The sequence below is a fragment of the Cynocephalus volans genome, chromosome 4 (genome assembly GCF_027409185.1).
Source record: "Cynocephalus volans isolate mCynVol1 chromosome 4, mCynVol1.pri, whole genome shotgun sequence".
Lineage (NCBI taxonomy): Eukaryota > Metazoa > Chordata > Mammalia > Dermoptera > Cynocephalidae > Cynocephalus > Cynocephalus volans.
This window is the reverse complement of record NC_084463.1, coordinates 3,105,344-3,226,098: the sequence shown is the minus strand read 5'-3', so window position 1 is coordinate 3,226,098 and position 120,755 is coordinate 3,105,344. Positions and strand designations below refer to the sequence as shown.

General features: G+C 34.9%; 1 protein-coding gene across 4 annotated transcripts; it reads left to right on the top strand.

Moving 5' to 3' along the window:
• Positions 1-16,893: 16,893 nt before the first annotated feature.
• Positions 16,894-116,467, top strand: LOC134375475 (CWF19-like protein 2). 4 transcript variants are annotated; one of them, XM_063093924.1, is made up of 18 exons: positions 16,894-16,999; positions 18,559-18,669; positions 20,287-20,406; positions 34,838-34,951; positions 35,692-35,811; positions 39,089-39,182; positions 44,369-44,484; positions 48,530-49,164; positions 54,055-54,145; positions 55,861-55,953; positions 72,581-72,697; positions 75,556-75,693; positions 86,885-87,097; positions 98,005-98,121; positions 103,378-103,533; positions 105,976-106,056; positions 112,835-112,936; positions 115,799-116,467. In XM_063093924.1, the coding sequence occupies exons 1-18, from the start codon at positions 16,895-16,897 to the stop codon at positions 115,940-115,942; spliced, it is 2,667 nt and encodes an 888-aa protein (XP_062949994.1). In that variant the 5' UTR covers position 16,894; the 3' UTR covers positions 115,943-116,467. The 4 variants fall into 4 exon arrangements, with proteins under 4 accessions (XP_062949994.1, XP_062949992.1, XP_062949995.1 ...); XM_063093922.1 differs by having other exon boundaries at positions 54,052-54,145; XM_063093926.1 differs by lacking the exon at positions 16,894-16,999 and adding an exon at positions 18,420-18,461 and having other exon boundaries at positions 54,052-54,145.
• The last annotated feature ends 4,288 nt before the right edge of the window (positions 116,468-120,755 follow it).

Below are 120,755 nucleotides of genomic sequence, written 5' to 3'. Positions count from 1 at the left end.
AAAAACAGAAAATCAGTAAAGAGACAGAAATTATAATAAAGAACCAAGTGAAAATTATGGAGTTGAAAGTGCAATAACAAATGAAAAATTTATTAGAGAGGCACAACAGTAGATTTCAATTTTAGCTGGCAGAAGAAAGTATCAGAGAACATAAATATAGATCAATATAGATTGTGCAATCTGAAGAACAGAGAGAAAAAAGTGAAGAAAAATGAAGAGCTTCATAGAAATGTGGGGCACCTTTGAGCACATCAAATGCATAGTGTTGAGCTATTAGAGGAGAGAAGAAATAGAAAGGAGCAGAAAATACATTGAAAGAAATAATGACTGAAAAATTTCCAAATTTTTGAAAAATATTAACCTACACATCTTATATGCTAAACAAACTCCAGGTAGGATAAATGAAAGAGAACTACACCCAAAAATATCATAGTAAAAAACTTGAAAAGCAAAGAATAAATCTTGGAAACAAGAAGAGAAAAACAACTCATTACATATAAGGAAAGCCTAATAAGATTATCGGAGCCAGAAGGCAGCAGAATGACATATTCAAAGTGCTCAAAGAAAACAGCTGTTAACCAGGAATTTTATATCCAGCAAAACTATCTTTCAAAAATGAAGATGAATGGGGAAATGTTGGTCAAAGGATACAAAGGTTTCATTATGCAGGATGAATAATTTCTGGAGATCTAATATATGGCATGGTGATTATAGTTAATAATACCACACTGTATACCTGAAATTTGCTAAGATAGTTGACCTTCAATGTTCTCACCACACACACACAAAATTATAATTATGCAGGGTGATGGATATGTGAATTAGCTTTATTGTGGTAAAATAAGAAATGTTTTTACAATGTACGCACATATCAAAACATCACATTGTAAACTTCAAATAGATACAATTTTGATTTGTCAATAAAGTTAGAAAAAAATGAAAGTGACATGAGATATTTTCAGATAAACAAAAACTGATAATATTCATTGCTAGCAGACTTTCCTTACAAGACATACTAAAAGAAGTTCTTCAGGCTGAAGGCAAGTTACACAAGTAGGTAATATTTATCCACACACAAAAAATCAAAGAACATGGTAAAGGTAATTATGTAATTATAAAAAAAGTAAATTGCATATTTCTTCTCCTTGCTTCTCCTAACTGATCTAAAAATGTTGGACCTATGTCATATAGCAATTTATTTGTCAATAATAGCACAGAGGAGATGGGTGGGAACAAAGCTGTATTGGAGTAATAAAATGACTCTGAATGGTAACTCAAAGCAACAGAAACAAAGAGAGCCAGAAATGGCAAATAAGAAGGTTAATATAAAAAACTCTTTAAATATATATATACTGGGTCTCCTTTCTCCTCTCAGCTTCTTTAAAAAACATAATATTGTATAAAATAATCATAACAACATCCTGTTGTATTTGTAACACTTTAGACATAACATGTATAACAATAACAGCACAAAAGGGGAAAGTGAGAATAGAGCTATATAGATAACATCTCCATATTCCACTGAAACTAAGTTAGTAAGATTCTGAAGTAGATTCTGATAAGTTAATAAGTATTTGGTAAGCACTAGAGTATCCACTAATAGAATAAATGTTTAAAATACAGCAAAAAATATTAAAGGAATTTACATATTATACTAGAAATTGTTCACAAATGCAAAAGAAAGCTGTAAAGGAAGAACAGAAGAATTTTAAAAAGCATGAGACACACAGAAAACAGATGGTAAATGGCAGATGTAAATTCAACTTTAACAGTAATAATATTGAACATAAATAAATTAAACAATCCAATCGAAAAGCACAGACTGTCAGACTGAATTTTAAAAAAATAGGTTCCAATTATATTCTGTCTACAGGAGACACATTTTAGATTCTGATAAAAATAGATTGAAAGTAAAAGAATGAATAAAGACATATCATGCAAAAAGAGACCATAAGAAAGCTAAGTGGCTATACTGACATCAGACAAAATAGACTTTACAATGAAAACATTACTAAAGATAAACATTTTATAACTTTAAAAGGGACAATCCATCAGGAAAATACACTTATAAATACATATGCACCTAACAACAGAGTTACAAAATACATGAAGCAAAAACTGACAGAAATGAAAGAAATAGTCAATTCAACAACACCCCACTTACAATAAAACGCTAGACAGAATATCAACAAGGAAATAGAAGACTTGAACAACACTATATGTCGTCTAGATTTAACAGACATCAATAGAAACCCTGCAGTAGGAGAATACACATTTTTCTCAAGTGCTCAAGACACATTCTCTAGGATAGACCATATGTTAGGTCACAAAGCAAACCTCAATAAATTTAAAGATACTGGAATCATATAAAGTTTGTTCTTCAATCACAATGAAATAAAATAAAAAATCAAAAACAGAAGTAAACTTGGGAAATTCACAGATCTGTGGAAATTAAACACCACACTCTTAATAATTAAATGGTCAAGTTAAAAGAAAAATTTGAAAATACTTTGAGATTAATAAAATGAAGAACATACCAAAAAGTATGAGAAACAAATAAAGCAGGGCTTAGAGGGAAATTTATAACTGTAAAGAACTATATTAAAAAAGAGGAAAGACTTCAAATCAATAACCCAAGATAATGGAAAAAGCAGCACAAACCTCAAGCAAACAGAGGAAAAATATAATAAATGTTAGAGAAAAGTAATATAAAAAAATGGAAAAAGTAGAGAAAATCAACAAAATCAAAAGTTTTCTTTGAAATGAGCAACAAAACTGACAACCGTCTCACCAAGAAAAAAAAAGAGAGAAGACTCAAGCATTGCCAAAATCAATAATGAAAGACGGTATGTGGAACGGATGCGAATTGTGTGGAGCTAGGAGGCAAACTGTGGTGGGTTGAATGATGTCTCCCCGCCCCCCCCTTACAAAATATGTCTATGCCCTAATACGCAGAACCTGTAAATGGCACTTACTTGGAAATGAATCTTCGCAGATATGACTAAGAACCTTGAAATGAGATCAATCTGAATTATTCAAGTGGGCCTTAAACCCAATGGCAAGTGTCCATCTAAGAGACAGAAGAGGAACAGACAGACAAAAAGGAGAGAGCTATGTGAAGATGGAGGGAGATGTTAGCTTATGCTACCACAAGCTAGGAACTCAAAAGAATTCTGAAAGCCACCAGAAGACAAAAGAGGCAAGGAAAGAAGACCCTTCAGAGGGATGTGGCCCTGCCAGCTCCTAGACTTTAGACTTCTGTCCTCCAGAACTGTGAAACAATAAATTTCTGTTCTAAGCCACCAAATTTGAAGGTTTTTATTACAGCAGCCCTAGGAAATTAATAAAAAGGGATATTAACCTGTTAAAAGGCCTTCTATGAAAATTCCATAGCTAAGATCACACTAAATGGTGAGACAAAATGCTTTTCCTTCAAGATCAGGAACAACAATGCCCACTTTCTCATCTTCTATTCAACATTGTACTGGAGGTTCCTAAAAAGGCAGTTAGGCAAGAAAATTAAATAAAATGCTGCTAGATGGGAAAGAAAGAAGAAAAAAATAATCCCTCTTCACAAATGACATAAGTGATAACAATATGGCTTAATCCATGGACATAATCCATTGGTTTTAGGAACCCATTCCATTGGGTATACACACACACATATCTACATATATGTATATTTTGTGGAGTCTGCTGATTACTGCCTCAATCTTATTCCTTGTTATTGGTCTGTTCAGGTTGTCTATTTCTTCTTGGTTCAGTCTTGATAGTCTGTATGTGTCCAGAAACTTATCGATTTTCTCCAGGTTTTCAATTTTTTTGGTGTATAGATAGTCTCAAATAATTCTCTGTATTTCTATGGTATCAGTTATAATGTCTCCTTTTTCTTTTCTAATTGTTATTTGGGTCTTCTCTCTTCTTTTTTTAGTTAGCCTAGCTAATGGTTTGTGTCTATTTTGTTTATCTTGTCAAAAAAACAACTTTTAGTTTCATTGATATTTTGTATCATTTTTTGTCTCTATTTCATTTAGCTCTGCTCTGATCTTAATTATTTCTTTCCATCTACTAATATTGGGATTTGAATGTTCTTGTTTTTCTAGTTCTTTGAGGTGTAGTGTTAGGCTGTTTATTTGAAATCTTTCTATTCTTTTGATGTAAGCATTTATTGCAATAAACTTCCCTCTTAGTACTGCTTTTACAGCATCCCACAAGTTTCAATATGATAAGTCATTATTTTCATTAGTTTCAAGAAATTTTTTGATTTCCTGTTTAATTTTTTCTTGAATCCATATGTCATTCAGGAGCATGTTGTTTAATTTCCATGTGTTTGTACAGTTTCCAAAGTTTTGCCTGTTATTGATTTCTGGTTTTAATCCATTGTGGTCTGAGAAGATACTTGAAATGATTTTGATTTTTAAAAATTTGTTGAGGCTTGATTAGTGACCTAACATGTGGTCTATCCTGGAGAATATTTCACATGCAGATGAGAAGATGTATATTTTTTGTGGATTCCTTTGGGTATACAAAAAATAAGACTGTGTGGTACTGGGATAAGGACAGATATATAGATCAATGGAATAAAACAGAGTCCAGAAACAAATCCTTACACATAAGGTCTGTTGATTTTTGACAAGTTTGCCAAAAAAAATTCAATGGTGGAAAAGAATAATCTTTTCAAATTATGATGCTGGGACAAGTGGATATTCACAAACAAATGAATGGAACTGGACTTCTTTCTCATACCATGCACAACAATTAACTCAAAATTGATCACAGAATTAAAGGTAGGAGCTAAAATTAAACAATCCTTTAAATACAATCCTTTAGGAGAAAAATATCAGATTGGCATCAGATTTTTTTTTTTTGACAGCAACAATTTATTCCAGAAGACAACAAAATAGCATATTTAAGATATTCAGGAAAAGAAACTGCTAGCCAAGAATTTTCTAGCCAACCAAAGTGCTATCACACATAAAGGCTTCAGAAATACTATTAAAAATATAGAGGAACTCAGGGAATATTGCTTATGTGAGTCCTTCCCCATGCTCATGCTTTGGTATGAGGACTGGCCATGAACACTGTACATGTGTAACTGTAGAACTAAGACTAAATGATGGGATATGTAACAGAATAGTACATAATTATTACATGCTCTCAAAATGTAAAAATAGAGGAAGAAAGGAGAGAGCATATGGAAAGTAGAATACATGCATATACTATGCAATTAATCATTTAGGGTAGAGAGCACAGTTTGTACACATTTGTCCACCACTTCTTCTCCACACTGCCTGACCTTTGAGACCCTTACAGATCTTAGTTTCCAAATGTTCTCCCAATTACAATATCTCCGCTGACTCCCCTGGTATTGCAACAGTCTTTTTGGATAAAATCTTTCTTTACCTAAGTCTGGGTTTGTTTTTTTATTTGACAGCTTCTAAGTACCATTTTAAGCTAAAATAAACCTGGAATACCTGGGGAAAAGGCTGATTTTAGGACTCAGGCAGAGAAAGTATGTGATGAGCCTGGGATCATCTTTTTGTACCAGAAAGTAAGAAAATACTCTAAGAATATGGGCGCATGTCTAAAGGACACGGAAACCAGCTTGAAATGGCTCTCACTAGCCTAACACGGGACAATTTTGGCAGCAAAATAAATACTTATAATAACTTATTATCTCACTGAACAAAAATCAAATCCACTGAGAAATCACGAGTGCATAAGATATAAAAATAAATGAATTACTTGAAAATTTGACACAGAATTTACATAGTTTCAAAGAACCACTTCACAAAATACTTATTAATTACAAAGAGGAAAGAGAGGAATCTTTACAATGGATGAGCTTGGCACTTTAAGTCAGAGTTAACATAACCAGTAATGGAATGAATGGAAATCATGTCCTTCCCAATGGGATGCAATGAAACTACAGCCTCACTTCTGTGCTAGTCCTGCTCAAGATGCCTAACTTGAATATAATCACAAGGAAACCTCATAAAACATATGTTGAGTGACATTCTATAAACAAACTGTCCTGGAATCTTCAAGACTTTTTGTAGTTAGTTGTAGGCATGTAACCTACTTCTGGCTCATAGATTTAAATGAGAGATTCTCGAAGGTGACATCACCAAGATGGAGGAATAGACAGTCCCCAGCGTCACTCTCCCCCACAATAGACCAATTTACAATTACTAAAAAGCAAGGTCTACCAACCTGGAACTGTTGGAGCTTGCGGGAAGAGGAGGAGAGACCTGCGGAGTTCATCAAGGAAGGAGAAGCCATGGTGGGAGAAAGAAAAATCAGCTCTGACAATTTCAAGCCCTGGCTGTTTCAGGGCCAGCCCAGTGAGAGGTGGGAAGAAGTTGTAATACACAAGGAGCAGGAGCCAGCAAAAGCCACAGCTAAGCCTGTTGCATGGCATTACCTGGAGTCTGCAGAGGAGACGAGTGCCTTGAAGTGCACCCTTCCAGCCTCCAAGCCAACAAGACCACCGACAGGGTTCCTGTGGACCCACATCGGAGCCAGGAACTGCAGTCAACTGAAGCAAGGAAACACCCAGAGGTCAGTGAGTTATCGCAAGGGGCTCAAGTATGGCTTGACCCTTGGGAAGGATTTGGAGTGTGGGAGGGAAGCTGGCCTACTGGGAGATCACTGGGGTAAAGAGTGGGCAGCTATTCTGCCTTCTGACCAGCAGAGGCCCACTCAGTGGAAACTGGTCAGGGTGACAGAAATGCAGGGGGCACAGTTTGCTGGAAAGACTCAGTCCTGGGCTAGAATTTCCACACAGTCCAGGTGTGTTTGAACTCACAAGACCCAGAAGTGATTAAAAGGCCAGTAATTAATCTCCTTTATTGTTATTGGTCTGTTCAGATTTTCTATGTCTTCTTGGCTCAGTTCTGGGAGATTGTGTGTGTGTCCAGAAATTTATCCATTTCCTCCAGATTTTTGAATTTGTTGGCATATAGTTGTTTATAGTAGTCTCGAATGATTCCTTGTATTTCAGATGTATCAGTTGTAATATCTCCTTTTCCATTTCTAATGTGTGTTATTTGGATCTTCTCTCTTCTTTTTTTAGTTAGCCATGCTAATTAAAAAAAGTTTGTCAATTTTATTTATCTGTTCATAAAACCAACTTTTTGATTCACTGATCTTTTGTATTGTTTTTGGGTTTCAATTTCATTAAGTTCTGCTCTGATCTTAATGATTTCTTTCCATCTGCTAACTTTGGGTTTGGATTGTTCTTGTTTTTCTAGTTCTTTAAGGTGAAGTGTTAGGTTGTTCACTTGCCATCTTTCCATTCTTCTGAAGTAGGTATTTAATGTGATAAATTTCCTCCTTAGTACTGCTTTTGCAGTATCCCACAGGTTTTGGTATGATGTATCATTATTTTCATTAGTTTCAATAAATTTTTTGATTTCCTGTTTGATTTCTTCTTGGACCCATATGTCATTAAGTAGAATTCTGTTTAATTTCCATGTGTTTTTATAGTTTCCAGAGTTTTGTTTGTTATTGATTTCTAATTTTAATCCATTGTGGTCTGAGAAAATACATGGGATAATTCCAATTTTTCTGAATTTGTTGAGACTTGATTTGTGACCTAATATGTGATCTATCCTTGAAAATGATCCATGTGCTGATGAGAAGAATGAATATTCTGAGGTTGTTGGATGGAATGTTCTGTAGATATCTACTACATGACCCAGCTATCCCACTGCTAGGAATATACCCAGAGGAATGGAAATCATCAAGTCGAAGGTATACCTGTTCTCCAATGTTGACTGCAGCACTCTTTACAACAGCTAAGAGTTGGAACCAGCCCAAATGTCCATCATCAGATGAGTGGATACGGAAAATATGGTATATCTACACAATGGAATACTACTCTACTACAAAAACGAATGAAATACTGCCATTTGCAACAACATGGATGGACCTAGAGAGAATTATATTAAGTGAAACAAGTCAAGCACAGAAAGAGAAATATCACATGTTCTCATTTATTTGTGGGAGCTAAAAATAAATAAATAAATACACAAAAAAATTGTGCGGGGGGGAGGGAAGAAGACATAACAATTACAATTCCTTGCAATTGATACGACAAGCAAACAGAAAGGATATTGTTGGGAGGGAGGGGGGAGAGTCAGGAGGGAGGGAGGATTCGGTAATTGGCCACAATAATCAACCACAGTGTATATTGACAAAATAAAATAAAATAAAATTAAAAAAAAAAGGCCAGTAATTAATATTTGGTCCACAAAAAAAGCCTTCTTCAGAGAATTACCAGCAAAGCAGCAATTTAGCACAACCACAGAGCTCGAGTTCTGGTCCCCATAGAAAATTCCCCCAATTTTGTAATTAACCAAACTACTCCCAGACACAAAGCTCTGATATTATCCAGTAAGAACACCTATAAAACCTAGAAGGGGTAGCAGTCTCATCAAATGCCCAGGCATCAGTGTAAAGACACAAAGATCGAGAAAGAGCAGAGAAATATGACACCAGCAAAGGAAACAAGTGAAGCAACAGTAACAGACCTACAGGAACAGTGGATTTATGAAATGTCTGAAAGAGAATTTAGAATGACCCTCTTAAGAATTGTAGTGGATTGAATTATATCCCCCCCAAATTCACTAAATTTTGAATTGTGTCCTCCAAGTTTTATGTATTAGAAACTTAGCCTCACTGTGACTGCTAAGAGGGTGGGAAATCCTATTATGGTAATTGAAAGGTGGAGACTTGGAGAAGTGATTGTATTGTAGGACCATGCAGCAGTGAATGGATTAAAAATGGTGGTCAGGGGAGTGGTTCTGAGGGCATTAAAAGAAGAGGAGAGTCTGTCTTTCTCTCTCTCTCTTGCTCTGCTCTGCTCTCTCTGTCACCACCATGAGATGGACCTTGGACCTCCCAGCCTCAGAAACTGTAAGCAAGAAATGTTGTGTTCTTTATAAATCACCCAGTTGCAGGTATTTTCTTATAAGCAACAGAAATGGACTAATACAAGGATGTTCAGTGAGCCACAAGAATATACAGATAGAAAATTAAATGATATCTGGAAAAAAGTCCAGGAGCAAAATGAGAACCTTGACAAAGGAATCATCAAATCAATCAAAAAAAAAAAAACCAAATAGAAATTCCAGAAATAAACGATACATTATCTGAACTGAAAAACTACATAGAAAGCTGCAACAGCAGACTTAATCTAACAGAGGAAAGAATCAGTGACCTTGAAGATAGAACATACGAAATTATCAAATCAGAAGTGCAAAAAGAAAAAAGAATAAGAAAAAATGAAACAGAAATATAGGAAATATGGGACTCCCTCAAGTGAAATAATCTCCACATAGTTGGAGTACCTGAGGGAGAGGGAAAAGGAGGAGATGTAGAAAGCATATTCAATAAAATAATAGCTGAAAACCTCCCAAGTGTGGAGAAAGATGACAGCATCCAGGTACAGGAAGGTCAGAGGTTGCCAATAAAATCCAATCCAAGGAGGAACACCCCAAGGAACATAATCAAATTATCAAAAACCAAAAATAAAGAACTGAAGGCAGCAAGAGAAAAGAAACATATAACATTCAAAGAGGTCTAATACATCTCTCAACAGAGTTCTCAGTAGAAACCCTATAGGCCAGAAGAGGATGGGATGATATATTCAGGGTGCTGAAGGAAAAGCCTGTCAGCCAAGAATTCTCTATCCAGTAAAACTAACCTTTAGACATGAAGTAGAAATAAAGTCTTTACCAGACAAACAAAGGCTAAAGGAATTCCTCAGCACTAGACCTGCCTTATGAGAAATGCTAAAGAGTGTTCTTCAGTCTGAAAGAAGATGATGCTAAGCAGCAACAAGAAAGCATCTGAAGGTACATAATTCATTAGAAAAGTAAGCTCACAGACCATCTCAGAATATGGCATTGGAATGTAATAAGGGTGGTGAATAAACTGCCTATATCCTTAGTATGAAGACTAAAGGACAAATCTAACATGACACTAACATATACGACAACCATATGAGAGACAGGCAATATTAAAAGATGTAACTTGAAACTATTGTCAAAAAGTGTGTGTGTGGGGGGGCGTGATGCTAAAGTGTAGAGTTGGCTTTGTTACTAAGTTAAGTTGTTATTAAGTCTAAAATAATCTGTTATAACTATAAGATGCTTTTTTGTAAGCCTCATGCTAACTATAACACAGAAACTTATAAGAGACATACCATAAATACATAGTGAGAAATCAAAATATGCTCCTAAAGAAAACTACTCAATCACAAAGGAAGACAGTGTAAGATCAGAAAAAAAAAAAAAGGATCAACAAAACAACCAGAAAAATAGGAATAAAATGGCAGTAAGAAATCCCTATACATCAGTAACAACTCTAAATGTAAATGTATTCAATGTCCCAATTAAAAGACACGGAGTGGCTCAATGGATTATAAAACAAGAAGCAACAAGATGCAGCCTACAAGAAAGTCACCTCACATATAAAGACACACACCATCTAAAAGAGAAGGGACAGAAAAAGATCTTTCATGCAAATGGAAACCAGAGAAGAGCAGGAGTTGCTATATTTATATCAGATAAAACAGACTTCAAGCCAAGGAAAGTGAAAAAAGTTAAGGAAGGTTGTAATATAATGATAAAGGGATCAATTCAACAAGAGGATATAGCAATTCCATATCTACACACCCAACTCCAGAGCACCCAGTTATATAAAGGAATTACTACTGGGAGAAATAGACTCCAACACAATAATAGTTGGATACTTTAAAACCCCACTTTCAATTAAGAACAGATCATCCATACAGAAAGTCAATCAGGAAACATCAGAATTAGTCTCTATTGTAGACTGAGTGGACCTCACAGCCTGTATTAGTCCGTTTCTGTTGCTTATAGCAAAATACCTGGAAGTGCGTGATTTATAAAGAAAGCAAAATTTATTGCTTTCAGTTTCTGAGGCTGGGAAGTCCAAAGTCCAGGGAACACAGCTAGTGAAGGTCTTCCTTGGTGATGGCTTCAGTGACACAGGGTATCACATTGCAAGATGGAGGAAGCAGAGAGAGACTAACGTCTCATGTGCTCTTCTTTTAAAGCCCTCACAACCACCCCTCTGACCACCATTATTAATCCATTCACTATGGCATGGTTCTATGATCTAATCACCTCTCCAAGGACCCACCTTCCAATACCATAATAGGATCTTCCATACTCCCAACAGTCACAGTGCGGGTTAAGTTTCTAATACGTGAAACTTGGGGAACACAATTCAAGCTTCAGTGAGTTTGGAGGGACTACACAGCCATATATAGATCATTTCGTCCAACAGCTTTTCTCAGAAGTGCATGGAACATACTTTAGAACAGACCATATGTTAGGTCACAACACAAGTCTCAACAAACTTAAAAAATATTTACATCCTATCAACTCCATTGTTTGGCCACAATGGAATAAAACTAAAGATCAACAACATAAGGAAAACTAGAAACAATAAAAATACATGGAAATTAAACAGAATGCTCCTAAACAATGAATGGGTCAAAGAAGAAAACAAAAAGGAAATTAAATCATTCCTGGAGATAAATGAAAATGAAATACAACATACCAGAATCTATGGGATACAGCAAAACCAATTCTTTTTTTGTCTTTTTATGACCGGCAGTACCGTGCTCAGCCAGTGAGCGCACCGGCCATCCTTATATAGGATCCGAACCCGCGGCGGGAGCACTGCTGCGCTCCGAGCGCCGCACTGTCCCGAGTGTGCCATGGGTCGGCCCAGCAAAACCAATTCTAAGAGGGAAGTTTATACCAATAAATACCAACACTGAAAATAAAAAGGGTTCTAATAAACAATCTATCACTGTGCCTCATGGAACTGGAAAAACAAGAACAAACCAAGCCCAAAATGAATAGAACGAAATAAATAACAAATATCAGATCAGAAATAAATGAATTTTAGATTAAAATAAACCACAAAAGATGATTAAACAAAGAGTTGGTTTTCCAAAAAGACAAACAAAATTGATAATCTGTAGCTGGACTAATGACAAAAAAGAGAGAAGACTCAAATAAATAATATCAGAAATGAAAAAGGAGACATTACAACTAATACCACAGAAATACAAAGGATCATAAGAGATTACTGTAAACAACTAAATGTGAAGAAAGTGTAAAACCTAGAAGAAATGGATAAATTCCTGGACACATACAACTTACCAAGGTTGAATCATGAATAACTAGAAAACCTAAACAGACAAATAACAAGTAATGACATTGAAGCAGTAATAAAAAATCTACAACAAAGAAAACCCCAGGACCACATGGCTTCACTACTTAATTCTACCAAACATTTAAAGAACTAATACCAATTCTCAAACTCTTTCAAAAAACTAAAGAGGAAGGAATTACTTCCAAATTCATTCTACAAGGCCAACATTTACCTCATACCAAAACTGAAAAAAGACACAGCAAAAAATAAAACTATAGACCGGTATCCCTAATAAACACAGATGTGAAGATCCTCAATGAAATACTAGCAAACAGAATCCAATGTGTTTTAATCCAACATGTTAAAAAGATCATTTATCATGATCAAGTGGGATTCATCCCAGGGATGCAAGGATGGTTCAACATACACAGATCAATAAACATGATACATGATACATCACAGAATGAAGGGAAAAAAACCACACGATTGTTTCAATAGATACAGAAAAAGCAGTTGATAAAATCCAACACCCTACCATGATAAAAACATTTAATTATTTAGGTATGGAAAGAATGTACCTCATCACAATAAAGGCCATATATGACAGACCCACAGCTAATATCATACTGAATGGACAAAAATTGAAGGCTTTTCCTTAAGACCTGGAAGAAGACAAGGATGCCCACTTTCCCCACTCTTATTCAATATAGTACCGGAAGTTTTAGCCAGTGCAATAAGGCAAACGAAAGCAATAAAGGCTATGTAAATTGCAAAGGAGGAAGTCGATCTATCCCTATTTGCAGATGACTTGATCCTATACATAGAAAACCCTAAAGACTCTATCAAAAATTACTAGAAATAATAAATGAATTCAGTAAAGTGGCAGGATACAAAATCAACACACACAAGTCAATAGCCTTCCTATATGCCAATAATAAAATAGCTAAAGAAGAAATCAAGAAAGTAATCCCATTCAAAATAGCTACCAAAAAGTGAAATACCTAGGAGTAAATTTAACCAAGGAGGTGAAAGACCTGTACAATGAAAACTATAAAACACTGGTGAAAAAAATTGAAGACACAAATGAATGGAAAGATATCCCATGTTTTTGGGTTGGAAGAATTGACTTCATCAAAATGTCTGTATTACTCAAAGAAATCTACACATTCAACACAATTCCTATCAAAATACAAATGACAGTCTTCACAGAAATAGAAAAAACAATCTTAAAATTTGTATGGAACCACAAAAGATCCTGTATAGCTAAAGTAATCTGAACAAAAAGAACAAAGTCGGAGGCATCACAATTGCTGACTTCAAAATATACTATAAAGCAATAATAACCAAAACAGCATGGTACTGGCATAAAAATAGTCAAATAGCCCAATGGAACAGAATAGAGAGACCAGAAATAAACACACACACTTACAGCCAACTGATTTTTGACAAAGGCGCCAAGAATATACAGTGGAGAAAGGACAGTCTCTCCAATAAATGATGCTAGGAAAACTGTATATCCACATGCAGAAGATTGAAACTAGATCCCTATCTCTCACCATACAAAGAAATCAACTCAAAATGGATTAAAAACCTAAATTTAAGACACCAAACTGGAAGAAAACATAGGGGAAACATTACACGAAATGGGAGCGGGCAGCCCTTTTTTGAGGAAGACTGTAAAGTCACAGGCAACGAAAACAAAAATACACAAATGGGACTACCTAAAACTGAAATGCTTCTGTACAGCAAAGATACCATCAGCAAAATGAAGAAACAACCTACAGAATGGGAGAAAGTATTTGCAGACTATACATCAGACAAGGGACTAATTATCCAGAATATATAAGGAACTCAAACAAAAGCAAAAAACCAAATAACCCAATTAAAAAATGGGCAAAGGATCTGAACAGACATTTCTCAAAAGAAGACATACAAATGGCCAAAGAACACTGAAAAAATGCTCAAAATCACTAATCATCAGGGAAATGCAAGTTAGAACCACAATGTGATGTCATCTCATCTCCGAAAGACTATTACAAACAAAATGGAAAATAACAAATGCTGGTGAGGACGTGGAGAAAAGGGAACCCTCCTATATTGTTGGTGGGAATGTAAATTGGTATAGCCATTGTGGAAAACAATATGGAAGTTCCTCAGAGAACTAAAAACAGATCTATCTTCCCACCCAGCTATTCCACTACTGGGTATATACCTGAAGGAAATGAAATCAATATATCAAAAAGACACCCGTACTCCCATGTTCACTGCAACACTATTCATAACAGCCAAGAGATGGACTCAACCTAAATGCCATCAACGGATGAATGAATTAAAAAACTGTAGTGGAATAATATTCTGCTATAAAAAGAAATGATATCCTATAATGTGCAGCATCACAGGTGGAACTGGAAACCATCATGTTACGTGAATTCAGTGAAGCGGCACAGAAAAGCAAATACCACTTGATCTTGCTCATATGTGGAACCTAAAAAAAATGTGGTTCACATGGAAGTAGAGAATAGAATCATGGTTACTAGAGGTCAGGAGGGAGGGGTGTGTGTGTGAGGGGGGAGATGTGGTGAACTAATGGGTACAAAACTATGCTATCTACCCTAAGTGAGTTGTTGTGTATATGCATGTATTGCAACAACACACTGTACCCCAGAAATATGTACAAGTAAAGGTTAAAAAAAAAAGTAAAACACAACAGATTTAAATGAGATAAACTGGAGTAAGCTTTAGGAAAAGCCATCATTTTCCTAATAAAAAACAGGGTTGGCTTAGCTGGCATACACCTTTTACCCTTTGCTCTTTCCCTTCATTCTTGTGTCTAATAGATGCCATGCACATATGTAGAAGAATGTAGTTCCCTGCTTGTGACTATGAAGACTAAAGTCACAGACTGTGACAAAGCAAAAAAGAAGAAACAACCTGGTTCCTTTAGCAACTACACCAAACCTGGACCAGCTACCTTATAGGTTCCTTATTCCATTACCCCTTATTTGATTAAACTGTGTGATTGGATTTCTACCAGGAGTGACCAAATGAAAATCTATCCTAAACAACTTGCTTTACCATTTTTTTTTTTTTGTCTATTTTAACATGTCTAGTTCCCCTCCCTGACCACAACATTTTCTATTGGTAATTTTATTGGTATTGCATATATTTACAAATTAATTTATGGGGAATTGGTTTTTTTTTTTTTATGATTTTGAGTCTTCTTTAAGCATATCATATACCTCTCCATTTGGTCTAGTCTGCTTTTGAGGCTTAAGTAAGATTTTAACGTTTTCTTCATATAAATTTGCACATCGCTATACAGTGAATGTTTGTGTTCGCCCAGAATTCATATGTTGAAACCTAATCCCCAATGTAAGGGTATTTGGAGGTAGGACCTTTGGGAGGTTATTAGGTCATCAGAATGGGTACCCTCAGGAATAGGGTTAGTGCCCTTAAAAAAGAGATTCCGGAGAGATCCCTCACCCTTACCCACCGTGAGACACAATAAAAAGACTGCATCTATGAACCTGGAAAACGGCCCTCGCCTGACATAGAATCTGCCAGTGCCTTCATATTGGACTCACCAGCCTCTAATACTGTCAGAAATGTTTGTTGTTCATAAGCCATCCAATCTCTGGTGTTTTTGTTACAGCAGCCTGAAGGGACTAAAACACACAAGTTTCTACTATAACCACTGTTTGTTTTAATCTGCTGTGTAATTGATACAAAGGGGAGAACAGATGTTTTTTCTGAATCCGAAGAGATCTGAAAAGTCTTTAACACTAGTTGAGTTAATTATGACAAAATCAGTCAAAGTAATCATTTGGTTAAGTATTCCAAGGTCAATTAGTAAATTAAAATTCAATTATCTAAAACAAAAATACAACGAGTACTTTCTATGATATATCAAACAAGTAAAAATTGTTCTCAAGGTTAAGACCTTCATAGAATGGTAAATAGAAGCTCCTGGGAAAGCTTCTTGCAAACACAAACTCAATTTTATGAAAACGGAAAAGAAAGACTATTTACCTCAATCTTGCTTGTGTTAACTCTTTTTAGTGTCTTAAGATATCTAGTTTATAAGTATTCTCCAGCCTTCTTTATTTTTAGATGATTACTAACATAAGCTCAGTGTATTCTCAAAGCACTTGATACTTTAGAATGTCTTATTCTTCAAGGATCTTAAAGTTTTGTTTGACAGATATAAATATAAAACAGAACAAAAAAATCCCCACACAAATAAATAGGTAATTGCTCACTGTAATAAAACATTGTTGGATGGATAAGTATGAGCAAATAATATGAGGTGAGAAAAACAAAATGTAAACTTCTAACAATTTAAATAGGCACGGATAAAATATGAAGTACAAGGCAAAATTCACATGACTATTTCATATATTTAAAAAAGATCCACCAGAGCAAAACACTGAATCTTCAAAGAAATTTTGCCCTCTTGCTAGCCTGTTTTCAGCACAGGCAAACGAAAAAGGATACTTTAGTGGATAATTTGGTGGAAGTCCCTGCTGGACGAAAACCTGGAGCTGGAACTATCGCGGGAACGCTAAGCGGCATTCAGATCTGCGCATGCTCTGCTGGTGAAGTAGCAACCCTCCTCCCTCTAGTAGGAAGTCCAGGTTTGTTTATTAAATTACGACTGTCGTAAACTGGGATTTCCTGACGACTTCCTGGCTTTACGATGACAATAACTATGGCGGCCGCCAGTGGTAGATTTCAAAGTGCGAAGAGTATCCAAGATCGTAAAGAACAGACCCGGATTGCCAGAGCTGAGGTGTTGCGCCAGGTACCTCCGTTGGGGGCTTTTGTAGGAATTTAGATTTGTGGGAGTTGAGGGTTCCCGGGAGCTTGCCCACTCCCCGCTTCCCTCACCACCTTGTTTGGGTGGAGTCTCTCCTTGCGATGCCGGTAAACTCTTATGTATCTCCCGCCCCCAGATGGTCTCGCAGGTTCCAGTTACTTATTGTCTTTTCAGGATGATCTGTTTCTTTTTCTCCAAGTTCCCTTACCTTCTGAGTCATCCATTTTTTTACATTTCTAATACCGGGACTGCGGACTTCCTAGGTACTCTGCTAGCCTGTCATTGCATCTGCTCTTATCTGAAATGTGTTTTATTGTTTGTTTGTTTCCAGTAACACATGTAAGGCTTGTTTGAGTAGACTTTGTTTCATTTCATTTGATGTTTCATTCTCTAGTCTTACTGTTGGTATCAATTCCAGACTTGTCGTAAGCCCTTACTGATCCAAACAGGAGTTAACACTAGAGATCCAGAAAATTTAGCCTTTCAGAAAAGGTTGAAAAGTACTGTATTTCTTATTAAGATTGAGATGCATGGAGGTAACATACAAAGAATGGAGGAAGTAACCGTACTGAATTGTGCGACAGCTTATTCAGTATATAAGAAGTGTGGCGATGAAAGGGAAAAGTTGTACTTGGAGAGCAACAGAGTGTTCAGTGAGAGTTTTTGATTGTGTTTGTTTTAAGATGATAAAGTCTTAAACTAGTTTAAATGCAGATGGAAAGGAGCCAGTAGAGAAGAGGTAGAGAAGACAGAAGGGAGAAAGGGGTAATGACTACCGCTAGATTTTAATGGGAAATAGTGTGCAGTTAGAGTTGGACAGGTGAAAGGTTGGTATTGTTCCCTGATTTCAGCATATGTAATATACATGTATAATAAATATTCTTCATCTTCATCTTTTTGGTGTTTCAAGCAGTTTTTGGAGAGAGTAGGGTATATAAGCTGTGATAAATTTTACAGTAGAGATATTCATAGAGTTTGAGAAAGACCAAACCCAGCTTTGGAGTTTGGGAGAGAGAATGAGAGGGCAGGAACAATCTTCTAGGAAAAACTTTGTTTTATTTGATTATTGTTGAAGGATGAATAAAAATTAGCACTATGATAATTTCTTTTTAGAAAGCTGATTCATCCTGAAACATTTTGAGGGGCTGGATACTGGGGTGTGAGCAATGCGTATTGAAGGCATGGAGGTCAGTCTAAAGTCTAAGGCAGTAGCCATGGGGATGGTGAAGGGAAAAGAGATTCCAAGTCATATTTGAGGTAGGGAGTTTAGGGAGAGAGGAGGGTCTAGAATAGGTCCCAGGATTCTGACCCTGAATGATGGCTCCATTCACTGGAGATTGGTAATGTGATTGGTAATACAGAAGGAGAGGGCTTTTGTTTTTGTCTGTCTTTGTGCACTGGTAGAAGTAGATTCCTGGCAAGGAACAGACCGTTCATTCACGAGCAGGTAGGTATATATGAAAGCTGGACAGGTTTTTGTTTGCCTTTTTTTGTGAAAAGCAGTTGGTTCAATTGGCAGTTTGTCTTTTTTGTTGTTGTTGCAGGCTAAAGCCAATTTTGAAAAAGAAGAACGGCGTAAAGAACTTAAGCGACTCCGGGGTGAGGATACCTGGATGCTACCTGATGTGAATGAGCGAATTGAACAATTCTCACAGGTGAATACCAACAGGCTTACTTGGTGTAAGATTATCTGTCTTTTTTTGTACTTATTCAAGTTAATATCAGAAGAACAAGTTTATAGACGTCATAAGATACGGAATGAATATCACATAGTTGGCATTACCGAATAGTTTTATCTCTCTGGCAGAAGTGTTACAATATAATATTTCGGATATTATAACACTGAAAAGATTTTTTTACTTGAGTTGGCAGTGAGAATGCTTAGCTTTAAATATTTGTCCCACTTATAGCAAGCTTATGGATCTAAAAAATTATATATTTTTGTGTGGGGGGCAGCTAGCTGATATGGAAATCTGAATCTGTGACCTTGTTGTTATCTGCACCATGGTTTCCCAATTGCGCTAACTAGCCAACCCACAAATTATACCTTTTAACTTTATGTCTTGATTATTTTTTCTGTTTCAAGCCTTGTTTTCTTTCATGCAATATTTGAAATTTGTTTTTAATTGACATAATAATTGTATATATTTGTGGGATACAATGTGAAATATAGTAGTCCCTCATTATCCATGGTTTCATGTTCCTCTGTCTCCGTTACTGGCCATCTATTGTTACCCATGGTCTGCCATAGTCTGAGAGTATTAAATGGAAAGTTCCAAAAATAATTTATAAGTTTAAATTGCATACCATTCTGAGTAACATGATGAAATCTTAAGCCATCCCTCTCTGTTCCTTTATCACAAGAAGGGGAAGTACAGTACAAGATATTTTGAGAAAGAGAGAGCACATTCACATAACTTTTATTACAGTATATTGTTATAATTGTTGTCTTTATCATTGTTGTCTTTATTATTGTTGCTAGTCTCTCACTGCTAAACTTTATCATAGGTATGTATATGTAGGGTTCAGTACTATTCTGCTGTTCCGGTCATCTGCTGCAGGTCCTGGAACACATACCCTGCTCATAAGGGGGGGAATATTGTATATAATACATTATTGTTAACTCTGGGCACCATGGAGTACAGTAGATCTTTAAAACCTATTTTTCCAGTCTAACTAATATGTTGTACCCGTCACCATCTTCCCTTTCTCCATTCCTTTTCCCTCCCCCCACTACACCCTCCTCCTACAATTTTAATTAATGCTGTCTTATTTTATTTCTTTATGGCCTAATAATCTTGTATAAATTTTGGGGGGACCATAGAGGGCTATTATGTGTGTGTGCGTGTGTATGTATGTATGCACAGATATGTTTTGTACAAGAGTACTTCAAAAAGTTTGTGGAAAAATAGAATTGAAAGATTATACAAATCTTTCCAGGAAGTTTTTGACGTACCCTTGTATATATATATATATGTGTGTTTATTTGGTTATATTTCTGTCACATGAATGTAAAAATAAATTAAAACCAAAATTTTCCTCATATTTTTCTGATAAGAAATCTCAGCTATATGATTTATTAGTAGTGTACATATTATAGAAAGCATGTTATGGTTTCTTGGAAGATTATACTTGTTTAGTCATATTCTTTGCCTCATTTCATGAAAGATTTAAAGTATTTTGGAACATGAGTTTTTTCCCTCAAAATGCTTTCTTTTAATGTAAGACAAAATTAAATTCCTTGTTTACATGTTCAAAATGATTATTTACAGGAACATTCTGTGAAGAAAACAAAGAAAAAAGACAAGCATTCAAAGAAAGTAAAGAAAGAGAAGAAAAAGAGCAAGAAACAGAAATATGAAAAAAACAATGATTCATCTGATAGTTCATCAGTAAGTATGTACTAAAATTAACCAAAGAAGCTATTTGAGAAAATTTTATTTAAAGGTATAATATTTGGGAACTTAAAATATATATGAACTTAAAAAATATTGCTAGTTATGATATGAAAATATCTGGGAGACATCTACTTGGAGGTGTCCAGAAACTATTGGAAATGTGGATCTTGGGTTCCAGAGAAAGGTAAGAGGCTGGGGATATTATTTGGGAATTATTGCTACTTGGTGTCATTAGAATGGATGAAATCCCTAGGGGGACTGAAAATAAAGATGAAACACCAGCACTTAAGAGCCATATAGGAAGTAAAGGATGCTAAGTAAAAGTTGTTGAAAATTAGAGAAGCAGGGAAGAGCAGTATTATAAACATAAGGGAAAAGAGTTTCAAGATATTTGAGAGTCTGTTACCCCTGTCTGTTTTTTCATAGAAGTTAATATTAAAGTCTTTAAAGTAGGTTATGTTTATATACTCTGGAGCCAAAAGGAAGCAAATGCTGAGGTGGCTGCACCAACCAGTTCTGGACTGAGAGGGCTCACTGTGGAAAACAAGACAAATCTTTCACACTTTTTCAGGAAGAAAGGTTTTGCTTAGAGAGTGATGAGCTAGAGATGTTTATGGATGACTGGTCTCTCATGTCTGATCTTCATACGGTTATCCTCTCATTGAATCACCGTAGTTCAATGTCTGGCCCACCTGTAGTTTCAGAAACTTTGGCAGTAGACTGTCAAAGATAATCACAGCTTGATATTAGTTAAAAAGGTGAAAACAGATTTTATTCAGTAACCACACCACTGATATTTGGGGAAATTGCTACGCTCCACTTCAGTTTGTGCAGAGATGATTTAGGTATTTTAAAGGGAAAATGAGGGATGGGGGAGAGCGAAGCCTCGGTAGAGTCAGAAAAGTGAAAAATTACAAAGAGTTGGTCACTGTAAATTTGATTAGGCCAGCTGTGTTTGCTAGCTGGCAGTTTTCAAAGTTAGTATTCCGTCTTCCTACAGAGACTGGGAGACAGAGAGCCTATAATTACATTCAGAGGATTGGCTTTGAGGTTCTTAAGAGATACCATATTTACAACTGTACATTCTTTTTAGTAAATGCCCTAAGAGAGGGAGATCAGGAGCCTATCATCAGGTGTTGGCTAGAACAAGTAGTAAGTTTTCCTGGCAGCATTGAGCTTTCTTAGACAAGCATTTTACTGGGGGGCAAGGGTCATCCTAGGGACACAGTCTTATGCTGCTAGTAGCCATGCTAGAGTTCAGTTAAGTCTCTTAGTGCAGGAGGAGTTTGGATAGAGTTTTGTGCCAAGAGTTCTGCAGTTCTCGACATGCTTGATATGGTAATTGACCTCAAAAGCCTATCTTATATGAGAATATGGTATATTAATTCATAGTGAGGAATACAACTAGGTAGTCTTGTAGACTAGCCAGTATATTTTGTAATGGTAGACATATTTATATTATATAGAAAAAATTTAAAAATATAACTCAAAACAAAGGGAGTTAAAAAAATCTTAAAGTGAAAAGAAGATAGGAACACTATTTCCACAATTGTGGGTTTGGATTATTGGCTCCATTGAGAATCTGATAAAAGTTTTTTTGTATTCTTTCTCCAAAAAAACATGTACATGCAAAATTGTTTATTTCAGTGGAGTTTATAAAATACCCTGAACTTTATGCAAGGATTACAGGTTAAGAACCCCCGGATCTGCCAGGCTGTCTAAATATTACATCATTTGATTTAGAGCACTTTATTCCCCATTGTCCATTTTTTTTCCATTAGTTCTTTCCTGGAAATAGATGTATATATTTTTGCTGCAACATATAGTATGTATACTTATATATACATAATAAGTTGTATCATACACACACACACACACGCACGCACGCACGCACGCACGCACGCACACCCTTAGAGCAGTTTGAATGAATGCTCTGTGCTCACACCACATTGAGGTGGATTGGAGAATGAAAGAGAAGCTTGTACTGGCAGTGAAGGGAAGGAAAGACAGAGGGGTAGCTAGAGGAGTCAGGGTTTTTGGAAGGTCTTTTTGAGAAAATGTTTTTAGGAGAGAGGAAATATTGAGGAGAATGATAAATTTTAATTAGCAAGGTCCCAGGGGAAAGGGTTAGCTTTGATCAGGAGTAGGAGCACCTCTCTTCTGAGCTAGGAGGGAAGTTGTAAAAAATGTGTGTAAAAATAGATAAATAAGGAGGTAGTATGGTCAGAAGGAGAGCAGATTATTGATGGTGTTTCTGCTTGTTGTTGTCTGTTTCCTTTGTGAAGTAGAAGGTAAAATCATCTGAGAAGGTATTTGGGAGTAAAAGGACAATTGAGGAAATGGTATAAATTTGAAATAACTTTGCTTAGATAATAAAAGAGAAGCAAAAAAATTGCTCAATAGCATTGAGGATCCGTGAGGCTAAAAAACATATCTTGGCTTTGACAAGGTCTTTAAATTTTTTTTCTTTTAACTTTTAAAATCAACTTTATTGGGGTTTCAAGATGGCGGCGGCTGCGGCGGCTGGCGCGGAGTAGCTGAGGTGGAAAAGGTGGCCACTGGGCCTCAGGCAGCCGGGAAACTTGTGGACCTTCCTCTGGCCATCTCTTAAGGGAGGACTGCTGCTGCTGGCCGGTCGTGGGGGCTCAACGCCACTTTGCCCCCGGCAGGAGAGGCTGCCTCATTTATAGGCAACAGCTTTGAAGTGTGGAGCAGGAAAAGAACTGATTCTTAGCTGCAAAAGTGAGTCTTGAAACAGGGAACACGGCGCCAGGGCTGCTGTGGATGCAGCCAGGATCCCGGAGGCTGGGGCCGCACTGAAGGCGGCCAGCTGCCCTATTCAAGATTCGAGGTTTCAGGCCGGCATTAAAGAAGACTCCTGGGAGCGCCCGAGCGGCGCCGCGACTGAACAGCCCGAGGCGGCAGCGCCGAGAACACGGAAGGCAACAAACCAGAGACAGAGCGAGCGCCCGACCTGGCACAGCACTGTGAGTGATCCCTGGCACAGCTCTGTTCGGGGGGTGGTTGCCCACGCGGCTCCCCGACTGCACCACCAGGCCACTCACTGCCCCGGTGCTGCCTCCATTTTCCCAGGTGCGGGCAGCTCCGCCCTGCTCGGCCATCACTGAGCCCATTTGCTTGGCCTGGCGCAGGGCTTTCCGGACCCTGCTGGCCGGCTTCCTCTCCCACTCCCTCCACGGTTCTCTGGCAGGGCTGGGGGTGTGGGGCGTCCCGACCAGTTTTGGGAGGGCTAGGAAGTACGGGCGGGCCGACTGTCACTCCACCACACCCTGGACTCCGGCCCCGGTAAACTTCCTGTTACTGGGAGGCAGATACCATCTCTGCGACCACCAGTTTGGAAAAAAGCCTAACGAATTTCTGGTTGGGAATAGTGTGGTAGGAGAGTTCCCAGGTCCGCTTGAACCTGCCGGAGAGCAGGCTGCAGGCGGGCACTAGACTCGGTTTATACCGGGGGGATACAAAGGTGAACAAGACCCGAGAAAGATCTACACAGTGTTACAAAGGCACCCAGAGAGACCGGTCGTCTGTGCCTAGCAGAAACCTGGTAGACTTCCTGGGCGAGGCGGTGCTGAGCAGGGTCTTGAAGGCCCAGCTGATAGACGAGGGGTGCAGAAGACACGCCCCAACCCAGCACAGTGTGCACAGAGGGGGGAGACGTGCGGCCAGGGAGGCGGAGACTCGACAGAAACCACACACCCGGTGGGGTCGCCACTGCACGATCTAACAGCCTGGGCCAGAGCACACGGAACGGGGAGAAGTCCTGTACAGAAAGTGAAAGCTCAACAGAGATCACACACCCTGTGGTACGTGATCCACCAGCCCAGCAGAGTACAAGCTGACCAGAAAGGTGGATCCCCGGAGAAGCCCAAGACCCGAGGCAACCACACACACAAGACACTAGAGGCCAACTGAGCAGTCACGGAGGGAGCCATACCAAATTGGCAACCACAGCAACATCCTAGTTAGTCATTAGTCTTAAACCGGTGGACTGTGAAACCCCCTGCCACAATGAATAAACACCAAAAAAAAGACACCAGAAATACAAAAAATCAAGAAAGTACACCACCAAAAGTTAATAAATCTCATACTCTAGATCCTATAGAACAAGAAGCCCTTGAAATAACTGACAAGGAATTTCGAGTGATAATTCTAAAGAAACTGAATGAGATACAAGAAAACTCAGCTAGACATCATGATGAAATGAGGAAAAGTATACAGGATCTGAAAGAGGAAATATACAAGGAAATCAATGTCCTGAAAAAAAATGTAGCAGAACTTGCTGAACTGAAGAAGTTATTCAGCGAAATAAAAAACACAACGGAGAGTTTAACCAGCAGGCTTGTCGAAGTTGAAGAGAGAACCTCTGAACTTGAAGATGGGCTGTTTGAAATAACACAAGCAGACAAAAAGAAAGAAAAAAGAATCAAGAACATGGAAGAAAATCTGAGAGAGATATCAGACAACCTCAAGCGCTCAAATATCCGAGTCATGGGTATTCCAGAAGGGGAGGAAAATGGAGATTCCATTGAAAACATATTCAACAAAATAGTGGCAGAAAACTTCCCAGGTATAGGAAAAATCACAGATCTTCAGATCCAGGAAGCTCAACGATCTCCAAACGTATTCAACCCAAAAAGGCCTTCTCCAAGACATGTCATAGTCAAATTGGCAAAACTCAGAGACAAAGAGAGAATCTTAAAAGCTGCAAGAGAGAAGCGTCAAATCACCTATAAGGGAGCCCCAATCAGGTTAACATCAGACTTTTCATCACAAACCCTAAAAGCTAGAAAGGAATGGGATGATATTTTCAAAATACTAAAAGACAAAGATTGCCAACCAAGAATACTCTACCCTGCAAGGCTATCCTTCCGAAATGAGGGGCAAATAGTATATTTCTCAGACAAACAAAAACTGCGGGAGTTCACTACCACAAGACCACCCTTACAAGAAATCCTCAAGGGAGTACTGGGTTTGGTTCCTGAAAAATAACTACCACTGCCACAAAAACCTAAGAAAAATCTAAACCCGCTAGTACAATAAAAATGGCATTCATGAAGAGAAAACAAGCTAACAAAAACACTATCTACAACCTAAGGAACCAACAAACAAAGAAACCAAACAGTAAATCAGAAAGCAAAGAACAAAAGACACCTAAGACAACCAAACAACCAATAAAATGCTAAGAATAAATCAACACCTTTCAATAACAACTCTTAATGTTAAAGGCTTAAATTCCCCAATTAAAAGACACAGACTGGCTGACTGGATCAAAAAGCAGGACCCAACTATATGCTGCCTACAAGAGACCCACCTCACCCATAAAGATTCACACAGACTAAGAGTGAAAGGATGGAAAAAGATTTACCATGCAAACAGAAAAGAAAAACGAGCTGGAGTGGCTATTCTTATATCTGACAAAATAGACTTTAAACTAAAAACCATAAAAAGAGACAATGAGGGACACTACTTAATGATAAAAGGACTGATCCATCAAGAAGACATAACAATCATAAATATGTACGCACCCAATGTTGGAGCAGCCAGATTTATAAAACAAACTCTAGTAGACCTAAAGAAGGAAATAGACACTAATACCATAATAGCAGGGGACCTGAACACTCCACTGTCAATATTAGACAGATCATCTAGGCAAAGAATCAGTAGAGAAACACAAGATCTAAACAAGACTCTAGACCAATTGGAATTGGCAGATATCTACAGAACATTCCACCCAACAACCTCAGAATATTCATTCTTCTCATCAGCACATGGATCATTCTCCAAGATAGATCACATATTAGGTCACAAATCAAGTCTCAATAAATTCAAAAAAATTGGAATTATCCCATGTATCTTCTCAGACCACAATGGATTAAAACTAGAAATTAATAACAAGCGAAACTCTGGAAACTATACAAACACATGGAAATTAAACAGCATTCTACTTAATGACATATGGGTCCAAGAAGAAATCAAGCAGGAAATCAAAAAGTTTATTGAAACTAATGAAAACAATGATACATCATACCAAAACCTGTGGGATACTGCAAAAGCAGTATTGAGGGGAAAATTTATTGCATTAAATGCTCACTTCAGAAGAATGGAAAGATGGCAAGTGAACAACCTAACACTTCACCTTAAAGAACTAGAAAAACAAGAACAATCCAATCCTAAAGTTAGCAGACGGAGAGAAATCATTAAGATCAGAGCAGAACTAAATGAAATTGAAAACCAAAAAACAATTCAAAAGATCAACGAATCAAAAAGTTGGTTTTTTGAAAAGATAAATAAAATTGACAAACCATTAGCATGGCTAACAAAAAAAAGAAGAGAGAAGACTCAAATAACAAAAATTAGAAATGAAAAAGGCGATATTACAACTGATTCATCTGAAATACAAGGAATCATTCGAGACTACTATAAACAACTATACGCCAACAAATTTGAAAATCTGGAGGAAATGGATAAATTTCTGGACACACACAAGCTCCCAAAACTGAACCGTGAAGACGTAGAAAATTTGAACAGACCAATAACAATAAAGGAGATTGAAGCTGTTATCAGAAGGCTCCCAACAAAGAAAAGCCCAGGACCAGATGGATTCACAGCAGAATTTTACCAAACATTCAAACAGGAATTGACACCGATTCTTTACAAACTATTCCAAAAGATTGAAACGGACGCAAATCTCCCAAACTCATTCTATGAAGCAAACATCATCCTGATACCAAAACCAGGTAAAGATATAACCAAAAAAGAAAACTACAGGCCGATATCCTTGATGAATATAGATGCAAAAATCCTCACTAAAATACTAGCAAACAGAATACAGCAACACATACGAAAAATTATTCATCACGATCAAGTGGGATTCATCCCAGGGATGCAAGGTTGGTTCAACATACGCAAATCAATAAATGTGATACACCATATTAATAAACTCAAACACAAGGACCATATGATCATCTCTATAGATGCTGAAAAAGCATTTGATAAAGTTCAGCACTCATTCATGACAAAGACCCTCTATAAGTTAGGTATAGAGGGAAAGTATCTCAACATAATTAAAGCCATATATGCCAAACCCACTGCCAATATCATCCTGAATGGGGAAAAGCTGAAAGCTTTTCCTTTAAGAACAGGAACTAGACAAGGATGCCCACTCTCACCACTCCTATTCAACATAGTGTTGGAAGTACTAGCCAGAGCAATCAGAGAAGAGAAGGAAATAAAGGGCATCCAGATTGGAAAAGATGAAGTCAAACTGTCCCTGTTTGCAGATGACATGATCCTATATATCGAACAGCCTAAAACCTCTACAAAAAAACTCTTGGAATTGATAAATGATTTCAGCACAGTAGCAGGATACAAAATCAACACACAAAAATCAGTAGCATTTCTTTTCTCCAATAGTGAACATGCAGAAGGAGAAATCAAGAAAGCCTGCCCATTTACAATAGCCACCAAAAAAATAAAATACTTAGGAATTGAGTTAACCAAGGAGGTGAAAAATCTCTATAATGAGAACTACAAACCACTGCTGAGAGAAATTAGAGAGGATACAAGAAGATGGAAAGATATTCCATGCTCTTGGATTGGAAGAATCAACATAGTGAAAATGTCCATACTACCCAAAGTGATATACAAATTCAATGCAATCCCCATCAAAATTCCAAAGACATTTTTCTCAGAAATGGAAAAAACTATTCAGACATTTATATGGAACAATAAAAGACCACGAATAGCCAAAGCAATGCTCAGCAAAAAAAATAAAGCTGGAGGCATAACACTACCTGACTTTAAGCTATACTACAAAGCTATAATAACCAAAACAGTATGGTACTGGCATAAAAACAGACACACTGACCAATGGAATAGAATAGAGAATCCAGAAATCAACCCACACACTTACTGCCATCTGATCTTTGACAAAGGCACCAAGCCTATTCACTGGGGAAGGGACTGCCTCTTCAGCAAGTGGTGCTGGGATAACTGGATATCGATATGCAGGAGAATGAAACTAGATCCATACCTCTCACCGTATACTAAAATCAACTCAAAATGGATTAAGGATTTAAATATACACCCTGAGACAATAAAACTTCTTAAAGAAAACATAGGGGAAACACTTCAGGAAATAGGACTGGGCACAGACTTCATGAATACGACCCCAAAAGCACGGGCAACCAAAGGAAAAATAAACAAATGGGATTATATCAAACTAAAAAGCTTCTGCACAGCAAAAGAAACAATTAAAAGAGTTAAAAGACAACCAACAGAGTGGGAGAAAATATTTGCAAAATATACATCTGACAAAGGATTAATATCCAGAATATATAAGGAACTCAAACAACTTTACAAGAAGAAAACAAGCAACCCAATTAAAAAATGGGCAAAAGAGCTAAGTAGGCATTTCTCTAAGGAAGATATCCAAATGGCCAGCAGACATATGAAAAAATGCTCAACATCACTCAGCATCCGGGAAATGCAAATCAAAACCACATTGAGATACCATCTAACCCCAGTTAGGATGGCTAAAATCCAAAAGACTATGAACGATAAATGCTGGCGAGGCTGCGGAGAAAAAGGAACTCTCATGCATTGTTGGTGGGACTGCAAAATGGTGCAGCCTCTATGGAAAATGGTATGGAGGTTCCTTAAACAATTGCAGATAGATCTACCATATGACCCAGCCATCCCACTGTTGGGAATATACCCAGAGGAATGGAAATCATCAAGTCGAAGGTATACCTGTTCCCCAATGTTTATCGCAGCACTCTTTACAATAGCCAAGAGTTGGAACCAGCCCAAATGCCCATCATCAGATGAGTGGATACGGAAAATGTGGTACATCTACACAATGGAATACTACTCAGCTATAAAAACGAATGAAATACTGCCATTTGCAACAACATGGATGGACCTCGAGAGAATTATATTAAGTGAAACAAGTCAGGCACAGAAAGAGAAATACCACATGTTCTCACTTATTGGTGGGAGCTAAAAATTAATATATAAATTCACACACACACATACACACATACACACACAAACCGGGGGGGGGGAAGAAGATATAACAACCACAATTATTTGAAGTTGATACAACAAACAAACAGAAAGGACATGGTTGGGGGGAGGGGGGGAGGGAGAAGGGAGGGAGGTTTTGGTGATGGGGAGCATTAATCAGCTACAATGTATATCGACAAAATAAAATTAAAAAAAAAAATGCAAAAAAAAAAATAAATAAAAAAAAAAAAAAATAAATAAAAAATAAAATAAAATCAACTTTATTGAAGTACAATTTACATATAATACAGTGCTCATATTTTAAGTGTACTATTTGATGAATGCACCTGTTTTCCATGTCAACTGAGATGTGGAATGTTTCCACTATCCCATAAAGATCATCATGGTCCTTTGCAGTCAATCTCCCTTCTACCTCCCTCTTCTTCCCTCTTTCTCTTCTCCCACTCCAGGATTGGGCAATCACAAATCTACTTTAGCACACTGTAGCTTTTCCTATTCTAGAATTTCATATAAATTGATTTATGTAATATGATCTTTTTTGTGTCTGGCTTTGGCTCAACATATGTGATTCATTCATGTTATTGCATGTTATCAGTAGTGCCTTTCTTTTTATTGCTGTATTCCAGTGTGTGAATATACCACAATTTGCTCATATGTTTATCTGTTGAAAGCCATTGGGTTATTTTTAGTTTGGGGCTGTTATGAATAACATTACTTGGGTCTTGCTTATTTATGTAGCCTATCAGTTTCTTCCATTTTAATTAGACTGTTTTTTGCACTGTCCAATATGGTAGCTGTGTATGGTTTTAAAATTTTTAATTAAATTTATTAGAATTATTTCAGGTTGAAAATTCATTTCTTCAGTCTCATTAGCCAAATTTTAAGCACTCAGTAGCCACGTATGGCTAGGTTAGTGGCTACCATATTGGACAGTGTAGGTAAAGAAAAATTCTGTTGAATAGAACTGGTTTAGATATTTATGTTTAATGTAATTGTTGATATGGATGAGCTTAAATCTACCATTTTGTGATTCCTTTTCTGTTTGTTCCATTTGTTCTGTATTCCTTTTCTCCCTCCTTTTCTTGCCTTCTTTTGTATTGAGGGTTTTTTAGTATTCCATTTCATCTCCACTATAGGCTTACCAGGTGTTCTCTTTTTAAAATTATTTATTATTTATTTATGGAAACATAATTGATTGTACATATCTGTGGGGTACAGTGTAGAATATCAATACCTATGTGCAATACATGATGTTCTAATCAGTATAATTAGTATATTCAACATCAAAAAAGGTAGTCATTTTTTGTGACCCTTCACCAATTTCTTGCTAAACCTCCTCCCGCCCCACCTCTGGTGGCCTCACTTCTGTCCTCTCCTTTTGAAAGTTCAGTGAATTATTGTAATTGTTTTATCCTTCTTTCTTTTCTTTTTTTATGTGTTTGTTTATATTTTTAGCTCCCACTTGTGGGTGAGGACATGTGGTATTTCACTTTCTGATCCTGGCTTATTTAACTTAGCATAATTTTCTGTAAGTTCCTCCATGTTGCTGTGAATAGCAGTATTTCATTCTTTTCTGTGGCAGAGTAGCATTCCACTGTGCAGATATACCACATTTTCCTAATCCAGTCATCCGTCAATGGACATTTAGGTGGGTTCCAACTCTTAGCTGTGATAAATATGGTAGTGTAGGTATCTCTTCAACATGATGGTTTCCGTTCCTTTCAGTATATACCCAGCAGTGGGATTGCTGGATCATATGGCAGTTCTATCTATAATTGAGGAAACTCCATACTGTTTTTTATAATGGCTGCACTAATTTACTGTCCCACCAACAGTGTAGGAGGGTCCCCCTTTCTCTGCATTCTAGCCAGCATTTGTTATTCTCTGTCTTTTTGATAATAGCGAGTCTTAACTGGGTGAGATGATATCTCAGTGTGATTTTAATTTGCATTTCCCGATGCTTGGTGATGTTGAGCACTTTTTCATGTGTCTGTTGGCCATTTGTATATCTTCCTTTGAGAAATGCCTATTCAGCTCCTTTGTCCAATTTTTAATTAGGTTACCTGTTATTTACTGTTGTTTGAGTTCCTTGTATATTCTGGATATTAATCCCTTGCCAGATCTATAGTTTGCAAATATTTTCTCCCATTCTGTAGGTTGTCTTTTCACACTACTTTTTTTTTTTTGCTCTGCAGAAGCTGTTTAGTTTGATATAATCCCATTTTTAAATTTTTTCTTTTGTTGCATATGCTTTGGGATCTTATTCATAAAGTCTTTGCCCGGTCTTACTTCTTGAAGTGTTTCCCCTATGTTTTCTTCCAGGAGTTTTAAAGTTTCAGGTCTTATATTTAAGTCTTAAATCCATTTTGAGTTGATTTTGCTATATGGCAAGAGGTTAGATGTACCTCATTTAAAAAAAATGCTTATTATGCTCTGCCTTCAAATATAATATCATTTTGCATTTATAATAAGAACTTCAGAACAGTATGCTTCTATTTCCTCCTACCATATTCTGTGCTATTGTTATCATACATTTTCCTTCTACATGTGTTATAAACCCTACATAGTTTATAACTTTTAACATAATATATTGTTATTATTTTTACTTTACATACCCAATTATCTTTTAAATAAGTTATACATGTCTTTTATATTTACCCATAGATTTATCAGCACCACACTCTCCCGAGTGAGCCACGGGCCGGCCCCTACCCATAGATTTATGATCTCTGGCATTCTTTATTATTTTGTGTAGGTCTGAATTTCTGTCTAATAAAATTTTCCTTCTGCCTGTAGAACTTCTTTTAATATTTCTGATAGTGTAGGTCTGCTGATAGTAAACACAGCTGTTGTTTGCCTGAAAATTTCTTTTATTTCATCTTCATTTTTTAATGGTACTATTACTAGATACAAACTTAGGTTTATAGGAGTTAGAGAGCGTGAAGGAAATGGAGAAGAAACAAAGAGTGGGAGGAAAAGAGGAAAGTGTCTTGGAAGTCAAGAAAATGAGTTGTCAACATTGTTGTCTTCAGCAGAGAGGTCTAGGGTGATAAAAATGGTAACATTTTGTTGAATTGGCATAATAGAAACAATTGGTGAACTTTGAAGAAGTTTCAGTAGATTAATGGGGACAATAGTTATATTACAGAGTTTTGAGAAATGTATGAAAGTGATGGTGTGAAGGCAGTAGATGTATACTACTCTTTCAAGATGTTTGTCTGAGAATAGAAGTTGGAAGATGGATTCCTGCTAGAGGGATACATAGGGTCAAGGAAGTTCCCCCCTTACCGCTTCAAAAAAAAAAATGCTTGAGCATATTTCGAGTCCATTAGAGATCTTTGGTTGAAGCTATAAGAGAAGGAGATAATTGATGGATCAAGGTTTTAGAGGAGCAGGTATGGTTGTGATCAAAATCTTTGGAGGAGGACATGCCTTGAAAAGGAAGAGTTAACAGGAGGTAAGGATAGGTGCAGCCATAAATAATTTTGTCGGAGATTGGTAGGAAGCTAAGGTAGCCTCATTTCTCTTGATAAGGTAAGAGGAGAGATCATTTGCTGAGCTTATGGGGAATGGGCGTTGGTAGAAAGCTTGAGGAGGGTGTTGAAGAAGGTAATGATATTTGCCAATGTATTAAGCTATGTGCTTGGAGACACAAAGTATGCAAAAGCAGATGGTTCCTTTAAACTTACAGCTTAGTGTGAGAGTGAGATATTAATCAAATAGTCACATAAATGAATGTAAAAATGATTAATGCTTTAAAAGAAAGTCGTAAGAGAATAGAAGAGAGAACTGACCAAGGACCAGCAAGGGGAATTCTACTTGGGGTTCAGAGTCTAGCTTAACTGAAGTTGCAGATCATGGTGATTGGATTTATCCAGAGCTGGAGACTGGTTGCAGCTGTTGTGATGAAGCAACTGGTGGCTCCAGTTAATGAATTTCAAGTGGTTGGTCAACAGCTTGTAAGATAGTGAAAATCTGTAGTTATGGAAGAAGGCCTATGACAGAGTCCTGTGGAATGCCAACTTTTTAATTATTTTAATTTGATCTTAGCAAATTGGCACTCTCAGAAAGAAAGTACTTTTTTTTTTTTTTTTTTTAGATTATACTACCCTGTTTAGTGGTGACCTCAAGAATTAGGAACCAGGTATCTCTAAACTGATTTGACCATGGATAGACCAGCAATACATTATAGTGATTATCTTAAAAAATTGTAACTATAAATATAAATAACTAGTTGAAAGGTTTCTGTAAGTCCAAATCAAGGCCTGAATGAGTGAATAAAATCTGCTTTGCTATGGGAAACAGTTGGCAGCTGAGGTGGCAGAGTGCAAATATGTTTACTCCATGTGGATTATACCTTTTGACAGATGTATTTATGTTCTGTAGTCAAAGAACACTTTAGGTAGTTTTCAAGAACTTTGCAGAATGGAAGAATATTAGTCTCATTCAGGAAACCCAGATTCTAATGTTTTCCTTGGTATTCACTCACTTTTTCCTTTCTTGGCTTAAAGTTTCTCAGCTGTACATTAACAGGTGGTTTGTACTAGGTGATTTCTAGGATCTCTGCTACACTTATGTTCTATAGCTCCGAAGAATATGTAATAGATTTTAGAGCCAGACAGATCTAGATTCCTAACTGGGTTTTCACACTTGTATACCATGTAACTTGGGCAAATTACTTAATTTGGGGGAGCTTTCCTTATTATAAAATGAAAAAAATACTTTAGAGTTGTGATAAGAATTCAGTGTGATAATATATGTGAAAGTATTTAATGCAGTACTTGACATAGAAGAGTAGACTGATACATTTGTTGAAAACAAACCCCAAAACCTGGCATAATGATCAGCACATAGGGCATGTTGACTAAATACTTCTCAGTTGATTTAATAATGTGGAATTTAAACACAGTTAGCAAAATGCCTTACTAGTTGTTACCTGAAATCTCTGCATTTTTAGATCCAGAGAAATCCCAAAATTTGAAACTTAGGGGCAAACTGCAAACTTGTTAACTTCAATGTCATTTCCTCTGTCCTAGAGAAGCAAAGATGTGAGTACTCTTGATGTTGGTAGAAACTAAAGCTCTGGGCTGAAGTGAATTCTCTACATAGCAGTTCCAAGTCTTATTTTTTGCTTTCCCTTGTCTTGATAATAAACTTATAAGAAAATAGAAATAATTTGGTTGTGTTTTGTGGCCTTAACCCAAAGTAGTGGGTTTACATGTTCTTTCTTAAATTTTCAATGTCATTTTTTAAAGGGGAGATACAGTGTCAGAATTTTCTATGGGAAGCTGAATTTCTACCCCTTAACAATAGCACAGAAGTTTTACATGAAAATATTCAAATTTGAAAATTTTTCTCATGTGCTAAATATTCTTAGAGCTCTGAAGATGAGTGGGTTGAGGCTGTTCCATCCCAGACTCCTGGCAAGGGAAAGGCCTGGAAAGTGAAAGATGAAAAGTCTGAAAAAGAAGATGACAATCAAGTTATTCAGGTAAGCAAGTCACCTGATTTTAAAAAAGTGTCAACTTCTAAGAATAGATGAATGTCAAAATGAAAGATTATTCTAATTTCTTCAGTAGAAAGTTAACTTTGAAAACAGTGTACTTTATGAATAATTTGACAGTAGCGCTGACTGCTTAGTGTTTGGACTCCGCTCCTCCTCCTGCTATGAGAGAGTGAGTGTTCGTCTCTGTCGTAGTCCCTTAGAGGTTTTCTTGCTTCTGGTTATTGAGAGAGAAGTGGCACTTTCCTTTTATGTATGTGAAGCCTTGTACTGGTACTTTATCTGAACCTTCTACAGTGAGTAGAATTCAAAAATAGTTTTTCTTTCCCTTCGCCTCATGCTGTAATTTTCTTAGCAATGCTTACAGTTGAGTAGTTCACAGATTTTGGGTTATAGTTTATATGCCTAAGGGAGAATGTAATGTATCCACTTTTAGACACAGATGAAGGAAGAAATGTGAAAGGAACTAATGTTTGTTTGTTGTGTGCCAAGCACTGAGCTGGACGCTTTATATCCATTTTCTTGTTTTCTCCTTAAAACAGTCCTGAAAGATAGATATTTTATCCCATTTTACAGGGGAGAAACTAAGGCCTAGAGAGATTAAGAAACTCACCTTAAGTTATACAGCCATATAGGATTTGAGCCAGGTGTGAGTGCCTAAATCCTAGAGCAAAGTGTTTATTAAGTTCTAATCAATTTAGCCTGAAATGGTCATCTTTTTTCAACAGAGGGATGAGTGGATGACTCTTGATTTTATGTCTGTTAAAACTGTGTCGTCATCATCACTCAAAGCTGAAAAGGAAACTATAAGGAAAATAGAACAAGAGAAAACCCAAGCACTTGAACAGGTAAGAGAATATTTAAAATGCTTTAACTTTCTAATTTGCCTTTAATAAACTAAGACATTTATATAAATGCAATTTTACTTGTAAAATATTATTTTATGTTTTGTGGTTTTTAATACAATTAGTGAAAACAGCTATGAAATGGGATATGTTTTGTTAAAATAAGTTTCCCATAGGAAGCCAGTTTAAAGGTATACTAGATTAATAAATCTAGGTCATATATATAGTTGAATGAATATTGACTTTAGGTTAATATCATTGTATTAAAAGTGAACCCTTTCATCTTGTTTCAGTGTACATACTGAATTAGAGACTATAAGAATGCTTTAATTTCAAGACACCTAAAAATTCTGGATGAAATATAACATAAGCATGTAAGGAAGTGCTGAAGCTGGTGGCTTTCCAGGTGGCATCACACAATCCTGATAATCTTGAATTTCAATTTTAATGGGTCCTTAGGGATAGGACATAAAGGCAAGAGCCTGCATGAGTTGGGAAAACCTGGTTGATGAACCCCTATAAATCTGGGACCCTGCAGGAATATACCCTTAATGAAAGGATGAAGTTGAGGAAATGATGAATTTGAGGAAAAATCCAGTTGAAGGCAAGAAAATTTACCTGTCTTGTCAGGTGGTGGGAGCATGCTAATTATATATCTCCTCTTGATATTGGGGATATCATTTCTTTGGTATTCTAGGCTAGTGTTTTTCAAAATATTGGTCATGAAATTAATTTATTGCTATCAGCACTTAAAAATATAAAATACCAGCTATGTATTACATGTAATAAAGGTGTATTTTGTTTCCTTAAACTTTTGTTTTGGACACACACACACACTCACGCTGTCTTTCACTATGGGTCAGGGTCACAGAAAAGTTTGAAAGCCAGTGCTTGAGGCTGTGTCTGTGTCCTCTTCTGTTCTTATGCATGCATTGTGCTAAATGCTATAGAGCTATAGCACTTATCAACAGACCCAGTCTGTACCTCGTACCAATTCTTCAGCCTTCTTTCAAAAGCAGATCTCCTTACCCTAGTTCTTGGCTTTATATGGCGAGACTGGCTCCATTCTTCTGTCTTAACTGGAGCACTTTTAGTATTTATTATCTTATGCAAATTGAATGCAGAACTATTGTTTTCTGCTTACACACAGGGCCTAGTAGACCTATGGCTTCAGTCCTGCTTACTGCTTTGCAAGTCTCTTCTGTTTCTCGTCCATAGAGATAGTTATCTTATTTTGAACTCAAGTATGTTTTATATTTTGTATATCTCTTCTATTTGTCCAGAGCAGGGAGATTGTGATGAAGTGGAATCTTACTAAGCCATTTTGACTAGAAGACCTGAACATGTTTTAGAGATCGATTCACTTTGACATATTTTATTTGTTTCATTCTTTTTCATTACTGTATAGTCTTTCATCATCTTACTATGCCACACTGTAAATATCTATTCCTCTACTTATGCACACTTACATTGTTTACTGTTTTTCACTATTACAAACAGTGCTACAATGAAGGACCTTAGATATAACAATTGGTACTGCCCCAGCAATATGTGTTTCTTTTCTAGTACTAAGTACCTATAATTGTCAAACTTCAAAATTTTTGCCAGATTAATTAATGGGTGAGAAATGGCATTTTATTGTTTTTCTCAGGTTACTACAAGAGATCTTCATGCATTTTGGTCATTCAGATTTCTTGTACTGTGAACTGCTTGTTTATGATTTTGCTTACTTTTCTGTTAGGTTCATTTGTCTTTTTCTTACTGATTTGTAGAAGTTCTTATATATTTAGTCCTTGTCTCATACATTTTCAGATAGTATCTCACAGCTTGTCTGGCCTCTTGTCAGTTCTCCTCCTCAGTATATAATCTAGCTTTTTTTTTTTATCCTGTTGAGTATCTGCTGTGTATCTGAGTGTTTAGATAAGACCATTGGAAGAAATTAGTTAATTATAAATACTGAGAGATTTTGTAGTAAATTAACAAAGCAGGTGACAGAACCTTTTTTGCTACAAACTACTGTAAGGGATCAAACCTCCAAGTTAAACATTAACTTAAATTTTGTCCTTTGAAGAGTCTTTTTTGTCAGCTCGTAGATACATTTAAAAAGCTTTTTCTTTAAACATTTTATCCAACATTTTCTTTTCAATAGTATGGTTGGTTCATACTCTTGGAAACTGAAGGTGCTAATGTTTAACACTTTCCTTCTCTCTCCATCCTGTTGCTATTATTCTTGTAGGAAGCATTTTTTCACCCCCTGAGGTCGTTAGATATCGTTAGAAGGTAGTTCTGTAGCACCCTTTATTTTCATAGCACTTATCTATGTTAATGTTCCAAATTGTCTTTTCCCCTTCTTTAGACCATAATTTCTTTGATGGCAAGGGCCATGCCCACCTTACTCATTATAGCCCAGTGCCTGGCGTAGTGCATGGAATGCAGGAAGCACTTGGGTTGTGATTAGGTTACCATCATCTCTTGCCTAGGTTACTGCCACCATTTTCTGACTAGATTGTCTCTAATCTTGCTCTTTTCCAGGGTTTTTTCCACACTGAGAATAGTTTGTAGTTTGTGTGATACAAGCTGATCACTTTCATGAGTCACCATTGCCCCCAGCATAAAACCTCAAGAACAGTCCAAAATGACTCATGTGACCTAGTCCTTGATTGTTCTACAATCTAATGGCTTGTCACTACTTACTCACACTTCTAAGTTTTAGCCAGTCTGAATTCCTTTAAGTTCCCTGAGAGTGCTGTGATTTCTTTTTCTCTAGGGTTTCATGAGCTATTATTATTTCTATCAGGAGCATCTTTATGTCCCTCCGGCCTTTAAAAAAAAAAAAGAAAACTTAGCTAATTTCTACCCATCCTTAGGTCTAAGACTGTATATATTATTTCTTCTTGGAAGGCTTTCAGTGTGAGAGGGGTTTGAATCTTTGTGTGGCTTTAGAACTCTGTGTGTCTACCTTCAAAGCACTTATCAATTACTTATTTATTCTCTGTTTTTGTCACTATATCCCAAGCTACCAAGGGCTGAGTCAGAATTATTGACAGTTACATCTTCTACATGTAGTACAATTCTGAGACATGGTAGACATTGAATAAAAACATTGAATGAATGTGAATTTAGACATTATTTCCTGCAAGTTACAGAACAGCGTGTCTTAAGAGTGTTTTAAATGATTTGTACAGGGTTACAACTGTTAACTGCATCTCAGTTTAATTATTACTATATTTTTTGATGGGTTTATATTTAAATTCTGACTTTTGAAAATGTTTTGTTCTAGTCCAAACTGCTGGAAAGAGAATTGAATCCATTCTGGAAGGATGGTGGGACAGGTCTTCCACCAGAAGACTGTAGTGTATCATCACTTACTAAAGGTATTCCTATATTTTGGTTGTAAACACATAGGCATTTCTGATAACTTGATGTTCCTGAGGGAATGATCCGAGTTTACATAAGACAAAGCATTGATAAAATGTTTACAGTCTTTTAAAGCCTTACTTAAGTTATTAGTACTTGAGAAGATTATTTTAATTATAATGTATTTGGGAGCAAAGATGATTAAATATGCATTTTTATGTTGATCATGTTTTCATAAATGAATTTCTGTTTTAAATGGATTAATGCAAAGTATGATTCTGTGAGGATATAATAATGCTTTTGGTATGTTACATTCTGTAATAAGATGTAAAAATTTTAAGTCTGAGAAATTTCATGAAAATAATGTATAAACATTAAAGATATAGTTTCCTATTTTCAGAAATTCCTACTTTGCCAGCATTCTTAAAATTTATATTGATCTTAGGAGAGTACTGTTATTTTCCAGCAGATGGAGACAAATATTTGTGTCACATAAGCATACGTAATTTTTTTTTTCTTTTTTTTAAAGGATGACCAGTAGGGGGATCTTAACCCTTGACTTGGTGTTGTCAGCACCACGCTCTCCCAAGTGAGCCAACCGGCCATCCTTATACAGGGATCCGAACCTGTGGCCTTGGTTTTATCAGCACCACACTCTGCCAAGTGAGCCATGGGCCGGCCCTAGCATACATAATTTTAAACATACTTAAAAAATCTTGTATGCCTATTAAGTGCTGCATTGATAATTCAATGAAAAATTTATTTAATAGCAACTGTAGACATATAAAGTTCTTTTTGAAATACAGATAGTCCCCAGTATATGATGGTTCAACTTATTTTTCACTTTACAGTGGTGCAAAAGTGATATGTACTTTAAGTACCCATGCAACCATTTTGTTTTTTGCTTTCAGTACAGTATTCAATAAATTACATGAGATATTGAACATTTTATTATAAAAGAGGCTTTGTGTTAGATGATTTTGCCCAACTGTAGGCTAATATGAGTGTTCTGAGCATGTTTAAGGTAGGCTAGGCTAAGCTTTGGTGTTTGGTAGGTTAGTCGTATTAAATGCATTTTTGATTTATGATATTTTCAGCTTACCATGGGTTTATCTGGATTACCCATCATGAGTCGAGGGGTATCTGTATTGTTTTAGAGGAACTTAAAAAAAAGTTTGGGGAGCAGTAAGTTAGCTCAATGACCCATTAGTATGTAGGGCTGATTTTATGAGCTAAGCTTTTACGAACCTTTTTGTCAGAAGGCAGTCAATAGATTCATCTTTGGGGAAAACCTAGAATTGACAAGCCCAATATTCTGTAATCAACAGGTTCTTAACTTCATTGAGTAGAGAAGACTCCAAATTCCACCTTAGATAATATCTTTTAGCTGGCTGAAACAGCGGAATCAAAGATACTAGGAGGAAAATGACCTCACGTAAAGCTTTTAGAGGGCCTTTCTCCCCTTCACCTTCACATCATGATTTCACCACTTCCCTTTCCAATATTGTATTTATTTAGAATGAAGAAAAATGGCAGAAAGCTTCTGTCAAGGGCTTAGATCCCAGAGTTGAAATTAAGTTTTAAAACATGATCTGCAGGTTTTTCTGCATATGCAGATAGCAGTATCATTCTGTTTGGATTAATGATATGGCTGAAATTGTTAGGCACTTTAAAGTATTATAGCACTAGTATTAAGGAGGTAGAGGTGACTAGAATTTTGGCATTTCCACTTATTAGCTTTTGATTTTGGAAAAGTTTCCTGACCTTTCTGAGCCCAATTTATTCATCTGTAATAGGGAATAAGGATGGTACCTATGTTATGTAATTATTGTGAAGATTACATGAGAAAAATCTTTTACTGTTGTTATCAGGAATATAGTATATACTCAATAATGATGATGATGTCAAGTACTTGTTCTGTGATTAAATGTTTTGAGAAGGTTTTATCAAGTTTTTTTGTAATGATCGAAGTACCATATTTTCAAGAAAATTTGTTAATCTTTTCTTTCTTAGAAAATTAGGTGGAAAGGTTAGTAAACCATTTTCAGAGCTCATACACAATTATTTTAAATCATATTTTAGTAATGGGAGTATTTGTACAATTTAGAGTTTACATGGCATATTTATACATTAGCTCATTTTCATAGCAACCATGTGAGGAGAGCAGAGTATATGTTATTGTTATCCTAATTTTATAGCTTAGGAAACTAAGGCTTAGAGTGGCCAGGTAATTTGCCTGTAGTCATGGGAGTAATACTAGATCAGATCTTCTGATTCCTAGTCTAGGGTTAGTCACTCTAAATTCTTTAGTAGAAGGCTATATTTTTTACCATAGTAGAAATTCTTGCTTACAGACTCTTTGGATGTGATTTTGTTCTTCCTATTGATTTTTTTCCCCCCTCTTTATTCTTTGACTTCTCTATTAGAAACTTTGTGTTGGAAAAACTTTCAAAGGTGGTTTAAATCAGCTACCTTATTTTACAGGTAAAGAAGCAGAGGTCCAGAGAAGTTAATGACTTGGTTCAGATCTTACAACTATTTAGTAGTAGCAGCAAGAATAAACTCTAGGTCTCTAGATATTTAGTTTATTGTTGTTTCTATATTAGCCTGTCTTCTGAGAGAAATGGGGAATAGAACCTAGATTCATTTGGTTTTATTTTGTCTATAACAATATAGCTTTGAATTATGATGGAAGCATATACTTAAGTCTCTTAATTTTTGACTTATTATAAAAAACAGATTTGAGATACAGGTATACCTCAAAAGCGGTATGCCAGTGAATTTACTATAATTATTTGATATATCTTTGTCTCAGCATAGAGGACTAGGACAGTATTTTCTTTATGTTCTTACTTCCTACTATGTTTTACAAGTTATCACATTTATAGTAAATATTCATTGAATATTTGTTGATTGAATTTCAGGGTGGTGCTGCAAGTTGGTATTTTTTTGTTTGCTTTTTTTTTTTTGTCTTTTTCGTGACCGTCACTCAGCCAGTGAGTGCACCGGCCATTCCCATATAGGATCCAAACCCGCGGCGGGAGCGTCGCTGCGCTCTCAGCGCACTGCACTCTCCCGAGTGCGCCACGGGCTCGGCCCTTTGTTTGCTTTTTGAGTATTACATTCAGTGATTTCTCTTATTGAAAATACTTCATCATTGCCCTCTGTAATTATAAGATTAATAGGACTGTTGAAATAGAACATATTATCAACTAAAAATGACATTATTATATAAATATTTCTAAAATTGTGGATTTAACTTGCGATTGAATTGGCTGAAAATTTTTATTCCTGTTAAATTTCCTTCATAAATGTCAATGTAGAGGAATAAAAGCAGTCTTACTTTTCCTCTGATATTTTTTTCTTTGAACTATATTAATATCTTGGTGATTATTCAGGAAATTTTTACTGTGATCATCAGCATTTATTAGTTTTGTCTATGGAATAAACAATTTAATTATATAGCTGGGATATTAATATAGATGTTAACTTCTATGGGTTTCTTTTACTTATCACTGTGTAAATGGCAGATTTAGCCCAAGTTCCTTGATTAGCTCTACTGTTAATTTTGAACCCATAGACTATATAAATAAGAATGAAAGAGGAAGAGTAAAGTAAGGTTTTGAATGAAAAGTGAAAGCATTGAGTTAACTAGAGATCTAGGTTTTGAAATACATACTATTTTAAACCTGTAAAGAAAGGACACATTAACTTAGAAGAGATTGCTTAGTAGAGATAAACTGTCGAGATTTGAATGAGGGAATAGAATTAGTTTGAACATAATTAATTGAAGGATTGAAAAATCTGTTCTTTTTTTAAGTAAACTTAAAGAAGTAAACTTAAATAAGTGTACAGCAGACTGATCATTTTCACAAAGTGAAAACATCTGTGTAATCAGTGCACAGTTTGAGATACAATATTATGGGGTTACTTCCAAATGTTCATGGATAAATAAAATTGAAAGATAATACTAATCTTTCCATGAACTTTTTGATGTACTCTTGTATTTGCAACCCAGAAGCCCCATTTGTGGACCTTTTAGTCACTACCCTTTCACCAGAAGATTTTCACTGTCCTGGTTTCCAGCACCAAAAATCAGTTATGTTCTCCTTTGCCCACATTTTGAGATTCATCCATATTGTTGTGTATAGTTGTAGTTCCTTCATTCTCCTTGCTATATAATAGTCTACTTTAGGAATATATCACACTCTATGTATCATTTCTATTGACGGTAGACATTTCCTGGGTTGTTTACAGGTTGAGATTATTGCTGTGAACATTCTTGTACATGCCTTTTGGAGTCTGCATGGGTCCATTTTTGTTGGTTATATAGTTGGGGTAATCTTAAAGTGTCCTGTTTTTGGGCAAGGAAAATCAGGAACAGAATTTTAATTTAGGTAGTTGATTAGATTTTCTTTTTATACATTTCAAAAGTGTGATGTGTACAGAAGGAAATATAAGCAGCTAAATAAATTTTGTTGAAGGTATTCAGCTATTCGTGATTGGTAATCATGACTAAAGTAGGATAATTTGTTTTAACATGCATTTCAGCATTATCTTCCATAAACTTCTTATTTGTTCTTTGTGCTGCATCTGAGGTATCTTTTTCCCATCTGTGTATGTGCCTTTATTCCTTATTTATTTCTGGGAATGTCCTCTCTACTCTTATCTTTTTTAGTAGAAATCTGACTCATTTTCCTGAGCCTGGTTTATGGATTTTTCCCAAGCCTGGTTTATGGATTTTTCCCTGACCTCCCAGTTACAAATAATTCTTCACTTTTCTCATATTCTATAACCCTTTACATTTTTTTAAATAAATAGTTATCACATATTATCTTCATTGTAATTATTTATATTCTTTTATCCTTATTCTCTTAGATTGGAATTTTCTTGAGAGTAGTTTTATTTATTTTTTCCTTCTTCATAGTGATAAAACTCTGTATGTTGCATAACAAGGGTACACTTCAAACAGTTAATGGGAAGATTCATATTACCTTTCAATTTTATTTTTCCATGAACTTTTTGAAGTACTCTTGTATATAGGCAACCAGATATATGTTGACTTTTAAATGTGCTTATGATTTTTATATATTCAAAGAAAAATATTTTATTATGTACTTCAGAAGTCATCATAAAAGCAATAAATATTAATTCTGTGGTAATCACATTAAAAGTACAACTAACTTTTAAAATTGGAATTTAGTTTCAGTAGTAGAAGACGGTGGATTAAGTTGGCTAAGGAAATCTTATCAACGAATGAAGGAACAAGCTGAGAAACAAAATAGAAATTTTGAGGACGTTGTAGCTGAAAGATATGGGGTGAGTATGTGTATTAAGGAGATATGAATATTTTCAGGATTATGTGAAAAATTAAGTGCCTTAAACTTTGTTTTGTGCTGTGAAACACTTTTGAATTGAATTAATATTAAATTTCATTTCTGTATACTGCTGAAGTCATTTTCTGCTTTTCATTATTTGAACTTAGGTAGCATATTTTTATTGACATAACAAATGTAAAACTTAAGTGTGTGTTTAATGTAAAAATAACATTTTCTCGTTGTGATAAAATTTAAATAATGCAGGAAAGTCTTCAGAGTATACTTCTGGAGATAACCACTGTAGAAATTTTGGTATATTCTAGAGTTTTGATATTTTCCAGAGTTTTTAAAAGAGTGTATATACTCTTAAAACAATGGAACCATGCAGCAGTATATGATATATTAGAAATAGATCCTCTTTTCACCATGTGTGGATAATCTTTCTGTTTCAGTAATTACCATTGATGTCCTCCCCCGCACCTTCTTCAATTTCCAAAGGAAAGCAGATTTAGAGATTTAGAAAGTAGAAAGATTTCAAAACTGTATGCTAGTGCCACTGCCCCCTCTTCCAAATAAAAGAGGGAAAATGTTACACTTTGTCTTAAATCTGTTAACATTTTGTAATATGTTTTTGTATATTTTTCCCCTATGTTTTAAAGTATGCTTATAGAATATACCCTTATTTATTTTTTTTTTACTTACTAATGTAGACATAGTTGGATTCCCGTAAATATATACATTTTAATGACCTTTTAATATTTTCTTATATATTAATCTGGTTTTCCATTATTTGTCAGTGGATGGACATGTATATGCTCTTTCCTCCCTCGGTTAAATACTTGCACTGTGCTGACTGTCTTTGTCCAGTGCATTTTGCATATTTATCTGGGTATTCAGGTGAATTAGTAAAAATAAAATTGCTTGTTTAAAGGATATAGACAATTGAAGTGAGATGTATATTGCCAAATTTATCTACAGAAAGATTGAGCAAATTATTAAAATGCCTCTTTTACCATTTTATCACATAATTTTCAACAGTTGGACCATCATTCTTTATAGTCTTTGCTATTGTGATTGGTAAACACCTTTTTTTGCTTTTATTTTTATACATTTGTTTACTAGTGAATTGGAATTTGTTTTTTACATTTATTTTGGCCATTTGTATTTTTTAGTGAATTGATTATTAATATCATTTTCCTGTCTTTCTTTTGGGATAATGATTTATATAAGACTTTTTAATTATTCTGTTCAAATTTCTTCCCCTTAGTTTCATGTTTGTTTTTTACTTTATTGATAATTTGCTATGGTTAAATTTTAAATATTTTTACCTAGCAAAATTCTTCATATTTTTCTTTCATGACTTAATGCTCTTGGTATGATTAATTGACAGGCTTTCCCTACTCGAAAGCCATGAAAATGTACACATTTATTTTACCTTGAGTATTTGTCCAGTTTTGTTTTTTATGTTTATCCTTCATCTTTCTGGAACATATTTGTGTATGTTGCAAAGTAGGCGTCTAACTTTCCTAAAGTCTTTAGATAATTTTTTATGATATATTGAATGAATTATTCTTTTCCCATTAATTTGAAATGACATGTTTGTTATACATTAGGTTTTCTTATATATGTGGGTCTGTTCCTTTACTCTCATGGGTGTTTCCTTGATTTTTCTATCTTTGCCTGCAATTAGTTTTATACTGTTATAATTATTGTACTTTTCAGTAAATGATTAACAGATAGCGAATAATTAGTGAACACCTACTGCGTGGCAAAGTAAGTCTTGTTAGTAATTTTAAAAAGTAGTTTTCATTCTTATGTGTTTGTTTATTCAATTTTTCTTATTCAATTTAGAATCACTTTGTCAAGTTTAAGCTCAACAGAAATAAACATTTTTCTAAAATCCATTATAAATTTACTTTTTGAAATTTTGATTTAAATTTAAATGTACAGATATATCAAAAACAGTTAATACCTTTATAATGTTGAGTCATCTCATTCTAAAACCCTGGGTATTTCTCTATTCAAGTTTTCATTTATGTTCTTCAATAATTTTCTCTGTGCAATTATGTATGCGTCATTGTGGCTATTTTTAATTTTTTTTTCAATTTTTTTCCCTTATGTGTCCTGAATTGCTGTTGGTAGTAGTCTGCCAAATTTCTAACAAACTCTAATTATTTCTAATTTTTTTTTTATCTTGGGTTATCTGGGAAGGTAGTATGCAAATGATGATTATTTTGCTTTTTCCCTTCAATGTTAAAATATTTAAATTTCCTTTACTTTTTGAAATCGAAGTTTAGAACTTTGATAAAAGCACTGGAAGCTAGTGTTCTTGTCTTTCTGTGTTTAAATGATGACTTCTAGGATTTAAGATGAGGATTACCATGGTTAGATAAAGTATCCTTGTATTCAGTTTAGTAAGAAGTGTTTTTCTGTATAAATTGTATAAAAAATATTTAGGGTAAGAAGCATGATCTTTTGATATACATATGCATAGTGAAATGATTATTACAGTCAAGTAAATTAACATATTCATCATCTCACATGGTTACCTTTTTTATTTTTGTAGTAAAAGTTTTAATAAAAAAGTTAATTTTACAATCAAATTAGCAAATTTCCAATGTATGATGCAATACTAACTACAGTCCTCATGCTGTACCTCGCATCTCTAGGATTAGTTATCTTATGTAACTGACATGTTGTTGTACCCTTTGACCTTCATCTCCCATTTTTCCCCTGCCTCCAACTCTGTAATAACCTTCCTACTCTCTGTTTCTGTGTATGATGCATCTCTCCTTGACAACTGTATTAAACTTCACACATTGCCCTAATTCATTTATGGTTTGGCTTAATCATCTTGAGTAATTTTTTTCCCCAGAATTATTAAGTGATTTGTCTTATGATTCCTTGCATTTATTTATTTATTTTTTTGGTTGCTGGCTGGTATGGGGATCCCTTGACCTTGGTGTTATAACACTGCATTCTAACCAAGTGAACTAACCAGCCAACCATTCCTTGCATTTTTGAAAATGATTTTCTTTTGCCTATACCAGGGAAGGATAGTTTGTGAGTTTAATTTTTTATATAGAATTATAGCCTAATAATTTTTTTCAAAGTTTGATCTTTATTGCATTGTCCATTAAGAATTAGAGTTGAAAGTTGACAGCAGTCTTTCTTTCCTTTGTAGGTAATGTATTATCTACCTGTTTCCATCTATATACACTCTTACACTGATGCACTCCTTCCTGTGATCCAGTGTTTGTGAAGAATTTTTTTTTCTTGAGTTTTGAGATTAAGGAATTAGGATTTTTTTCTGTGTGTGTGTGTAAGTCTTTCTCCACTTCCTTTCCCCCGAGTTTATTGGATGAGCGCTTCTAATCTGGAAAATCATCCGGGAGAAATTTTCTTCTTTTTAAAAAAATTAATGTTTTTCTTCCTTCACTTTTGCTCCATCTTTCTGGAAGTACTAGTACATGCATATTAGATTGTCTAAGACTTTTTCTTATTTACCATTTCTTCCTAAAGTATAGAGAATTCCCAGGCTAATTTGGTTTTCAGCACTTTATTCTCTTCTACTCAGTATATCAGGACATTAAAAAAAATTTTTTTTTTGACACATAGTTTTTCATTTTCTTGTTCTTGAAGTGTTCTTTTTTTTATGAGAGCCCGTTTTTTAATACAAATACAGTATAAAAAAGTAATATTGTTTTAGCAATACTCTTGAATCTAACTACCAGTAGGAATTTATTATGTTTTTGAAAGTTTATGTCTCTACCATTTTCTGTACTATACTTTGTGTTAGAGCAGAGCCTTTGGTCAACATGATTATCCTCTTGGGATCTGTTTTTGTTATTTGGTAATCTTTTACTGTTCACTCATGTTTTTAAAAAGTATTCATTTCAGTGTGGGATGATTGTAAGGGTCTTCCCCTTTTCCCCCATTGGTGGGTTTTTCTTTTATTGTGCCACTTGTCATAGTACAGTGGCATGTGGGGAGCAAGTCACTGAGCCTTTTTAAATTTTAAATGTCTTAATTTTTGTCTTTTGTAGTCAATGGAAGTATTTCAGTCGAAATTAGAAGAAGCTGAAAAAACTGCTTCCATAAAACAGGATCATAGACGAGAACGGTGGAGGAAACCAACATATTTGGATAAAGCACAAAGTAGTCAAGAAAATAGAAAATCAGACTTAGTAAAATATCAAGAAAGTTCAAGGGATAGATATGCTACAACAGATATTGCAAACAATAGCAATAAATATAAGTTTACTGGTGATGAAAAAGAGAAAAGATCTGGGTCTTTAGAAAGACGTGGAAGAGAATCCAACCCAAGGCAAAATCAAGAGCTTTCTTCTCCAGGTAATTTGAGACATAAATTCTTAAGACCCTCTGATGATGAAGAACTGTCATTTCGCAGCAAGGGCAGAAATTTTCAATCATCTAGTTTACCTTCAGCATTGGTAGCTCAGGGTTCTTTGCGTTGTGGTTTTCGAAAACCCACTGAGAACTGTGAAGAGAGTTTAACATCATGGAGTCAATCTAATGGGAGAGAAGGAGACAAGAAACATTCAAATCAAAAGCCACTGGAAGCGAGTAGCAGTGTTGAACACCAACATATTCCAGAGGACATGAGAGAAAAATCAGAAGATGAAAGCCTGAGAAATGACACAAAGTCTACATTTGCTGGGTATTTTATCATTTGTTTTTTCACTGTGATAAATGAACATTAGGGTTCAGAAGATTCAAAGAACTGAACAATATTTTTAGAATATCATTTGTTAATTATATCCGAGTATGGTCTGTTTCTTAAAATTGATGGAAGAGATAAGATAGGCAGATTTAGCAATACAGTAATATTGTTTTGTGGATTGTATTTTTTTTTCACTTCTATTTTTAAAAGAGCTGGAAGAATTCAGTAGTACTATTTCCTCAAAATTAGTTGCTTTTTTGCAATTTAAAAACTGGAATGAGTGAATCTTTTAAATGGATGAGCTTCAGGAGAAATTTGAGTAGATTTTGTTATCAGTGCCATATTACATTTTAAGGAAATTACCCCATTGTTAAGTATAATCATAATTATAAATACTGCACATCTATAGGAGGTATAGGAGACTGAAGGAAAATATGCTTCTGTAACCCAATATGAAGTGACAAATATAGGTGAAAGATCCTGCAGAGGGAACCATGAATTATGGTTGTTGTTTTGCAGAAAAAGCAATAATCCATGTTGGGCAAATGGCAGATTTTAAAGATAATGTTAGGGTTTCAAATGTAAAATAAGGGTAGGATAATGATTGTACCCATAATGATTAGGAAAATAGATGGCACTTACTGTTTTTTTTATTGTTGCACTTATATAGGTCTGTGTCAGAAGATGAGGAAACTCAGGATGAGTGGGATCAAACCTAGGAAAGCTTGATTCAGCTTTAGGGCTGGCCTTGTTGGAGGTAGCCAGACATAAAAAATACGTGTCCAAGGATAATGACAAACATATACTTGAATGATCATTAAATTGTGTTAAAAATGAGTGGGACACTAAAGGAAGGCATTTTAGGAAATAATAAAAATCAATGGTAGTAGTAGATATAAGCATTGTGGTTTGGGGTCATGATTCTGATAAATCGCTTTTGTTAACGACTCCATCTGAAGCACTGGATTATAAAGCACAGTGTGTAACTTTCTGTGGGAGGGAGCTGGCAAAATCTAGACTGAGTGATTGAGCCCCAGTCAGATGAGCTCTGGTTCAGGTCAGGGCTTTGCTCCTAGGAAACTGAAGGAGAAATCCAGTTGTATTGGCTGAATAAGCAAGGAAGGGATTAGAGAATGTCTAAGACTGTGTGCATATACAGTTGTCCAGGCTTCACTCCAGCTATCCTGGATGGCACACTATTTCTAGTTCCCAGTTGCTAGTGGGATGAAGCTCTTATTTCCTGATATCATTAGGGTTGATTTAGTATTTGGACGATCACTAGGTCTTGATTTTTGTGACTGTAGCTAAGCAGAGTATGCAAATCAATCTTAACATTGTTAGTATTTCATCTGGTTGTCTGATTGCTTCATATTTGTGTGTCTTATTCAAATTGTAAGCTTCTGATAGGTATACTGTAATATAAGCACTCACTAAAAGCTGTGTTTGTGTACATATGTGTGTGTGTGTGTTTTGGTTTGAAGACAGTATTCTTTGTTATATGTGTTAATTTTGATGTTACAGAGGGTTTGAGGCTTTTCATGAATTCTGTGATTGTCTGGAGAAGGAAAGAAAATCTGGGAATCATCCACTATATTTGAATGAAAAAAAAGATTGCTGAGCATGTAGAGTGGTGTAAAGTAAGAGACCAAGATAGAAATTTCAAGACTGCTTAGAAAGATTCAGTGAAAGATTGTTAGAAGCTGTTAATTTTATTATCCTGGGAATATGTTGGTTTTTTAAAATAAAATACTAAAATTCTGGGGAGTTTTAGAATCAATGAATTTTAGAACTAGAAAAAAAATCTCAGAATTGATTTTAGAAATAGAAGAAATCAGTCTGATCCTTGCGTTTTGTATATGTAGAAACTGAGGGAGCTGAAGTTGTGACTCACACAATGTATTATGTAACTAGGGTTTCCAGATTTTTTAATAAAAAGTAATAAGTCTCTTGCAATATTTGGACATACTTATGCTAAAAAGTATTTGCCATTTACCTAAAATTTAAATTTAGCATAGTATCTGGTTCATAGTAAGTGCTCCATAAATCTTAGCTGTTGTTGCTATTAATATTATTAGTTATTTGCAAGGCTTCGATTAGTCTTCATGTCTTCTGATGCTGATTTAGTGTGGTTTCAAATAAGATTAAAAGTAGAACCATGAATTTTCTTTGGGAAAAAGACCCTTTCCTTTTATGCGCTGATTATGGAAAAGTTATTGATATCATTTGTAAGAGTAATTTTGGTAGAATATGAGAAGAGTTGACCAATTAGTGGCATAGGAGAGAGGAAAAAAGATATATAAGCTGCAAAAAGTGAAACATTTTCAGTGATGACTGGAAAATACTTTTAGTCTCTTATAAATTGGGTGTTGGAATGTACCATAGGTCAATCTACCAGACTGTGGAAAAGTTGTAACAACTAATATCTTCGTCTCATATGAATAGTGATAGAGAAATTAGTTGAATTGGTTTTATTCCTTTATATGTATCATTCATTTATGTTTACCTTTCTTGCTACTTTAATAGTTTTAAAACATTAAACCATTTGTAATCAAGTAGATAGTAAATGCATGTGTATAAAATTTAAATGGTGAAGGCAGAAGAGCATAAATTGAAAAAGTCTCTCTTTCTTGTCACCCTCAACCCTAATCCCACTTGCCAGGTTAATAGTGTTAACAGTGTCTTTCCAGATTTTTTAGTGCATTTGAATGTGTGTAATTTATATACTTAGCATACAAAATTATATACATACATAACATATATAAACTTAAATATCTTCATAATGCATGTTTTATTCTGAATCTTGTTTTTTCCAATCATTATATCTTAAAGGTCTTTTCACATTAGCCCATATGTATCTACCTATTTTATTTTAAAAGCTCTTTAATATTCTAATGTTAAACTTAGGTATAACCTAATATTTCTCACCAGTCTCCTAGTAGTAGACTTTTAGGTTGTTTCCACTTTGTTGCTATTACAAACAAGGCTGCAATGAAGTTTTTATGTGTGGCTTTGCACACTATTGAAATATAGCTGTAAAATAAATTCCAAGGAGTGTAATTATCAGGTCAAAGAATACGTGCATTTTACTTTTAATATGTTTGTTGTATTTACCAATTTACATTCTTACAGTCATATATGAGAATGACATACTACTTCCTTGCTGATAGTATACTGAACTTTAAAAAAAATCTTGGTCATATACATAGTTGAGAAACAGACTTGTTCCTTGTTTTTTTTTCTTTAAGTGTGAATGAAATTGGCTGTATTTTTATGTGTTTATTTTTATTTCTGTTTTTGTTTACTAGACATGTTTTGCATGCATTTTGAGTTCTTTATTTGCGAGAACTCTTTATAGTTGTCATGTAATGCAAATAGTTTCTTCATCATTTGTAATTTGCCTTCCTTCTTTTTCTTTTTTTATCCATTCTTTTATTCTTTCTTTAATGTGATCAAATTTGTCATCCTTTCCTTTGTTCTTTTTAGGCCCTGTGATTGTTTTAACTAGTAGGAAAACATCCTCCAGTAGTAGCCCATATGGTTAAGAACTTTAAGCTTATTTTTCTTAGAAATGAAATGTGGTTGCTTATGTTTTTCTTTTGTTGGAAAATAAATTAGTTAAGTACTTTCAGGAATTTGAAACCTATGGTAGTATGTAATATGAACAAAAATTAATGTGATGTCTTTAATTTAGATTTTGTAAATTTAATATCAGAAACCAACCCATTTTACAAAATATTTTAGCCTTGGAATGTCATTCTTGGCAGAGTTTGTTATTATAGCCCAAAAGGGAAAGAGAAGGATTAGCCTTGGGCGGAAATGTTAAAAGAAGAGGAACGTATGGCTACAGATTGTGGGTGACAGGGGAGGAAAATTTAGGACTTCTTTCTTGATGACTTAGGTCAGTGTTTTTCAATATATGATCTCCAGAATATTGGTGATCCTCTTGGTCTATGCGTGGACCACGATGAGTTTGGTTACTTCAAGGAAAAAAAAAAAGTGATGTAATAATTTAGTTCACATATAGCTCACAAAATTGAAATATCCTGCCGTTGTTATGACTCTTACTGTTTCTAGCTTATTTTTACCCCCAAATTTTGATGAACCTTTGGAACAAAATTAACTTAAAATTATTGGTCCATGTTCCTATCATATTTCCCTTAAGTGATCCTTGGATACTGAAAATTTGAGAAACGATGTGTTTCTTACACTCATTCAGATTTGAAAAAATATGTCTGGACTGGTGTGTCAAGGAATGAGGTAAAAAGAGGAAGTTATTTTCACATCACAGTTGTCCCTTGGGATTTAAGTTAGATGACTTTGATAAATTCATTCTGTTACTCATTTTTTATTGTATTTACTGAATGCTTCTATTTCCTAGTCCTGGTGGAATAAAAATAATTATGCCATAGTATCTGCCTTCAAAGAACTCACAGTACGAGTGAACGATGTGAATGAATATGGTACATAAATGCCCTGATGCTTTATTACAGGTATAAGTATAGATACTTATAGTTATGGTATTTACACACATGAAGGGATAATGAGCTCTTCTGGGATAAGATTAGGGGGAACAGGGCCCAGGTGAGTTGTATAGGGAAAGTTGTGAGAACAAGTGATAAGAAAAGAATAATTAAAGGGAGATCTATGGACACTGCCAGCACAAAAAGAATAATTGCAGTATACTCAAGGTTTCTGAAATATCATTGAGCCAGAGCCCTTTTAAGACTTCTTCCTCTAAAGTTTTTAGCCAGTGTTGTGTGTGTGTGTGTGTGTGTGTGTGTGTGTGTGTGTTTTAAAGAGAGTAAATTTTAATGGGAAAATAGGATGTAATTATGCATTATACCTACATTTCATATGCTCTTAAGAACTTTCCTGTTTCAACAGTAGTCTAGAGGATGAGTCCATCCACATCCTGAGTGTTGATGAGAAGAACAAGTTGGGAGCCAAGATTATCAAGGCAGAGATGATGGGGAATATGGTGAGACTCTTATATTTTGTTCTTTTAGAGAATAGTGTATTAAATATTTAACTTCTTATGAGTAATTTTAGAAGTTCCTCAGCAGTGTGGATGTAGCACACAGTGAAAATAACTGCTGCTTATGGATTCTTTTAAAAAATTCTTGAGCATTTCTAGAAACAGTACTATGTGTCAATTTCTAAATAAATTACTTTCTACATCAGATTTCTGAAATTTAAGATCCTTAGGGAACTATGTGCTTTTTAATTTCTTTTTTACTTTGTTATTTGCTTTTTATTCTTACATTTCTAACTTATTGAGCATATTTGAAGGAGATAAAGTTGTCACTGGCTTCTTTCCTAATTTTAGTTATATATTATTAGGAACATTTATTACTTTCTTAAATTACTTAAGAACATAAAAAATGAGTTCCTAGAAAAGCATGATTAATTCATGTATTCAAATTTTAAGGCAGTGTTTTTGTGCCTGATGCTGTGTCCAATGCTTTGTACAGGTTAGCTCATTTAATTCCCATAATAATGTTTGACTTAAGACCGATTTACCTCAGAATTGAATAGAAATAGGGATGACTACAAATGAACTGCATTCATTCATTTATTCGTTTATTATATTGTCACATGCTTGTTAAAATAATATATAATAATATATATATGAGGGTACTTCCAGAAGTTCATGGAAGTATTTGTATTATCTTTTAATTCTTCCGCAAACTTTTTGAAGTACCCTTTTATTAAAGTGCACGTGGCAGAATAGCACAGCCAGATACCATTCCATGTATCACTCATGGTTATATATATGCACTCATCTTACACACAATTATAAGTGATCATTAAGTTCAGTTTTGATATACTCTGAGTAGAATAAATGGTAGTCAAACACAATATTTGTATTTTTATTAGTTTGTATGTCTAATAAAAGGCACATCAGGCATATGCTGCTCTTTCTCTTTGAATCTGGTCTTTGGTAACACTGAACTTCGAGTCACCCCAGAAATGCGACAACAATAGCAAGAGGTAAAAGAGGTAAATCAACGACAATGTCTAAAGCAAGATAATGAAGTTTGAGTTTTGAAAGTACAGAGAAGTAGTTAAAATAGTGAAAGAGAGGTCACCTAGGTAGGAGGTTAAAAATAGGAGTTCCTGTGTTCATGGAACCACTGCAGTGGAGCATGCTGTCCTTTGCTTGTCACATAGATCTGCTTATTTAATTTATTACTTTGTGGTTTATTGCTTTATATGGCAGTTGTTTACATAAATTGCTATGGGCTTCATAGAGTAAAAATGAATTCTATTCAGTATTTTTATCTAAATTATTTATCAACAGTAAAGAAGGTAATATTTCAAATCTTGTGATGGCTTCCTTGTTACAAATAACTGAGCTTGTAAGTATTGGAAATTTGTAATATCTACTTGCAAAAATGTCATTCTTAAGATTATGTATTTCCTCCATCTCCTCGTCTCCCCCAAAATATATGTCCTTGTATTTATTTATTTTCAAAGCATAAACAAATATCACAGGTATTTGAGATGTGTGTAACTGAGATAAGTTCATTAGACAGTAATATACTAGGCCTTAAGTTGGTAATTGAAGTTAAGTGATGGCTACATGGGTGTTGGTTATGCTATTTTCCTTTCTGTTGTGTAAATTTGAAAATATTCTGTAGTAAAGAATTAAACTGTATATTACACCTATTTCACCTGATTTTCTTTTTGAAGGAATTAGCTGAACAACTTAAAGCTCAACTTGAAAAGGCAAATAAATTCAAAGAAACTGTGACACAGATATCATCAAAAAAATCTGGGGTAGAGGTAAGTAATAAATTTTCTTTGCAGGCATATAATTACCTTGTGTAATACTATTACTGTGCAGTGGTAATATTTTAATGTGAGATGTGTCTCTGTGTTTATGTGTGTGTATGCTTGTTTGTTTGCTTATTTTTAAAATTTATTTTTATATGTATTCTCTTACATTCCACCAGTGTGCCCTGGTGAAAAAAACCTAGGTTTGGGGCCAAGGACTTATGCTTTTATTCTGCTCCTTACTGACTGTTTGACCTTATACAAGTCAAACTGCAAGTCAAACAGTTCCTTAAATTTTTCCCCTACAGAATGAGACTTGAACTAAATATCCATTTCATTTAAAGCAAATTACTTTGTTTCATGATTTATTTATCCATCTATTAGTGAACAAAACAGATAAAAACACCTGCCTGAATGGAACTTTCATTTGGGTAGGGAAAGACAATAAATGATAAAAATAATAAATAAATAAATTGTACAACATATTAGAAAGTCATACATTCTATGGCAGGATAGTGGGGAATTTGAATGACAGATGGGTTGGTGACTTGGGGCACACAGGCTAATTCTCACTGGAAAAGTAACACTGATGCAGACTTGAAGTAAGTGAAGGAGTGCATCTATGTGTATCTGAGTGAAGAGCACTCCAGGTATAGGGAACAGAGAATTTAAAGGCCCAAGGGTAGAAACATGTCTGATGTGTAGGAAGAACAGAACAGCAAGGAGACCAGTGGTGCTGGAGTGGAATGAATGAGGAAGAGTGAAGTAGGAGATCTAATCTAGAGAGATCACAGGAGGCCAGATCATGTTAAGCTTTGAAAGTCATAGTAAGGAAGTGGGCTTTTCTTCTTCTTCTTTTTTTTTTTTAAATTTTATTTTATTTTGTCAATATACAATGTGGTTGATCATTGTGACCTGTTACTGAAACCTCTCTCTACCCCCTCCATCCCAACAACCTCATATCTGTTCGCTTGTCATATCAACTTCAAGGAATTGTAAGTGTTGTATCTCCCCCCCGAAATTATTTGTGTATTTATTTATTTATTTATTTTTAGCTCCCACAAATAAGTGAGAACATGTGATATTTCTCTTTCTGTGCCTGACTTGTTTCATTTAATATAATATTCTCTAGGTCCATCCATGTTCTGCAAATGGCAGTATTTCATTCTTTTTTATAGCAGAGTAGTATTCCATGGTGTAGATATACCACATTTTCCATATCCACTCATCTGATGATGGACATTGGGTCTGGTTCCAACTCTTACCAATTGCAAATAGTGCTGCAATGAACACTGGAGAACAGGTATACCTTCAACGTGATGATTTCCATTCCTCTGGGTATATTCCCAGCTTTGGGATAGCTGAGTCATATGGTAGATCTATCTACAATTGTTTGAGGAACCTCCATACCATTTTCCATGGAGGCTCCACCATTTTGCACTCGCACCAAAAACGAATGAGAGTTCCTTTCTCTCCGCAACGTCGCCAGCATTTATCATTCACAGTCTTTTGGATATTAGCCATCCTAACTGGGGCGAGATGGTATCTCAGATGCAAATCTTTGATTTGCATTTCCTGAATGCTGAGTGATGTTGAACATTTTCTCATGTGTCTATTGGCCATTCGTATATCTTCCTTAGAGAAATGACTATTTAGCTCTTTTGCACATTTTTAAATTGGGTTACTTGTTTTTTTGTCATAAAGTTGTTTCAGTTCCTTGTATATTCTGGATATTAATCCTTTGTCAGATGTGTATTTTGCAAATATTTTCTCCCACTCTGTTGGTTGTCTTTTCACTCTGTTAATTGTTTCTTTTGCTGTGCAGAAGCTTTTTAGTTTGGTATAATCCCATTTGTTTATTTTTCCTTTGGCTTCCTGTACTTTTGGGGTTGTATTCCTGAAGTCTGTGCCCAGTCCTACTTCCTGAAGTGTTTCTCCTATGTTTTCTTTAAGAAGGTTTATTGTTTCAGGGTGTATATTTAATTCTTTAAAACATTTTGAGTTGATTTTAGTGTATAGTGAGAGGTATGGGTCTCGTTTCATTCTCCTGCATATGGATATCCAGTTATCCCAGCACCATTTGCTGAAGAGGCAGTCTCTTCCTCAGTGTATAGGCTTGGTGCCTTTGTCAAAGATCAGATGGCTGGAGGTATGTGGGTTGATTTCTGGATTCTCTGTTCTGTTCCATTGTTCAGTGTGTCTGTTTTTATGCCAATACCATGTTGTTTTGGTTTTTATAGCTTTGTAATATAGTTTAAAGTCAGGTAGTGTTATGCCTCCAGCTTTATATTTTTTGCTCAGAATTGTTTTGGCTATGTGTGGCCTTTTGTTATTCCATAAAAATGTCTGGATAGTTTTTTCCATTTCTGAGAAAAATGTCATTGGAATTTTGATGGGGATTGCATTGAATTTGTATATCACTTTGGGTAGTATGGACATTTTCACAATGTTGATTCTTCCAGTCCAAGAGCATGGGATATCTTTCCATCTTTTTGTGTCCTCTCTAATTTCTCTCAGGAGTGGTTTGTAGTTCTCATTATAAAGATTTTTCACCTCGTTGTTTAACTCTATTCTTAAGTATTTTATTTTTTTGGTGGCTCTTGTTAATGGGCAAGCTTTCTTGATTTCTCTTCCTGCATATTCACTATTGGAGAATAGAAATACTACGGATTTTTGTGTGTTGGTTTTGTATCCTGCAACTTTGCCAAAATTGTTTATCAACTCCAAGAGTTTTTTCATTGAGGCTTTAAACTGTTCGATATATAGGATCATGTCATCTGCAAACAGGGACAGTTTCACTTCATTTTTTCCAATTTGGATGCCTTTTATTTCCTTCTCTGATTGCTCTGGCTAGTACTTCCAACACTATGTTGAATAGGAGTGGTGAGAGTGGGCATCCTTGTCTAGTTCCTGTTCTTAAAGGAAAAGCTTTCAGCTTTTCCCCATTCAGGATGATATTGGCAGTGGGTTTATCATATATGGCTTTAATTATGTTGAGAAACTTTCCATCTATACCTAACTTCTAGAGAGTCTTTCTCATGAACAAGTGTTGAATTTTATCAAATGCTTTTTCAGCATCTCTAGAGATGACCATGTGGTCCTTGTGTTTGATTTTATTGATATGGTGTATCACATTTATTGATTTGCGTATGTTGAACCAACCTTGCATCCCTGGGATGAATCCCACTTGATCGTGGTGTATAATTTTGTGTATGTGTTGCTGTATTGTGTTTGGTAGTATTTTATTGAGGATTTTTGCATCTATATTCATCAAGGGTATTGGCCTGTAGTTTTCTTTTTTAGTTGTATCTTTACCTGGTTTTGGTATCAGGGTGATGTTTGCTTCATAGAATGAGTTTGGGAGAATTGTGTCTGTTTCATTCAGTCTTTTGGAATAGTGTAGAGAATTGATGCCAATTCCTCTTTGAATGTTTGGTAGAATTCTGCTGTGAATCCATCTGCTCCTGGGCTTTTCTCTGTTGGGAGCCTTCTGATAACAGCTTCAATCTCTTTTATTGTTATTGGTCTGTTCAGATTTTCTGCATCGTCTTGGCTCAGTTTTGTTAGTTTGTGTGTGTCCAGAAATTTATCCCTTTCCTCCAGATTTTCAAATTTGTTGGCACATAGTTCTTTATTGTAGTTTCTAACCATTCCTTGTACTTCTGAGGTATCAGTTGTAATATCACCTTTTTCATTTCTAATTTTTGTTATTTGGGTCTTCTCTCTTCTTTTTTTAGTTAGCCGTGCTAATGGTTTGTCAATTTTATTCATCTTTTCAGAAAACGAACTTTTTGATTTATTGATCTTTTGTATTGTCTTTTTGTGTTTCAATTTCATTAAGTTTGCTCTGATCTTAATGATTTCTTTCCATCTGCTAACTTTGGGTTTGGATTGTTCTTGTTTTTCTAGTTCTTTAAGGTGAAGTGTTGGGTTATTCACCTGCCATCTTTCCATTCTTCTGAAGTAAGCATTTAATGTGATAAATTTCCTCCTTAGTACTGCTTTTGCAGTATCCCACAGGTTTTGGTATGATGTATCATTGTTTTCATTAGTTTCAGTAAATTTTTTGATTTCTTCTTGGACCCATATGTCATTAAGTAGAATGCTGTTTAATTTCCATGTGTTTGTATAGTTTCCAGAATTTCATTTGTTATTGATTTCTAATTTTAATCCATTGTGATCTGAAAAAATACATGGGATAATTCCAATTTTTTGAATTTGTTGAGACTTGATTTGTGACCTAACATGTGATCTATCCTTGAGAATGATCCATGTGCTGATGAGAAGAATGAATATGCTGAGGTTGTCGGATGGAATGTTCTGTAGATATCTGCCAACTCCAATTGGTCTAGAGTGTTGTTTAGATCTTGTGTTTCTCTGCTGATTCTTTGTCTAGATGATTTGTCCAATATTGATAGTCAGGTGTTCAGGTCCCCTGCTCTTATGGTATTAGTGTCTGTTTCCTTCTTTAGGTCTAATAGAGTTTGCTTTATAAATCTGGTTGCTCTGACATTGGGTATGTATATATTTATGACTGTTATGTCTTCTTGATGGATCAATCCTTTTATCAGTATGTAGTGGCCCTCATGATCTCTTTTTATGGCTTTTAGTTTAAAGTCTATTTTATCAGACATAAGAATAGCCACTCCAGCTTGTTTTTCATTTTTGTTTGCATGGTAAATCTTTTTCCATCCTTTCACTCTTAGTCCATGTGAGTCTTTATAGGTGAGGTGGGTCTCTTGAAGCCAGCATATAGTTGGGTCCTCCTTTTTAATCCAGTCAGCCAGTCTGTGTCTTTTGAGTGGGGAATTTAATCCTTTTACATTAAGAGTTGTTATTGAAAAGTGTTGATTTACTCCTAGCATTTTATTGATTTTTGTTTTGGATGTCTTAAGTGTCTTTTGTTCCTTTCTTTCTGATTTACTGCTTGTCTTTTGTAATTGTTGGTTTCTTGGATGGTAGATAAACTTTTTTTTTTCTCTTCATTGTTGGCATTTTTTATTTTACTAGTGCGTTTTGATTTTTCTTGAGTTTTTATGGCAGTGTAAGTTATTTTTCAGGTACCAAACCCAATACTCCCTTGAGAATTTCTTGTAAGGGTGGTCGTGTGGTAGTGAACTCCTGCAGTTTTTGTTTGTCTGAGAAATATACTATTTGTCCTTCGTTTTGGAAGGATAGCCTTGTGGGGTAGAGTATTCTTGGCTGGCTATCTCTGTCTTTTAGTATTTTGAATATATCATCCCATTCCTTTCTGGCTTTTAGGGTTTGTGATGAAAAGTCTGATGTTAATCTGATTGGGGCTTCATTATAGGTGATTTGACTCTTCTCTCTTGCAGCTTTTAAGATTCTCTCTTTGTCTTTGAGTTTTGCCGATTTGACTATAACATGTCTTGGAGAAGACCTTTTGGGTTGAATACAGTTGGGGATCTTTGAGCTTCCTGAATCTGAAGATATGTGTCTTTTCCTATACCTGGGAAGTTTTCTGCCACTATTTTGATGAGTATGTTTTCAATGCATTCTCCTTTTTCCTCCCCTTCTGGAATACCCATGACTTGGATATTTGAGCACTTAAGGTTGTTTGATATCTCTCTTAGATTTTCTTCAATATTTTAAATTCTTTTTTCTTTTTTTTTTTTGTCTGTGTTATTTCAAACAGCCCATCTTCAAGGTCAGAAGTTCTCTCTTCTGCTTCTGCAAGCCTGCTGGTTAAACTCTCTGTTGTGTTTTTTATTTTGTTGAATGAATTCTTCAGCTCAGCAAGCTCTGCTACATTCTTTTTCAGGGCATTGATTTCCTTGCACATTTCTTCTTTTAGGTCCTGTATACTTTTCCTTGTTTCATCATGTTGTCTAGCTGAGTTTTCTTATATCTCATTTAGTTTCCTTAGAATTATTATTCGAGATTCCTTGTCAGACATTTCAAGGGCTTCTTGTTCTATAGGATCTAGAGCTTGAGAGTTATTACCCTTTGGTGGTGTACTTCCTTGATTTTTGATATTTCTGCTATCTTTCCTTTGATTTTTAGTCATTGTGGCAGGGGATTTCACGGTCCACTGGTTTAACACTGTTGTCTGGCTAGGATGCTGCTGGTGCTGCCAATTTGGCACAGCTGTCTCAGTGTCTGCTCGGTTGCCCACTGGCGCCTTGGGTGCGTGGTCACCTCAGGTCCTGGGCCTCTCCGGGGAGGTGCCTCTCTGGTTGGCGCACACTCAGCCAGGCTGGGGATGGAGTCTGGCGGTGGCGAGGCCTATCTGCTCTGTCGCACACTGTCACCACGAGGTGCGTGGTCTCTGCAGATCTTGGGTCTCTCCGGTGGGGCACCTCTCTGGTCGGCACGCACTCGGCCAGGCTGGGGATGAAGTCTGGCAGTGGTGAGGCCTACCTGCTCAGTCGCGCACTGTCACCATGGGGCGTGTGGTCTTTGCAGGTCTCGGGCCTCTCCAGTGGGGTGCCTCTCTGGTTAGCGCGCACTTGGCTGGGCTGGGGATGGAGTCGAAGTGGGCTTTTATTCTGACTGAGATGAGAAGCTATTAAATGGTTTTGAGTAGTGAATATATTTTGAAAGGACCTTCCTGGCTTCTGTATTAAGAATAGATTGAGGATGGCCGGTTAGATCACTTGGGAGAGTGGTGCTGGTAAGACTAAGGCCACAGGTTCGGATCCCTGTACTGTCCAGTTGCCAAGACAAAAAAAGAAGGATAAATTGAAGGAGAGTAAGGGGAAAAGGTGGAGTCTAGGTAGGCTTTTGCAATAATGCAGATAAGAGATGATGGTGGCTTTGGCCAAGATAGCAGCTAAGGAGATGGTTCGAAGTGATTACATTTTGTATATACATAAATATTTTCTATATGTATTTTGAAAGGAGAACTGACAGGATTTTTATAGATGGGGAGTGGGTGGGTAATGAGAAAAAGACAGGAGGCAAAGAGTACTCCAAGGTTTTTAGCTTGAGCCACTGAAAGAATAAACTGGCCATTATTTGAGTTGTGGAAGAAAGAGGAAGAGTAGGTTTTAGGGCAAAGATTAGAAGTTCTATTAGTATATATTGAACTTGAATGCCTTTTAGATGTAGAACAAGTGGAGATGTCAGGTAGGCACTTTGATAGTTGGGAGTTGGGAGAAGCCTGGGCTGCACATAGATACTTGGGATGAATCTGTGTGCTCTGGAAATGGTTGAACTAGTTTGTGGCTTGAAACAGAAGGAAAAAATTGAAGCAGAAATATTCTTTGAATAACATTTCTTCTACTGTCTTAAGGATATCATAGAGTAATTGACAGGCTATATGTCACTCCTTGAGCACACAACTCTTATATTATTAATGTCTTTATTATTTCTAGTTTCTCTTAGCTTTGAGCAGTAGACCTCATAACTCAGTAGTAGTTATGGAAACTGTATAGCCCTTTGAAGCTTAAAATAGAAAGGTTTTTATTCTAAGGATTCTTTGACCAAAATGACATATAGTTTCATCTTCTCTGCAGAGATTGGACACTTGCTTTACCAGGTATGTATGTAAAGCAAACCTCTGCCAACAGTTCTGAAAGAATTCTCTACTGCCATAAAAGTAAAGTAATTTATTTCATTAGGGCCAGGGCCTTGACTTATCTAAATTTGATGACATACTGGAGGAAAATCCTGTGATACCTTTGATAGAAATTTTGCTTTTAGAGAAAAGAAAACCCCATTCATAGAACAGTTGAACAGGGGGGAATCTTTCATTGCTTAGCTTATTTGATGGAAATATTAAGTTATGAGAATAACTTGATTCAAAGATCTATGAATATCATTTTGGCTTCCATGAAAAACCATCAACTCTTTAATTATTGGTTTGCTTATTTCTCTTCCTCTTTATAGGTTGAACTATTTACTACTTAGGACAAGGGTTATTCTTTTGGTTCATAGCTAGTGCATAGGACAATGCTTGGCACATTGTAGACAACCAAGGAATATTGAAATATTTGTTGTATGAATGTCTTTGATTTATTTTCTTCTCTGTAAGTCCTAAAAATGATCTGTAATCTTTGAAATGATCTAGTATGGCCTTCCCACAAGTGTAGCTTCCTGTTTAAACAGTAACCCAGCTATACAGCATCTCCATCTAACTTGTACTTGGACACTGAGTGATGAGGTCCACAGAGTTTTGGAGACTGCCAGTTTTATATCAGCAAAAATCTAATTCCAATTCTTTAATATATTAGATTCTAATATGCCCTTCTATAACTTCAACCTGTTAATAATTCTTCAATGGAATCACATCATGGACACATTTAATCTTAGGGAATTCAGCTCTACATTTTTTTTTCCTTTTTAAATCATGCAGGAAATTCAGTTCACCATTTGCAGTAAACAATGAATTAATCATTGCATAATGGTGCAGTGGCTTTAATGTTTTGTTCACACTGTCGATAAAGAAGAGAAATGCATTATTGTGGTCCCTAGGCAGCTATGTAGAGAGGGTGTATGGACATTGTTTTGAATGAAATTGAGGAATTAACCTAAGGGCCTTCGAGGGCCATAGAGAAATATTAATAAATAGTTAAAGAAACAGATAAACTTCTCATCTTTTATATAAAATCAGGCACTTGACTGGTGATTTAAAATATTTTCAATAGTAGTTTGATAATACTTGCTTACTGCTTTAACACTGTCTTTTGGATCTGATTCTTGGGTACATTGTAAGTTCAGTATACTGCCATTGCTGCGATTCCCAGAATATGTGAACCTCTAGACTGATTTTTTATGTTTCAGTATCCCAGTCCCTGTAGTTGATCCCTAGAAATAGAAAGAAAAAGTTACAAAATAAAATTACTGTGTTTGTGATTTGCCTTTAATTTTTAAGCGGTGGGGTTTGACGTTTATTCAACAAATACTTTCAGTTCCTTCTCTGTAGAAGGCACTTGCGTTCTCAGTTTTCTAAATTAAATATTTTAAATCTAAAGTAACATTACTGTAGCTTTGTATTTTTTCCACTATTTATCTCGTCACGTTACTGTAGGCACACTTTACTTGAGGTATAGCCTTTTCTGACAGAGTAAGTACACAAAAATGCTATTTTCTTTTGGTCATTAAGCTAGTTTCTTCCCCAGCTAAGCAAAATAGGTCAATAGATGTACCCGTTTTTCATACAGATCAATTTGTTTTTAAATCCTCCCTAATGTGTCCCTCTTTTCTGTGTTGTACAGTTAGAAATAATATCGTATGCATTTCTAGAGGGCTTATTTCTTTAAATAGACTATTACAATAGGAGCAAACATTTTAAGCTAATTGAATTAAAGCAAAAACAGTTTTATAGGTGATATAAAATGCAAACTCATAGTAACACATAGAATCTTTTACCTGTTCTCTGTTCTCATGACTAACATAAAATTCATCATAAAAGTGTCAGTTTTACCTGCTAAATATTTCTTAAACCTATTTGTTTTTTGTATCTAGCACACTGTCTAAGATGACCATCATCTCTTGTCTTTACCTCTGAAGTAATGGCTTTCTCTCCTGCCTCAGTGCCTTTGCACAGTCTTTCCTTTGCCTAGATATTCTTCTTCCCCATTCTTCCCTTAGTTACCTTCTGTTCCCCCTTTAGATCTTAACTCAGACATTGTATATTCCTTTGGAAAACATTCTCTCTGGAAAGAGAACATATAAATAAAACTAATTATACAGATATATTATTGCAGCTTTGATGGTCTTTCAAAGGAAAAGTGTAGAAATATGGAGGTAGTGAAGAGGGCCTGGTGTAGTCTGGGCATCCAGAGAATGTTCTGAGGCTATAGCCATTATTTTTGGATCTTATCACCATTTTTATAACTTTGCCACAGCGAAAGCTATTCTTTTATGACTGCTGTCTGTAAGATTTATTTGTATGCCGTATGAATGATCTTTAGCATGGCAGCTAAGTGTCATCCTAGGTGGGAGTGTTGACCCATAGGCATCAGACATTGAATAGGAATTACCTGCTCATTTGACTGTAGGCCATATTTAATTCTTAGTGCTTCCTGGGGCAGTTAAAAAAGTTTTTTATTGTTTTATGAAGAGTATTCTCTCAATTGTAATAATTTAGAGAAACTTGTAGAGCAATTATTTTGGGTAGTTGTGATGGTATATTTATTAGTCGTATTTTTGGATGAATTATATGTTGTGAACTGCCTCAAATTTTGAACAGGTTCTCCAACAGACACTGAAGACATAACTAATTGGTTTCTTTAGAAAAGGAAGAATAACTCAGCCACAGTCTCTCTCCTCCACCGGTTTGCTTCTATTCCTCCACATGCGTATTAGTTTTTTTCTAAGTCTACTATCAGCATTTCATTCTTTTTTTCTGCCATATAATTAAATTTAAGGGGAAAATGAAATGTTACTCCATATGAAAAATAGTGAGTCCTTTTACTACTTAGTAGCATTTGAGACTTATGTGTTCTCTTGAAGGGTTTGATTCTTACATGTTCTCTTTCCTGATTTTCTTTTTGTGTGAGAGGGTGGAAAGATGATGTCACATTTTTATATTGTGTATTTGTAGTTTAAAGGGAAAGCATTTTAAGGGAAACAAATCAACTTCAAAGTAAATTTTTATCCTTGTATTTGTTTAAAAATTACTTTTAACTGTATTGTAGAATGCATAACCAATTGTCGAAGATATTTAGAAGTAAAATTTAATGTGCTTTTAGGAAAACTAAAAATGCAGTTTCCAGTTTCATAGTGCATAATAGGTATGCAGGTACAAAAGAGGTTTTGACTGGAATAATTGTAGTAGACAGTTGCTAACAAAAGATTTATGAGGAAGAAAAACTAAGATTAGTTGAATGAAACTGAACACTGAAAAAAAAAAAGGAAAGAAAAGGAAAAAACGCTTGAAATAATATCACAGTGAATCATAGAAGAAACTTATAGTGTTTGTTATGTTCCTGTCTGCTCAGAAATACTTAATAAATCTTCTATGTATGATTCCTTGAATTAAACATAAAATTAAGTTATAGTGAATAATTATTAATACCCAATAATTGATATAATGATTAATAATAAGATTAATAGCTTAATAATAATTAACAACCAAATAGAATAATGCCTATTGCATTAGCCAGTAACTCAACACAGAAGAGATGAAAGAAAATGTATTCAAGAACAGATGGAAAATATGAAGGATAGACAAAAGTTGAAATTACTGAAATAGAAACCCCAAAATAAATAGAAATGATCAGAAACCCGAGTTTATTCTTTGAAAAAACTAATAAAATATGCAAGCCTCTAGGAAGGCTGATCAAGGAAAAAAAAAAAAAAAAAAGGGGAAGACAAATAAACAGCATTAAGAATTAGGAAAGGGGGATATAACTAGGGCTACTTTCTGCCCCTGTGGTGCCTTCCTGGGGTCAGAAAAAGATGCTTTCTTTGCGTAGGTGCAGTTCTGGGAATACCTTTGTACAAATTAAAAAATAGCTTTGTGCTAAGACACACATCTCAGTGATTGGAATGTAGCTTGGTGTTCAGTCAACTCATTCCCTTGGCCGGGTACTTGTGTGTAGTGAACAACCTGCTCTCTTGTAATGTGACTATAGTCATAACTAGAGATACAGAGGAGATTGTTCAAAAGTTATGAAAACACTAAAAATATAATAACTGCTTATTTATTGAAAGTTTGAAAAATAAAAGTTGAAACAGATGCTGTATGGCCTTCAGTGATGATAAAATTGTGAAATACTATCTTGAACCTCTAGAAGTTCATGGACCACTGGTATGAAAACCTGCTCTAGTGGAAGAGTTTTGCTTTATTTCTAAAAATGCTAGAAAGGGCTTTCAATCATTTACTTTTTTTTTTTTTTTTTTAAAGATGATCAGTAAGGGGATTTCAACCCTTGACTTGGTGCTGTCTGTCGGCTTCCAAGTGAGCTAACCAGCCATCCCTATATAGGGATCTGAATCCATGGTGTTATCAGCACCACACTCTCCCAAGTGAGCCATGGGCCAGCCCCAAACATTTACTTTTTAATAACAGCTTTGAATCAAAGCAATGCATGCTTTTTTCCTTTTCTTTTTAATCAGTGTTACATACAAGTAGTGCTAAAAGGCCTACCTGTAATAATAATAATTCCTTGAGCCCTTTCTAGACCTTCCTAGCATCTTTTAGTTCTTAGCTGTTTCTTCTGGCTTTACTTCTATATTTCTAAACACTGCTAAGCCAAATAGTATGTTATGATTGCCTTTCATTTATGTAAATAAATTTGGTTTTAATTGGCATTAATATTACCTTCAATTTTTTTTTGTTTGCTTTATTTTCTTTGATAGATCTTCTCTTCCAACAGCTGGTTAAACTATATCCCAATTCAATCAGCAGAGATCTGTTTAGATTCCCCCTTCCTGCACTACAGCCTATAAACTGCCTCTTGATAGAAAGCAGTGGCAGTTCTAGGCTCATCTCACTTGTTTCCCTTCTCTCAGGCATCACACTCCTTCACCGCCTGGTGTCCAGTGTCTGGAAATGATTGTTTTATATATTTGTCCTGTTGTCTAGTTTTTTAGTAGTGGCAGGTTATGTTTGTTTTATGTTATGCTGTCGTGGCCTGAAATGGAAGTCAAGCATAGACATTTTAGCAAAATAAAATTGTGCCAAGTCCCATTTTCTTGCTGTACTTGTTACCAGCATGGATCTGTTTGTAGTACTATCAATCAATTGAAAGTTTTCGTCTTGCTTGTTCTTAGGTAGTAAAAAGAATCAGTAAAATGATTTTGAATTAGTTGTATCAGCTGGAGAATAATATAGATCAAGAGTTGGCAGACTTTTTCTGTAGAGACCGAATAATAAATATTTCAGACTTTGTGGGCTATGCAGCCTGTGTCATAACTACTCAACTGCTCTTGTATCATGAAAACACCCAATAGACAATACTGAATGAGTGTGGCTGTGTTCCAATAAAACTTTATTTGTAGACACTAAAATTAGAATTGCATATAATTGTAATTTGTCATGAAATATTGTTTTAATTTCTCTCCAACCATTTAATAATGTAAAAACATTCTTGGTCATGGGCTGAACAAAAGCAAATAGCAGGCTAGATTTGGCCTGTGGGCCATTGTTTGTTGACTCTGATGCAGGTTATTAAGTAAGTCCTATATTCCATATTAAAGTGGTAGGAAATTGGGGACTTACTCAATATTTCTGGGCTTCTCAATATTTCTGTCTTGGGTACCCAAAATGGGAAAACTTAGATGTAATTTGTATTGGCAGGCCCAAGGAACAGAAAGTAGAAAAGCATGTAGAAAAAGAAAATGAGGAAGGTGTGTAGCTTTGGGAATATAATTTTATGGCGTGATACACACACACACACACACACACACACACACACACACATAAATCATATATATATAAAACTTTTTTTTTAGCAGCTGGCTGGAATAGGGATAGAGCCTTGACCTTGATGTTATCAACACCATGCTCTAACCAACTAAGCTCAGGAGTATAATTAATCTGTCTGAGGCACCTGCTTGTTAATTTCATTTATCAAATATTTATTGAGTACCCACTGTTGTTTGACGCTGTGCTAGGTCCTGTAGATAGAAAGTAATGTGCAGCTTGGTCTTTTTTTAAATATCTGTTAGGTTCAATGGAAATTTAGAGTGATTAGACCCTGAAGTGTGTTTTGCTGGTAAATACAAGTCTTCGTTTCTATAAAAAGTTATATGCACTTTATAGGAAAAATTATTTATTATCTCATAAATACTATAGATGGCAATAGGGAAGGTTTATCCCTGCCTATGTTAGCAAATTGATTTTATAACTTTATTTAAAGTGTGTTGTTTTCTCCTTTCTTCCTTTGAAATAATTATTCATAATTCTGTCAGCCAGAGGGCTTATGTTTTGGTTTAGTCAGTGAATGATTCCAGAACATTATTAGAATTATTAATTAAAGAAGTCATATAAAGTGTTTATAACACATAATCAGTTTTGATGTTTTTAAAATATAAAGTCCTACAGAGCAAACTGCAGTTGTTGGGGATAATTAAAAAACCTGGAGCATTTGGCATTGTTATGAAAATAAGAATGTGTTCATAATGCTCTCATTATATCAAGAAATGTTTCTGCTTTCTTTGGAGAGAATTTAGTAAATTATATGGATGATGAAAATATTTTTGCATATTTTCTTCGTAGAATGAATTTCTCATTTGTATCTTGGGTTTTAATGCCAAGTAGATGGTAGGAATGCACTCTGTCTTGGGTACTCAAAGTGAGACATCTTAGGGTCTTTTGTTTTGGCAGGCCTAAAGAACAGAAAGTGTACAAAGGGAGGAGAGAGGCAACTAAAAGGGAAAGTGGGTTAGCTTTGGGAGTATAATTAATCTGTCTGAGGCACCAACTTGTTCATTCTATTTATTAAGCATTTATTGATTACCCACTATTGTTGGACACTATGCCAGGTCCTATAGATACCACCAAGTAGTGTATAGCTTGGTTTTTGTTCTGGAAATGTGGTAAAGAGATAAATATAAGACAAATACTGTAGTTACTAAAAATATTATGGTCTAGCAATATAAATATGCCTAAAATTATTTGGTATAGAGCATTGGCTGTGACTAAATCCCTGGTTCCTAGTTGAGCAAGGGATAAATTGTTGCATGCAGAAGAAGTAAAATGTAGAGTAAATTTACAGAAATTATGAGGAGCTAGAAAAGAAGTCTGGGGCCAGAATTTGCAATGTATACTATGGTAAAGTGCTTGGCCTTTATCACATAGTTTAGCGCAGTGCTTCTCAGACTGTGGTGTAAGATTAGGGAGATTATATATACACACACATATATTTTTAAACTTCCCAGGCCATCATGTACGAATAGTTTTATAAAATACAATAAAAATGAATTATAGAAAAATGAAATAGACATATGAAATACAAGTCTTACATTTTTAAATTTAGATTGAACCAACATAGCATTATTCTAGATAATTGTTGTAAAATTTATAAACACTGAATTTCTGTACATACCTCATCATGGATTAGGAGTAACAAATATTTCATGGCTGGTAATTCTCAGGCTTGCACTGGTCTCTGGGCCATCCTAGGTGATATGTGGTCCCTGCAGATTTTTAAGCAAAGAATGGTATGATTATATATATGTTTAACACAATGACCTTTTTGGCAATATGAGTGATAGTTAGGTTTCAGGATGGAAGGTTGGAAACCAAGAAAGTTTGGAGTCAGCATTTTAGAGAGAGCTGGAAATGGATGAGAAAGTGAAAGTGACTTTCTTTATTTTGATAATCATGTAAGGAGTTATTCCTCCACGAGGCTATAAGCTTCTTGAGGGCAGGGGCTATATTTCTTTTGGCTACTAACATAACATAGGCACTTTCGAAAATATTTGATGAATGAATGGGTCAGAGAGATAAAGGCAGAACCAGGAGACATTAGAGTGTTTAAAACTGGAATAAGAAGAGTTTCAGGCTAGAGAAGGTAATAAACAGAATCAAATGCTTTCAAATCAAGGAAGATGATCATTTGTAAGTATTTATTAGATTTAATAATTTGAAATTCCTTAGGGAGATCAGCTTTAGCAGCCTGGTAAAGTTAGAAGCCAGATTGTAATGTCTTGCCCATCTCTATTATCCAGTAAGAGAATGAGTAGAGAGATCCTTTTAAATATGACACTTCATTAGTTAATGTTAATTAATTCATTGAGGAAGAAAAGTTGTGGTAAATAATCTTTACTACCTGTTAGTATTGAGAATCAGTAAGATTAATTATAGGTATGTTTGAACGTACTTCAGACAGTTTGTGGAAAAGTGGAATGAAAAGATAATATGAATCTTTCTGTAAACCTTTTGAAGTACCTTCTTATTCTTTCCCTCCGTTTCATCAGGGGAACTAAACCTTTATTAAATGGAATTGAAATTGACTTTTTTGTATTTGATCCTGATTTGAGAAGAAAATTGAAATGTGAATAATTTGGTTGGTCTTGTTTAAATTGATTTTTAATGAATTCATTCCCTATTATTTTTTATTGATTCTTTATTAGAACCTTTCCAGTAATATTCCATTTTCATTGTTGAATAAATTTTACTCTTATTCTGTACTGTGCCAGGTGTGCATTTGGCTAAAAGTTTGTAGGATAAAAGATTATGGCTTGAAAATGAGTGGCATATAAATTCTTCTGAAGAGTCAGAGAAGCGGAAAGCATTTGAGGGCTGTTTAATAGGAAGAACAGAAGTTGTGTGGAGTATCATTATAATTATTAATTTTGCAAGTTTGTTTTGTCATTTAGTTGCTTTATTTTTTATAATCAAGTTTTAGTAGGATCTTTAAATTTCAGTAATATCCATTAAACATGACATCTGCTGCATAAGTGATGGGCATTGTCATGCAATGCCTGATGGACTATTGGTACTTTGTCATCTTTTAATATTGTCTAAATGAAAACTTTATTTGAAGATTACTTCTGTGATTGCTTTTTTTAAAATAATAAACTTTGGGATTTTTCCCACCCTTTTCCTGAAAAAATTATAGTCATTTTATTGTACAGTAAGTAATGAAAATCCAGGAGACTTAAGACATCCATAATATTATGTGAAAACTTTAATCTTTTTAATGCTTTTTTTTGTTATTAAATATAAGCATTCAACACTCTTCAGGATAATTTCAAATTATCTCTAAATTTTCCGTAGAATGAAGATCAGCAAGAAGTGATCCTTGTCAGAACAGATCAGTCTGGAAGAGTATGGCCTGTAAACACACCAGGAAAACCTCTGGAATCAAAAGGAGGAAGAAGGAAGAGACAGATGGTATGTTTAATATATGTGTTTGTTAATCCAGAATTCCTTTCTTCCTTGTGGGGATTTTGTTGCATCAGACTACAGAATATTTTCTGAAATGTAGCTTTCTAATACAGATGTTAGAAGGCAGTAAATTATGTTATTGCTTTTATTCTTAGTTTTATCCCTTTGCCTTTTACAAAATGGGATCTCATTCAACTGCATTTTTTCAAATAATAGTGAATATTGAATGTTTAAGGCAATTTTAATTTTAGTGTACATTTCTTTGGTGGTGTTATTAGTTTCTTTTTACATACTTACCATAGCTCTTAGGGAAAACCTTGGTCTCCCAGACCTGTTACCTGTGTTAGACAGCTAATATGAGACCTGGTGATGGGGTATCCATACACAGTAATGTGTTAATTATGTAGGTGCTGTGATCCTTAATAATCCGAATTTTATTGTTCATCTTCTAGCTTTAGAAATTAGTTTTTAGCACTACCTTGAGGCTCTTGAGATGGCAAAAACAACACATTCAGTTTTCCCAAGTTAGGTTTACTGTTGTAAATTTGAAAGATCATACAAGTGATAATTGGGTACACAAAAGAATTGCTCATTTGGAATTTTTCTTTCAGCTGTTTATTATTTGCCTGTTGAATGCCTATGCTGCTGGAAATACTAATTAATTAATTCAACAAATAGAAGTGGAATGGATACCTCTGCTAATGTAATGGGAGGAATTAGGGGGCTGGAGAGGAGGTGTGGCAGGAGAATAGCAAAGATTTGAATTATATGAAATGACAGAACTGACTTGGGATCCATAAATACATTGCCAGAAGGCATTGATTGCCCTTTTTGAGTTGTGTATTACTGAGCAATTTAGGTATAGGAATAAAGAAGGCAGACACATTCGTTCAGTATTGGGGTTTGCTCTTTGGGTATAATGGGTGATTGAAGTCATGGAATGTGTGGGTTAAGCTAGTGAAGACAAGAGTAATAATGTTGGGAAAAGTCGTGGGACCCTGCTTCCAAAGATCTTAAAGAAGTTGAAGACCAGGTTTTTTTTTTTTTGGATAGGGGGATGTGAGAGCAGCACTGGGGAGATTTGATTTGGGAGGAAATAAATAGCACTTTTCTTTTCCACACCTGGGTACGGAACCAACTGAAAGGAAAACCCAGGACTGAATTAGATGGTGATCAGAATATCAGCCTTGTTTCTGAGAAAGCTGTTTATAAAACAAGGATTTGATAATTAGAAGTAGGTAGGTGTTTTTTGTTACTTACAAAGTATAATATGTCTGTTTAACCACAGTATTAGTACTGGCTGTTAAGTTCTGATTTAGTAGTTGTAAAATGGTACTTCATTGATGTTTCAGCCAGCATTTAAAATAATTTGTGAGGTTGAATATTTTGCCATATGTACTAATTTTCTTTCATCTGCTACAAATTTTCTGCTTGTTTGCTTTCCTAATTTTTATCATATATAATCTTGCTCTTTGAAAATCCTCAAACATATATTAAATTTTTGTGAGAAGAAAAGAAAAAGAAGTGGGTGTCTTGGTCAGTTCAGTGGCTAGTTCAGGCTGCTATAACAGAATAGCATTGACTGGGTGCCTTAAAAAACAGAAATTTATTTCTCATAGTCTGGGGAGTAGGAAGTCCAAGATCAGAGTGCTGGCAGATTCAGTTTCTGGTGAGGGCATGCTTCCTGGATTGTAGATGGTGGTCTTCTCCTTGTATCCTCATGTGGCAGAGAGAGAGAGAGAGCAAGCTCTCTCATATCTTTTTAGGGGTACTAATCCCATTTATGAGGGCTCCACCCTCATGACCAATTTACCTACCAAAGACCCCACCTCCTAATATATCACATTGGGATTTCAACATAAGAATTTTGGGGGGACATAAACATTAAGTCCATTGTAATGGGTTTGCTAGTACTTCTCTGTTTTTGATGTATGCGGGGGCGCGCCTAGGGTCCTCCCGCAGACCCAGAAGGAGAAGGAGCCGACAGGATTACCCCTGGTGATGGGATCGAGGGATCTCGGGGAAAAGTGAGCCTGCTGCCCGCCAACCCAGCCCCGTGAAAGAGACACTCAGACGTGGCAGGGGTTCTGTCAGGGCAGTTCCACTTTATTGCCGTTACACTGCAATTTATATAAGCAAGCAAGTAGGGGCTTTCCATGAACTAACCAATCAATTAAAGGATCACGTGGGCATGCATTTTGTACTGACATGTTGAGCATAGCGATCACGCGGGGTTCACGAGTGCGGAAATACTGGAGGACCAATAAAAACCTTTTGGAGCTATCTTGGGTTATGCCTCGCTTACTTCTCGCAGGTGGGCACCATCTTCATCCTCCACCCATAGGCAACATGTGGCTCACAGATAATGTTTGCTCCTAAAAATGGGCCCAACAGATGTACTTACTCCACCTCTGGATAACTGTAATCTTCCTTCTGCAGTGGTAAGGAATTTTTTCTACAAGGAGAAGAGCAGAAAAGAGAGAACAAAGGATAGAGCAGTTTATCATGCTATTGATAAATGTCATGCTTCTATTTCTGGGGAAGAAGAGAGTAAAAGGGCAGAAGAAGTAGGGAGTGTAATTCTAATGGAAATTCTTTCACATGGAAGCACATAGAATAGGGATAAACTGGAAGGAGAGGTCTTGATACATAGTGTAATTTTTCCATTTAATAACATGTTTATAGGTAATCCATTAAAAATACCTCAGGGCTGACTTGTGAGCTCAGTTGGTTAGAGTGCAGTGTTATAACACCAAGGTCAAGGGTTTGGATCTCCTGTACCATCCAGCCTCCAATAGAAAACAAACAAAATAACTTCAGAGACTCATATTTTCACTAAATTAATAATGTTCGTGTTGTCATAGGTTTCAACCCATGAGGAAAGAGAAAGGATCAGATACTTTCATGATGATGATAATCTAAGCCTGAATGATTTAGTCAAAAATGAAAAGATGGGAACAGCAGAAAACCAAAACAAACTTTTTATGAGAATGGCATCTAAGGTAAGATATATTCCTAGGATTCCTTTGAATTTTGGGAAGCTGGTTCTTTAATCTAACAATGATCTACTTTTCGGAGAGATTGGGTTCTCCCTAATCTTGGTTTACTTTATTAAATTTAATGCTTTGGAAGACATATTAGGAACATGCATTTTGGAATTGATCTGATTTAGGAATATACATTTGGGATTTTGTTTGTTTTTAAGCATAGGCTCTGGTTATTTCTTTAATGTGTTCTATGAAGATATTACTTATATATTTCACCTACCATTTAAGGAGAATTTTTGGCCAGAGGTTAATGATTGCCAGTGTGCTGCTAGTTAGGTTACCAATCTGTCTTGTCTTAATGGTCCTCTAATTCTTCGTAATTATGCCATGAAGAGATAGAAGAAAATATTTAGACTAATGTATCATGGATTATAGAGAATATATATTGGAATGATTTTAAGTCTATTCAAATGAAAATATAAATATGTAATATATATAATTCATGTATTCATTATTTAAATCTGTATAGGTAGTGGGATGAATTTTTGTTTCAAATATCATTTTTGGTTCCAATCTCTGCCATTGTAATCCCTTCCAAACACTACTACTGAAATTTTTTTACAAAAGAGGCATTGTATTTAAACTTAGCTCTATAATAGGGTTTGGCTGACTGTGACTCCATGGAAAAAATTCAGCTCACTGCCTATATTTGCAAATAAAGTTTTATTGAAGCACAATTATGCACATGTGTTTACATATTGTCTAAGGCTGTTTTTGCTCTGTAACGGCCAAATTGAGTAGTTGTGACAGACAGTGTATACTCCACAAGAATACATATATTTACTGTCTGCCTCTTTACAGAAAAAAATTGCCACCCCTTGCTCTATAATACCAGTGATTATTTTTGGTAGTTTGTGTTTGAACTGGGTATCTGAAAGACAGGAATGGGAGGGAGACCTTTCGCTGTATACCTTTCCAGACTTATTCTTTTTTTTAACTATGTGAGTGTATTACCTGGTCAAAAAATTAACTTAATGAAAATTAAGGTAACCAAGGTATCTTGTGTGTATATGTGTGTGTTGGTGGAGGGTAGGTAAAATACAGTTGGATTTAAATAAAAATGGTCATTGTACCTGTCACTAAGAATTATATGAGATCTTACAATTTAGCTAATTAGAATAATTTTGCCTCTGTTTATTTGGGGGAAATGCTAGAAATTTCTTAGGGTCTGGAAATATCTTAGGGTCTGGAAAAAGGAGGAGGACATATTTTTATGAGAGTTTCCTTCTCAGAAATGGTTCCACTTTATATGGAAGTCTAAATTAAATAACAGTCTTAACAATCTAGTCATAGTTCATTCAAGTTTATACACAAGAGAAAAATTCTTGTTAAAAATTGTAATGGGCATTTATTAATTAAACAGTTGTTTTTGAACACCTAATTTGTGCCAGCTATCATTGTAGGTGTTGGGTACAGAGAAGCAATTAAGTCAAAGTTTGTGCCCTCAAGGAGCTTTTATTTCTAGTGGATGAGACACGTAATGAACAAATACATAATATAAAATATTATATAACATAAATGATGTATTATAAAATAGAAAATATTTTTGTGGAAAATAAAGCAAAGTAGAAAGGAGATGGGATTATATTTTCAATGGAGGATTGAGGGAAGACCTCTTTGTGGAGGTGATGTTTCAGCAGACTCTGAACAAAAGAGGGAGTTGAGGGGATCTGTGTGATTATATGGGGGAAGGATATTACAATAGAAGAAACAGCAAATGCAGAGGATCTGAAGCAGAGACAGTCTTGAAGAACATCAAGAGACAGTAGGAAGACAGGCAGAGGGAGAAAGAGAAACAGAAGTAGAAGATGAGATGGGGGACACAGTAGGAGTCAGGTCACATAGAGTGTTACAGGCCATGGTGTGAGAACTTCTGCTTTTGTTTTACATGATGGAAGCCATTTGAAGGTTTTTAGTGGGGCCAAGTCATGATCTGGTTTATATATTGACAGGATTTTTCTGGTTATTCTTTTGGAAGGTAATGTAGAGAGGCAACAGTGGAAGCGGGGAGATGACTCAGGAGGGTCTTCCTTTAGTTCAGATAGAGCATTGGATTAGAGTAGTAACACAGATGAGAAGTGTTAGGATTTGGAGCAATGCTGGTGCCATATATTGAAATGGGAAAAATTGGGAGGGACAAATTTTGCAAGGTGTGGAAGATCAAGAGTATTGTTATGGAAATGTGAAGTATGAAATGCTCATTAGACATTTACGTGGTGGTATGGGGTGACTGTCCCTGGAATTATGGGTGATGTTGGTTATTCCAAATAGATTTAGATGCTGTTAGCATTTAAATAGCAGTTAAAGCCATGGGATTTAAATTACTGATGAGGAGAGCCTGGACACTGTGCCCTGGAGTGCTGTCTGGAAGAGGACAGAAAGTATTTATCATATGAGACTGGGAAGGTACAGCTAGTGAGATAGGAGGAAAACTGAGGGTATGTTGTTTCAGAAGCCAGAGAAGACAGGAAAGATTTTAGCTGTTTCTGAGACATTGAGTAAGATGTTTGAGGTTGAGTAAGATCTTTGAAGATGGGGAAATGACCATTGCATTTGGCAATGTGGAAGTTTCTGGTGACTGGTAAGTGTAGTTTTTGTGGTTTGGTAAGAAGAAAAGCCTAATTATATTGGGTTCAAGAGTGAACGTGAGAAGAGTTGGCTTTATATAGGAGCCGATTACTGCCCACCACTTCTAACAGGAGGAAAGGCAGAGTTTCAGAATACAGATGCAGGTAGTTTTGTAAATTTGGTAGTAGAAAGTTGAACGAGTTTTCTTCTTATTGCTTCTGTTAGCTTATTAAAGAGACTAAGGTTGTCAGCTGAGAGTGATGATGGAGAAGGGGTGTTCAGGGTTTGAGAAGAAGGTGTGAAATGGTGTTTGGGAGAAACTGTGAGTGATACAATGTAGGCTTGCCAGGTGGTCCATCTGAGGTTTATGGTTATGTATTTTTCTTGTGCCACATTTTGACAGAGACGTGTTTCATTGAATCATGATACAATGATAATGACTTGTTTCATATTTTTCATATTTCACCACCATTGCTTATTACTTTAAGGGTACAAAGAATAGAGCATGTATATATAGGTTTTCTTTTGTTATTTGTGTACTATGAAGTCTTGTACTAATACTTATCTTGTATAGGATTGTTTTTAACATTAGCAGTACAGTCATGTGCTGCATAATGATGGGTCATATGTGATCATACTTGATGTAGCCTAAGTATACAGTGTTTATAAAGTCTGTGATAGTGTATGTTAGTGTCCTATACCTTTACATTCACTCACCATTCACTCAGAGCAACTTTCAGTCCTGCAAGCTCCATTCATGGTAAGTGCCCTATATAGGTTTACCATTTTTTATCTTTTACAGTGTATTTTCACTGTACTTTTTCTGTTTAGACACACAAGTACTTACGATTGTGTGACAGTTGCCTGTGGTCTTCAATACAGTAATATGCTGTACAGGTTTGTAGCCCAGGAACAGTAGGTTATACCATATTGCCTAGGTGTGTCGTAGGCTCTACAGTCTAGATTTGTTTAAGTATACTCTAGGATGTTTGCACAACGACGAAATCATCTGTTGCGGGAGATGAAGGTCTTGGATATCCTGAGGGAGGAATACCAGGGAGAATTCAACAATAACTCCAAGCTCATGTAGTGATGTCACACACTCAAAGTTTATTGCAAAGTGAAAGTACACGCAAGAGAGAGTGAGGGCAACCTGGTGAGAGAGAAGCATCCTGTCATTATTCAGGGTCATGGGTTTTATATGTCATCTGGGGACTGAGATGGTGTTCTAACCTAACTAGGGGGAGGAATATTTAGTTTGGGTAGAGATTGGGAGAATCCTGGCTCAGGGGGCTGCTTCTCCTTTCGGTCATGTGTATTGCTGAGTTTGAAGAAAAGGGTCATGTGGCAATGGGGCCAGTTTTCCCTTAAGTTTGCCCTTTTTGGTCTGGCGCCACGTGTGAAGATTGTATAGTGGTCATTTGCATCTCTGTCCTTCTTAGTGCACATGTGTTGGGGTTTTTGTGATTTTTGTTTCCTGTTCCGAAAACCACAGAATTCTAGGGTTCTTTAATTTGATTGGTCAAGGGGTTTTCCTTTTTCCTCTCTCCTTATGGGCTCATTAACTACAAAACAAGGAGGTGGCTAATGTCTGTTCAGCCTGAATATTCCTGGGTAGCCTACCTGGGGTGGGTAGGGACCCTGCCTAATGATGACATATTTATCAGATAGTATCTCTATGGTTAAGCCACGCATGACTGTAATTGCATCTTTATTCTATCAGTTTCCCTGAACATTTTACACCTTTGATTTTTTTTTTTTTAAATCCAAGTTCACTAATCTAGAACATTATAAAGCTAGAATACTATAAAAGTTTGCCAGTGGTATTTGGCCCTTAAAAATTTCATTCCCAGTCTATATTAATTTTGGCTTACAAAATAATGTCCCAATTTTATAAAATGACATGTTTTGGATTAAATAGTCCAATGAAACCATACTTATTAAATTTATTTATAAGAGGCTTCCTAGGATAGACAGTAGGTGCTCCATAAATGTTTCTTTCCCATCTTCTGTTCAGTTTTTACACTATTTATAAATAAATGCTTGTTTCATTTTTTTATATGATTTAGATATTATCTTATAATTTCGGTGGAAATCAGCCAGAACTGATAGCACTAAATAAACCTACAAACTAGACAAACTATTGAGTGTACAACTGTACACATTCAGTCCAGATTTTTAAAAAATTGTTGATTGATGAATTTACATGTTGTTGAATTTGTAGCAGTGTTGTATTAACATTTTGATAAGGGTGTTATTTTTATTCAAGCAGATTGTTTTCTTTGTATTATTAAGTGGAGATTTAATTTGGTTGTAGCAGCTAAGGAAGTGCAGGAAGCTCCAACCCTCTTCTCTTCGTGCAATCAATTGTATTAACTTTTCCTGTCTTATTATTATTATTTTTTTTGGCCTGACGATTGATGTGTATGTGATAGCAGAAGAAAGAGGATGGACTTAAATTATATTAGGCAATTTCTCATAAAAAAGGACAAAGGTGTTTTTTTAAATATATTGAACAATGCCAGACTTTACCTCTATGTGGTAGAGCTAATTGAGGTACAGGTTGCTATGGAAATGCTGATTTGGCATTGTGATTTAGTTCATCCTGCCTAATAATTAACCACAGCATAGTAGCAATTTGTTTTGTATGTTTTATAATTAAAAAGAAAGTATTTGGAGTATTGACCATTTCTGTAAACACTGTGCTTAATCTTTGCACTTTTAAAAGTTTATGAACTAAAGTATCTAAGTTAATGCATTTTTAGAGATAATAATATCGTTGGTATATAGTTTAAATACGTTAAATATATTCATGAAGAGACCACAAAAGCTTATTATTCTGTGTTCTTCTTAGTTGGAAGTCATTTGTCTAGGACAAGTGTCCGCAAACTTTTTCTGGAAAGGACCATATAGTAGATGTTTTTGGCTTTTTGTTGCAACTACCAGCTCTACTATTATGGTGCAACGAAGCGACAGACAATACGTAAATGAATGGGTGTGATTATATTCTAGCAAAACTTTATTTATGAAAACAGGTGGCTGGCTTGTTTATTGTAGTTTATCAATACCTGGATTAGGGTATCTAAATAATATATATTTTCCTTCAAATATCTTTGGGTACTTCCCTTACTTAGTAGTTCCCCTGAAAATGGATCTTAGATCTTGGGGAAAGTAGCCATAAGAAATAGTTGATGTAGAAGAAGAAGAATCTATTTAGTTTGTTTATTTAGTCAGCAAATGTTAATTGGTCTCATTTAGTCTGTGAGGTGTTGTACTGGGGATACTCTGGCACTTGAGGAAGACATGATCCTTGACTTAACTGAGCTTATACCTTAATGGGGAAAAAGAAGCATTAAGTAAAGAATAATGGAAAATGAGTTCATTAATTATGATTGTGCATATTACTGCGAAAGACATGAAAGTCTTGAGAGCAGCACCAGGGTGACCTGATCTGAACTGGGAGACAAGGAAAGGTTTCGTGTTGAACAGCAAGTCTGATACTGTTTCTGGTCAGTATTCAAGTCTGGGTTGTATTTGCTGTTGATAGCTATTTTACTTTTTATTACTATCGTATTACATTTTTTTATTTATTTAATTTCTACTGTCCATCCTTTTCATGCAGCTCTGAAATTCAGATTTTATTCACTTTCTTTCCTGTTGTTATTAATAGATCTGCAACATAACCAGCACCAGTTTAGACAAGCCTAAATACAAAATGGCACCGCCCACCTCCTCCCTTCCCCTCCCCCCTTCCCTTTACAAGAAGCCTCCTGACTTCTGCATTGGTGCAGTTCTTCACCCAGTTACATCAACCTAATGGTCCCTCCCCCGGTAGATTTCACGCCCAAAAGCTAATATAAACTCTCGCAAACCCATTGTTTGGGCTGTCCACCATTTTCAAGGGCAGCCATGGGCCCTGTGCCACTCTGAGCACAGCCGGGCAGATTTCTTTCTTTAATAAAGCTTGAACAGTACCTGGCATCTCGGCTCACTTTCTTTCAGTTATTTTATCATTAAATCTTTAATAGCATCTCTTTCTTATAACCAGCTCAAGAAAGGTATCTCATGCCAAATATGAACTTGATTGTATTAAGATAGGGAAATTATGGTTGCTGTGTTTTTATCTTTCTCCTTTCTATATTGCTCAGGTTTTTTTTTCTGAAAATGTACTACATAATTAATGAAAAAAGGGGAACAATCAAAAATATCCCCTAAAAGAAGGGCATGTTCATATGTTTTCTTACCATGTATATGCTAGTGTATTTATTATGATTTTCCAGAAGATAATAGATAGGTATGTAGTAACTTCTTTTTGGTAAAGAAGTTTCTTCCTTTGAAATCATAGAACCAAAGATTTTTCGATTCTGGGAAGGGACCTTACTAATCTTGTTTACCTTCCACATTTTATACATAAGGAAAATGAGACTCTAAGAGAATTAAATGGCTCATACAAGGCTAAGTAACTTTCGTATGCCTACAGCTAATGAGTCACAAAAGCCACCATCAGAAGCCTCAACTTTTAACTCCCAGTCCAGCTTAAACAGTACTGCCTTTCAAATGATTCATGCTAATGGATAGTTGTTGATGCTTAAATTTAATGTCTTTGTCTAATTTCCATGTGTCATTTATAGGTATTTGGAATAATAAGTTGTGTATGCTCTGCTTGTTCTTAAAATACATTCTATTGACTCCAGCAATCTTTAAATATAAACTCTTTCATTTAAAATTTAAGACGTCAGTGTTTCCTTGGCAACGTAAACTTAGGCACATCTTCATGAGATCTAGATACATCTTTCCTCATTAATTTTTTTAGCACTGTGGACAGTAATTTTATCCTTTTTGTACTGATGGAGCATTAAAAATGGGCTGGAGAGGAGAAAAAGTGGAAAGTACAAGAGAAAAATGGTAAGGGAAAGAAAAAAGACTCAAACTAATTAGGGTTTCACCTTAAGAAAACCAAGATGATTTTATTATCTAATAAAAGATGTTTGTGTTTCTATTGACAATTTTATTTTTTCTATATTTGTAACACTTAAGATTTAATGTATTTTCTTTTAGAGGTAATCTTTAAAATATGGGTTACATATTTCCATAATAATACACATTTAAACCTGAATCCTTTTTTGATTTTCAGTAAACTGTAATGTTAATAACAAATTTTGAGAGATTAAGTGACATACCTTTTATAAAGGTATGATTAGAGTAAAATAAGGAATATTGAAATTGTCAACTTATTGTAGCATCCTTTGGTCATTTTAGTTCTAATGGTAGCCATTTCCATTCTCAGAGACTTTTTTAGATATGGGATGAAATTAGATTTGGAAGAGGCTAATCTAAGAGTGTGAAATCATGTATATATGTTCCTGTGACAAAACCCCAAAAGGAAGTTTGAAATTTGTGTGTCATAAAATGGTAAAAGTGATATTTTGCTTTTACATAGAACTGAGTAAGATAAATGTTGAAATAGCTTTTTCTTTTCCCAAAAGATGTAGGGGCTTGATCCCAGTCCAAGCTTGTTAAGGAAATAGTTTTTGTTTTTCTAAACCTCACCTAGGGATGAGGGGAATGAAGGGAGGTGGAAACACCGGAAAAATTTATTTAACATTGTATAGTTCAGGTCCCAGTGGTTTTTTTAAATGGTAAAATATACCTAACATAAACTTGACCATTTGACCATTTTCAAGTGTACAATTCAGTGGCATCATGTACATTGACAGTGTTGCGCAACCATCACCACTATGCATTTTCAGTACTTTTTTCATCATCTCAAACAGAAGCTCTGTATCTATGAAATAGTAACTCCTCTTTCCACTGTCCTACTTGCCTCCCTCTCCCTGCAGCCCCTAGTAACTTCTTTCTGTCTCTATGAACTTGCCTATTCTGGGTAACTCATGTAAGCAGAGTTATAACAATACTTTTCTTTTTGTATGAGACTTATTTCACTTAGCATAATGTGTTTTGATTTGTCCATGTTGGTGAGTGTATACGAGTTTCATTGTTTTTTAAGGCTAAGTAATATTCCATAGTATGTATACTGTATACCACTTTTTTTTAAAAAAATCCATTTATTTGTTGGTGGACATTTGGGTTGTTCCCACCTTTTGGCTATTGTGAACAATGCTGTATGAACACTGGTGTACAAGTCTCTACTTTCAGTTCTTTTGGGTATATATCTAGAAATGGAATTGCTGGATCAAATGCTAATACTATGTTTGACTTTTTAAAGAACCACTGTGCTGTTTTCCATAGTGTCTGCATAACTTATACTCTCACCAGCAATTGACAAGGGTTCCAATTCTCCACATACTTGCCAGTGCTTATTTTCTGGTGTTTTTTATTTTATTTTAATTTATTTTTATTTTATTTATAATGGCCGTCCTAATGGGTATGAAGTGGTATCAGCTGTGGTCAGGTCCCAGTTCTAGACCATGGTGAGATTTTATGAGGACTCTTGGGCAGTTCTCTCAGATTTTGACCTACGTTTAACTTGTTGACAATTGAGTATACTGGCTTAATAAACTATCCATTTTTCTTTGTAAAGAAAACTATCCGTTTTCTTCTTAAAGAAAAATGGTGTCCAAAATTATTTGAAATTTATATTTCATCATCTAATTTCCTCCTTTTTCCAATGAATTTGAGGGCTTGGAGCTTGAAGAAGTTTTTACAATTTTGATTAAAAAAATATTATTATAAAACTTGAAATGCTTTTATAAAAATTAGGCTGCGGTCTATTTTTCTTTGTTGGTAATCCCTGTGTAATAATGCAATACTAATTAAGTAGATTTGTTGTAAACCATTGTTTCTACATTGTGACACTAAAAAAAAGCCATTAGTTTTCACAGAGTTTTCATTTAAGGATCTGAATACATGATTTTTTAATAAGATGCCACTTAATTTGTTGTATTTCAGGTTTTTTTACTCAAACATCAAAATGGAAAAACAAATTAGCTTTCGTGGTTAGAGGACATTCAGTATTTTTGTGTGCTTAATATTCAGGTTATTAATTCACTAATGCTATTTCCAGGCTTAAATTTGGAAACTGTTTAAACAGAATATCAGTAATAATTCTATTTAAATCCTCAATTCCTGTGGATGGTTGTTATCATTAGTGAATATAAAAGAACATTCTTTGTTGCAGTAACTAAATCAGAATCTCTCTGAAACATATATTCTCAACCTTGGCACTACTGACATTTTGGGCTGGCTAACTCTGTTGTAGGAGGACTGTGAATTGTAGACTGTTTAGTGGTGTCCCTGGCCTCTAGCCGGTAAATAGCGGTAGCAACCCTTCTCATCGCAAGTTGTGACACCAAAAATGTCTCCAGACATTGCCAAGTGTCTCCTGGTGGTGGTGTTGGTGGGGTGGGGTGCATAATTGCCTTCATTTGAGAACACTGTTCTGGGAGAATCTGGGAGAAAATAATAATAACTACCGCTTTTTTTTTTTTTTGAGGTCTTTCTATATGAGTATGTCAGGCCCTTTGCATACATTAATACTTATAATTGTCTGTGAGGATTTTACCATGGTCTTTTTGACTGTAGAGTTTAAGCTTTTAACCACCATGTCTTTCTGTGTGTGTAAGTTAGTAGCCAAACCAGAGTTTAAACTTGATCCTGTATACAATATAGTGCTCTTTGAGGATTTTAAGCAGGAACATAAAATGAGCAAACAAAATTTGTGTTTTAAAAGTATCAATCTCTCCATGGTTTATGTTGGGGGAGGTGTGGAAAAGGCACCTGGAGATATGGTACAAAAATGTTTCATGTTCTGTATAAAGTGTATGCTGATTTTTAAAATGAAAGTAGTTTCTTAACCTCTGTGTTCAATTTCCTTATCTATTAGATGAAAGTGATAAAGATTACCACATAGGAGTATAAAACAATCAAATCACGTAGAATTACACATAAGAAATATTCAGCTGTATTAGTCCGTTTCTGTTGCTTATAACAAAACACTTGGAACTGGGTAATTTATAAAGAAAATGAAATTTATTGCTTACAGTTTCTTAGGCTGGGAAGTCCAAAGTCCATCTGGTGGTGGTGACAGTGACCCAAGGGTCTCACATTCAAGGTGGTGGAAGCAGAGAGCAGAGAAAGATACTCTCCTCTTCTTTTAAAGCCCTCAGGATCACGCCCCTGACTACCATTTTTAATCCGTTCACTACTGCGTGGTCCTACAATCCAATCACCTCTTCAAGGCTCCACCTTTCAATCACCATAACAGGATTTTCCACCCTCCTAACAGTCACAGTGGGGGCCAATTTTCTAATACATAAAACTTGGGGGACACAATTCAAGCTTCAGTGAGTTTTGGGGGGACATAATTCAGTCTACTACATCAGCTTTGATGCATGTTTTAGCTATGAGGATGATGATAGATTGATTGACTCTTGAAGGTCAAACTTAAGTTTTAATCATGTTTTCTTTTTCTTTTTCTTTCTTTCTTTCTTTCTTTTTTTTTTTTTTAAATATATGAGTTTTATCCTAGAATTTACAGATATGACTTCAGGGTAGTACAGTACAATTAAATCCTAACCACTGCCTTCTGATCTCTACTACTGTTATTTTGGCTTTTCAGTTTATGGGGAAAACAGATGGAGACTATTATACTCTGGATGACATGTTTGTCTCCAAAGCAGTCGAGAGAGAATGTCTTGGTGAAGAGGAAGAGAACCAGAGGAAAAAAGCTATTGCTGAGCATCAGAGTCTTGTTGCACAAATGGAAAAATGTCTGTACTGTTTTGACAGCTCTCAATTTCCCAAGCACCTTATTGTTGCAGTAGGTGTTAAGGTAAGAAATATATTTATTGCTTTTTGCTTACTTTCCCGTAGGACCTGTTTGTTTCTTCATAGAATATTTCACAGTTCGAAGAAGTTCATTATATTTTCTTTGCTTAACTTGTTTATTGGGTCTCACCCTGAACAGTCTTTAAAGTTCATGAAAACAGAGGTAACTTTTGTTCACCATTGTATACCAAGCATCTAGCCTTGTTCTTAGTATAAAATAGTCCTTTATTTATAGATTTAATTGTTATATTAAGTAAATAATTTTTGTATACCTGGTATATATCAGACCCTAATTAGTCACTGGGGAAAACTAGAGAATCAGACTTTTGGAGCTTGTATTCTAGTGAAATAGGGCAGAAAATAAATAAAATAATAATTGCCCTGATTGAAGAGAATCTTAATTGTAATAAAACAAATAAAGCGAGGAAATGGGATAAATTGATGGTGGAGTTATTATTTTTGATAACATGGTCCAGAAGGCTTCTCTGAGGTATTTTTTAAAAATTATCTGTTAAAGCATAATCAATTACCCATATCTGTGGGGTGCAGCATTGAATATCAATACCTCTATACAATATGTAATGCTCAAGTCAGGCTAATTAGTATATTCAACATTATACAGTGTAATCATTTTTTGTGGCCTTTTAGCAATTTCTTGCTAACTCCCTCTACCCCTTTCCCACCTCAGGTGGTGTCGGTTCTGTTCTCTCCTTTTGAAAGATCAGTGTATTATTGTGATTGTTGTATCTTTTTTCTTTCTTCTTATTTTTTAGCTTCCACTTGTGAATGAGGACATTCTTTTTCTGTGCATGGTTTTTTTTGGGGGGGTAATTTTTATATATTTATTTTAAAATATTAATTATTTAATTTTTAAAATTGAAACATAGTTAATTGTACATATCTGTGGGTGCAGACTTGAATATCAATACCTGTGTGCAATACATGATGCCCAAATCAGGTTAATTAGTTTATTCAGCATTATACAACATAATCATTTTTTGTGTCCCTTTACCAATTCCTCCCTTACACCCTCTCATCCTCCCCTTTTCCCACCTCTGGGAAACTCAGTTCTGTTCTCTCCTTTTGAAATTTCAAGGTATTGTGATTGTTGTGTTTTTCTTTAGTTTTTAAAAATGTATTTGTTTATTTTTTAGCTCCTACTTATAAGTGAGGACATGCAGTATTTCTCTTTCTGTGCCTGGCTTATTTCACTTAGCATAATTTTCTCTAAGTTCATCCTTGTTGCTTTGAATGACAGAATTTCATTCCTTTTTATGGCAGAATAGTATTCCATTGTGTATATATACCACATTTTCCTTATCCAGTTGTCTCTTGATGGACATTTAGGTTGGTTCCATATCTTGGCTATTGTAAATAGAGCTGTAATAAACATGAGAGTGCAGTTATCCCTTCAACATGATGATTTCTATTCTGTTGGGTATATACCCAGCCAGTGGGATTGCTGGATCATATGGTAGTTCTGTCTGTAGTTGTTCACAAATTTCCATACTATTTTCTATAATGGCTGTGTTAATTTACAGTCCCACCGAAAGTGTAGGAGGGTTCCCCTTTCTCTGCATCCTCACCAGCCATTTGTTATTCCCTGACTTTTTGATAATGGCCAGTCTAACTGGGATGAAATGATATTTCAGTGTGGTTTTGATTTGTATTTTCCTGATGCTTAGTGATGTTGAGCATTTTTTCATGTGTCTGTTGGCCATTTGTATATCTTTGAGAAATGCCTATTGAGCTCCTTTGTCCATTTATTAATGGATGTACTTGTTTTTTTTTACTGCTAAGTTGTTTGAGTTCCTTGTATATTCTGGACATTAATCCCTTGTTGGATGTGTAGTTTGCAAATGTTTTCTCCCATTCCGTAGGTTTTCTTTTCAGTCTATTCTTTCTTTTGCTGTGCAAAAGCATTTTAACTTGATATACTCCCATTTGTTTTTCTTTTGTTGCCTGTGCTTTCAGAGTTTTATTCATAAAGTCTTTGTCCAGTCCTACTTCTTGAAGTGTTTCCGCTATGTTTTCTTTTAGGAGTTTTATAGTTTCAGGTCTTATATTTAAGTCTTTAATCCATTTTGAGTTGATTTTGGTATATGGTGAGAGGTACAGGTCTAGTTTCATTCTTCTACATGTGGATGTCCTGTTTTCTTAGCACTGTTTATTGGAGAGGCAGTCTTTTCCCCAATGTATGTTTTTGATGTCTTTTTCAAAGATCAGTTGACTGTAAGTGTGCAGGTTGATTTCTGGGTTCTCCATTCTGTTCCATTGGTCTTAGTGTCTGTTTTTATGCCAGTACCATGTTGGTTTGTTACTGTAGCTTTGTAGTATAATTTGAGGTCAGGTAGTGTTATGCCTTGGGCTTTATTTTTTTTGGCTCAGGATTGCTTTGGCTATTTGGTGTCATTTGTTGTTCCATATGAATGTTAGTGTTGTTTTTTTCTGTTTCAATGGAAAATGTCATTGGTGTTTTGAGGGGATTGCATTGAATCTATAGATCCCTTTGGGTAGTATGGATATTTTCACAATGTTAGTTCTTCCAATCCAAGAGCATGGAATGTCTTTCCATCTTTTTGTGTCTTCTTTGATTTCTTTCAACAGTGATTTGTAGTACTCATTGTAGAGATATTTCACCTCCTTGGTTAAGTTGATTCTTAGGTAACTTTTTGGTAACTATCATAAATGTGCTTGCTTTCTTGATGTCTGCTAGTTTGTTATTGGAGTATACACACTCTACTGGTGTTTGCATGTTGATTTTATATCATGCAATTTTACTGAAATTGTTAAGGTTTTCTGCAAACAGGGACATCATCTTTTCCAGTCTGGATGCCCTTGGTTTCTTTCTCCTGCCTGATTGCTTTGGCTAGTACTTCTAATACTATGTTAAATAGGGTGGTGAGAGTGGGCATCCTTGTCTTTTTCCTGTTCTTAAGAGAAAAGCTTTTAGCTTTTTCCTGTTCAGGGTGATATTGATGGTGGGTTTTTTGTATATGGCTCTTATTGTATTGAGATACTTTCCTTCTATACCTAATTTGCTGAGAATTTTTATCGGCCAGCAGTGTTGAATTTTGTCAAATGCTTTTTCCGCAGCTATTGAGATAATCATATTATTTTTGTCCTTGGTTTTGTTGATATGGCTTATCCCATTTATTGACTCATTTATGTTGAACCATCCTTGCATCCCTGGGATGAGTCCCACTTGATCTTGATATATAATTTTTTTGGATGTGTTGCTACATTCTGTTTACTAAAATTTTGTTGAAGATACTTGTTGATATGTTCATCAGAGATAATGGATTGTAGTTTTCTTTCTTTTTGTATCTTTGTGTGGTTTTGGTATCAGGGTGATGCTGGCATCATTGAATCAGTTTTGGAGAGTGGCCTCTTTTTCAATTTTTTGGAATAGTTTGAAGAGAATTGGTATTAATTTCTCTTTAAAAGTTTGTTAGAATTCAGCAGTAAAGCCAGTTGGTCCTGGGCTTTTTTTTGTTTGGAGACTGCCAATGACTGCTTCAATTTCATTGCTCGTTATTGGTATATTCAGGTTTTACATTTACTCTTGGTTCAGTCATGGTGGTTTGTATTTGTCCTGAATTTTATCCATATTCTCCAAGGTTTGAAATTTGTTGGCATATAGTTGTTTATAATAGCCTAATGAGTTTTTGTATTTCTGTGGTATTGGTTGTAATGTATCCTTTTTCATTTCTGATTTTTGTTATTTGGATCTTCTCTCTTCTTTTTTTTTTTTTAGCCTAGTAGTAGATTGTCTATTTTGTTTATCTTTTCAAAAAGCCAACTTTTTGTTTTATTGATTTTTTTGGATCATTTTTTTGGCTTCTGTTTCATTTAGTTCTGCTCTTATCTTAATTATTTCTGTCTATTAATTTTGGGATTGGATTGTTTATGTTTTTCTAGTTCTTTGAGGTGTCACATTAGGTTGTTTGAAATCTTTATGCTTTTGATATAAGCATTTATTGCAATAAACTTCCCTCTTATTAAAGCTTTTGCAGTATCCCACAGGTTTTTGGTATGATGTGTTTTTATTTTCATTAGTTTTGAGAAATTTTTTGATTTCTTGTGTAATTTCTTTTTGGACCCATATGTCATTCAGGAGCATGTTGTTTAATTTCCATGTGGCTGTAGAGTGTTCAGAGTTTTGCTTATTATTGGCTTCTAGTTTTGAACAATTTTGGTCTGAAAAGATGCTTGAAATGATTTCAATTTTTAAAAATTTGTTGAGACTTGATTTGTCACCTAACATGTGGTCTATCCTAGAGAATGTTCTGTGTTCTGATAAGAATGTATATTCTGTAGTTGTTGGATGAAATATTATGCTCAGCTCTTTCTCTGGTCTCCACTGGTGACACTCCTTGTATCAATGCCATTGAGTTGTTAGCAGGCCCCCTGCACGGTGGCTGTGGTCGCAAGCTGCCCTTGCAGTGGTAGTGGCTGTGGCAGTGGCTCTGGTGGAACATCCACATCGATGGTGGAACATACCACATCAAGCAGTGTCTGTGGTAGTCTTCTCTGAGGTATGTTGGTAAAGATAGGTAAGATGGAAAAGAGGAAATGACATGAAGATATGAATGAATAATGTTTCAGGAAGGAGTATCGGGGACTGAAAAGCCTTGAGGAAGAAATGAGCTTTTCATTGATGAAATGGAGAGAAGCCTGGAGTGGAGTGTGTGAGAAAAAAAAGAAGAGGTTGAATGAATTAATTCTAGTTTTGGGAGCTACTAGTTTGGAGAATATATATTTACATGTTTTTTAATTGTTTCTTGCACTTACACTTACACACACACCCTTTTCCACCCACACACCTGCTCTTTAATATCTTTTGGTCATTATGATAGTCAGTTTATCTGTTTGGATTTTGGTTTCTTTTACTTCCCTTCTTTTTCTTCTTTCTTTCTTTCCCTCCATACTTTACTAACAAGGTAAATATAAAAATTCCATTGAAAATTCAACCAAAAATAAAAAAATAAAAACCTTAACCAATTACTTGTATTAATTTTTCTAATTTTCTTTCCAGACTTTCACATAAACATTTTCTTTTTTATAATTATCGTCTTACATATAAATATTTCATTCCCCTTTTGTCTGATCATCCACACCTTTAAAAATGTAAGTGTAAGTTGAACATCAAGTAACATTTAAAGTTTTCCTAAAATGCCTTAGGAGAAGTTTCGGGGTGTTTATTCAATGACTTGATTTTCCCTGATATACTGAAGACAGGCTGGGTGCAGGGAGGCACAGAGGTGTTAAGTGTACAAGCCATTTTTTAGCCTCCTACTTTATAGGCTGCATCCCAAAGTAGGCATTCATTGGCCAAAACTGTTGGCCAGTAACAGACATTTCTGTTTTTTCAACTCTTGCATACATTTTTTTCCCCTTCTTAGTTTTCTTCTTCTGCTGTGAGGTAATCCATATTTTCCAATTAATCATTTCTAGTGGTATTAAATTCTTCTCTTTGCTTTCAATTTACTGTGAGTTAATCTGTTTTTTCCCTCTTGGACTAAGCTTTTCATACTGAAGGATATGAAGTCATTTGAATCTTTCCTTCTCCCTCTATGGTTTATTCTGCTGTCTTTGCTCTAAAAAATTACCATCTACCTTAAGCCTTTCACTGTAAATATTTCAATATAGAAATGTTTGAAATATTGATTAGAAGGAATTTCATTGTATCTGACTGCCTGTCTCATTCATTGTAGCAAATAGAACACTTTCTTAACCCGAATAAATAATAACAAATTATTCCCTTTAGTTATTCCTTAAGTTAATCATATATGATAATGAGTTTCAAAGGAATTGCTATGCCCTTAAGCTGAAACAGTATTTCAAAGCAATTCAGCAATTCTTACTTGGCTTGGATTTCTAATATATAAAGTAACATCTTAGATCCAAAATACATTATTGAAAGTATTTTAGCACTCATTAGTTAGACAGTTAATAACTTCTCATTAGCTATCCATGCCTCCTCCTTCCTTTTTTAATAAAAGTCATCTGTGCACATCCTTTTTTTAAAAAAATAGTCTTTATCTTTTAGAAAATATTTAGATTTACAGAAAAATTGAGATAATATATAGAGTTTCATATAGCTCGCTATTAACACCTTACACTACTAGTATAGTATATTTGTTGTTACGATTCGTTAATCAGTGCTGATATTGTTACTGAATAGTTTGTTCAGGTTTACTTAGTCTTTACCTCATGTCCTATTTCTCTTCCAAGATCCCATCCAAGATGCCACATTACATTTAGTAGTCATGTCTCATTAGGCTCTTCTTGGCTGGAACAGTTTCTTAGACTTTCCTTATTTTTGATAACCTTGACAGTTTTAAGGAGTATGTCTCCTCTCTGTTGGATTTGGCGCTCTCCTACATAAATTATTTGGAATTTTTCTGCATGGGAGATTTGTCTCTTCTCACCTGTTTACTTATGTATTTATTCAATTATTTTTTTGTGTCATTATGGACTCATGGATACTTATTTTATGTGTTCTATTATAACCAGATACTACATTATTAATTTTGTTGCTCAAGTTCTTACAGCTTTGGCTATTGAGAACACTTTTAGTTGGCTCCTGTATCTTTTTGACATACCCCCATGAATGGGGTTTTTGCTTTTTATTTATTTATTTATTTTTGAGGATTTTCTTACTTTCTGGAATGATAAAATGCTCTGGGCTAATCTTGTGTATTTTCTGACCCAGTCTTGGAGTCAGCCATTTCTCCGAGGTATTGGAGAATGTATTAGAAACCAGGGTCTGGATATCATTGCTACTGGGATGTTTCTTTTAGTCCCTCTCAGGGACAGAGTAAAGAAATATATGTGTGTATACTAAAAGAAATATATGTGTGTATACTAACCTGTGTTAATATACATATCTGTTAATTTTTCTGTTTTTAATCATCAGTGTCTATGTCAAGCTAAACATGATTTCATACTGATGTCTTCAACTCTAATCCACATGAATTATTCTAGCCCCCTCTGCATGCTTATCTATAAATTCCCACTCCACCATCCATTTAATTCCAATTCAATTGTATAGCAGTATCAGAATTGCTAACCTGTACCCCTGTGGGAAACAGTTTTTTAAACTAGAGTATAGTGGGTATGTCCAATTGCTTTTGCCTTTAGTTTACAGACTCCACTCATTTCCAAAATTACTTAGGTCAGCACCTTTTGCTCTCTACCCTCTTCAGGTATATTATTTCCTGCATTTGTAAACAATTAGATTTTCCTGTCACAGTCTCCATTCCTTACTGGGATCCCTTGATTTCCTAAATAATTTTTTAAAATTTGCATATGTGAAGGTTCATTCTTTGTGCTTTAAAATGCTGGGGGCTTATGAGGAATTGTCAACAGACACAAAGAATGGTTGCGTATTGTGATGATGAATAAGCTAACTATCCAGTTTAACCGTCACACATTGTACACAATTATTGAAAATCAACGTTGTACCTCACATGTATGTATAATAAGTTATCAAAAAAAAAGAAAAAAAAGAAAAAATTAAAGAATTAAAAATTAAAAAAAATAATAAAAAATCAAGATAAGGGTTATTCTTTGGGGAACAGTAGTGAGTGGAAGATGATTTGCGAGGGGTGGTTCTAGCTGCTGGTGTTGTTCTGTTTCCGGATGTAGTGCTGATTATACAGTTATGTACTTCATGAAAATTCATCAGTTATATACTTATGAATTGAGTATTTTTTTCTTATGGGTATTATAATTAAATAAGTCTTTAAAAAGCTTGTAATATAAAAGTATGCTGTGAGTTTTGACAAATATATAATGTCATATATTCATCACTAAAGTATCAAAAAAATAGTTTTACTGCCTTAAAAATCCCCAGGACTCCTGTTGTTCGGCGATCCCTGCTTCTCCTTGTACTCCTGGCAACCATTGATCTTTTTATTGTCTCTACTGCCCTTTCCAGAATGTCGCATAATTGGACTCATGCCTGATGTAGTCATTTCAGACTGGCTTCTTTTATTTAGCAATATGCTTTTAAGTTTCTTCCGTATCTATCCCTGGAATAATAGCTCATTTCTTTTTATTGCTGAATAATATTCCATTGTAATGGTTGTGCCAGTTTAAGGACATCCCATTTGTTTCCAGTTTTTGGCAATTATGAATGAAGCTGCTATAAACATTTACATCCAGGTTTTTGTGTGCACCTAAGTTTTCAAATCAGTTGGGTTAATACTAGCTGAATTGTATGATAAGACTATAGTTGGCTTTGTAAGAAACTGCCAAACTATCTTCCAAAGTACCTACCAGTTTTGCATTCCAAACATCAGTGAGTGAATTCCTGTTACTCCACATCTTTGCCAGCATTTGGTATTGTCACTTTTTTGGATTTAGTAATTTTTAATGTTGTATTTCATTGTTGTTTTAACTTGCAGTTTTCTAATGACAGAGATATTGAGCATCTTTTCTTATAATTATTTGCCAGCTGTATATCTTCTTTGGTGAGGTGTCTCTTCAGATCTTTTGCCCATGTTTTAAATGAGTTGTTTTCTTGTTGAGGAGCTTTAAGAGGTTTTTGTTTGTTTGTTTTTGTATATTTTGTATATTTTGATACAAGTTCTTTATCAGATATCCATTTTGCAAATATTTTCTCCCACCCAGTGCTTGTGTTTTCATTCTTTTAACAGTGTCTTTTATAGAGCAGAAGTATTTAATTTTCATAAAGTTCAGGTTATCAACTTTTTCTTTAATGGATTATGCTTTTGGTAAGTTCTAAAAACTCATTAAACCCAAGTCATTTAGATTTTCTTCTGTGATTTTTTTTCTAGAAGTTTTATAGTTTTGCCTTCTACATTTAGAATTAATTTTTGTGAAAGGTGTGAGATTTGTCTATGGATTTATGTTTTTTGCATGTGGATGTCCAAATGTTCCAGCACCATTTTTTGAAAAGACCATCCTTTCTCCATTGAATTGCCTTTGTTCCTTTATCAGAGATCAGTTGATTATATTCATGTGGGCCTGTCTCTGGGCTGTTTTGCTGTGTTTGTTCTTTCACCAGTATCACACTGTCTTGGTTATGATAGCTTTATAGTAAGTTTTGAAGTTGGGTAGCATGAGTCCTACAGCCTTGTTGTTCTTATTATTGCATTGGCTAGTCTGGATCTTTTGCCTTTTTATACAAATTTTAGAATCACTTTTTGATCTACAAAATAGCTTCCTGGGATTTTGATTGGGACTGCGTTGAATCTGTAGATCAGCTTGAGAAGAATTGAAATCCTAACAATATTGAGTCTTCTAATCTATGAATATAATATTTCTTCACTTATTTAGATCTTTTTTGGTTTCCTATAGCAGAATTTTACAGCTTTTCACACCTAGATCTGGTGCATATTTCGTTAGATTCATACCAAAGTATTACACTTTTTGGGTGCTATTATAAATCATACTGTATTTTAAATTTTAAATTCCAATTCTTCATTGTTGGTATGTAGTAAAACAGTTACTTTTGTGTATTAGCCTTATATCCTGTAACCTTGCTATAATCACTTATTAGTTCCAAAAGTTTGTTTGTTGATTCTTTATGATTTTCCACATAGACATCATGTCATATATGAATCCTGCTGGATTTAATGTATGAATTTTGGGGGAACACAGACATTTAGCACCCCACAAACTCCTTATGATTAGATTTGTAGAAGAGATTTGTGTTTCTTTGCTCATTGCTGATTCCCTAGCTTGTAGAGCAGTGTGTGGCATTATTGTAGGCCCTCAGTAATTATTGATTCATGAATAAATGTCTCTGCTCACTTTGTCAAATTGTTTTTTGTTCTAATTTATTTATTTTAGGTATTAATTAATCTGTTTTTCTTTTCTCATTTATATGTCTATTTTCGTTTGGGAAAAATGATTTTTAATACCTATTTTAGGTGATAATTATGTTTATAATGCTTTAAAAAATGAACTTTATTGTAGTTTTCTTACCTATGATTGACACTTGTACCTAGCTCATTATCTTAGTAATCATGTAGGAAGTTTAGTTATTTCTTTCAGTATTTCATTTTCTAAGTTGCTTACAGACATTCCCAGTGCTCTTAAAGGGAATGTCTGTTCTTTTTATGAATGTGGTTGTGAAATTACTGTAAATTTAGGTAAATATCTGTATCTACTCTTACTTTGTCCTTTCTCAGCAAAGTTTTAAAAATTTTCATTATTTTGTAAAATAGATCAATAAATAATGCCTGCCATGAAAAATATTTCCAACCAAAACCTAACAAAAATAATAGAAAATAAGACCAAACTCCTTTGCAGAGTATTATTTATGCTCTTCATGAAACCATGCGCTCACTGCATAGATACTAATTGACTTTTAAAAAAAAAAGACAGTTTGTGTATAATGGAAAAATAGCACCAACTTTTAAGTAATACATGTATGTAAATAAACAGCATTAAGTAATCTTCAAGTTATTTCTTCTCCCTCTTAGCTGGGTTAATTTTTTTTTCTTGGCTAATAAGGGTGGGCCTGATTGATAGACATCAGTTAGACTATTCTACCATCACCAGGCCATGTATCTTTTTATTCTTGCAAAACTTGTGCTGTTTTAAGGGTTTTCAAAGTATATAGCTCCATCAAATCAAGGATAAAGGGTCTGTCATTCATTCTGTCCTTCCTTGGCTAATCTTAATTTTTGTCTGATGTATAACAGTGAAAATTAAGACTAGTGCTCTTACTTTCCAGTTTATTAAAAGCCATCTTCATGACTTAAAAAAATTTAAAAATATTATATCTCTTTAAAAATGTTAAAATAAAAAACATTCCTTTATAAGCAAGTATACTTTATTAAATATTAGCTGTTTTTCCCTGCTAGGGGCTCATCTGTTTCAACTGAGACTAAATAACAATAGCATTTCACCTTTGGAATCTTTTCCCCCTAGGTTTACTTATGTTTACCCAACTTCCGATCTCTTACTGAGGGGCACTGCCTGATAGTACCTTTGCAGCACCATAGAGCAGCTACCTTACTGGATGAAGACATCTGGGAGGAAATTCAGGTTAGCACGATAATGTCACATTATCATTATAAAGCTCATGAGTAATTTTTGCAAACTATTGTGATAAATTCCAACTGGTTTTATATCTTTGTTCAATGATTTTATTTTCTAAACTTAAATGCTTGTATTTTCATAGTTATATAGATCTGCAGATCATTTTATTTCCTTTATATACTCCATCTTTTGAAAACTTTTGTGTACTAAATAAACTGTGACAAAATAATAATTATTTTTTCTTAAAAAAAATCAATCTAAGATTTCTAATTAGTCCTTTGTGTAGCATGAGAATCATTCTTACCATAGTAAGGTAATACATTCCAACCAAAAGGAGAGAACTTTTCAGACAATGAAAAGCAATTTTGGGAGTTAGAGGTTTATATTCAGCATTTGCCACATTTTCCTGTAATGGAATTGGCCTTCTCTGCTGCTGTGATTTTGTGGTGTTTTTATTTCTAGGTTTGATTTCTGCCCTTGTTCCTTCATATCCTGGCCCAGCTTTTAGATTCAGCAATTTGTTTTTATGGCTGATTTTTTAAGAGAGTAAAAGGCACAACATGGTTGAAATGGTTACTGAATTATTTCAAAACCTAATAATGACCAAAAAAATAACAAAGAAAACTGTTGTTTTTCTAATGCCTGACAACTGAATAGGGGTTACAGGGAGCCCTAGTTAGAAAATGTGAACTTTGTAAGACTTCAGAAGAGACTGCTATACTAGTTTTTGCAGCATGCTGATAAAGGTGTCAGAAAAGGAGATATATGACATTTCATGAAATTTAGTCTCGTACTCCATTCACTTTTTAAATTTATTCTATGAAATTTGAAAGGACAGATTGTTTTATTGCATCCGTGGCCAAGCAAGGGTAAGAATGTGGACAAGTATTTTTGATATGAAAGTTTGTTTTTTTTCCTAGTAGTTGATGCCAGTGCCAATAGGTAATTTAAGGTGGAAAGTATGGAAATTTGGTTTTCAGAATTATTTTAGAATTTTTCTGGGATGCCTTTTAAAACTTTTACATATAAAATTGATTTAACCTAGAGCAAAATACAGTGCAAAAAAGATTTTAAGCAATTACAAGAATCTAGTTATATATTTTATATTTCTATAAAAAATTAAGCTCTTTGATGGAAGAAATTGAAGTTGATAGGAAGAAATTGATTTTCAACAGATATGATATTGTATATGCTGTGAGAAATGTAGAGATAAAATTATTCATTAATTCTACCCAAAGGTATGGTATATTATAGCATAGGTTATGTTATAGTTTAGCAGATTTTAGAAGCCCAGATGCATTATGGAAACTTGAGAGAGGAAGGAAAAGCCAAATTGTTTTATGTAAATAATGGCATTATAACTCTTTTTGTGTAACATAATAAAAAAATTGTTAGAAGTTATAAATTACCGTAGGATAGTGAACTAATGAAATATCTGAATCCTAGCCTATTTACAGAAATGCACTTCTTTGTTTTTACTTTCAAGTATGTATGACAACTGGACTTCATTATACTCTGGCAAATATCCTTATAATTACCTCTTTTATTAGATATATTTGTAAAAAATGATATGGTGTAGCCCAAAATATTGTTTGCAAATGCAGGAGCCACTTCTTTCAAGTGCTTTTTATCACCATTATCTAGTGACATTTAAATTTAATTTTTTAAATGTAATAACATCGCAGGTAGAATGTGAAAGCATGGAAATATATAGGTGAGCAATGCAAATAGTTTGTGAAAAAATGGAATTGAAAGATAAGATGAATCATTCCATCAACTTTTTGAGGACCCCTTGTATATCATGTAAACATTAATCCAAAGAAAGCAAGAGTGGCTGTATTTATCAGATAAAGTAGACTTCAGAGCAGAGAAAATTACCAGAGAAGAGAGCGACATTACATAATGATGAAAGGGTCAATTCACCAGGAAGACATAGCAGCCCTAAATGTGTGTGCAACAAATAACAGAGGTACAGAATACTTTGAAATTAATCAGTGCACTTCTAAATAATCTACGGGTCAAAGAGAAATCTCAAGGGAAATAAAAAATATGTATATATATTGAACTGAATTAAGATAAAATGACATGTTAAAATTTGTGAGACAGAGATAAACAGTGCTGAGAGAGAAATTTGTAGAACTAAAAACTTATATAAGAAAAGAGGAAAAATCTCATCATAATAACCTAGAAAAAAAGAAGAGCAAAGTAAATCCAAAACAAGCAAGAGGATGTAATAAAGAGAAAAACAGAAATCAATGAAATTGAAAATAGAAGTACCATAGAAAAAAAGCAATGAAACAAAAAGCTGGGGTTTTTAAAAAGATAAATAAAACTAACAGACTTCCAGCAAGACTGATAAAGAAAAAAATTGAGAAGACACAAGTTACCAATATTAGTAATAAACAGGATATCATGTAGACTTTGCAGACATCGAAAGGATAATAAGGAAATAATATGAACATACAGCGTTTGACAACTTAGATGTAATGAGCCAGTTCCTTGAAATACACAAATTGTTACAACTCATTCAATATAAAATACCAAATTTGAAAAACCTTAAGGTTATTAAGGAAATTGAATTTATAATTTAAAACTTCTAAAAACTAAGTCTCCAAGCCCAGATTGTTTCACTGGAAAATTTTACCAAACTATTTAGGAAGAATTGACACCAACTCTATATAATCTCTTATAGAAAATAGAGGAGGAGGGAACACTTTCCAACTCATCTTATGATGTTAGTGTTATCCTGATACCACAAAAACAGTTAAAAAAGCAAAAACAAAACAAAAAAACTACAGCTTTATATCCCTCATGAATATAGATGCAGCATTTTAAAACAAAATATTAGCAAATAGAATTTGGCAATATATAAAAAGAATTATACACTATGGTCAAGTGGGGCTTATACCAAGTATGCAGGACTGATTCAGTATTAAAAAATTAATCAGTGTAATTCACCATGATCATATCAATCAATGAAGAAAGCATTTGACAAAATTCACATCCATTCATGATAAAAACTTTCAGAATCAAAATAAAAACTCTCAGAACAAAGACTAACAACTGCTTGAATGAAGCTTATCTAACATGTGTATTTTTTCCATAAGGCACATCGTGGTCTTGTAATGCATAGGAACACTAGAAGACACTTCAGTACTATGCTTGGGGCCATTTTAAACAGGGAAATGAGCATCAGAAAGCACAAATGTGGAAATGTGGCACTAAATAGACCACAAAAAGGACACTTACAGGATGAGAACTGAAACAAGGCAGGTCATCACTTTGTTCAACCTCAGCTGGGAATGTGTATGTCAGGTGACTCAAATTTTCCACTGCTCTACACTTGTCTGCAAATGACTTCAAAATTGCTGTGAGACTTGATTTTGTGATTGCAAGTAGATGTTAGCAAGTAGGCAAATTTGCAAATACGGAATCCACAAATACTGAGGATGGTTGATACTTAGGTTTAAATTTAACCAAACATGTCCAGAATTTGTATGCTGAAAACTGCAAAACACTGATGGAAGAAATCTAAAAAAGATCAAATAAGTGGAGAGACCATGTTTATGTGTTAGGAGAGTCAACATAGTAAAGATGACAGTTTATATAAAGGTTTAACACAATTTTTATAAAAATTCCAGCAAGATTTTTTGTAGGTATGGACAAGATTATTCTTAACTTTATATGGAAAGGCAAAGGAACTAAAATAGCTATGACAAAATTGAAAAAGAAGAATAAAGTGACAGGAGTCAATCTTACCTGATTGCAAGACTTACTCTATAGCTACAGTACAGATTATCTGATAAAGGTGAATGATTAAGCATACTTTGGTACATTCATGTCAGGAATACTACTCAGTAATAAAAAGGATTGAACTATTCATACATGTAACAACCTGGATTGATCTCCAGGGAATTATGCTGATTTTAAAAAGTCAACCCAAAAGATTATGTAATGCTATTTATATAACATTCTTGAAATGACAAAATTAAAGAAATGAGTGGATTTGTAGTTTCCAGAGGTTAAGGCGAGGGAGATTTGGGGGAGTCAGTACGGTGTGGAGTGACTGCAACTATAGAAGGGCAACAGGAGAGATCCTTATGATTGGTGTTGGAATTGCTCATATCTTGACTGTATTAGTGTCAGTATCCTGGTTGTGATATCGTTCTATAGTTTTGTAAGATGTTATCATAGTGGGAAACTGAGTAAAGGGTATATGGGGTCTCTCTATATTATATCATTTTTTTTTTTTTTTTTTTGTGACCGGTAAGGGGATCGTAACCCTTGGCTTGGTGTCATCTGCACCGTGCTCAGCCAGTGAGCGCACCGGCCATTCCTATATAGGATCAGAACCAGTGGCCTCGACGCTTCCAGCGCCACACTCTCCCGAGTGAGCCACAGGGTCGGCCCATCTATATTATATCTTATAACTACATGTGATTGCTAATTACCTCAAAATAAAAAAAGTTTAATTAAAATGTTATAAATCAAGCTGAAAAATCTAGGTAAAATGTGTATTATCTTCCTACTTAGATAAGTATATTTGTGTAACACCCTACAAGGCCAACTTTGAATATAAATTCTCAGACATATTGGAGGGCCACACTAGAGCATAGTGGTGTGGGGAGAGCTGGCCTCTGGTGCCCATCCTGCAGCCAGCTCTCCTTTCTTTCTGCCCCTAACTCCATCCTATACTGCAAGGTGTGTCACATGATTGCATGCAGACATCCTGAACCATTCAGTTCCATTCAACCACCCTCTACAAACAGCTGTTCCTCAGGCCTAAGAGTGTGAAATACATGTATACATATATAACGGATTGTATAATAAATCTTAGCTCTTTGAGAAAAGAAAACCCTCTTACTTTTCAACTTTGGTATATTTGGCTTCCTGAATTTAAGGGTGCCCATCTACTCAGAGTACCTTTTTGGCTCATGGATATTTTCCTATGATTTTACTGTCAGTTCTGTATATTTTACCACCTAAGTTAAATTTTATCTGTTCCTTTTCTCAGTTGACTGGAACCATTTCCAATATATAGAGAGGAGGTTTCAGTTTTAAAAAACATTGCTTAAATATGTGAAATTCTGTAGTAGATTTAGAAAGTAAAGTAACTATAAGATGACATTATAGAGTTCAGACATTATTTTCTGTTTTCTTTTAAGGGATTTACTGTGTTTTTTATTGTTTTCATATTTTGAATCCCTTGTGCTTTATCTTGAATCTCCTGTATGCTTTATTTACCTTGTTTTTTTTCTTCAGATGTTCAGAAAATCATTGGTAAAGATGTTTGAAGTTAAGGGATTGGACTGCATCTTTTTAGAGACTAATATGAGCATGAAGAAACAGTATCACATGGTTTATGAATGCATTCCTCTTCCAAAGGAAGTGGGTGATATGGCTCCCATCTATTTTAAGGTATTTATAGCTATTCTTTGCATACATATTTATTTTTTGCTGTAGTACTATTTTATGAATACAGTTATCTTTGTTATATTTTTTCCCTGATATACAAGTACTTATATTAAATTTTATATCATATAAAGAAATGAAGTAAAGCACAAGATATTCTGCAGTATAAATTTTTATCAAGGAAATTTGAGATTTTAAACTTTTAAAAGGTCATACTTGCTTGGAAGCATGAATAGACTGTCAAATGGTAACGAATAATTTCCATTTTAATTTCTCACTTTTCAAATTAAATCAAGGTTTTACTTTGAAGCACTTTCAAATCAAAATTGTAGTCATAATTCTAGAAAACTGATTATTGAAATACATTAGAGCCAAAGATGATAACATACAAACTGTACAAATTACAGTTGTTGAAACAAGTTATTGCTATAAGTTTTAGTATTTAATATCTCATCATGCTATTTGTAAAAAGAAAAATTTCCAACACGATGTACATTTTTGGAAACATAATAAATGATTAGAGTTTGTAACCAGATAACTGTCATTAAACATTCAGACAGCTTTTACCAAATAGTATGTGCTTCATGCTGATCTGAATACGATTTATAGAATAATACAAATGCGTAAATATAGAACCATATATGAAGTATCAACATGTCCAAAGAAAAAGAAAGGTAACGTTTTATGAGCTGGTTTAAGAAGATGCATATGAAACATTTACACAATATGGGATGGTAAAATTTATTTATATGAACTGTAAGATCTAATAAAAAGTATTATAAAATCTTTCAGGGTTTATGAGTTGATAAATATCTACTTTCTCTGTAGAAATCTTTAAAGACAATCTGATTATTTGATGTGAAGACTTATGCCATTAAAGTATAAGAGAATAAGCTAGATAATCCCAAAGATTCATGCCCGTCCTACATTAGCCAAATTTAGTTGAGAAAGTGATTATTATACTTTTTTCAGTGTGTTTTTCTGTATTTCTCAGTAGTCTTAGGTGATTGTGACTAGAGGTATTTGAGGTATGTGGCCCAGCACAGAACAGCCACTGTTGCTCATGTGGGGTGACAGAAATGTCATCTCTTAGCAGACTTATGTATCACTTTTCTCTTCTACACTAAGCCTTTTATGATCATTAAATATGCATTTTATTTATTATTTGATTTGGCTTCAATTTTATATTGAATATGCTATATTTTAATGTCAAGCCAAGCAACTGATACCTTTTAAATAGGGGACAGCAGTATATCTGATGTATTTCAGTTGTACTTATTTCAATGTTAATGTCATCTTTAAAATTTGCTTCATTAATAATGATACTGTAAAAAAATGAGGTAATTTTATGTTAAGCATCCTGGCTTTTTTTTTATTAAATATTTCTTTTATCAAAAATAGTAGTCATACTGCTTATCCTAGGAAGTCTTTGAATCCCATTTCTGTGTATTTTTCTTTCCCTGCATTTAAAAAAAAATTTTTTTTAAATACAAATTGACAAATTACAACTGTATAAATTCTGCCATCAAAAACATAAAATGTGTAGAGTTGTATATAAATCACAGTTAAGTTGGCGTCAACTTGAAATAGACTGTTATAAGGTATTCCCTACATTTTTACTTCTTTATAATATGGGCAGAAATAGTTCAAGTCCTTGGTTGCCAGAAAGCATATGAATTACTCTGTTGATGTTTGGAAGAAGAGCAGTACAACTAAATGAATTTACTTGAGTAGCTTTTAGTGAATGCAGTGAGGAACTTGTGAACTTTTATGTTCACAAATTATGTTCACTATTAAGTTGCTCAGTCTTATTAAGGATTGTTTTTGTGTTGTAAAGTTGACCAAGAGTTGTGAGTTAAGAATGAATAAAAGAGTATTGTCTTTGGTGAGAGTAGAACAGTGCTTACCAGAGACTGGGGAGGGAAGGTGGGAAGGGAAGACATGGAGAGGCTGGCCAACCAGAGCGAAATTACAATTAGATTGGAGGAATAAGTTCTGATGTTCTGTTGTACAGTAGGGTGTCTATGATTAACAGTTAAGTTTTGTATATTACGTAATAGCTAAAGGAGAGGCTTTTGAATGTTTTTGCCAGAAGGAAATGATAAATGCATGAGGTGATGGTTACATTAACTATCCTGGCCCATCGTTACACAACATACATATGTATCAAAACATCACAATATACCCCTAAGCATGTATAATTACAATGTGTCAATTAAAATATATAAATAAATAAAAAAGAACATTGTCTTTGGCTAAAGATAGACTTTACAAAATTAAGAAGTTCCAATTTTAAATAACTAAAATTAAAGCCTTAATTCATTCAGAGTAATGGCCTACCATGTATAATATAACCTGTAATTAATTCGCTGTATTACTTTGTTTTAAATGGTCTCTTTGTATTTGCTTATATATTACGTTTTCATTTGACAAATGGCTACTTCTTAGAAAGCCATAATGGAATCTGATGAAGAGTGGTCTATGAACAAGAAGTTAATTGATCTCTCCTCTAAAGATATCAGGAAGTCTGTAAGTACCAATTTTTTTTCTAGTATAAGAAATTACCGTAGTGTTCACAATCTTCATTATTTTCCATGTCTTAGTTTAAAAGAAACCATTTGGCCGAGTGTCTAAAGGTGAAGTAACTCATTCCACAACTTAAAAAAAAATTTTTTTTCTTCCCAGCTGCTCTAGAAAATGCTTATTTGTTTGTAGAGGGTTTTTATTTGTTCATATGAACGTTTCTGTTCCTGACCTTCAGTCCTCTGCCATTGTAGTCCCTATAATTGGTTGTAGCAACCATTAGATTCTGCCCTGAGAGCTCCTCTGGTGGGCTTCTCAGCTCCTGTGGGACAAGTGGTGAGGGTGGCCTTCTTGTTAATGGAATTATTCTGGGAGAAGAAATTTTCTAGAGGCTCCAATTTGAATTTGGAACTCATTTTCTTTTTCTTACACGAAGATTTCCTGCTATGTTCCTTTAAAACAGTATTTGAGTTAAGATGGATTCTTTTGGAGACTTGCTTCACCGTGTTTCATAGTTTAATCTTGATTTGCAGATCACCTTTTGGATATAAGTTACACGTAAGTTGAGTACTTCTGTAATAGCCTCTCTCTTTTCTAGAAATATAAGTTAAATGTAATAGAGATTTAATAGAAGTATGGATTTCTTTTTTGTTTTTCTCTTAAAAAACTAATTTATTCTACAAATATTTACTGAGTGCCTGCTATTTTTCAGGCACTGTTCTAGGTGCTTTTTGTAACATAGTAGAACAAAACAGAAGATTCTTGCCTTTATTGTGCTTATTTTTTAGTGCCAGGGTTGGCAACTCAAACCTTCATGCTAAATTCATTCTTCTGTCTGTTTGTGTAAACAAATTTTTGTTGGAACTCAGGCACACTCATTTGTTTATGTATTTGTCTATGGCTGCTTTCATGCTACAAGGCAAGAATTGAGTAGTCCCAACAGAGACCATACGAACACCACAAAGCCTAAAATATTTTATGAACCTATTACAGAAAAAATTTGCCAATTCCTGTTGTAGGAGATGTCGGTAGAGTATTTCTCCCCTATTTCTTCTTTTGGAAAGCCACATTCCCATTATGCGTCATGTGACTGATAGGATTCCTTATTACACTTACTATACTGCAGTCAAAAGATTCAAATTTTACTTTATTATTGAAGAAACAGTTTTTATTCAGAGGTTAAAGACCTTGAAAGCACAAGCAATAAAAGCAAAAGTAGACAAGTGGGATTATATCTAACTAAAAAGCTTCTGCACAGCAAAGAAAACAATCAACAGAGTGAAAAGACAACCTATGGAATGGGAGGAAATATTTGCAAACTATGTATCTGACAAGGGCTTAATGTCCAGGATATATAAAGAGCTAAAACATTGTCTATAATCATTTTCTGTTCTCTTGCTGGTGAATTGGGCCAGACAACATATTAAAATACAAACAAACAAAAACAAAAATCCCCTAAAGGTCCTATTTACTTCTCTCCCTTATGAGCCTATAGGAAAAGGTGTTTAAAATGTGCATGTATCTTTTGTCCTTAGGTTTTTCACTTCTTATATCATAGCTCCCCGTGCCATTAAATATTCTTTCAGAGCACACTTTTAATGACAGTTGTAAATATTTTAAAGTAGGAAATTTAAAAGAATTATATCATTCTCCATTTGCTATAATGTATATATATATATACATAGTTTCTTACTAGTGAACCACCCAGTATCCATTACTTATTTGTTTTTTAAAACCCAGATGAGTACCTGAATTAAGTAGCCAGGAAGTCTTAATATTTTTAACTTAACCAATACAGAAAATAAAATTCAGATACAGATCCTTATAAGAACAGCAGTTGTATATTCAACCTAAAAGCATTTCAAAGATAGCAACAATTGCCTTTACTAAGGCATCACATAGTTCCTGTATATGAGACTATTCGAGAGTCACAGTGGATGGGGATTGACCAGATGACCTCTTGAGGTCCCTCTTAGCTTTAGGATTCTATAATTATGAAGATACAATTGGAAAGAAAACTTTAGTATAAGAATAATTCCAAAGAAAGCCAATTTTTAGGTTAAGCTTTCCGGTGTCTTTTTTAAATGATTAAAGTGTTTCTGAACATTAAGTGAATAATATTGAGTTATTTTAACATTATTTTTACTTCTGAAAGAACCTCATTGTATTTGTTTTAAAAGTTTTATGTCCGTAGTAATTTTGTAAAGTATTTTGCCTGCTTCGTTGGGGATGAAGTGACATTTTTTTCCTCAAGTAGATTCTTGGCTTGTAATAGAGATTCACCTATTTGTAATTCATTCTGAATTTTTTTGAATTTATGCTTTTTTAAAAATTTTGGCTGTGTGGTCTAAGCTTTCCCTTTTCTGTCCATTCTGTTTGTGTTCTATGCATCTGTTGGTTTCTTTACAGTGTCTTGTGAAGTTCATGAAAGTAGCAGGGGAAACAGATTTGAGTGTGCAGTGCAGAGGAGTTGCATGATGATAAATAACTTGTCAGGAAAAGTGATCATTTTTCATAAGTCTTTTTCATTGAGATTTCATGAGAATTCTTCCTGAATTTTTAAAAATGTTATCTTAAGTTTAATTTTGTAGTAACATAGCAATTGAAAAACATCTAACATTTTTTAAAACTAAGGAAGGTACTTCGAAAGGAAAGTTTAGGTTTAGCAGAGACCTTAAACTCAAGGATACTTATAGGAAGTCAGGAGTAACACCAGGAATAAAAGGAAAAAATTCAGATATTACTGTTTTTCTACCATAAATAAAATTTCTTACTGTAATTCTGTCAGTACTTTAAAAAAATTTTTATATTTTTATTGAAGCATAATTGATTATACATATTTGGGGGTACAATGTTGACTACCATCACCTGTGTACAACATATGTTTATCAAATCAATATTATTAGCATATTTATTATTAAACATCACAATTATTCTTTATGCTCCTTATCTAATCTTTCCTTATCCCCCTCTCCTTTCTCCCCTCCCACCTCTAATAACCATAGACTTGTTCTCTCCTTCTGAAAGATTAACGTATTATTATGGTCTTTCCTTTCTTTTCCTTTCCCTTTTCCTTTCCCTTTCCTTTCCTTTCCTTTCCTTTCCTTTCCCCCACCCTCCCTTTCTCCCTCCCTCCTCTCTCCCTCTCTTCTCTTCTTTTCTCTCCCCCCCACACACTCTCACACACACACACACACACACACACACACACACACACACACACGAGTGAGCTCATGTGGTATTTCTCTTTCTGTGTCTGGCTTATTCACTTAACATAATTTTCTCCAAGCTCATCCATGTTGCTGCAAATGGCAGAATTTCATTCTTTTTTTTATGATTGAGTGGTATTCCGTTGTATATATATACCACAATTTCCTTATCTAGTTGTCCATTGATGGACATTTAGGTTGGTTCCATATCTTGGCTATTGTAAATAGAGCTGTGATGAACATGGGAGTGCAGGTATCCCTTCGACATGATGATTTCCATTCCTTTGGGTATGTACCCAGAAGTGAGATTGCAGGATCATGTGGTAGTTCTGTCTGCAGTTGTTTGAGAAAGCTCCATGCTTTTTTTTGTAATGGCTTTACCATGTTACAGTCCCACCAACAGTGTAGTAGAGTTCTTCTTTCTCCACATCCTCATCAGTATTTGTTATTCTTAGTCTTTTTAATAATTGCCAATCTAACTGGGGTGAGATGATATCTCAGTGGTTTTGATTTGCATTTCCCGGATGATTAATTATGTTGAACATTTTTTCATGTACCTCTTGGCTATTTGTGTATCCTCCTTTGAAAAATGTCTGTTCATCTCCTTTGCCCATTTTTTAATTGGATTATTTGATTTTTTACTGTGAAGTTGTTTGAGTTCCTTGTATATTCTGGATATTAATCCCATGTTGGATGTATAGTTCACAAATATTTTCTTCCACTCTGTATGTTGTCTTTTGGCTCTGTTGGCTGTTTCCTTTGCTGTGCAGGAGCTTTTTAGTTTGGAATACTCCCATTTGTTTATTTTTTCTTTTGTTGCTTATGCTTTTGGGGGCTTACGCATAAAGTCTTTGCCTACTTCTGAAGTATTTCCCTTATGTTTTCTTTTAGTAACATTATGGTTTCAGGTCTCGTACTTAAGCCTTTAATCCATTTTGAGTTGATTTTGGTGTATGGTGAGAGGTATAGATCTAGTTTCATTCTTTTGCATATAGATGTCCAATTTTCCTAGCACCATTTGTTGAAGAGGCAGTCTTTTCCCCAATGCATGTTCTTGTTGCCTTCATCAAAGATCAGTTGGCTATAAGTTTGTGGGTTGATTTCTGGGTTCTCCATTCTGTTCCATTGGTCGGAGTGTCTGTTTTTATGCCAGTACCATGCTGTTTTTGTTACAATAGCTTTGTAGTATAATTTGAAGTCAGGCAGTGTTATGCCTGTGTCTTAATTTTGTTTGCTTATGATTGCTTTGGCTATTTGGGGTCTTTTGTTGTTCCATATGAATGTTAGGATTGTTTTTTCTATTTCTATGAAGAATGTCACTGGTATTTTGATGGGGATTGCATTGAATCTGTAGATCACTTTGGGTAGTATGGACATTTTCATGATGTTCATTCTTCTAATCCAAGAGCATGGGATGTCTTTCCATCTTTTTGTCTCGTCTTTAATTTCTTTCAGTAGTGGTTTGTAGTTTTGTTGAGCCTAGGTATGTATATTAGTTTCCTATTGCTGCTGTAACAAATTACTGCAAACTCAGTGGCTTAAAACACCACAAATCTATTATCTTACAGTTCTGGAGATCACAAGTATGAAATGGGGTTTGGTGGGCCAAAATCAAGGTGTCAACAGGCCTGCTTTCCTTCTGGAGGCTCCAGAGAAGAATCCATTCCCTTGCCTTTTCCAGCTGCTAGAAGCCATCTGCCTTTTGAGACTTGTGGCCCCTTCCTTCATCTTCAAAGCCAAAATTGTAGTATCCTCCAATCTTTCTCTGACTCAGGCCCTCCTGTCTCTTTCTTATAAGTATCCTTGTGATTACATTAGGCCCATCTGGGTAACCCAGGATAATCTCCTCATTTCAAGATCCTGAACTTAATCACATCTGCAAAGTGTCTTTTGCCATGTAAGGTAACATATTCATGGAAAATTGTAGACTAGGGAAGGCACTGAAATCTTTAGGAGGCCATTATTCCACCTACCACAGTATGATACAAACAAAAGGCTTGCGTACTGTCATCATACATTTCTTCCATAAGTTATTTCTCTCTCTCAAAGTACTGTCCTTTAGTTGATATAGTTCCATAACATCCTTTTAGTCCTTTTAGATTCATGCTTCATACCTGGTGACCTAGTTCAGATGGCAAAAATATTGTGATGGAGCCTTTTTTCTTTGACCATGAGGTTTGCACAGACCATTCTTGTATGGGAGATGGAAAGGAAAGTAGTGATCTTCTATATGTGAATAATCTTTTATATGCCAAGAACTGGGCTGGGCACTTCATGTAAATTGTCCTATTTGATCCTCACAGCAAACTTCTGAACTCTTCATATTTCTCATGAGTCTCAGAGATATTAAATAGCTTGCCTAAGGTCACACACTTACAAGCACCCTATCTGCAATTAGAGCTTTGTCTGTCTCTTTTATTTTATTTTTTCCTAGCAGTCAAGGTCATACATGATTATTGAATTAATGTGGCAATATAGAAAATTATAAAGCCACAAAACAGTAACCCATTTCTCTGCATTTTATGTTATACACTATTTTTAATTTTTTTTCAAACTTATGCTTTTCCTATAACATGAACAACTCTCTTTATAAGCCCTAATTTTAATTGCTTTATAATATTTCAAGATGACTACTCTCTTTCCACCATACCATTATGCCATTCCAAGTTGTATCATCTTGAGGATATAGAATTCATAGAGTTAAGGAGAAATATGTGATTCAGTGCCCCAGTGTGTAAATGCTGACTGGATGAAAGGATTAGAGAAGGGAAATGTTGTTATAAATTGACTCACTTGAGCAATTTCTAGTGACAGAGTTGGGGCTTGGAAGAAAATCTTGCAAGGACACAAGATCTACTCCACTGAGAGAGAAAGCAAGAAATTATGGCCTTTTCCAGTCAGTCAAGATATAGTTTAAAGTATTTCCTCTGTGTGTGTGTGTGTGTGTGTGTGTGTGTGTGTGTGTGTGTTTGTACGTGTAGAGAAGGAGGGAAGGGAAGGAAGGGAAGGAAAGATGAAAAGAGAGTTAATCCTGGAGATATTTTGGATTGAGATTGATAAACTAAGTGTTGCTATGTCCATCTCACCCATTAATAAAAAATTATGATTGTTCTTGTTTAATTTAGCTTTGATAAATAGGTAGTAGTAAAGATTCAGGAATATTGTAAGCAAAGCTTTAAGTATATAGCCGAGGCCTCTCTTCCTGTTCTGCATTGTGAGTAAAATATAGGAAAGCATATCCTTATTCTTTTATTTGTGTAGTCTAAGAAAAATTATTCTTTGGTCATACGAAAGAAAATTTTTTTCCCCATTTTCCCTAATGACAGGAAATTAATTGGTTTTGATTATAATTGCTAGATATGATGAAGAGCTGTCTGGCTGAAACACTACCAAAATGAAATCTTTTCCTTAGAAAGTTAGGTCATTGCTTAAGTATCCCTAGAATTGTAAATTTATTGTGTACATTTATCTTGAGGGATGCTTAATTACTGTCATCTCAGAGAGCAGGAAGAGATACTAAGCATTACCTTCTGATTTCATGTTGTGTTTTATGTGTGATTTGTCTGTTTGTTTAGGTACCCAGAGGCTTACCTTACTTCTCTGTGGACTTTGGCCTTCAAGGAGGGTTTGCGCATGTTATTGAAGATCAACACAAATTCCCTCATTACTTTGGAAAGGTATGCTCACAAATTTGGTAAAATTCCAGAGTTTAGCAATTTGGTTAACATTTTTCTTTCGAAGGGAAATCAAAACTTTGGGCACAGTGTATAGTGAGGTTAGTGAGTACTTCCCCACCCAGTTTTTAGAGTAAACCCTGTAATTACTAATAAACCTTGTAATTATTAATATAAATATCCCAGGATGTCTATAACAGCCTCAGGATTATCACTTTGGAGCCTGACATTTCTTGACAGTGTCAACAGTAGTGACTATAAATATTTTCTTTTGGAGTTAGCCAGCCTTGTGCTTTGATGATGATAATTGCTGACACTTATTAAGGGCTTACAGTGTGCCAGCCACTGTTTTAAGCACCCATTTAATGCTCACAATAACTTGTTGTGTAGATGTTGTTATAACTTTCATTTCACAGGTGAAGAAACTGAGCTATAGAGAGATTATTTAACTTGCCCATGGTTATGTGCTACTAAGTGACAGAAACAGAGGTGCATATGGTTATGGTTGAACTAGAGAACAAATTATCTCACTTCTTCATTTATAGTTAAGCAATGTATAGGACAAGAAGAATACATGGCTCATTTCATACAAATAGTTTCTGGGCAGATGTTAGAGTACAGATCTTTTAATTGCCAGTATGTTCTAGTAGGGATGTAGACCTTAAATTAGAGGTCTGTGGAGTTAGTGTCAGGAACTGAAATGAAATTAATGCAGCTACTGAAACAGTTAAAAGAAGTCTGGGCAGTAATAGCTGTAGAAGTGGCCTTTCAGTCTAGTGTAGCTCCGGTCTTTCAGCTCATATCATCCCTGTGTAGTCAGTTCCTCTAAATTAGAGGGGCCTACATGAACTCTGCTTGGGTTTCTCCCTCTTCCCCACCCTGCTGTCCCCTTCCTCCCCACTTTCATCTCCTCACAAGGCCATCTTTTACAGTGAATAGGGATGTGTCAGGAGGAATCTCAACTCCAGAGGTTTAGATTTAAAACTTTTTATGTTGTTGTTCTTAATGGATTAACCATGGGTCCAAAGTCATATGTATCTTCAAAACATTACAATATGTTACAGAAACTTTTGCTTGAGAAATTTTCTTTTTTTTTTTTTTTGCCCCAGAGTTACCTAGAAAGAAATTTGTGTTTTTCTGCTCTGAAAATCCTGTTGTTATTCAGTAGCTTGAAGTCTGTGTGACTCTGGATTTATTTTGTTAGAACTTGATTCTAGTGAAAAGGAAGTAAAATACCCTTTTTTTTTCTTGAATAAATTTAATTGGTAGATTTGGTAGATTGCCCCTCTTCAAATATTATGCATGTAAATTGGTTTATATGGTACTGTTTTAAGGTTAAAAGGAAAGTTTCCCCTAGTCAGCATTCTGTCACTGAGCCATTTTTCTCAAAATTTGCTTTTTCAAGAAATAACCTGTGGGCACAAGAACTCCTCCCTTCAGCCTGATACCTGAGTAATTGCTCAGACAGCAAGAAGAGATTATTGGGATGGTCTCTTTTTATTAACAGCTGCTTCAGTAACAGAGCAAGAATCAATCCTGTGTGGTACATGTAAAACAAAACTCGGTATATTATAGAGACAATTTCAGATTAATTTATAAGCTAGGCTTTCTTAAACTATATTGCTTACTTAAACTGATGCTGAGAAATCTTGCAGTAAATCTCAATTTGTTTCTCTTGATGTTTTATACAGACTGCTATTTCTGTCGGCTCATTTATTTCCCTTTCCTAATGAAAACAAGTCTTCTTTTCATGAAGCTTCTCCTGATTTATTGAAGAAATAGAATTTTTTCTTCTTTTAAGTCTCCAAATGGTCTGCTTATGCACTTATTTTTTCTCTTTTGTAAGACAGGCTTTCATATAGCTGAGTCATTATTCTGGCTCCCACCACAGCTCATGTTAAAGCTCTCTGAAGACAGATAGTTCTATGTTAGTTATCTTTGTATCTTCTTCAGTATTTGGCATTTGCTTGTGCATTGTAGGTCCCCATGGTATATTTACTGAGTAAAGATGAAGAACCTGTGTCAGAGAGGTTGCATAATTTGTCCAATATTTCACCACACAGTCTGATAGAGTTAGACTAAATATGCAGAATCTGAACCTTAGTCCAGTGTTTTTCTTTGTTACTATACTGCCCTCCAAGCATTACAGATCTCCCCTTATCTTTCTGTGCATGGATATTCACATGCATAAATTTGATTAGTTTCTATAGCTAATAGCACAAGAAGAGGATCATGAATGAAATTATCTAGAATAATAAGCAGATAACCAAAAAGACATTCTTTTCAAGGCTTGAGAATGTAACTAAATTTTTAAGTGAAGGTGATTTATAATTTTTAATTCTAGATTTACTTAGGTTAGTATTAAAATATGATTTTGTTTCCTGAAAAAATATCTCCAGCAAGTGGTGGAAGAAACTGGTTTATAAATATACTGTGTAACAGAGAGAACATTAGCCTGAGATTCAACTGCATTGAGCAACAAAGTTAATAATTGCTACAAGTTGATTAACCTTTTCTCCAAACTGTTTACCAGAGCAGGTAATGTGGACCAAATTAATTAAATTTCACTTTCTCATCCTCCCCTTTGGTACTGTCTCTTGGATGTGCTAAGCAACGAAATGGACAAATTGCTTGACAGAAGACATGGGGAGGACTCCTAGAATCAGAGTTTACATAGTTGGAGCTAATTGAAAACAGGATTTTTTTTTTTTTTATTGGAAACGAATAGTTATGCAACATTTGAACATTGTCATGGAGAACTACTTATTGTTATATTTAATAGCAGCATAAACAACAATAATTTCATTTCTGTTTTTATTAGTATTTATATACGCATTTGTTTGTATTTTTTTCATTCATCGAAAGGAAATAATTGGTGGAATGCTGGATATAGAACCAAGACTTTGGAGGAAAGGAATCCGAGAAAGCTTTGAAGATCAGAGGAAGAAAGCACTGCAGTTTGCTCAGTGGTGGAAACCATATGACTTCCCCAAAAGTAAAAAATGTTGAAGCGTACGTTTCATTTTTACTATCCTCTTCAGGTCCCATTCAATTTTATTTCCATTGCATCTGCATAAACAACTGACCCTTAGGTCACAGGTAAAGAGAGTCACAGCAGCAAACTCCTCTGGGTATCTGACAACCATGCATCATTGTTTTCCTCCCCACCTGTTCCTGTGGACTTCATTTTAGTGACCATGGAGTAAGGGCAGATATTTTGGATGACCTGCTCACATTCCTGTTCTGTACTTACTTCCTGGTGTTCAAAACTAGACAGTTTATTTAGAGAAGGCTTTTTTGAAGGGATATCTACGAAGCATAGCAAATCTTTTGTTCAGAGGGAAGTGGGTCTACTTCGAGGTTAAGTCTATTGCCTAGCTTCTTTTACAGTTTTTATAATAAGACTTGGTATATTCAGTAATAAGTGCAATTTCTTTCTGTAGGATTTTATAGAAGAGATCTTAATTTTCTACCACTAGCATATAGTATGACTACTATACCTTTTGTTAAAGGAAAAATAATGTTTCAAAAGTATTAAAGGATTAAATGATAAAATATATTCACGATTCAAGTTTGTTTTAATTTCTGGATTTATTAATAGTATCTTTGAATTTTGGTGGCTTTAAAAGTAATTGTTCCAGATAACACAATTTACAGTTGTTTGGGGTTTGTATGAAAGTTCAAATTTGTAGCCAAATCATTGTTTTGGGGTTATATCGATTATCACAAAATCTTAAATAATAAGAGTATTCTACATGTTAGGAGCACTCTCTGTTGTTGTCACTTGATCTAAATTACTTAATTTGTCAAGAGAAAACCCTGTACTTATAAAATATGGCTGTGGTGTGGGAGTATTCCTACTCTTTTTTATATGGAAGATATTGTTGAAGTAAGTCTTTTTCAAAGATCTTGTTGTTTTGGATTCTCAGCCTTGACATTTTGTCATGAAATGTTGACTACCTAGAATCAGTGTGAAGCAGACTGCAGAATAACTCATAACTTTATAGATTATTTTTAATATCAGGATATTATTATTAGCATGTTAAAAAAAGAGAAATGTTTATGTTCTGTGTGTAGTTTTTTTACTTTCACAAATAAGTTGAAGCTTAATGGTATCCGTTTTTCAATATTTGCAAATTACGTGTAAGCATATATATCAAATAGATTTTTGACAGTATTTCATTTATTGCTGTTTTCAAACTTTTGGCTTTGCTCCAGTCTTACAGGAATCTGTAACATTCATTTATTCGATCAGTGAGTTAACGTATACTTGTAAAGCACTGTGTTACATGCGGTAGTGCAAAAGTAAAAAGTATTTCCCCTACCTTAAATTATTTTATGGTTTAATGGAGAAAGAGACAGGTACATAAATAATTATAGCACAATATGATAAATGCTAAGAATATCTGAGTACAGTGCTAATGGACTATTTTCATACCTGCCATCTTTTCATTCTAAGCTGATGACCTTAGTTTGCTGAGAAAATAGGAGCAAATGGAAGGGAGTTCCTACCACATCTAACAGTATACATGCATGTATACCTATGTACTTTCCTTTTGCTCTTCTTAAATATGTAAATAATTATTTTGTTGTTCTTATCTAGGGCCAGTCTACTCATTTATGTACTGTATTTCATTCCTTCTCACCTACTCAATTACCTCTACTTTATCTGTATCGCTAGTCAAAATTTTCTCCTCTTTACAGGATTGTTCCTTATTAGCAAATAAAAACATTTTATATCACTAATGAACCCTGGCATCACATCCCCCTCTAGCCATTTCTCCAGATGACAACATAATTCATTTAAATTCTTTTATTTTTAATTTTTCTTTTAACCTTGTAGCACGTTGATTTTATATAACTTATTTTAAGGTCTTCAATAACCTTCCACATTGGCAAATCCAGTAATTAATGCTCAGTGTTCATTGTACTGTATTTCTAAGCATATCATTGATGTACTTAATCACTTTCCCTTCTTGGAACACTTTCTTTACCTTGCTTCTAGAACACTGTCTCTTATTTATTTTCCTTTCTTATTAGTTATATTCTCTGTTCTCCTTTGCTGGTTCCTCTTCATCTACTCAATCTCGAAATGTTGCAATGCCCATTTTCAAATCTTATCTTTACAAAATACATATAGCTAAAGCAATCTTGAACAAAAAAACAAAGTTGGAGACATCACACTTACCGATTTCAAAATATGCTATAAAACTATAGTAACCAAAACAGCATGATACTGGCAGAAAAATAGAAAGATAGCTCAGTGGAACATAATAGAAACCCTGGGAAAAAACCCATATGCTTACAGCCAACTGATTTTCAACAAAGTTGCCAAGAATATGCAGTGAAAAAAGGATAGCTTGTTCAATATATGGTGCTGGGACAACTGGATATCCACATGTAGAAAATTGAAACTAGACCCCTATTCCTCTACATACTCAAAAATTAATTCAAAATGGATTAAAGATCTAAGTGGAAGACCTGAAACTATGAAACTGCTAGAAGAAAATACAGGGGAAATGCTACACAAAATGGGAATGGGCAGTGCTTTTTTGAGTGAGATTGTAAAGTCACAGGCAACTAAAACAAAAATAAACAAGTGAGACTGCATGAAACTGACAAGCTTCTGCACAGCAGGAGATACTATCAACAAAGCCGAGTGACAACATACAGACTGGGAGAAGATGTTTGCAAACTACACATCACACAAGGGGCTGATGATATCCAGAATATATAAGGAACTCAAACAACTCAACAGCAAAAAAGCCCAAATAACCTAATTTAAAAAATGGGCAAAGAACCCGAACAGACGTTTCTCAAAAGAAAACATGTAAATGGCTGAGAGGCTCATGAAAAAATGCTCAAAATCACTAATCAGGGATATGCATATTAAAATCACACTGAGATATCATCTCACTCGTTAGAATTGCTGTTATCAACAAGACAGAATATAACAAGTACTGGTGTGGATGCAGAGAAAAGGGAACCCTCCTGCATTGTTGGTGGGAATGTAAATTGGCACAGCCATTGTGGAAAATAGTATAGAAGTTCCTCAGACAACTAAAAATAGATCTACCTTATGATCCAGCTATCCCACTACTGGGTATATACTCAAAGGAAATCAAATCAAAATATCAAAAAGATCCCTGCAGTCCTATGTTCTTCACAGCACAATGAACGATAGCCAAGAGATGGAATCAACCTAAATGTCCATCAACTGATGAATGGATAAAAAGACTATGGTATATATACAGAATGGAATACTATTCAGCTATAAATATAAATGATACCCTATCATTTGCAGAAACATGAGTGAAACTGGAAAATATCACGTCAGGCACAGAAAGACCAATGCAAATACATACTCTCACTTATGTGTGAAATCTGGAAAAAGAAAAGTGATTCTCATAGAAGTAGAGAGCAGAATAATGGTTACCAGAGGCCGGAGGCAGTGGAGGATAAGTGGTGAACTAACAGGTACAAAACTAAGCTACCTCCCCTAAGTGAATAATTGTGCAGAATATGCATGTATTAAAACAACACACGGTACCCCACAAAAATGTACAAGTAAATGTTAAAAAAAATTTAAAAGTCTTATCTTTACTCATTTCTATGGTAACCTCATAATTAAAGTGGTCTTAAATGCCATTTTTAATTTGACTCATTTATTCAATGAATATTTGCCTGTCTTCAATATGCCTGTCATTGTTCTGTATTCAGGGGATACATGTGTTTTTGAATAAAACAAAAATACCTGTCTTTGAGGCATTTAAACTGTATCAGGAGAAGGTGGACAATAAGCATTAAGCAAAATATGGAAGAAGTAGAACAGGCCAATGAAGATGTCTCCCAACTTTTTGTCTTCACTTTGGAACTCTTGCCTGAATTCCAGACTCTCATATCCAAAAACAACTTGACATTTCTACTGTATCTATATCTATGTAATGGGCATACCCAAACTGAACTTCTGATTTTTCTCCTGTTCCCATTGTATATTGCTACATAACAAATTACTCCAAAACTTAGTACCTTATACTAAGCGCCATTTTATTATAGCTCACAATTTATTGGTGAGGTGTTGGATCAGGGCTCAGCTGGCTGATTTGCCTCCTCTTCATCATGCCTCTGGCCTCAGCTGGAGTGGCATAAACATCTGGAAGTGACTGGAGCCATACATCTAGGGCCTCTGTTTTTCATATGGTGTATGCTGGGTCTGGAATGTTCAAAATGGCTCCTTCACTCACATGTCTGGTGCCTGGGCTGGAATGACTGGAACAGCTAGGGACTGGCTGGTGTCACTTTCTGTTATACTTCTCACTGTGTAATGGAGATGAAAAAAGGATTACTCAAAGCACCATGAATGCAATGAGAAGCCTGAAGGGTCTGTACCCCAGCTACTCGCCTGTTAGAAGGAGAAAACTGGGTATGGCCCCGATTCAAAGTTAGCTTCTGTTTTTTATTGTAAAGACAAGGAAGTTTCACAAGAAAATTCAGTTGATTCAATCATTACAAAAGGATACAAGGACATGGGCAGTGTCACAATAGTTATCTATGGCTAAGTATAACTTAAGCAATGGAAACTAGTAACATCAGTAAAATTAACAATGTGACATTCCAAAGTACAATTAGTGAAGAGCTAAGTTGGTCAAACTGGCTCATTATCTAAAGTATAACCTCTCCTTAAGCAAAAGTTACACTCTTATGATAAAATCTAAGTACAATTATCTCTAAAGTTTCCCCCAAAAGACAGCTTGCCCCTAGCAAACATTTTTTTCACATCTTTCCTTTCAGCAGTTCTTAAAATCTCTTAACAGGATCGGTT

Bases quoted from the DNA above. Each gene is read 5' to 3' on its own strand.
- LOC134375475 (XM_063093922.1), top strand. From the start codon at position 16,895: ATGACAATAACTATGGCGGCCGCCAGTGGTAGATTTCAAAGTGCGAAG. The intron at 20,407-34,837 runs GTAAGTATGTAC...AAATATTCTTAG, and splicing joins ATTCATCTGATAGTTCATCA to AGCTCTGAAGATGAGTGGGT. The intron at 39,183-44,368 runs GTATTCCTATAT...ATTGGAATTTAG, and splicing joins TGTATCATCACTTACTAAAG to TTTCAGTAGTAGAAGACGGT.